The sequence below is a fragment of the Symphodus melops genome (assembly GCF_947650265.1).
Source record: "Symphodus melops genome assembly, chromosome: 12".
NCBI classification, from domain to species: Eukaryota; Metazoa; Chordata; class Actinopteri; order Labriformes; family Labridae; genus Symphodus; species Symphodus melops.
In genome coordinates this window covers 19,819,804-19,960,301 of record NC_136702.1, presented here as the reverse complement: position 1 = coordinate 19,960,301, position 140,498 = coordinate 19,819,804, and the positions used below count along the sequence as shown (strand labels likewise).

The 140,498-nt window shown below is 39.6% G+C and overlaps 3 protein-coding genes across 7 annotated transcripts; 2 read left to right on the top strand and 1 right to left on the bottom strand.

The window, feature by feature from the left end:
• Positions 1 to 6,020: 6,020 nt before the first annotated feature.
• ube2f (ubiquitin-conjugating enzyme E2F (putative)) lies at positions 6,021 to 45,096 on the top strand. Of its 4 annotated transcripts, XM_079358193.1 has the most exons (10): positions 6,025 to 6,259; positions 8,888 to 9,069; positions 9,980 to 10,009; positions 12,582 to 12,647; positions 21,913 to 21,980; positions 24,606 to 24,676; positions 24,886 to 24,943; positions 31,051 to 31,083; positions 32,534 to 32,596; positions 44,803 to 45,096. In XM_079358193.1, exons 2-10 carry the CDS (start codon positions 8,955 to 8,957, stop codon positions 44,851 to 44,853), a joined length of 555 nt encoding a protein of 184 aa, XP_079214319.1. In that variant the 5' UTR covers positions 6,025 to 6,259; positions 8,888 to 8,954; the 3' UTR covers positions 44,854 to 45,096. The 4 variants fall into 4 exon arrangements, with proteins under 4 accessions (XP_079214322.1, XP_079214320.1, XP_079214321.1 ...); XM_079358196.1 differs by lacking the exon at positions 21,913 to 21,980 and having other exon boundaries at positions 6,021 to 6,259; XM_079358194.1 differs by lacking the exon at positions 31,051 to 31,083 and having other exon boundaries at positions 6,024 to 6,259.
• A 21,153-nt stretch (positions 45,097 to 66,249) lies between these two features.
• On the bottom strand, positions 66,250 to 123,896 carry ramp1 (receptor activity modifying protein 1). Of its 2 annotated transcripts, none has more exons than XM_079358203.1 (3): positions 123,043 to 123,896; positions 88,998 to 89,133; positions 66,250 to 68,780 (listed from the first exon to the last, which is right to left on the bottom strand). In XM_079358203.1, exons 1-3 carry the CDS (start codon positions 123,098 to 123,100, stop codon positions 68,525 to 68,527), a joined length of 450 nt encoding a protein of 149 aa, XP_079214329.1. In that variant the 5' UTR covers positions 123,101 to 123,896; the 3' UTR covers positions 66,250 to 68,524. The 2 variants fall into 2 exon arrangements, with proteins under 2 accessions (XP_079214329.1, XP_079214328.1); XM_079358202.1 differs by having other exon boundaries at positions 88,998 to 89,136; positions 123,043 to 123,893.
• Positions 123,897 to 127,645: 3,749 nt separating this feature from the next.
• On the top strand, positions 127,646 to 140,233 carry map3k19 (mitogen-activated protein kinase kinase kinase 19). The gene is made up of 14 exons (XM_079357980.1): positions 127,646 to 127,875; positions 128,349 to 128,543; positions 129,625 to 129,779; positions 130,040 to 130,204; positions 134,040 to 134,191; positions 134,380 to 134,611; positions 135,061 to 135,197; positions 135,821 to 135,849; positions 135,947 to 138,106; positions 138,416 to 138,508; positions 138,636 to 138,874; positions 139,060 to 139,312; positions 139,427 to 139,635; positions 139,876 to 140,233. The coding sequence occupies exons 1-14, from the start codon at positions 127,693 to 127,695 to the stop codon at positions 140,009 to 140,011; spliced, it is 4,338 nt and encodes a 1,445-aa protein (XP_079214106.1). The 5' UTR covers positions 127,646 to 127,692; the 3' UTR covers positions 140,012 to 140,233.
• The last annotated feature ends 265 nt before the right edge of the window (positions 140,234 to 140,498 follow it).

The following is a 140,498-nucleotide window of genomic DNA, read 5'->3' as shown; positions in this document are numbered from 1 at the left end:
GTAAAACTGTCAAAATGAAAGACTGATGCTCATCCTTTTGATATAAAATGTGTAACTTTTAATAGCTACCATTCCTCTGCGTCTCTTCTTTATGTGTTGACACTGTGCAGATCTATGGCTGCATCATGTTAGTGTTAGATTAATCCAAAAGCTGTTGTACATTAGCCGTGTAGTTAATCAGTGTGCTTTTTTTTAAGCACATTGAGTTTACGTTTGTATGAAATGTGCTATACTAATAAAACTGAATTGAAATTGTAGTGGTTAAAGAGTGACTTAAACTGTGGATTGTGAAATGTATAACCACTAGAGGGAGACATTTAATGGGAAGTGAATATTGTTTCACTACTGTAAGATCCTTGACAACATCCGACACTTTTCACCTACCTTTCCACAGCAGAAACATCTGCTGGCCTCTTTTCTGACATGTGAGTCCCACATTTGCTTTTAAAACACTTAATGTTGGCAAAGCTGAATGGTAGAGCCTTCAGCATTGGTTATCACTGAAACTGACTTGAGGCCTCAGAGCAACACGAGGGGGCTTAATGTTGGTAATATGTTATACACCTGTAGAACAGAGCCAAAGAGTATTCAGTCTATATCTTTTTTAGCCCTGAGCTATCTCAGTTTAACCCCCTGTTGTTAGGTCATCACAGTCATATTACAAATCCTGTGTGAAGTATTTTTGTCTGGGATATAGAGAGTATCACTGATGATCATGTACCAGTCCACTTATAGTGATACATTTTCCACTACAATCCCTCGTTTGTTGCATTTATACAATTCCAATTCTTACAGGTTGGTTGTGAAAAAAAGAAAAATGTCATGCCATTACAAATGATCTACCCTCTCCTATGCATCATCCTTCACTTTATTTCATGCCAGAAAGTACAGTATGAGGTATAGCTGGTGCGTTCGGCAAATACAAAGCTGCATTAAAAAGTATTGGCAAGAAAATGATCAAATGCATTCATTGTTGACTGGAGCTGTTCCAATGTTAACAGATACAATTAGATACAATATACTTTATTGTATTCTCAGGGACATTTTCCTTGGTCTGTGTCCAGCTTCAATTTACAAGCAATAGAGAATATTGGAACAATTCTACAGAGTAAAAAAATGATCAGCAGCAGTCAGTTTGCAGCAGACAAAGTAAAAATGAACATTTTCATACACAATTGTCCACAAATACATATTTAAACGTGAACATGTTCGGGCAGTATTTAAAGGTGAGTATTTCAGGAATGCTGAGCAGGCAAACCACAAGTTCCATATTAAATTGTCCTTGTCAACATGTTGCTCTTTCCTTCTGTAATCTTGGTTGCTAATCCTTCCTTTGTACGAAAAATAGCTATTTCCACTTTTATATTTCCAACAGATTACTAATACATTACCAGACTACATTTTATGATAATTTGGGTAAAATGGGTTATATTAATGTTTCCTTATTATAAAAGTGTGTTTTTAAAGGCTCTCTTGAATCCAAGAGAAACTGTGTTATTGTTGTAATTTATCACACAGTGATGGACTATGATGTGACTATCGTATAAATATAATCATAAAATCCTCTGTTCTGAGTTTGGTTTTATGCATGTTTTTCGAAAAGAGGATAAACGCTCTATGGTACATAAGTTAGCTGTGTGGTTATTGTTCCAACATTTCATGTGAAAACACAGCACCATCTCACGAATCTTTCCATCCATCTGTTGTTGCAGCTGTATGAGCTCAAAGCTCCATCCAGAGCTCTTAAGGATGTTGTGCTATTGCTTGAAGGCTATTGATTAAAAAGCTACAATTTTTTACATAAATCTTAAATATTCAGGTTTGTTATTGGTATTCCTCTTTTTAATTAAATGTTATTTTTTTAATGAAAAGATGCTCAGAACTGTAATTAGGGGATTATTCTCTATACGCTGGAATATATAAAGTTAAAAGGGAATAATTCAAGAGTTAAACCAAACCCATTTCTGCACTAAAGTTATATCAAACTAGTAACAGCAGTTCCTTCTGAATAAACAGAATGTTTTGCATATTCATTTGTTTGAGTCAGGAGAAGCTTCTTCCTCCTCCTCCCATATTCAAATCATGGAGAGATTTAATGACCAAAAAAGGTTGTAGTGCTAAAGACAATTTTCATATGCTAAGTGTGTGTCGGAAAAACAAAATACAGATAGTAACTCTGTCGCTCTTCATGGCGTTGAAACACTGCAGAGTGTGTTGGAATGACTTCAGACCAAGTTGGCTTTTCTGGGAAGCAGTGAGCATGCCTGGTGTGTCTGCTGTACAGATGTTCACCTCTCCTCTTTGAAAGTGCTATAGGACTTACTGGACATTACCCAAAAGCCTTCCTGACTGCTGTGAACATTATCACATAGGAGGTATTAAATAAAGCAGTATACTACATTTCAGCGCAACGTTTAATCTCTACCTGTTTACTATGCAACTGTCTTCTACACACACACACACACACACACACACACACACACACACACACACACACACACACACACACACACACACACACACACACACACACACACACACACACACACACACACACACACACACACACACACACACACACACACACACACACACACACACACTGTAAGTATTGTGTTTCCCCATATTTATTTGAGAAGCAGTAGGGACAGCTCTTGTCATTTTCTAAACAGCCCACAGCCACAGAATGCAAATACGAAGTACAAGACAGGATTTGTATCAGCATGACATGTGCATTAGTCATGTTGTTGCAGGGGAGCATTTTCTCTTAACCTGAGTAGACTCTACACTCATATCTGGGTTATGTTGTCAGGCTGGTATGGCAAAGCCCCCTGGTGTAACATTTTGTCTTTTACGTGACTAAGATCAGAGCCAATGGGGCAACAGTCACTGCTGCTGCAGTTCCAGTGCTAATCTGATGTGAATTGACAGCCAGATGTCAGTCTGATGTACAAAGAAACTGGTGGTATGATAATAATAACTTTAACTCTGTTGAGCTAACATATCAAATCTTTTTAATAAGACTTTGATATCTCAACAGAAAGACAGGCTGTAAGATGTATGTTGGCTAACATGAATTAGGCTATACTCCTTTTTTTTTTTTTTATATTTTTGAGCCTTTTTGCCTTTATTAACTAGGACAGCTGAAGACAGACAGACAGGGAGATATTGGGTGGATGACATGCAGCAAGGGGCCAAGATCGGCTCCAAACCCACGTCTGCTGTGGTGGGCTTTGGGGCCTCTTGTGCGAAAGGTGCACAACATAGCTGCTGGGCTATCTGGCGCGTCGTGCTATCTTCCTGGGCTATACTGGGCTTTTGTGATGCCCCTGAAACTCCATACTTGTTCAACCCTTTTCCGACCAAATACTTTTTTTATGTGTTTTGCCATGACATGCCTTGACATGAAAATTTCTACCTGTTAAAAGGCAGTTTTTATCTTGTCCTTGTAACTTTTGATGCTTTGCTGAAGTGCTGATGATGGATTAAGCTGGGTCTTTGTAATATAGCAACAAATAATGTTTTTTACTGTTCTCAAGATAACATGATTACAGCATGTTGGCATGAAAATGTTGGCAAAGCACTGATTGAATAGAACAGTTACTTTAGCTTGAATTAAACATGTTCATAGCCTGGTATGAAAACATTCTGTCTAGGCAAATGATTATGAATACGTTTCCATTAATAGGGATGCATTTTATCTCTTTGGTCTCAGAGTCTTAACTGTAAATATTAATAGTCGTCTTTTGGACCACAGGAACTATGAAATATTTTCATTTTAGGAACCCTTTTTTGCTACTACTTCAGAGAACCTACCATGGTGGTGCAAAAGCAGATAAAAGCACTGCCCATGGTGTGTAGTTCTCAGAGAATTCCCTTGTGGATAGTTTCTCTTCAAAAAGTCCCAGAACAGTTTGGTCCAAAAGAACCTAATGCTGTTTAATATTTTCAATCCGATCTACATGATACATGACCTGTTCAGTCAGTGTGATGAACTGAGAGACTGAGTCATGAGGTGAAGATGAAAGTGAGGGGATCAGTTGATTGCCATCAGAGACTTATAAACTGGATTGTGCACAACAAGCACAGCAGCAGGAGACTCATGCTAATTTATTTTTATCAGGCATGCAGACAGCAGATGTATTTGACTCAAGGTTAATATTATCCAAATCACTAATGGGTTTCAGACATGCTGAACAAAAGCCAAAGCCTTCTTTTTAAAAATATTTAATTTGTCAAGAGCTATCCAAAAAGATAAACACATGTCTGACATCCCGAAGGTGCATCCTCTGTCATTTAATTGCCCCCCTTTGGAAAGAAAAGCATGTCAAACTTTTATAACCTCCTCCAAGCTGCGAGACCCAGAAGTGACAGAAGTATTTAATATCAAAGTGAAAGCCTTCATCTTCAGCTTTGGATTTTCTCCTTCATGTGTCATTTGAGGAGAAGGTGGAAACATTTATAAGCTTATATCTGCAGAATACTATTTTCAGAGAATTCTCCTTTCTCTGGAATTACTGATCCCATCTGGATTTTTGTTCCTCACTTTATTGTACTTTCTTCCCCTGAAAATACTTTTTTTTTTAAGTAACTCTGCTAAAGGTTTTTTTTAACACACTTGAGCAACAATATTCATTTTCTATCAATACATTCAGAGGTATGTTTTGTACTCATGGTTCACAGCTTAAAAAAAAGAAAAAAAAAGCCCTGTTCAGAGCTCTATGTGAAGAGAAGTGAGTAAGCATCACAATGTCATGATGGGGCAAATCAACAGCAGAAAGTCTGATGGCCAGCACCTGTCTAAACAGATGTAGATAAAATAAAATACAATCATCTACTCCAAGATTAATAGACTGATTTATTTTTTAAACCTTCATCTGACCAAGCAGGTCAGACAAGAACATGCGTCTGTTTACAGAGACAGACCCCATGCCTCGTGGGTCCTCATCAACTGGCCAAGTGAATCACAGTTGTTGTCCTTAAACATTAGGGTGAATTTGGTTTGCTCCAGGAAAATAATGAGTCGTCCTGTCAAACAGTCAGCATAAGTTTCCCTGAGTTTGTAAGAGAGGCAGATTTCATCATGTGAATGCGTCTACCTGAGGATTGTATAGAAGATAAGAGATTTAATATTTGACATTCATTATTAAGATGTTACCAGCCCCTGTCAGCTGGTCAGAGGTTTATATAATATATATATAAATGTGTATATATATATATATATATATATGTTTTTAAAAATTCTAAATAATGTTTTGTTTTACTGTGTGGGTTGTGAAATAGCTTCATGGTGTCCCTGTATGCTTTTTATTATTTCCTTACCATTGTTATGTTGTCTCTCATGGTGTGTTTTTGCAGATCTTATGGGTAATGTGCAATATATGTATGTTGTGTTGTTCTGTCTCGACATGTGTGTTTTTGTTTATGTGTAGTTGTGGTTTTTCTATGGTTATTATTCTATTTATTGATTTGAGTGTAGGCAGCTGAATGTCTGTCAAATTTCCCCAAAATGACAACAGAGTATCGTATGGTATCATATTGTTCATACTTATAATTAATTCTAGAATATTGTTTCTTTTCAAATCTGCATGGACTGTCAGCATAGGTCTGAAATTAGTGCATTACATTTATTTATTGTAATGATTTATTTATTTATTTCTCTGTTGAGTTAATGTTGTAATCTTCAATCTACCAGAAAGTCTATACTTTAAAAAAAGAAAAAAGAAAAGCAGGACTGGATAAAAACTACAAGCACTGCAGACTACAGAGCTGGCAGACTACTCTGTTTAAAAAGGAACAAGAATTCAAAATAAAAGCCTTGTTATAGGTATAATAATGGAATTTCAAGCATGCGATTAAAAATACAATTAATTTTAATTAATATAGATTACAAATGTAATAGTTTAATAGATATAGTTCTTGATATAGTTATAACATGTATATAATGTATCTATTATAATTTCTCCATCAGCTTTAGGATTTTTAAATGTAATCTCGGAACTGTTTATCTGTCGCAGTGTCGACACGGACAACAATAACGACCGGCACTCACTGCGCTTCCGTTGCCCATGACACCGGAACGAAGTTGTGACAGCTGATTCTTCAATCAGTTTATTTCCACTCTGAGAGCAGAAATAATCATTTTGGAGGTGATTGACAGTCGGACTCGGGCCAGATAAGCTCCGGTTCAAGGTGCAGACATCGCAGAGGAGGACGGATGATTATGGTGTAGCACGGAGCGCGAGCTCTGACACAGCAGGTAAAAACAACTCAACACACAGGCTAACACAGGCTAGCACGGACACTTTCCTAACAACTTTATAATGCCTCTTTAAATTAAAGAAACATGTTGTATCTCTTCATATACTCGTGCAGAATACAGAGTCCTGAGCTAAGAGGAAAGCTCGGAGATAGTCTGTAGCTAGCTGTGTTAACCGGTTTGTTATTACGGTGAGTTAACGAGTTAAAGGTAAATACATCGACGAGGCAGTTTATAAACTTTTTCATTATTGTGCATGGGCTTTAATTCCTCCTCGTCTTGTTCCCCCCCTTGCTTTCTGTCCCACATAAAGCTCTGGCTTCTAGTAAACTGTATTGATGAGTACATCGTGTTAGCTGGATTTTTCTTTGAGTTTTATTACAGGGTTTTGAAAAAAACGTTTTTTCAAAACAAAACACCCACTCACTCGTTTTCTGAACATGTCCTCCTCACCTGTATGCTAACATTGAGTGTCCTCAGTGTATGTTTGCTTTGTGGTACACCAACAACAGAGGAACATGAAACGTGTCCTCACTGTTCTGCTCAATAACACTTTTTTGACTAACATCCAGGTGATCTGAGTCAGGCTGCAGTGACTGACAGGTCAGGCAGCTGGCTAAGCAGCAACTTCAGTAACACACATTTTAAGGGATCACTGATACCTGATACCTGATACCTCTCACTCGTTGCTACTGCTGCCCCCAAATGGGCACCCCCGGGTGCTCAGACAGGACACACAGTGCAGACATGCCAGTGAACTAATCCCTGATTGATGTTTACAGACCTGTCTGCACGTCACTGAACATATACAGCAGTAAAGGTGTAATGTCGGGCTTTTACACAGAACCCAGCGGAATGGAGACCAGCAGGACTGACATGTATTACACAAAGTAAATGACGTAAGCAATGTATCAAGATGGTTGTTAAGTTTTATGAAAGTCGCTGCCAGACAAGGTTATTTTTGGTGAATGTCAAAGTTGTTTTAGTTGTAATTTATTGAATTGGATGGGTTTTACATGCTCTTTGCTATAACTGCAAACCTCAATCCAAATAGCACCTTGAAAATCTCCTAGCTTTGTGAACTGCTCCTTTCTACATAAATATAGCATATTAATACACATTCAATGATGCACTTATACTTAATGTGTGATTAAATATTAGAAATGCCAAATTGTCAACAGTTGAACAAGACAAATGGATGAAGTAAGTGAGCAACAAATGTCCTCGAGTGGATTTCTCTTCTTGCGTGACACAAATAAGCACCTGATGACGTGTTGAGGAAGAGTGAATGCTTTTATCTCGGAGTTTAATGAAGTCACGCTGGAGCGCTTCCTGCAGCAACATCATTAGTTAGAAAGCTGGCAGGAGCATTGATGTTGAGTACTCTTTTGTCTTCCTGTTACTTTGCTCCGTCTGTTGAACATGAGTTACCATTTTGAGGACTGTTGCTCGTCTCCGTAGGCTGTCTTCTGTCTGCTACGCTCCTGATATCGTAATTCAGTGACAGTAATGCGTTTTTAAACTATTCGTTATGAACTTGTGTGTGTCCTGTTGCATTTAATATTACCATTACAAAACGATAATCGTAAAACATTTTTTATAGTTTTGGCAGCTTCCACTAGTAATGAATGAACTCATTGTAGGAAATCAAACCTTGAGTGATGATGAATTTTGATGGCATATAGCTGAGAGTTTTCTCCTTTTGGTTTTACATGGCTTTAAAGGAGGAATATGTCACTCTGAAAGCTGGCATTTAAAATAGGTAAGGCAGCCCCCCCCCCCCCCCCCCCCCCCCCCCCACACACACACACACAGATTGTCTAGTTGTAGAAAAGGAATTTTCAGTGTTGAGCCAGCTATGCATCCATTTGGAAAGCTTTCTGCCTTCTAACCTGTCTCCATTTTTCAAAAACATCTCCAATGCTAAGGCTTTTTATGTCTGACAGAATAAGTTGTATCTGAACCGGTTCACTTTCCAGCTCCCATCACTGCAACACCTGTTGGTTCTCTGTGATAACTGGTAATATATCTGGAAAACCGCCTACTGTACCTTCTCTGGTCAAAACAAAAACAGACCAACTTAGAAGGAGGAGCCGTCTTACATATTGGACCTTTTAAAGCAACAACATGGAGGGATTTAGTTTGGTGCACTTTGGCAGCAACTGAAGGCCTCTGCACTGTGAACACCTCTAACTCACGGACAGTGTACATTTGTTGAAGCTAGCAAAAACTTTTGAGAAGCCAAACAACAATGTTGCCTGACAAGATACAAACTTATCACTGGATTCAGTCGACAAATATGACTCTGCATCTACAGCCTGCTGTTTGTGTTCAACTGTTCATAATGTCAGTAGGTGGCTAAATGGCTACATTGAAGAGAGCTGAGCCTTAGCTGTTAGAGTCGGTGATCTCGAAACCAGAATGTAGGGTCGTCCTTGGGCAAGACACTTCACCCAGAATTGCTCTCGCTGATTCGTCAGTGGCGTATGAGTGTGTATGAATGTGAGTGTGGGTTCATATTGACAGATGTGTTCAGTTTCATCATGTGCAGTTTCCCTTTATGCTCTGTCTAATTGAGGATGACTTTGGTTTAACATTCTTTATGACCTGTGTGGTTGACATTGACAGGCATTTAAGCAGCAGTGCAGCGCAGCGCAGCGTGGGGCAGACCGAGCTAGACCACAGCAGCGGAGCCATGCTTACGTTGGCCAGTAAGCTGAAGAGGGACGATGGAGGAAAGACGGGCCGTGCCTCAGGAGCCTCAGACTCCACCCACAGGGTCTCAATCAGGGACCGCCTCCTTACCAAAGGTGACGGCGTCCTGGTCCACTTCATCCTCATGCGTCTTTTCTATAAAGCAAAAAAACTAAAGCAGCTGAATTTTTGAAGAATAACAGAGTCAGTTCTGTTTTGATGTTTTTCCTCTTATCTATTCATCTCCTATTCCCCCCATGGATGTTTTCCCTTGGCCATCAGTGTGTGAACGTGAATCAGTGAATGTGACATTTAGGTGAAAAAAACAAAAACACTTTCATTAGAAAAAAGCGCTATACAAGCTCAAGTCCCTGTACCAATCACCACATGTGATTACATACCTGACATTTGTGTCATGTTGGATTTGGAGAAGAGTACTTGTCGTCTAAACAGTCACACTGTGCTATAGCTAGTAGCTGACCTTATTCTCTGACCTCCACGTGGAGAAGTTATACCTGATAATTACACTCTGCACATCCCAAAGGATATTATGCATGAAAGGCAAAAAAACCCAACAAAAAAAACCCAGATCTTAACATGACTCATCACAACAAACATGTAAACTGCCCAGAGAGACAAGCCCCCTCCTCCGTTCGGACTTATTTTTCTAACGTGTTGTAAAGCTGGCACAAACAAGTTCTGAAAAGTGTGTCAGGATGAGTAACCAAAACAGACAGCTTAAAAAAAAAAAAACGGACCACACTTAACCCAGCAGCAATGCAAGCTAAACAACTTTCCACCTTTTACTGTCATCTTATAGGTTCTCTTCTTTCTCTTTTTAACTCCATGATAGAACAGTAAAGCTTCATTGAACGGGACAATTTATTTAACAGCTAGTGTTTTAGAAATGTTTCTATGCAGAGGGCTTTCCCTTATTGATCAGGTGACCTCCTGTAACGAGTGTGACAGTGTCCGCTGGTCCTCTCTCTGTTTCTTAATCTGTTTTTCTCTCTCTCGTCTCAACAGAAGTTGCAGAACTTGAAGCCAATCTCCCCTGTAAGTATTCCAAGAACGCTCCGTCACACCCTGTTCTCAGTCAGCCGGTGAAGCCCGGCTCTCTGAGGTCAAGACTCTTTTGCATTGCTCGCCGTATTTGCATCCGTTCGGCACCACAACATGTTCCAAGTTTGACAGCTGAATAGTTAACTTGACATGCCACACGTTCTTGCACTGTCCTTCTGGATGATACATTCAATCAATTTTAGGACGCAGAGAAGGTTTTATTGGAAGAATGGCTGCTTGTATTTTCTGGCTTTACAGGAAAAATTGAGAAAAAAATCATAGTGTGAGCTGAGGCAGGAGGCGTAAAGGCTGTACTGCATTCATCAGTACTTTAAACTACAAATACTTGCGTAGTGTACATTGCAAGTCCTCAGCCAGAGATGAATCTAATCTTCTTCTCTCATAGTAGGTTAGTACATCAGATATGTTTGGAAGCCTATTTACAGTGAAACAGGCTTTAGATTGTTTACCGTCTCCCCCAGCTCCACCATAGAAATGTTGCTTTGTTAAGCTGGGAATGAACCATAATCCTGATCCTGACTCCAAACAAATGCTCTGTGAGCCTGGGATTAGTGCCATGCTTGTTTTACTTCTCACAGTTGGATTTATTTTGTACTTCCACCTTTCTTCCCGTGTGTGGTCTGACGTGATTGTCCTCACAGCTGAGAACGACGGAACACAGAAAAGGAGCCGAACGTGCAGGGCCCTGTGTCCAGCGAGGCAGAGGAACGCTGGCTGTGCGCTGAGGAGCGTTTGCATGAAGCTTCCAGCCTGTCTCTATGACAACACTCTGTTGATAACTGTATTACTGACACTGCTCCGTTGCTTTTTACTCTTTAAGTGTTAAAGTTTGACAGTTTTTTTTTTCCTGATCAGAAGAAGAATGATGATAAAAGAGACAATCTGGAGGAGAAGTAGAAAGATTTTTTTTTAACTTGAGAGCTCGAAGTAGCCGCACTAAAACAACAGAATGCTTTTTGTGTTACTGCCAACGCTCTCTGATTGAAAAATAGTGCTCAGGGAAATAAAAAAGGTGACAGGTGGACATGGGTCCGAGCTCACAGTGTTGACTGGAATGTCAGCTTAACGTATTTGAATCATAAATACACAACAACACGTGCCAAAAATGATGCGACCATAGCAAGAAACCACTGGTGAATTTAACTCAAGCTCATCGACACATTCTGCCTTGTTGAAGCTGTCGGTGATAAGGGCAGAATAAGGACGCTGCACCTTTAAAGAAACCGTTGAGTTCACTCGCTCTGTGCCTCATTACCAGCAGCAAAGATGGAATATGGTCTCGTATAAAGTGTTGATCTTCACGAGGCGTCGGCCCTATTCTTTACGGAAACCTGGCTCTTTGCCGTGCGTCTGGACTCACTGAATGACACTGATGGATTTTCCCATTAAGAGCCGGCAGGAAGTCAGGAGAAGAGGAGGAAGGGATCTGTTCGTATATAATCAGACTGTGCAGCGGTGCTCTCAGGAGAAACAAAGGAACCCAATGGACGGGACACTTCAACACAAGGGCCATTCACAAGCAGACATCTGGCTCCCGTCAATTGTCTCAGAGCGTTTTCCTTCCTAATGACACGACTTCACCTTACTGAGTTTAACTGCCAATTTTTCACTTTCACGATCAAAGTATGAAGTTCTTCTTACTCTGAGGTGTATGTGATGAAAGGTTCTTCCAAGGCAGAGCTGAACCACGAGCCTCACACAGGCCTTGTGATCGTCATACAAATGACAAAATCTCACTTCTCATGAACAGATGGTGATGTAGAACAAGATCGAATGAAGAAGTGAAGCTAAAGGCATGTCGTTCAGGAACCAATGATTAATCTGGTTGATGCTTCAGGCTTCACCAAACTGAGATTGTCAACTAATATTTAAATATTTGAACATGGAGGTTTTTGATGCGTAATGCTCTACAGATCTTGTTTACGCTCCAACATTGTTGCATTTGAGTCAAATCTTTCCCTGAATATTTCTACGGTGATGTCGGCATAAATGATCGGTGAACTTGGTAAAGAAGGTTCGAAGGGGATGAATACTTTTTTTGAAATTATTTGGGGACAGCCGCTTTCTTTGCCGGCTTATTTTTCTTGATCGACCAGATTTTAACAAGGCTTAACAGAGTCGTTTCACAAAATAATTCCATACATTAAGTCTGATATCATTGACACAATCAAAACAACATTAAAGAGTCAGAGCTCAGTGAAACGTTTTGAGGTTCTGATAAATGCGATTTCAAAGTTCAAAAGGCTGTGTCAGGTGAAGTTGATTGTTTGAAGTGCAGTACATGACCTTGAACACCAGGGGGAAATGTGGGGCCACAGAGATTCCAGAGGTTCCAATCCTTCAGTCAACAGGGACAGTGTGCACACACTGAGGCCTCAGAAATGGTTGTTAGGAATAAAACAGTCATTTGTTTTGAATGCTATTGTTTAACTTAGAGGCAAAAAAACTAATTAAATAAATAACAGTAGACTTTCAAACTCTCGTCTGTGGTGACATCGTTTCACTACAATTACTAATCATTGTCCTTCAATTTGTTCCTGTTCAGGTACATGCAAAGCCAATTTCCCAGATGAGGACAAGCTGCATCATTTTCATCTGGCAGTGTCTCCTGGTAAGAGAGGAATGTCTTTGTTATTTTCTGTAATAACTGCTCTGATGATGAAACTTTCAGTAACATTTGTAATGAATTGGGGCTGTACAGATATCAAGTGATTGATTGACAAAAAAAAAAAAGTTAAGGAAAACGTCCGACCAAAAAAGCCTTTGTTTGAGTCATCGAGGTGCCTGATCATCCATAAGAATGTTTTTTGGACTGAAGTTTTCCCTCCCATAAGCACCGGAGGTCTGAGGGGAAACGAGAAGCGCTCCCGTTGTCTCACTTTATCACATGATTGATTGTTTGATTGAACTTATTTGAAAGTCATACGAGGCAAATATCCCAGGATCAATCAGCTGGTTGGGCGAGGGCTGGGATTTACGTGTGTCAGAGAACCTTTCAACTTATTAAATGAAGGCTTTTCTAATGAAACAAACAAAACCGAGCTCAAAGCCAACTTTCATTTGTCTACTTTTGGAAATTTCTTTTCACTTTACGGCAGATGATGGAATCTGATGCATGAATTTAAAATCTGAACATTTCTGATTCAGTGAAAGCTCGGGTGCCAAATTAATAGAAACCCTGAAAAAGTTAGCAAAATGTCACCATTTGATGTGCAGTGTAAAGAAAGGGCAGATCAATTTTTCATTTTGAGGGACAGTGCATACTAATCAGTTTGAAACCTCCAGTTTGGATATCTCACATCCTGTCGTGTCACACGTACAGAGAGATGGGGTGTTTGTTTGAGCGGATGCTTCTGTGGAGGAGGAGGTTGTGTGTAATGGGTTGGGGGGGGGGGGTGGGGGATTACAGATTCAAGTGATTCCAGTTTGTCTTTTTTCTTACTGTGCTCCTCTAAAACGACACTCCGGTCTTCGCTGCATTTGACATTCATTATTCCAAACATCCGACCTGTCTGCTCAGCAGTGTTGCTAGCTAAGTAGGCTACCTGTCGAATATAGTGCAATCTGAATACGCTGGTGTGTGCAATTAGCAGAGTCTCTGGGCACTCTTTTACTTCACATTTTCTTTTCTATCAATCACACAGAAACACATACACACACTTTCTCTGTGTGGGAACACGTCCAGGGTTTACGTCTCGTCTCAGTATCAGTTAGATTATCTGAAGCACTGAATCATTTTAGATGCCAAAGAAAGAAAGAAAGAAAGAGATACAACTGTCGGTCCAACTCTTCTGATTGCATAAAAAGGGAAGACGTTTGGAAGTAGCGGCCGGCCGATAATATCATGTTCCTATCGGCGTCGGCTACATGTCTTCACCCGTCAGACAGTGAGTGAAAGCAGCAGTTCTCTTTTACCATGAGAGTGTGCTCAATGGATTACAACCAGCATCATCACAAGTTCACTTTCCTGTTGATTCCCCTTCTTTACTGCATTTTATATTTCCTTAAAGTGTTAGATGACTGTATTTGAGGGATCGTCACGATGCATGTGTACATGTACATTTATCTCTCTTTACAGATCAAAGATACCGTAGAGCTCATAAAGACATCGGCCAACACCTCGGTATCAGACATTCTCTCCCTAATATCCACATCAGATCTAAATATCACCTAAATGAGTCAGGCCCTGCTTTCTTAATCTTATTTCATATATTTCAAACTGACAGCTTTCTTCAAACTAGAATAAGAACATTCACATTTCTTACAGTGTCACTATACGGTATGTTGTGTTTTTTTTGTTGTATCACAACCTGTGTGTAATAATGATGCACATCATGGTGTGAGATTGTTGCAGATACACTTTGTGAAAAGATAACTCGTATTTTTTCTTCAAGTGTGTGAGAAATGTGACTCTTCTGACCTGGATCATATGGAAGCTGTTTGGAAGTGATGAACTAAGAATGCAGTCAATCTATTTATCTCAGTTGGGTTTATATTTGTTTTTGCTGTGCCTTGTGTAAGGGGGCAGTGTTAGCAGTGTTTTATATGTCACCAGACAGTTTGATCGATTCTTAGTGGAGAGGAACAACTCATGGCCGATGTTTGAAATAAGAACTTGTCTGATTGCCGACTCGAATACGGACGTTTGTTTCATGACTTCTTGTAGCGTCAGACTCCCACAGTGGAAACGGTTAACTCTCGTGTTTGACTCGAGAAACAATTCAAAAGTTTGTTCAACGGGTGATTTCATCTGCCTCATAACAAAAAGCCTCTTCTCTGAATCAGTAATGTGTGAAATTAATTTTGTAGGACAAATAAACATCGGTTAATGCCACGTTATGTGCCGATGTCTGTCAACAGGGCCAAACCATGCATCTCTGTATCCCTACCTTTGAGTTCATTCCATGTGGGATGGATCATGTAAATGATCGGGCACGACAACAGCATTGGAATGATTCATCCATTCATTTTTTTGCACTTCTTTTTTTTCCATTTGTTACCACCAGGATTTTCTTTCCTTGTATTTCTGATGTGAAACACAGAACGTTTGCTGTACTTTTTTGGATTCTAACTTTTCTTTGTTGGAGTGGCAGGTTAGGTTTGAATTGTTTTCTTCTTCTTTTCTTTCTCCTCTCTTGTGAATTCATCACCACAGAGTCGCTCGATGTCGCCGCGTGTCAACTTTCATTAAGATTTTATTCACAAGTGATGCGTTTTTTATTTTCCAGCTGTTCTGGGCATTGTGTGCGTAAGTGGGATCTGCTACAATTAAATGCAAGTGTCTGTGATTCATCTCCCTGCCACCTGAGAAGGCAGTGTAACTCCAGCGAAGTTTCCACAAAGCCCTTTGTAAGCACAATCTGCAGTGAAACAGCAAAGATCAGCAATTAGAGACACGCTTTGGTGTCCTGTTCTCTGAGAGGTGTTGAAAAGGAGATTGAATTTAAGGTAAAGACTCGCTCAATTATTGAAAATCCTCCGTCTCTCCTGTGAAACACACACACACACGCACACTTTTCTTTTCACTTCTTGTTCATTTCTCTTTCTGCTTCATTCTTTGTTTAATCACTCTCCCTCTGATCTGTTGCCTTTCCCGCTGCTGCTTGGCTTGGAGGATTTATTTGCACCCTTCTCCCAACTCGTCAAGTCAAGTTCATTTCTTTAGCGCATTTCAATAAGGTGGCGTCGCAAAGGGGGCTGCACACAAGACTTCATCAAAAAGCATCACGACAGCGGGGAAGTGCGTCCAGTTGGTGGAGGCGCGTGCGTGCGTGGGTGTGAAAGATCGAATGTTGACGCGTAGTGTAAATCTCTTTGAGCGGTCGGAGGACGACACCTGCGGAACATGCTCAAGCACGGCATGTATCCATTAGCAAGCGTGTTTAAAGTGGCTCTTTACATCCATTCACAGGGAAAACAGGCTCACTGCACACAAAACAAAAATCGGTTCTTCTCAGCTTTATTAAGCTTACAGAATGAATAGTTAGCTAACTCGAGGTTTAACTATGCATCCTGCTGCAGGCGTCCTAACACACCGGAGCACTTCTAACACTTTGAGTTAGCAGATGAAAATACTGATGGGCCTGTCAGTAAGCATGTTAGCATCAAATGCTGTCATACAATCTTATCTTTTACAAAGCTAGCAGTCACTGTGACTATCTGTGAACTTATTTTAATGTTGTGTGCCTTCTCTTCATTCTCCGGCTTTCTGCAGGCTGAGGAAGTTAACAAAACTAAAACCAAAAAGCCTCTGCATCATCTCAGGGAATAAATATTAAATTATTGTATGTGAGACAAAAGTAGCACAATGGTTTGGTTGTGATGGAGGATGCTCATTAGTAGGTTTACTACTGTACGTTCCCTCTGTCCTCAAATCTGCGCCTTGAAGTTATGCTTTGTATTTTCCACCGAGAATTGGTGTAAATCTCTCACATAAAGCACACACAATAGCTTTAGTTTGCACACCAGGGAAGGGGTTAGTGTAAAAGTAAAAACTTGCAAACACAGCATGCCTCAAGAGGAAGCTCGTCTCAGTTCTCTCATATCCCGATCATTTTCAGACCAAATCATCTGGACTTGTTTTTAGGAGAATTTAGAGCTCAATGCTTCCTTTTTCTTCTTTTGAGCTTTTTTGTTTTTGTTTTTTTCTGCTGTTTTCGTTATGTTTTTAGTTTCTCGAGTGAGTGGTCTGCACTTACCGGTTTGTTTTGAAAGAAGACTTTGACTTGATGCAGTTGACGTCTTTCTGGGTGCAGCTTCAAAACCCACTGCTTCACATTTTAAGAAGACAAGAACTAAATAAAAGCTGTCAAACAGCGTTGAGACTTTTCTGATATCCTTTATTCATGCTCAGTGGTTTTATTTAGACCTGAACTAAAGAAACATTTTGTACCCCAAACATCTGACTAAACCTTTGTTGTATATAGATTTTTAAGCACTTAGAATACCTCAAATGTTTCCCACAATTCAGAGCAAGAGAAATCCCTCATGTTCTAGTTCTAACAGGACGCGTCTGATCGCAGTGACGACATGCTCATCGTCATGGAAACACCACAGGAGGCAGTATGTGCTGCTGTGATAAAAACGTTGCGTTCATTATACTTGGATACATCGTCTATAAAGATTCTCAACGTCACATGAACTCCCGTGATTCACCGCCAGTCTGCAGAGTGCGGACCCTCTCCTTTCTTATTGTTTTGATGGAGCGCTCCCTAATGGTGGAATTTGCTCCATGTGCCGACATTAATAAGGCCTGCTGGTGGTTCTCACTGCCATTTTGTCTGAAGTGCACTTTACCATATAGCTCTATTGGAGATCTTAAGTGGTGCGATATCCAGCTCAGAGAAGAAGGCAGCCTTTTTTTTTTTTAATGTTATCTGCTGAAGTGATTCTGGTACTCAGATCACAAGAGAAACAAAATGAATGAACACACACACACACACACACACTAGTTCTAATTGCAGAAAGGCATGTGGTAGAAAGTGGATGATGTTCTTGTGAAAGCAGGTTATTATAGCGTGCATCATTACACTGTGTTTGAAGCATTTGAAAGGAACAATGGTCTAACATTTCCTTTGCCGTGTAACAAAACAAACAGAACACTTAGTCGATGTCCGTCTTTTGCCACTTCAGATCTGATGGTTTTTTTAGTCTCTGTTTGTTCCCATGTCGCAGCTCCGGGCCGGCTGTGACCCCGGTAGCCCCAGGACCCCTGTGTCTCTGAGGAATTCCCATGGGGAATGGGGACAACAGCAACACCCTGGGGTGAACACATTCTCGCCTGTGATTGTTGGATTATAATACAATTAACTACAAGGAAAAATGAGACACAAATAACATCGTCCCTGTCCTTCAGATGTGTCCTTATTCTGCTTGATTTGCATAAGAATAACACAGTGGTTTGACTATACTGCTGCAGACAACAAACTTCAAGCTTGTCAAAAACACTCTAGTTCAGGGTCAGTGAGGGGTCGTTATACGGCTAGGGCCCAACCGATATAGGATTGGGGCAGATACTGATATCGATATAAGAGGAAAAAAATCTATTACTGATAAAATGGCTGATATGTTTTTTTGATCTATTTTTCATCTGTAGAGATAGATAAATGCAGTTATCAGCCCCCTGCATGGTTAAGAGAGAGGTGTTAGTGTAATACAGTGAAACTCAAATAAAAAAAAAGGCTAATTGACTGGTGAATCAATTGCGTAGTCTCGGCACATGTGTAATAAAATTAGCCGATATGGTTAGTCCCGTGATGTGCTAATATCTTCTGATATTATCGGCTCTAATGGTTGCATTCATTCAGCACAAATTAGTTTGCCATGGACAAGTCTGGTCAGAATCTAAATCATACAGTGGCTCTGCTCTCATGGTATATGAAACACGTCACCCAAGCTTTTCCCTTCTACCCTCATCTATGTTACAACAATGTATGGAAGAGCACACGTCTGGGTTAAAGAAAGAAAAGCCAACACACAGCTTCTTTATACGACTCTTTCTGGCGTGCATTTTTTCCTCCATATTCTTCTTGAACGTCTGCCTGTCAGAGCTCATTCCGGCCTCATGAATACCCGTCTCGCTCTGCCTACTCTCACTTTTCCACCCTATAGGAGAAATCACACACTGACATTCACAGCAGACACTTGAGATGTAGATTATGTGTGATTAGAGCACACACGGACATGTGATTAATTTCTTCGATTCATTTGCTGAAAATAAGAGCAGTCATGAAAGCAATTGAAATAAATACAGTATGTGACGGTCACTGTGATCATTAACTGAGTAGGAATAGGATTTCCAGTGATTTCCTGTTTACAGGTGGGCTCCTCCACAATACATAAAAAAAAAACAAAAACAAACAAAAAAAACAGTTAGCAATACATTCAGACAAAACTACAATATAACATTGTCACTTATAAACCTTCAATTGTTGAACTAATGAAAGCATTTGAAATTATTTACGTGGAAGGTTAGGAGATTAAATGTTTGTGTGTGTGTGTGTGTGTGTGCGTGCGTGCGTGCGTGCGTGCGTGTGTGCCCAGTATCTTGTAACATTACAGACGGATGGTTCCAGTGCACTGTCGACTCATGAATGATTTATGACCTCTTTATGCAGCTGTTAGTCAATAGATTTCTTTCCATTTGTATTTTCATATGTTATAGGACATGTTTTTTTCTTCTCTCTACTCACACTCAGTCAAGCTGTTGCTCTCTCTCTGTGTCTCTTCTCATATATTTTACAGGGAGACTGTGTGTGGTCTCATTAAATTGCACCTCCGTCTGAGTCTTTGTCAAAGGGATCGGGATCAGTGCAGTTTAGAAGAGAATCTTATCTCAGATCGCTCAGTTACTGTGTGAGCATACACAGATGGAGGGAGATTGTCTCATGTCGTTTTTTAGCGTGTGCATAAAAAATACATCATTATCTGTGAAACACGTGTTGGTATTTTCTTTTTTTTAAATTTTTTTATGTAATCACGACAGAGACTTGTTGAGATTAAAAATGTCTTTGTCAAGAGGGTCCTGGCCGAGACAAGCAGCAGCCCCATAAGAGTCTCAAACAAACACAGAGCAGCCAGACATTCAAATACAAAGAAAGTTACATGATTAGACATGAAGAAACAAAAACAATAATAACAAAGGTTATCCACAAACTCATCAGGAAGAACATCTACAACCAGATGTGTCTGTCTCCAGTCATCCTCTTCAAAGCATTCACCAATAATATAGCATGATGCCTTCATGAATATAACTCTGCTCACTTTCATGAATGTTATTGCATTATTAAGAAGTTGTCACTTACACACTTGACCCTCCATATGTGTAAATGAGATCCTACAAAATGTTCTGCAGAGTTGATTTTGGTATCGGTCCATGCAAGACTGCTGAGCAATGACATGTCAGACAAAATATGCAAATCTGGATTCTGGCTGCTCAGGCAATGCAGCACAGAGAGTTAAATGATGACTTTGCTTTTTACAAAGTTTTCTCTTTTCCTCTTTATCTCGCGTTCTCACTTATCTTGATGTCAGTAAAAAGTATCAGTCCACCTGAGTGAGCTGTAACACAAGCTCCATGGGGATGGCAATGTGGAGGCCAGAACCATCCATCCATTATGTATATAGCTTGTCCCGTTCCTGGGGCGCTGGTGCTGGAGTTGATCCCAGCTGTCATTAGGTGAGAGGCGGGTTACATCCTGGACTGGTCTCCAGTCGATCACTGGGCTGATATGCAAAAAAACCAACACTTACATCCACACCTAATAATCACATTTGAATCTTACAGGAACACACCAACTACTAACAGCCGTAATCATCAAGATCATAAGAATATCCTGAAAGATGTTGGCCCAATTAATTTATAATAAGTGGGGTTTTTTTATTTGTATTGATTGCCTTCATTTCATATTCTGAGGTAATTCAAACAGAAAAAAAAGTGAAGGGTACACAATTTCCCTTGAACCAAATCAAATAAGGACCTGTGGGTCCCGGTAATCAATGCATCGAAAACCTGTCACATCGCTGAATGTTAAACTGGTGAGTTCATGACAGATTCCCTCCTTCTAAACGAGCCTTTTAATTGGCCTTTAAAGGCTACAGAGATGAAGAGAGAAGGACCTGTGTACATTGGGCAGCTTATGTTATCACCTAACAAATGCGACTGCAATTGACTTGCAGTATTTCAATGCTGACATGTGTGGAGCCTTTTCTTTCCTCCTTTCTCCGAGTTTACAGTTTGTGTTATGTCTGACCTTATGTCTGAATCTGCTCTAAAAAGGTTACACTTCGAACAAGCTCCAAGATTTAGCTTCACTTCTTTCAAAGAGTGCCTCCATTCACTCTCTGTTCTAGGCTGAGGTGGTTTACCTGTGCCTGATCAGGGATGTAACATTACAGCCAGCTAATGATAAATTAAGTATGTTCATATTTCACACAGCTTTCTTCTTGATTTCACCAATAAAATCAAAGCTCCCTCAGTCCGCCAAAAAAAACAAAAAACATTTTTCGACTCCCAGTGAGCTTTAGCATCTCAACATTGACCTTCATCTATTTTTGAACAGTAAACGTTTTTTTGTGACTGGCTCCTCGAAGTCTTATAGCAACACCTCTGGCTTAGTTTGGTTTTAATCTTTCATGGAAAAAGAAATGACCGTTGCCTCATTGCAGGCAGCACTTGAGGACTCTTTCCTTGGCGTTTATGGATGTGTGTTGGAACATGACATTCATGAGAAAATCTCCTGATCTACTGCTTTCAGTAATTTTCTGTTGAAATCGGGTAAAACATGATGCACGCTACATGATAACCAGGTGGATTTTGGGCCCAGTTCTCTACTTCCAAAGATTATCATTATTATTTTTTAAAACTTTATTTACCCCTTTGGGGCACACACCCCTGATGCAGCAATGGGATCAATGCAGGGTTAAGTGTCTTGCCCAAGGACACATGTCCAATGTGTCCAATGTGTCCATCTCCGGTTGAGAGATGACGACTCCACCAACTGAGCTCCAAAATAAAGTCAATTTTTTGATGGTTCTAAAAATGTAAACACATTTGGAAACTAATACATTGAACTGCATTGCTGAATTGATATTTTCACACATCCTTTGTCATCGGTGGGGTTTCGCACCTTTTCCCAATCTGTACAAAAGTAAAAAAAAAAACTAGGGAAAGGCATTAGAGTTGTGTTTTAGGTGAAAATCGTTGTTTTTAAGTTGATGGCTCTAATGTCTGCACTGTACATGATCGTAAACCATCACCAGCAGTGCACTGTATGGTGACTTTGAGGGCCTTGTCTACAGGAATTTCAAATTGGTGATTGTCATAAAACATTCATTCTTGTAAACTGATTTTTAAAAGCATTGTTCTTTTCTTCCAGATGAGGGTTACTACCAAAGTGGGAGGTTTCAGTTTGAAATCGATGTCCCCGAAGCCTATAACATGGTGGTAAGTGGTCCACTTTGTTTTTGTCAATGGAGACCGTTTGTGTGTTTGACCCTCTTGAAATAAAGACGACGATGCGAGAAGTGTAGAATCAGCTTTAGATGGGAACTTCCTACTCTGGCCTGTGAAACTAGCCGCCTTTTCTGGTTTGCTATCAGAATTTGGTTTAATCTATTCTTTGTGTATGAATCAGGCTCGTGTTGACATGTTGCCTTCAGATTATTAACTGCTGCTACCAACGTAAATGTGACAGCTTCATCAATTCAGAAATTCAGAAAGTTAAGTCAAGGTGCTCCGTTTGAATTTCCAAATGTTTTTTTTTTCCTTTTTGTCTCCTCTGGGTTAAAAATGCACTGCATCATTCTTTCAGCTCTTTGTCTGTTCTTCTATCCACTCTCGCTGCACAGGCTTTATCTCACTGTGCCAGCATGTGTTTACCTGAGTGAATGTGCCTCTTTTGTTTGTGCCTGTATTTATCTTTGCACATGTATGTATACTTTGCATTGTCTGAGTCTTTTATGACATGTTTAAGCAAGCAAACACTGTTTCCTCTCCATGCAGCAGTCTGGCCTGCTCGACAATGATAAATGATGGAATGGAAAAGCAGTGTGACGTTTCGGAAGGGTTTCTCTTATCTCTGTTTCACCTCAGACAAAGTCAAGTTAAACCAAATTGGGGTTGAATTGCACGAGTGAACCAGATACTCCTGACTCCACTTGCATTGATAGAAAATAATTATTATAGAAGGTGCTTCTTATTTCCATGCCTTTTAGCCTGCACATGCAATTAATTAGCATAACGCTGTCTACAACCTGGTAGCATCTCATACTGTAGCTGTTCACAGTGGAACAGTCTATTCTGAACAGCCTTTCATGGATTTCTCCTCGTACCCACACTAAGGGTGGGACTCAGGTGGAAATGGGATTCTGTCTGTGAGGCTCACCACAAAAAAAAAAAAAACATCTCGCCTGTGCACTTACATATTTCAAGAGCTGACAGCCTCCCTCAAAAGCAATTTAATAGACCCCCTATTGATTGAAAGACTAACTGTCGAAAAGTAACACCTCGGGAGAGATTGGAAATGTGTGGCTCCAGGACAAAAAGGGCTGTAAACAGAATGCTAACTTCCGTTGATAAATCCCTCCTGTCCCTGAACTATAAGCAATATTATACAATACTAACGAGAGTGGAATATCAAACTGCAGAGCGCAGACGCACACTCGAGAGATGTGCAGCTGTTCAATCCCCATAATGAAGATAAACAATCCACTGCTCAGCTGCCTTCTGCACCTTCCTCGTTGTAAAACTAAATAAATCCACGTCATCTTTTTCTGCCTCCAGACAGCCTGATGGACGCTCCATCACTAAATGTCAGCTAATGTGCCTCTATGTTTCATCACGTCTCTTTCAGGTTAACTGAAGCTGACCTCCTTCGCTTCAAAGACCGGCTTTATCTGCTGATCAGGAACTTCCAATTGGCCCTAATTTGCATTTTAATGTATTGCAATCGACTGGCATTTAGTTCATTTGATAGTGATTATTATTCCTCAACTGACTGCCTGTGTAAGCCAAGCTTCATGGTTCCAGTTTATTAACAGAGAGAATAGCAGGGACAACATTGCTTGTGAGATCTCGTTGCCGTCTACAAAAACTAAAATGTGATGTTTAGGATTCTACAGTTATCATCCACCTGCTGCTTGACAATCTGACTTACTTCGTCAAGAAGACATTTCTCTGCAAAGTCGGAGCATCCTTAAAAATGTTTGCATCGTATACAAAACATGAACAACCAGGTTTCTCTACTCACCATGCAAAAATTAATATTTGGAATATGATCCAAATACGACTGAAACCTGCCTTTGACAAAAATGCAGATGCACAAAATCACATGATGAGCAGGCTTTAACATATGACAGGTTCTAGTAGACAACAGGTAGACCACCTGGTGAGTCGCTCATCTCTCAACAGGAAGGTTGGGGGTTCGATCCCCAGTTCCTGCATCTTAACCTCAAGTAGTTCCCACTGTTTGGTGGTGTGTGTGAATGGATTAGTAGATAATAATGCTCACCTTACATTACAGCCACTGCCATGAGTGTGAATGAGTAAGTGTGATGAACTTACACATGTTTATGTATGTCCTCACAGGTTCTAAAAATAACTTATTTTGTAATTATATCGTATGGAACATGTGAGCAGACTGAACAGGTGCATCTGAAACTGAGTAAATGAAGAAACCGTGCGTGTTGACTCAGACTAAAACAGTGGGACAGGGATTATAACAGACACAGACGGCACAGTCCATGTTGACCAAACACGGCAAATAAACCATCTGCCAACGTTTGAGTTTGAAAGGCCGTTTCATCCTTGGCTGAAGAGTCCCATCATAAAAACAAGAGATGGCAAATCCCACGACACAAGAGTTTAATGATGTACTGATTACATTTATATGTATATTTCTATGGAGGTCCAGCAGTGACCCTGCTGAAATGGTTGCAAATTCCACTCGCTACTCAGACCTCTCTCTCTGCTTCTACAATGAATTTTAAGTTTGTCGAACGCTCTGAAGAATCAGAGAAGAAGTGCTTCTCCGTCCACGCTCTGACTTCTCCCTCTCCTGTGTATTTGCAGCCTCCTAAAGTGAGATGTCTGACCAGAATATGGCATCCTAACATCACGGAGAATGGAGAGATCTGTCTGAGGTAATGTGGTCTTTAATGTCTCACTCATGACAAACCTCCCATTGTTAGCTCTTCACATTCATACCGCAGTAGAGTTCTTCCTGCTTACAGAGGAAATAGAATAAATGAGTCTGACCCCTTTACACAGCAAATCTGTTCATGTTTTTTTTCTCTTCAGTTAATTGGAAAATAACACATATTTACAATGTGTGGCCTTTTTTTTCATACAGCTTATTGCGGGAACACTCTATTGACGGCACAGGCTGGGCCCCCACCAGAACATTAAAGGTATATTATTTACTTTTTCATTTAAAAAAAAAAAAAATGCTTGTACCTTTTTTTTTTTTTTTTTTATAAAATCTGTTCTTCTGATTCTGTTTTTGTATGGGTCAGTTTTAAACCACTCTATATTGCAGCAGTCTTTTGTTTCTCTTTGAGGGTCCGACTTGTTTTAGTTGACAGTTTTACCACATCTAATATTTTTCATATTCCATATAAAACAACGTCATACAAAAACTCTTCAGGGAATAACAAAAAAAAAGCATCAAATTCCTCCAGTCACGTTGCACTTCTGCTCAGATGTTTGTTTTTTTTATGATCATCAGAATTCATCCAGGGAGCAATATGGATTGTTCTGTATCAATACCTGCTATGTTTACTGGCTTTGTAGCAGCTCACAAAACATATTGGAAACACTTGATTTCTAATGAACCCATGTCTCCATTGAACAAATAAGTCAATCGTCAATCTGTATTTGCTTTACAAAGAGGAGGTCGAAGAGTGTACGCTTGGTTATGTTACAAAATGAGAGAGGATAATATGCAGGGGGGATTTTTCCTCTTTGTTCCCTGTGGTCCTGTTGTCCACACTTCCTTGCTGCTGAGGTGAAGGTTGAAGCAGGTGGTGAATGAAAGAGGACGGTGGTGGTTGTGGGAAGGACACAGTTTGATACTGGTGGCTGGGAGTCAGGGACGTCGGGTAGGTAGTAGTGCTCGATCACTTCGCTTGTTTAAAGCGACTGCCGCAGTGACAGAAACCTGTGAGCCTAAATTAGGATATCTGTAATCTCTCAGCAGTTCTCATTACTCTCAAATCGTCGAGAAGATGAATGCAACTTGTTTTATTTAAATGGATTCTGCAAAGCCTCGGTCTTCACAGACTGAGTCATTTAGAGGAGATAAGACCTGAGGAAGACACTCCTTGACCTAACACCCTCTTAATATTCCACCTGTTTCTTTACCCTCTTAAACTGACAAAACGAGGGTTCAAGCAGGACTGTGGAGTGCTGTGAAATCCTCTCAGGACACAATGAATAATCCTTCACAGAGCTGTGTTAGATAAACTTTACAACAAAGGTCTTTTCAGCAGCTCATAAAAGAGCGCCTTGACTACTGAAGCTTTCCTCCTCACTGAGAAAAGCACCATTTGATGGTGGTTGAGAATAAGTGTGAAAGGAACAAAAACAAGGACGCCCTCTACTATCCATTTTGAAGATTTGACTAAAAATCATGGTGAAAAGAAATTCCGTGGAACTAAATCTATTTGAATGGTGAATCTCCGCTTCTGGAAAGCTTGTCTTTGTCTCTAAGGTCAGGGTGTGACTGATTCGTCAACAAAAAGGAAGGAGCTATTAAAATTGTCAGAAGATTAGAATCTCGATTTTTTTCTTTTTTTGACATGAATTGATTTTCTTTGCCTCACCTTTACCGTGTGTTCCAGTCGGCCTCCGCATTTCAGAGAACAGACTTTGGGGCTTATTTAGAGTCATTGTAGTCAGATACATGACCCGGGATTTCTCAATAATGGATGCCGAAGCACACGTCTTCCAACCGTGCCAGGGCTAATTAACGTGGCCACAATAAATCCAGATGAGAAGCGCTCTGCATGTCGTGAGCGCTGTTACCACAAAAACTGCTTTCTGTGGACACAGGCCTTTAAACAGTTCCACCAGATGCACTTGTAATTTAAAAAATAAATAAATAAAAAGTAAACGCATACATATTTTGTTGTTGCCTTAGATTTGGAGGAGGTACTGCATGGCTTTTCTTCTAAAGCTTGAATTTCCCTCGGGATCAATAAAGTATCTATCTATCTATCTATCTAAAGTTACATTCACAGGGCCATCCACTGAATTCTCTGAATGAACTCTGAGGTTTTTGTCAGGAAGTGTCTCATTCTTCAGAGTTCTATTTTATAAGTTTGTTTAAAGCAGGACCACCCCCTCCTCGTTTGTCTCATCCTGCTGTTGTTTCGCACACATTCAGTTCATCTTCCTCCTCGGTTTTTCGACAAACCATGCCTTGCTGTTCTTACTCAGAGAAAGGAAAGAACATATTCTGCATAGTGGAAAACTGTCAAACGAGATAATGTTTTCATATTGGAATGTCATCGTAACCCACAACACTGAACACATTCGCTTTCACTCTGCATGATTTCATTTTTTGTTTTTTTCATGCATGAAGAAGAAATGTGATTGCGGAGCACCGATGTGATTGCTTCCATTCTGTTTTGATCCAAAATGCTTCCATTCAGCAGCTCTTCTGAAATAGCATTTCAACCAACCTGGCCTTTTGAACCCACTCAGCCACCGTATTCAGCCGACAAAAATATCATGATTCCCTCCTCTCTTTTAGCGAGACGCAAACCAAAATAAAGCAAAGATACAGATTTTAAAGGTTTAGTATGCAACTTTTAGAGCACATGTCCAGGAGATGTCGCTCTTCAGCATCAGTTTCTTAAACCAAAACAAAGGTGTCCCTTCAGAGCGGTGCTCCCTCCTCCCCCCCACCTAGTTTCTCAGACTGATCTCCATTTAGCTATGCAGCTCGAAGTTGATTCAGTACTTATTTCTTCAGAGTATTTTCAAAGGTTTTTATTTTGTTGGTTCTCATTGAATTGTACTCTTGTTGCAGTCAAACTCCACTATAATGCACCTAAGTGGGCGTCCATCTGCCACGTGGTGATTTGGACAGGGAGGACTTCACACAAATGAAATGTGTTTGAGCCTCTGAGTGAAACATGACCAGGTTGAAGGAAGTGACTTCCTGTCCCGAATGAACACAAAGCCAAAAATAATAAACCCACAGAAAGTTTACATTCCTTTTAGAAAGTCATTACTCACTGATTTATTCAGGTAGGATGTCCAGTACATGTGATACCTACTACATGTTGCATATTATACTTTTAGAATCTTATTTAATTTCCATCAGTCAAAGTCAGCAAAAGTAAGACAGAATTCCGTTCCCTGTTTTATCTTTGCTACATACAATGTTAGAGTTAACAGTTGCAAAGTAACATGTTTAAATCACATTACATCATCAACAAACAAATACTCCCAAAGCAAGTACCCCATGTTTTCTGTTGTTTGATTTGATTGTTACAGTTATGTTACTGTCGGAATGAACATAAAAATAATCTGGATAAAAAATCTGAACTGGCCGTGTAAAAAAAATAAAATAAAAAAATTCATTGTCACTCTCCACAGTGTTATGCGGTGATGCACGTAAATGTTGCTTTACAGATGAGTGACCATCTTGTCTTTATTAAATGTTGAGGGAAAAGGAGTTGGCGTACATCAAGAGACTCACGTAGCCTTTTACTTTATTGACAGTCTCCTCATTACTTAATATAGAGACTCTTTATGCATAGTACACATTCTAAGAAAATCTTTTCCCCTCACTACATCTTGCTTTTCCTCCTGCTCGATTGATTGGTATTACTCTTACCCACCAGACTATCAAGTACAGTTGTCAAGGTGAAACATTGAGCTAAACAAAACATCCCAAAATATTCTCATGTACTTAAACTGTTTTCTAAATATGTTTTTGAATCCATTTTTCAATCAATACATTGCTCCTAAAAATCAAGCCCGCCTCATGTTTTAAAATGCAGTAAGTCTCAGTTGTTGTTTTAAATCCTTTGAATACTTTCCCCTGAGCCTTGATTCTAAGAAGGCGCAGCACAGAAAGCAGCTTTGCATACTGATTGGGTGCTTATCTTCATGGATTTTTTTTGAGTTTTTGAATCTATAATAACCAATAAGCACATAAATCAGGATTAAGGACGACACTGGTTGGTATGGTAGATTTCATGTAATTGGTATGAATTTATTTATTCTATGTTTTAGTGCACAGATACATGTATTAAGGCTTCTGTATCTGTTGACTGCAAAGTTGAGATGAAAGCACCGCTAGCATAGGGAGGCTTACAGCTTAGGGATTGGAGGAGCCTGCTGCCTTGTGATACTCCACCGGAAACTGTGTTTTATGTGTGTCAGTGAGTGTCACGGTGAGTGCACAAAATATATGTGAGAAAAGGTAAGTGCAAAAGCTGTGAGTCAGAAAGGATTGTGTTAGTGTTGGAGTGGGTGACAGTGTCCCTCTTTGCTGGTCACCACTTGTCTCCTCTTCAGCCCGCCCACACACACACGCCCACACACACTGTGTCATGTAAAATACCGTCGCAACAGTGACTTCTATTCAAACACACAATTTATTTGCAAAGCTTTGTTAAAAAGTAACGTTTTGACTGGTTATGACTTCCTCTTTTTTATGCAAACTGCATTCAGACTTTATGATGGTTAAACTATTTTAACTTCTGTTGCTGGATGTTGGACCATAAGGAAAGGGAAATCAGAATCAAGCAGAGGGAAATGTGGTTGTTACAGTTGCTCTTAAACAAAACATAGCAGTAGGAAATATAGATATATAGAGAGAGATATATACTGTATATAGACAGAATAACAAATATAAATGGAAAAAAGCTTCAACCTCCAGTCTTGAAAAAATAAAGCCAATGCAGCTTGTCGAGTGTCCACTTGAGGCTGGCTCCAGGAAGTCACATAACAGGCAAATAAAAAAAGCCTGAATGGGGACATCACTCAGGCTTCGTCAATTAATACTTACAGGGTGAAAATTAGTGTTTTCGATTAGTCTGTAGAGAAAGACGTTGAAGGAGATTAGCTTGGGATTCTTTCCAAGATTATTTCTATTTAATTTCTTAATCGCACAGTTGACAAAACAGACATTTTGCCAGCTGCAGCTTATCTTAAATACTCAAGGTTCAAAGCTTCCTTCCATTATGTAAATGATTTCAGAACAAGTGTTTGGAATGAGTGAAATATAATTGAATAGAAACCAAGAAAGCGCTACCTTGAAATGGTCAATTAGTGGACCAGGAGCGGCTGTACTCCCAGTGAATTACAGCTCCTGTTCTGAGTTATCTCTACTAGAACTTATTCATGTTGCTGCTTGAATTTTCCTGTGAGTATAACGTAAGGGATAATGAAGGTCATCCGCAGCAGTTGTAAAAGGCAATTAGTTTCCTGGAAGCTGCAGTCTGTGAATGTAAAAACTAAGCTATATCCTGTTTAGTAGTGTTGTAGTACTCAACACCGGTCTTGGTCTCGAACCCACTTTTTGAAGGTCTCTTTCTTGTCTTGGAATCTAAAACATTTTTACTCGGCCTTGTCTCGGTCTCAGACTGGGTCGACTGAGGATTTTAAATCAAGAGCTCCATTGATCAGAAGAAAAACACCTTCATTCATGTTCGTAGTCTCGCCCTGACTTGGTCTTGACTCGGTCTCGGAGCAGTATGGTCTTGGGTATGTCTTGATCTCATTTAGTGTAGTTCTGAATACAGCACTATTATATTGTCTAGTTTATCCACTCTGACTTAATTCTTTCAGAGAAATAGGGCCCGTTCGATATGGGGTGTTTGGGGCCGATTCTGAAATACACCTTTATTGTGTTAATACCTCAAATGCAGCTATCAGTGACTGTGGAAAAGATGTATAATGAAGACAAGATGTTTACTCAACTGGAAAGTATCTACGCATGTATGTGAATCACAGCTCGACTGTGCTGGTCGAAAGAGAACTGCTCTTTTAATACAATAAACAATTAAAACAATGGAAATAAAACATTGTGCTATATCAGTGCATACCTGCAATCAAATTAGCCAATACCCATAGTCTCTGTATATCGGCCAATATTATCGGCTGGGGAGGAAATTTAGTGTCTTAACCATTTTTGCCTCAATCCTTCTAAATTAGCTTCAGCTGAATGATGTCCGTAGCATGTAGCACCCTCTTTATACCATATGTGTTGGTGCTTCAATTATGAAAGGCTATGTCACACCTGAGGAGTTTCTTTGGAAAAGGTCATCTTGAGATACATTGGAGGAGTGAAAGATGGGGATTAGAGTAGGAAATATTTATCGAAGCCTCACTCTGGTGTAAAATAATCTGCATCACAACAGCGTGTTTCTTTTCTTGCTTTTATAACTCAGCTCTTCTCTCGCATGATCTCTGTATGCTTTGATTCTGTCTTTAAACTGTTTTTACAATTTCACATGCTGATGTCCATATAATTTTTTCCTCCATTTGTTTTCTCTAGGATGTTGTCTGGGGATTGAACTCCTTGTTTACCGTAAGTTTGGTTTGTTTTAACAATACTTTCTGATGTTATCATCAACACCACGCACATGAACATTTCATAGTTTGGGACTAAGATGTTGTTGTTGTTGAACTTGGATCTGTGCTCACATTTTCCTCTAATCTGTCGGTAAATAAGTATGAGCAGACATTTAACTTCTAAGTCATCTGAATGACATTTAACTGTAATGGAATTCAACAACTGAGCAAAAAAACCCAAAACAGACCTATTGTGTGTTTTAAAGATCATTACTGTTTCAAAAATGTTATTCGCTGAACTTTAAACAGAAGCAAACAAGATGCACACAGCCAGGAGCTCCTGTTTAAAGGCTACTGTGAAAAACAATGACATCAAAAGAGACATGCACATCACTGGAGCCTGGCACACATGATTTTAAAACATGACAACAAATCGTGACAGAATTAATGTCAGGTTAAAGTCACTCGTACAAAACACCTCGCACCATAGGAACATCTGGCAAGGTAATCTTTAGATCCATCAGATAGTTGGGCTTTACTGACTTTGGCAGACAGGGGGAGTCGGGTCTTAAACTGGCCTGATTATCATACAGCAGGTTTCCACTTTAGAGGGTGCTGGTTCCCCCCCCACAAAAAAAAAAGAAAAAAAAGGGTAAGAGAGGTGAAATAAAGCAAATAAGATTGGCATACCATGCTTGATTCATGATTAGTTCAACATTAACAAACACTGTTTTTATCTGCAATTACTGACCGGACTAAGGAGAAATAATAATCTCAGTTTGAAGAACAAGAAATATTGAACGAAACAAAGCTCAACGTAAGCAGAGTCTAATTACATTCAGAAGAATATGGAAATCTATGGATGGATAGATAGATTAATCATTTGAATCATTTTGATGCTAATGTTAGCAGCCTATCAAGTTTTATGTAGTTTCTTAGGTAATTATTTAGTTAAGCCCAAAATATGCACAATTAGCCAATCCAAGCTTACATAAATGCATCATCGATTTCATTTTTAGAAACTTCCTCGGGTCTAACTGTGTTTATGATGATATGGAGATGGTAATCTGCACTGATGTGTGGTCCTGCCCTGAATCTTACCTCTTAATCAGGAAACAGCCTCTCAGGCCAACCTTTTTTTTTTTTTATCTCTCTAATAACACTTTTCTTCTTGTTGTGCACAAAATCTCTAAGGCAGCAGTATAATTAGGCCTTTGTGTTTGCTTTAGTTGCAGAATCTGGGGTGACATTGCAGACAGCAAATAGTGCTGAACAGGGCAATATCTCCTTCAGCTGCAAACAAAATTTGAGCCCCAGAAAACAGAATTATTGAACTCTGACGTTCTGTAATGCAATAAACAAGCATCTGAGACCTGGCCAAAATCAATCACATTGTCTCACTTTCCTTTTCTCTCAGCACCTTCAACTTGTTTAGTCTTCATATTCTCTCTTTGCCTCTTCTCCAGGACCTTTTGAACTTTGACGACCCATTGAATATCGATGCTGCAGAACATCATCTGAGAGACAAGGTGAGACTTAACTGAGTGAAAGACAACGAGTGACGCCTTCACTTGGATTATAACTAACTCCTTGAACTTCACACACAGTTTAAAGCCACAGCATGTCACTTTTAAAAAGCTGGTTTTAGCAGTATGATAAGTTATAACAGGGAAAATGGCGTCTCTCTCATGTCCACCGCAGGGCCTGATTGCCTGTTGTTATCTAGCTTTGGCAGCAGGCTGAGGTCATCTCACGAAACGAGTGTCCGGCTTTACTGCACTTTGGTTCACACAGTGGCCTGCAGCTTAAAAACAGCCAAGCTTGTCTGGGTACTGTATACTTCTGTCCCTATAAAAAAAAAAAAAAAAAAAGTTCTTAATTTAAAACAAAATGTTTAATATGACACGAAACATTTAAACACATTGGAAACGTCTTCTAAATTCATGTTACACAGAGCGCCCTCTGCTGGATGGCCTGATGCAACGAAAGGAAGGTTTATTACATTTTAAATGTGAATTTTCTCCCCCAGGTTCGAATGAAAGTTTAAAATTTGAATACAAAATGACAACCCCAGTCCCGTTTGATGGAATAGGTAATAAATGGCTGAGAGGAAGAGGGCCTTGACAGATGAAGCTAAGAGGAGAAAAGAAAGAGTGACCGAGCAAGAAGCAGAGTGCAGATATTTTTCCAACAGGTTCCAGTCGAGTAATGTTGGGCGGTCGTCACGTCGGGTGTCGGCGTTGTCTCACGTTTAGCAGCTTTACTGGGTACAGAAAGTTCAGAACCACAAGAACAGAAGAGTAACATTCTACATTGACATGCTGATGATTCACTTGTGAAGTCCCCCACAGTTTCTGAGATTTGCTTTGAGACACCATAATGAAATTCATACCCTGGCTCCTGTTGATAGTCTGCATAGAAAATGTATTTGGAAAAAGATTTCCTGCAGCTGCAGAAACTACATGGGTTTTTTTTTTCTTCTACTGCAGCTTCCAGTGGCTACTTGCTTCTGTGGGTGGGATTACGTGACAATCAGTTAAGAGTGCTTTAATCTGGTATGGTGGGCTGAAGACAAAGAGCACACAGCTGCTTTTCTGAGCACAGAACAGCTATTACGTTATGTTCAAGGGCTGCATATGGAACAGGTGCATATCGTGTTTCTGAAATGAAATAAAGAGCACTCCAACTATTTTAATTCTCTGCCTCTGCACACAGCAGGATACACAATTTGTAAGTCAAATCAGCAGCCGAAACTAGAAGTATGAATTCCCTCAAACCTCCACACTCCCACCTTGGTCGTGTTTACAAGGCGTGCGTGTGCGTGCGTGTGTGCGTCTACAAATCTACATTCAGGGCTGACTTTGTAAATGTGTTTTTGCAAACTTTAACTGCATTTTCTTCTTTACCAAGGCCTTTCCGTTCAGCCTTTTTGTTTTTGCATACACAATGACACAGGGTTGAGCTTGGAGACACGTGGGAGCTGTTGAATGCCAGCCTTCCTCTGAGCTGAACAAATATTCAAGCTGTTTTTGAAAGATTTGCCCCCCCTTGCTAATTGATTACTGATCCGTTATTCCTTCTATCCCTTCACAGTTTTGTACTTTTTCTATCTAATATCTCATCCCTCTTCTTTTTTTTCTTTTTTTGTTGTTGTTGGTGGTGTCAAAGAATGTGAAACACAGTGACATTCTCTGTGTGTTGCTTTGTGTAATTGTTTCCCGGGTTGTCAACTGAGCTAATGCAACAGTGCAGGGAGGCTGCTGACCAGCGGACATAGCTGTTAGTTTGGCATGAGTTCAGATGAGCTGAAAGCATTTTAAAGTACAATATTTGACCTTTGGCATTTTTGCAAATGCCCATTCCCATGATGCATTGGGTGTGCCCAGCGGTGTGTGATAATGGCTGCCATGTGACCCCATTAGATGTGAACGATTTTTTTTTTCAGAGAGGGGAGAGAATGAAAGAGAGCGTGTGTGAGACGAGATTGCTGGTTTGTGGCCGAGGTTCTGATTGTTTCGATGAGTTGACATTCCCCGGTGTAGGATGAGGTCGTCGGTAAGGGATCGTGTGGTGAAGTAAACGCGCGTTAATTTGTTAGCGAGCAAAAGAGTCTGGAGAGTTTCTCTGAAGCCAGAAAGTAACAGCTCCTACACATCCTCTCGCTGTAATATGTGCTGCTTGTTCACAGAAAGTCCCTCACTTTAGACTTACACTTTCCCCGCTGGATGGGAGAGGGGTCGGCGTCTCAGGAGGCAAGCCCTGATGTTTAAAGGATGTGTCAAGATGGCGGACGAACAGACGCTATGATGACAGTTTTTGGCCTTTATATTAATGATAGGTGTAAAAATGGTAAATGGACTTGAGCTTGTTTAGCGCTTTTCTAGACTTCTGACTACTCGAAGCGCTTTTTCATTGCCTGTCACACCTAAACATTCACACACTGATGGCAGAGGTTGCTCTGTAGTGAGATCATCAGAAGTAACTAATTTGTTGGAAGTTGCTGCAGGAGTAGGGATCCAAACCCTCAAACTTCCTACCTTTCCAGAGTATGGACCGAGGAGTCAGAAGAACACAACGGCAAGCAGAAAAAGAAGCAGGATCGTTACATGTACGTGCAGTCGCCTCCTGAGAGTCACAAACATCTGATTCTAAATCCCCTTCATTCATATCAGTTTGACCGTGAAACCTGACCTTTTTTCGCCGTTCTCCGTTCTTCTCTCCGCATAGCTTCCAAGCAAGATGGCAGACGCTGCTTTTACATGTAGATTCTGGGGGTGAGGTCCCGACCACTGATCTGCGATAGGTCTGTAGCTTCAGTGGGTTGAAAACATGAGGAACTGGCGATGTAGTTTCACCCCCTCGAAACCAAAGCGGCTCCTTTTCAGAAAATAAATACAGAGCTTTCCCGTCTCAGGTGAGAGGGCGGATTTGCACGACCATTCAACACTACTACCAGGTTTCTAATAATGCAAACGGGTGAAGTATCCCTTTAAGTGATTGAGCTTTGAGTACACTGACACGTCGACACAAACTCACACAAAAGGACAAAAGCACACATGTGCAGAAAAATGCACACGTTAACTTTGCAGCTGATACTTCCGACATGCACTTATTCTGTCTCATCTCGGCGTACTGCTCTCACTACAGAGTGAATTATTCAGTGTCACCTCATGTTGGGAGCAGTGAACGATCAAATGACTGAAGGCACAGCGCAGGTCTTCTGGGGTCCCGTTCTCTTTGTTGGCCCAGAGCCTTGTAATAATTGGTTTGCAGGGCCCGGCCATAATTGGATGTGTAGAAAATTAGGGTTGTTGAAAAAGTTCTGTGCAACTCAATTGGGGGTTTTTTTAGTTGTGCAGATTATTTATTTTTTTAACATGATGTCACTACTAAAGTTGATTTCCTGCAAGTAATATAAAACATAGTTAACCACTTACTAAAGTTAAAAATGTTCAGAAGGAGGCAGTGCAAAGGTAGAACACACAGATTATACGATTGGCATGTGCTGTGAAAGCACGTCTTCTTTATTCTTTTTTTCGTGTTATCTCACTGATCTGCTGTGGTTCTCTCGGGCCAAAACAATTGAAAACACAAAGCCATCCATCCATGACCCACTCCCACTGAGTCCCGGCCTGCTGCAATCAACTTCCGCGGCGAGTGGGAGGATACGTGGGAGTGTGTGTGTCTCCGCACACGTGTGTGCGTGCTGAGGTTGGTGGAGTGGAACTCCTCTTGTGGCTGCTCTCTAAATACATTTGCTTTTTTGAAGTGGTTGAAAGGAAGCATCCTCATGGGCTAATTCCTGTATGTGTGTCTGACTGTTTAGCACGTGTGTGTGTGTAGGTAAGTAACTTTTCAATTGTGTGTGTGTGTGTGTGTGTGTGTGTGTGTGTGTGTGTGTGTGTGTGTGTGTGTGTGTGTGTGTGTGTGTGTGTGTGTGTGTGTGTGTGTGTGTGTGTGTGTATGCACGGAGACGTGTGTAACAAAAGCTTAACATAAATAAACCCATCAAGTTAACTAAGGCTGGCTTTACAAGACAATGATCTGAATACAAAACGCAAAAGTGGCGTTTTTATTCCGCATTTAGACAAGTGTCTTTGGGTGGAAATCTGCGTGCACACGACGCAAAAGTGTATGAAATTTGATGTAGTATGCATGCGAGGTGGTACTGTGAGCACCGCCATACAACGCCACCAAGAGTGCACACGCATGCGTTGAAACTTCCGCTTAACTGCTGAAATGACTCCTGGATCGATATCAGAGCAGCTCGTGCAACTTGAATGTCCGACTGATGGAACCAATCCGACGACGTGTTTGTAGTTGTTTGCCTGTATTACACAATGCACATGGATGTGAACCAGCGTGAGCAGCTAGAGCACACTTTTGCGTTTTCAACCCTTCAGATGGGAACATGACGGTGTAGCGTTTTTAAGATTTCCACTTCACTTTTTTTTTTTTTTTTTTTCTTTGTTTTTCAGTCCCGAGAGCGCTGTCTCCATCGAAACGAATGGTACATCTGAGCTATATTTTGTCGGATTCACTCGGGGGCGTTGTTGTGTAAAGCCAGCCTAATATGCAGCAGATTCAGTATTATCTGTGCTAACGTGTGCATGAACAGTCATGTAGTACAGAGTTTGCACACCTCCTATTCATCTTACAGTACATCGCAGCAGTCATTGCAGACAGGTGTAAGTGGGAGTGCATCCTCTGGCTTCTATCCAGACACTGTTTCAAAGCACCCACTGTTTTCTGTGGGACTCCTTCAGTTGTTCTTAGTCTGAAGTTTTATGAAGACTACAAACAAATACCGAGCTTTGACATTCACACTCCCTGTGCATGTCTGAATTCTTTGAGGATACTTTTTAAAAAAAAGTTTATGTGTAACATACCAAGGTACGGATCCATGGGTGTGTTAAAGTTATATCAGAAGGAAAACCACAAAAGTCCCATTATCCCAATTATTAAAGGAGGGGTAAAATAATAGAAAAAGATGTAAAGAGCAAATCCAAGCTTTCTGAGCTGATTAATGCACCAACATGATGAACTAAACCACCGTCTCCAAATGTAATTGTCCAGGAGACCCAGAAAACACAAAAGGCAAAGGCTGCCAGGGAGGCTTTAACAGTTAACACAAAAAAGCCTGGAAGAGCATCAAAACTACACCAACTGTGAAAGCACACCAACTTACACCCAGAGACACTGGCAGAAGTTTGTGTTTATAGACACACTGACAAAGAGAGAGCACACAGGGAGAACCCCTCACTACCTCTGAAGGTGAGATAATGAGTGAGTTCAGAGTGCTGCGAACCCAGAGTTTATCTAAACTCCCCACACCTGAGCGTAATCAAAGCCAATCAGTCGCACACACACCTGACTGCAGTGAAGTCGAATGAGGTGCCCTCACACTTAACTACAAGTAGTAGGATTATTTTTCCAAACAGAAAAGGAAGTATTGTTTGAGATTAACATGACGATATGTAGTGAAATAAAATGCGACCTTATTAAAAAAATAATAATTGTGGAATCAGTTTCAATACAGTTCTCTTCGCATTACAGTTAAAAATAGCAATAGTTTTCTAAACTTGATCGGTCAAATTTAATACAGGGTCTTGGTGTAGCCTGGAAATATTTTGCATTGAAGCGTCCTAGTACAAACTACACATGTTTGTGAAGAGCAAAAAGGGAAGATATATCTCTGGAATGTTTTACAAACTTTTCAATAAATCCTTATTTACAGTCCCTGAGACATATCTTCCATTTTATTTCAAAGTGTGATATATTAAGTCCTACAACAAGTAAAGGGAAATGGAGTGTTCCAAAGTGCAAAGGCTCTTCTCCTTGCACACACCAACCAGCAGCTAGAATCATTATTTAAATGTCACACATTTTTTTTGAAACAGTAAGAGGATGAACTAGCAGGAAGTAAAAGAGCTCAAAAATCTGCAGTGCGAATAAATGGCCTCAGCGTTTTCAGATTAAAAAAAAATGGTTTCAGTTTATCTCCCACACACTGGTTTCTTTTCTGCAGTGTACTGTCGTCTGATATTGACTTTACTACTTAAGCACACAGGGTGACAAGTTGTGACCTTGGGGGGTTTGGGAGTGGTTAAGCTCCAAAGTTTATGCATCAAGTGTCCCCACTTTGCATTCTCAATCCTCTTCTTCTACATCAATCTGAGAGACAGCTTCTCTTTCATTCTGGGTCCTACATGCTGAGGTACCTCAAGTGGCTTAGCGCCTTTGATCAATACCCTATCAAGTCCAGAGGAGACACACACACACCCTATTTTTACTGCAACCTGACCTGGCCTCTGTCCTTGTTATTAGCTGTCTGCCCTGACGATTGATCGCAGTGGCCCTGTAGATGTCATTACAGCACTGAAGGAGGAAAAGAAGAGACCTAATGCTTTGTGAGTGGTTAAGCTCCAACATGATGGATTGTGTGGACTATAGTGCTTGATTATGTTTATTTCGTTTTTTTATGTACATTTTATATTCATGTTAATTTTTTTTTTGTGGACGGAAGAATAGTTGAGTTCTCAGGTACAGCTAATAGGGATCTTAAAAAATAAACAAATCTTGACTAAGGAAATGTTTTCTTTAAAAAATGAAATTAGAAGTGTTTACTGCCCCAGTATTGTCTGATCTGTCTTACACTTTTGATTTTCATTTGTCGCAGTTTGAACCCTGATGAAATGCTCCATATAATCAACTATCTTTGAAGCAGATTTTAAATAGGGATTAAATGGTACTTTCCGATTACAAATAAAAATGGGTACGAATAAAGGACAATTCAAATTGATGCTACAAAAAAAGGAATACATTGCAATACCATTTTAAACCAGCAGAGGCCAGCATTTGCTTTTGACTTCTCTTTCCGATGTCAGTGGCGAAAATAAGAGAGGCATACAGACATGGCAGTTGGAAATGAAAACTTAGAGGCTGAGAAAGCATCTTTTTTTCAGAATGGATTTGTCAAAGCAAGATGAGGAAAACAGAGATCAAATAATGCACAAGACTGATAAGTACAGGAATAGCACAACAACCCGATGCAGCATGTGGAAAATGAATGTCGATGTTTTTTGTTTTGTTTTGTTTGTTTGTACTGAGAACAGTCTGTCACTTTTGGTTTATGACAACAGCAGCGCAATCATTAGACATGGCGTTGATGGCGTTAACGTAGCCTCCAGGTGAATTTGAGAGCTGTTGCGAGACATTCTCTCCCGTCTTTGTCGAGTTATTGCACTTTATGAGTCGTGTCTTGCTGTTGATGAGCCAATACTCTGAATATACAAAGATTTGAATAATATCTTGAGGAGGTGGAAGGCAATTTATACAAATTCATTTCCTCGAAGAAGCCGGCCTCATGGTAATGTTTATGCAAATTGTAAATGAGAGCAGTGCAAACTAAGGAGGAAGACGAGGCACATCTGAACTTGTTGTCATCACAGCCTTCCCTCATTCTGTCTCTTGCCTGGTGTGAGATGTTTCAATCTAAGACATTTATGTTAACACCCCCAACGAGAGATACTTGTGCCTCATGTTGCAGACCAGCTCTCATATTATTTGGATGTGATCATACTACATTTAATAATTGTCCTAATAAGGACACATTTAAAACTGCCGCTCGCTTACAAAACGGGGGAAAAAAACATCTCTTCTTACCTAAACTATCCACTATCTACGCAAATGGCTCTTCACAACAGGGCCCGACCTCTCTAACTACACTCTTCTCCTCTGTCGCCCCCCTGTGGTGGAATTAACCTTGTTTGCACCTTTAAGAAAAAGCTAAAGACCCAGCTCCTTCATTAACACTACACACTCATTGATCATGATGATGTTTGTTTTTGATAATGACGATTTAAGGATGGTTTTGATCCTAATTAGAACAGCTCCCGATGTTGTGCTTTGCCTGTCAGCACCTTCAAAGTGCGATCTGACCTAAAGCTGTTTGCTTTCACTTATCGATGTTATCTCTCTTCTCGATCCTTGCTTCTGTTCTACTTACTCTTAGACGTATGTCGCTTTGGATAAAAGCATCTGCTAAATGAATTGTAGACTTTAAGCTGGTTGGTTATAGCTACACGGTTTGTCCTTGAGTGCTGTGTTGTTTGTGGATGCTTTATTTCAGGTGTAGACCATAACATAACTTTTGCATCTTAAACGCCACATCCACTTCACAAACATCAGTTTGTTGTCCAACTGTGGATTTATTTTTAGATTGTAGATTTTGTAACGCATACTGTTACTGCAGGTTTGATGAGACAAAGAAAACTGTGCTCCTCGTGTGAGCTGCTTAAAGAACGCTGCATTCAAACTAAATATTTCTTTACACAGTTTTTTTAGTTTGATGGAATTTCTCTTTTTCTCTTATTTGCTCGCAGCAGTTTTAGGATCAAGGAGCCGACCATCGGTAACTACAGACACACAGGGATTTAAGGGAAATAAGCAGTTTTTTTGGTTTAAAATCAATATTATGTATCAGTATCGGGCTCATGAAAATCAATATACCGTAAATTCCGTACTATTGAGCGCACCTGGATATAAGCCGCACCGGCTAAAAATAAGTAAATAAATGTATTTGTACATATATAAGCCGCACTTGATTATAAGCCGCAGGTGTCCACGCTATAACAAGAGCTATTTACACAGACGTAGGCTACCGGTAACATCCGCAAATACTGTAGCGTCCGTACGGACGTTAAAGGACGACGAGAGCGTTCAAATAATAACTTTTAATAACCCGATCACTGTCGGCCGTGACCACGCCGTTTACAGCAGAGAGCAACACATAACTTGCCGTAACAATCCAACTCTCTCCCCCAGCGTTCTCTCATACAGCCACTCAACACGTTCTCGCTGGTGCATTCACTGACTCTCCACATAATCGGAATTATGAACACATTATCAACTACTGACTTTACAACATGAACCGTTACAATACGAAGCCTAGCCGACGGTGTCTGTAACACGGCTGATGAAAAAGATGACCGTAATATATTTCACAAGAAAAAGTCCATCCATTCACTGCCTCAGAATGACTTCATTACTCACTTCCTCAGTCTCTGTTGTCGCTGTCAGTGTCATCTTAACATGCAGCAGCTCTGTTAGCTTCTTTGACAGCCAGGTCGATCGCCTTTAACTTGAAAGCTGCATCATATGTATTTCTCCGTGTGTTTTCCATCATGAGGGTGCGAGCATGAAGCGCAAAATGACTGATATTAAGATCCGACGTGACGAAGTCAAATGTTTTTGCGGCAGAAGCTCATTGTCCCCCATAAAAAATCCATGCATTAGCCGCACCGGAGTAGAAGCCGCAGTGCTCGAAGTGTGAGAAAAAAGTAGCGGCTTATAGTCCGGAATTTACGGTAGTATGAATGAAAACAAGAATTGATTCTTTGTTAGTGCTGGAACGTGAAGAAACCCCCTTGGAGGTCACTAAGATGAGCAGTTTGAATGACATTTTACTGGACCACGTCCAGTCATGAAAGGGCTTTGACATTTTCTTTTAACTCAGGAAATTCTCAAAGAGATTCTGCCAGCCCATGTGTGAAAGCACCTGAGACTCTTCTCCCAGCCGCCCCACCTCTGAATCCCCCATCTTCTCTATTCCCTTTTGTCCTCTTCTTTTCACACATTCTCCTCCTCTCCTTCATCTTTTCCCTCCCATTCTCCTGCCTCTATCCTTGGGCTTTCCAGTGCTTTGTTGTTTAACTTTTAGAAGATTTTAAAGTAACCGTTTGTACCCACAGGGTTTCATTTGCTGGTACCTCTTTTGTATACCTGTACAGATCGCTGGAGGAGAGGAGATATAATTGCTTCCCACCGTTGAAAAAGAGCAGAGACCTGTAAGCAGCAGCAGCCTAACAGTGTTTTAATCAGACTTGCAGAGTTATGTTAGTAAATAATGAATTGCAGAGTAATTTGCAGTCTAAGCCCGTTTTCTGCTTTAAGAGAGGAAGGGAGAAGTTAGAAATGAAAAAAGCACAACGTCGTTTCAAAAATGGTATTAATGAGGAATGTTGCATCCATTGTTCCAAGCTTTGAGTGATGCCTTAAATAGATTTTGTATTCAAAGAGGTTTCCCGTTCACCCAGGGAGAGCTGTGTTTGACCTCCCATGTGTTTGACAACCTAATTGGGCTCATTTTAAATATAAATGTTCAAATCAATATATATGTGCTCTCTGACGGGCCTGTTTGCACTTTATCCTTCAAGTCAGTGTCATGTGGGGAGGGGGGGGTCTCTGCACCATTATTCCGTCTTTTCTCTCAACTAATAATATGTAATAGTGATGACATATCGTATAAGGACGCTCAGCCTCTTCACGTTGTGTAAGTCGATATTTTATTAGAGCTTATTGCCTGTGTTCCACTGGAACATGGATCGTATTTCAAAAAGTCAACCAGTTCATTAATAATATAGGCTTGTGGTGTGATTATCCGCTGCAAGCCTTTTCAAGTTCAACGTTTGTTGCCTTTTGAGGGTTTCAGTATCAAAAGTGTTGACAATATTTAAATTTACTCCGCTCTCTAGCTTATTGCATATTGCTCAGATTTCACAGCTGGCCTCTGAGCTCCAGGTTTAAACAGATTATTGAATTATTTGAACCACTGACCTTTCAAACTGCATCAAATCAGATTTATTAGGAGCTCGAACATGAAGAGAGCGTCTGTTAGCCCCCGGTGGTTGAATGTTATTTAAAGCGCTTTCGTGGGGTTTTGCTTCTTCACTCGAAACGCCACAGCGCTGACATGAGCCGGAATAACCTGAGGGCTCGGAGATGCCCACACAGTTAGCAAAACCCACCCTCAGCGCAGTGTTGACCCCTTGTGCCATTAAAATTGGGTCCAGGAGTGAGACATCCCTCGGCAGCAATTGGCCAATCCATCATCTCTCTGTGGACAGATACTCACACTGCTGTCATCACTGCTCAACTTTTTGTCGCTGGCAGCTTTTCAGCATTCCTGTCTGTCATCTGTGTTTCCACACACACACACACACACGCTCACACACAAACACCATGCCCCTGTTTCCCCAGCTCTGTCCATCCCCTCTGACTCGTGCTGTTTCTCACGTCCTCCCTCTCTGGCTCATGCACACAAGACCTCCGAAATGTGTGCATGACTTACACGGTGGGGCTGTTGCGTAAATCAGTTTGCTGATGTCAGTGTGGGACACTTGATGTCACACTGTGGAGCACGGGAACAGGATGGCATTTAATGCCCTGGTGGTGATGGATGGAGGGTGTAGGATTAACAAGCCAAGTACAGAAGGGAGCTGAAAGGGGATGGTGGGCTTTGGGAGACCTGGTTAAAACTGGGTTTATTCTAGTCCAGTGACGCGGGCTACGATGTTGGTTGCAACAATGAAATATTTATGAGTGAGGCCAACCAGCTGAGGGACATTTTGTCTGGAATGACTTGAAAATGACTTTTTTTCAGATCAAGTATGAACAAATTCCCACATTTTGGAGCTAATTTAACAGCTTTTGCAGTTTTTGCTTAACTGCTACAGCTCAGATAAACAGTCTGTAGCCTTTAACCACATGTCTGTTATCCTGTTTGCTGGAGGCAAGCCGCCTGATGTATCCAAACGTAGTCAAGAAAAGTCATGATTTAGACACAAACAAAGTAGGTTATTTAAAATCCTGATTTTTAAGAGGGAGGTCAGACACACACACATTTATTTGTATTTTAATAAGATATAATTAGTAATCTGCAAAAATCAAAATGTGTTATTTAACCAAATCTTTACTGAAATAATGTTGCCTACTTAAACTTTTAGTGTTGCAATGAAGGGAAAATGTGTTTGAGCTCTTTAAAAGATGGTGAGGTTGCCTTATTTAAAAGAAGGATGTTTGTTTCTGCAGTGCAACTTCATTGACCTTTATAAACTAGCTGATTAGTATTGATGCTCTTCTGGTGGCACGTGATAGTCCAACAGCTCATTCTGTGTGCCATTTATTTGTCATCCATTTCTATTAAAACCTTAATTTTAAGCTTGTCAAGCTCATAGTTTTACATATTAGCAGTACAGTTTTCTAGTTTTTGAGGACTGGGATAGATTTAGGGAGATATTACTAACAGCTGAATTGGCTGGAAGGTCAATGATTAAATATGTTATATATTTGGGTTTGCCTGTAATGGTGTTTTTAATTTGCCGTCTGTAGATACAGTGTGTCTCCCCCCACCCTAATTTTACACTCTCTCTTTATCTTTCTGTTTCCAATCCAGGAGGATTTTCGGAATAAGGTTCAAGATTACATCAAGCACTACGCCAGATGATAGAAGCATTGGCTTCCTACTTCAGCCTGCACCAACCAACCAAACTGCTCTACCTTGCCTCTGCTTACCTTGGCCAACTCACTTGTGTGAATCAACAGCTGACTCTGACTCTTACCACTTTGCTCCTCTTGACACAGCTCTGTCCATGACCTGCTGTTCACCCGATTGCAATAAACTCAACATTGCAGGAACAAAAGTTAAAAAAAAAAAAAAGAAAAGAAAAAAAAAATATATGATGCATTCAAGGAAGGGCTTGCGTTCAAAAGAAAAAAATGTGCTTTAATTATACTAATCAATGAGTGTCACAATGACCACAATGTCTGTCCATTGTGAAGAGAATACTGAATGATGCCGCCTCGCTGGGATGTCCCTGACATGAACAGAAACGAGCCATGACAACCGAACGGCGAGGAAAGAGATGTGATTATTCAGAGGAGGCGGGGGAAAAAAAGATGAAGGAAATGACATTCAACTGTGTGAAAATGAGATGAACCAAGAGAAGGAATATCTATTGCTATCAGTTCTCTGTTCCAGTGCCTGCTATGTTTGTGTCGCAAAAGAGAAAATGCATGCGAGTTCACAAAGAAAAAAACACACAGAGACACCTACACACACGATGTCGCACATCTGCAGTAAAAAGGTGAATACACCTACACAGGCTGCTGAGCACTTGCCTATCAGTCAACACACACTGACGACAGAGAGCCGACAGCCCCACAAGACAGCATGTGAATGACCACGTTGTCCCGTTCCGTGTTCATTCTCCTTGCATGTGCAAACGCATCACACACAACTCTCATACAAACCTTCTGTGTGTTTTCATCTCCAGTGGGATAACGTTAGACTACTAAAACCACAGCCAAACATATTGTAGTGTGTTCAGTTTGTCCCTCCTCTGCTGCCATCTGTCTCTCTGTTACACTCACACTAACCCACAGACAAAAAAAAAAGATGGCACTGTTGTGAGAATCAAGGTTTATTTTACTTATGTTAGTGTTCATAAAGAACTACAAAAATGGCACATTCTTACTCTGCATGAAGCAATGACTATGACTTTAAATGACCCATGAAGATTTGATTTTACAACCAAAATAAAACTGAGTTTTTCTTTTTTCTGAATTCTCCCCCAGATTTACAGTATTATGCAGTATTTACAGTATTAATAACGGCCATCAGCATAAAAAGGGCAGACAGTGTGAGCCCATAGAGAACTATCACCTGCATCTGGATCCCCCTTTTAGCTTAACGGTGCCTATCATGCATTTTATCTCTTTGTTAAAATGTCCCACCTGCTACTTTTATGTTCTGGTTGAGTGCCGCTTCACAGGCTGGGGAAAAAAAAGCTCCAAACCCCAAAGTTTGATATCTGCCTAGCACTCAACAGCTGGCAGACGTTTTGAGAACAACTGGAAAACATGGTGCTTATTTTTTGCTGCTTTAGAGCCAGACTTTTTCTTTGTGAGTAGGAGGTAGACCAAAAACAGTGCACGTAGATAATGAACATGGGTGATGCATTCAAAAGGTAGACAGAATGTCACATCTTGGTAATTAGTTATAATTGTCCTGCCTGTAATAAACAGTGTGCAAAGAAGTTCAACACATAAACGCTGCCCCATTTTTGCCGAATTAGAAAAAAAAAGCTATAATAGACAATACAGTGAAAAAATTAAAATAATACTCAAAGATGCGCTACGTATTTGTGAAGAAGTGCTGTGTAATATGACCTTATGCTATGATACTATTAGGTTAACAGCTGCATTTAATCATCAGCGTAATGTTATTGGGACATACATTTTTAAAGGTGGGAAGTAAAGATAAGTAAGTAGTAAGTAAAAGATTAAAAGCAGCTCTGACCGGATTATGTTGGCTAATAGAGGGGCTTTTACATCAGATCATTTTACTTACTGCCTGGTTATAAACTCCTAAACACCATCTTCTATCGGAGCACTTTGAGGGTAAATTACTAATAAATATAATATTCTAGTGTAGTCTAGTGTAAGTTGTTCTGACTTTTAAAGCAGCAGAGAACTCCACCGTTTTTTCCTGGTGTCTTTTCTAAAAAGTAATCTGTAATCTGTAAAATTCTGTCACATTGAAACCTGCAGATGTTTGAGGGAGATGCCACTGTAATTGTCAACGTTTTTTGTTTTTATTCCCAGGATTTGTCTATCATTTATAGTATCATCCTATGAGGCCAATTATCAGCAAAGGTCTGTTAAAAATGATTCTCAATTTATAATGAAGTATAGAAAGACCTACAAGTCCTAAACTCGTCACACAACATGGATATGTTTAAGCTAATAGTCATTGTTTCATTGCAATTCATTATTTAATAATAAAAACAATTTTACTGTCTTCAGACTTTATGAGTGCATTATACACCCTTCTCGTTCAAGTTGTTTAGGCAACTAAGCTAACAAATAGCATTTCTTTCTGATCCACAGCACGCCATTCTCTCTTTCTCTCTGTGTGTCAGGACGGTTTTCTCTGGATGGATGTGTTCTGAAATGTCAAAAGCAGAGGTTTCTAAAGACACTTAGATGGCAAGGTAACTTACTAGCAAGCCAGCTAGTTGGTAGCACGCTAGTAAGTTACAGTAGTTAGCTAGTTAACACATGCATTGTTTTCTGTTGTTTAAAAGGAACTCTTTATTTCCATCAGGTTGTAAAGTTTATGGCGTCAGGTAGCATTTTGGCTAACCAGAGAACAGAAGTGCTGCTATTAAAATGACTTGAGTAAAGGTTGAGGAGCACTTAACCTTGTCTAATCAACTTAGCCAAGCAGATAACGTCAAACTGTCTTCGTGAACCTCTGCTGTCTCTGTGAACATTGGCCATAAAATGTATGTTCATTGTGTTTGTTTTAGAGAGAGAAAGAGAGCGTGTCCATCTGTTAGCCTCTGAGGGTGTGGGGAGTGTGGATGTTTTGCTCTGGCCTGGGTAGCATTGTGCCTCCAGTTTGAGTTGTGTCTCTGAACATCATGACTGGTCTCACTCCATTCAGCTTTATGTTCACAAGTTTGCATGAGGCAAAGTCTTTGTGATCTGCCAGTGGTGCATTTTACTAAGGATGTCAGAAATGTAGTTTTACGTTGGAGGTGTGTGTGGTGTGTAAAAGTTGACATTTTGTGCTTGTTGAGTGTGTGTATGTGTGAGCGCAGTTACATTATGACTTGTTGAAATGATGTGACTTGTTAGCATGCTCTGATTCCCTTTTACCCCTCTTTTTTTTGTTATTCTGGCCCCGGGGTAAACAGCTAAAATGATTATGGTTTTCAAAGAGAAAGTAAGCAGAACAATAGAAGATACTAATTTCTGCCAGAATAAAGGACCTGACGATATTTCAGATACCATGACGAATGAAAGAATTTGTGAATATTGGTGGCAATGCAAACATGTTGTATTCCAATAAGGCTTGAAGGCTAAAGTAACTGCCTGTTGCTATGAAAGCCATCCTGTGTGTTTGCTCTGACAGCTGACTGCTGTGGTAGCAGTTGTGTCCTGGATATGGTAGCCCAATACTTTGTGCTGAATCTTAGCCTTACTTATACTCAGACATAGCTTCCCGTTGGATACGTTGCCATATGTCCTTTGTTTTGGCGGTTAGCAGTGTTTTTTTCCCCCTGGATAAGATTGGGAAATGTCTCTGCTTGGGCTAACTCCATCTTTGGGCCACAGGAGAAGATTAACAGCCTGTTCTTCAAATCCTCAACCTTTTCTTTCTCAGATTGTATATTCATTTTTTTAAGATATATTAAAGAGAATATAAATAAAACTTGTTTCATTTATTGTATACATGTTTCACTAATGTTTAGTTGTAATAACCTGTTCTTACAACTATTATTATTATAACCCTGACTTAGGTTAGACAAACATTGTATGAAAACATACGACAGAATCCTACATTTAGTAAATATCAACATGGACATAAGTACGAGATATAATAATATAATAATAATAATAAAAATCTATATTTAACACTTTTTGATAACATGGCTCTGCTTAGGGCATTCTTATAATGTGAAGCAGCTTTTCTTAGAAGTTCCAGTCACAGTGTAACCATGGTCTTGTTTAAATGCAACAATAATGGCAATACATGAAATCTACATCAGCCTCAGCTCAATGTTGGATTTAGTGCTAATATGTTTAAGCATGCTTAAATACTTAAATCACATTGACAGAACTGCCGCCTGCACAGTGACAGACCAGTACGCTGACAGACCAGCACACTGACAGACCAGTACACTGACAGACCAGCACACTGACAGAGCAGCACACTGACAGACCAGTACACTGACAGAGCAGCACACTGACAGACCAGTACACTGACAGACCAGTACACTGACAGAGCAGCACACTGACTGACAGACCAGTACACTGACAGACCAGCACACTGACTGACAGAGCAGCACACTGACAGACCAGTACACTGACAGACCAGCACACTGACAGACCAGTACGCTGACAGACCAGCACACTGACAGACCAGTACACTGACAGAGCAGCACACTGACAGAGCAGCACACTGACTGACAGAGCAGCACACTGACAGACCAGCACACTGACAGACCAGTACACTGACAGACCAGTACACTGACAGACCAGCACACTGACATACCAGTACACTGACAGACCAGTACACTGACAGACCAGTACACTGACAGACCAGCACACTGACATACCAGTACACTGACAGACCAGCACACTGACAGACCAGTACACTGACATACCAGCACACTGACAGACCAGCACACTGACAGACCAGCACAGTGACAGACCAGCACAGTGACAGACCAGCACACTGACAGACCAGTACGCTGACAGACCAGCACACTGACAGACCAGTACACTGACAGAGCAGCACACTGACAGAGCAGCACACTGACTGACAGAGCAGCACACTGACAGACCAGCACACTGACAGACCAGTACACTGACAGACCAGTACACTGACAGACCAGCACACTGACATACCAGTACACTGACAGACCAGTACACTGACAGACCAGTACACTGACAGACCAGCACACTGACATACCAGTACACTGACAGACCAGCACACTGACAGACCAGTACACTGACATACCAGCACACTGACAGACCAGCACACTGACAGACCAGCACAGTGACAGACCAGCACACTGACAGACCAGTACACTGACAGACCTGCAACTTGTGACAGACCTGCAGCCTGCACACTGACTGAATATAGAGGTTTTTTAAGCCAGCAGTATGGTCCATGTGCTTTTCTGCCTGAATGCACACAATATTGCACTCCATCTGACAACTGACAGCAATACAAAAATTGATGGCTGAGGAACAAACGCACACACACCTACACACAGACACACACACACGAACATCTGCCACTTATCCACACACACACACACACACACACACACACACACACACACACTATTATTACGGTAAGTTTTGGAGGAAGCAGTATGGTACTTATACTGGCCCTGTGGCTATACTACGTTATGATTGTTGTGCAGTGACAGCTGACAGCCACAGCCAGGTAATGAAACAGTTCAGTGTTATAAATCATATTTCTAAAGCTTTTGAATACTCTAGTTACAATGACACACCTGCAGAACAAAAATACATTCTTAATCAAGCCCTCTTTAACTCTCCTCTATTAACTTAAAGTACATATTTCCACTTTTATTAAAAGCCCCGGGGAGGAGGAGTTGTGAAAATAATGAGCAGCAACAGAAATCGTATCCCTGCAGACATCGAGTTGACAGCACACCTGCCAGGGATATTAAGCAGGAGATTAATGGGTGTAAGTGACGGGTCATTTGTCACACAAATTGGCTGCCTAGGAGCTGACGTAGATCGGTAGAAAAGGATAAAGTTGAACTCTGAATTTCAATATGTCTGTTTCTTTTTCTGTTGGCGTGCACATTTAAAGTACAGCAGCTAAAAAAAAAACTAAAGAAGTGCACTTTAAAGAAGAAGGAACCAGAAGAAAGACCCCCTTTATTAATACATGTAACTAGAAGGATGAAGAGAAAAAGTTAAGGATTTTTTTTTTTTTTAATGAAACCATCAATTGACCAACATATCTTCAGCTGTAGATTTGTGCAATATGGAAAGTGTTGCTCTTACTGACTGTTCTTAAACCATTTTACCTGGATGACAAGCCGTCTCCTTTTGTATCTTATGACTCATCTCCCTGTCTAATCTCACGGGGCATTTAAGGGTAGCAAACCATGATGGGAATTCTTATTTTTGGTATCTCTCTTGTGTGACAGTATGGTTATGTTTTTTTTTTCATGCATCATCATTAGAAACAGCCCCAACACTGTTTAATGTTTTTATTTTCTACTGGTATTTGGTATCCACTCTGTGGTGCTGAACCTGCACTGGATTTCAAATTGATTGTGACCAATATGACATCATTAGATTTTTCTGTTTTTATGACACTGTGAAGGTCTGCCCTTAGAAACTTTTGGACCCCAGAAAGGTGAAACAATGACAAATTAAAGGACTCTAACCTTATCTGATTCCTTCATTTCAACACATGCCCTTACATTCTTAACTCCCTACTTCATTAAACACATATCTGTACATGTCAGACTCTGTGATTGACAATGATGTGATACTGGTTGCATAGCCACAGGTTCACAAACACAGAACTACCTCTTCCAGCGTTTCATTATCCCATAAGTAATTTTTCAGCATTTTGCGGCTACCCATTATTGCACACGCAAGACAAGGCAAAGTACAGTAGGCTATAGCACAAGAGTTGAGGCCAACTTTGGCCCTCCGTGGATGCAATGTAGAGACTACTCACACTAGTCATCCATGCCGTGCCCAAGGACAATTGACCCCCAAAGTTTGTTTGACTACTTTGAGTGCCCGCACGGTACACTTTCTTGTCCCAACACAATTGGAAAAGGTTGTCTGTGAAGTTGTTCATGCATGAGCACAGGTACGCAAAGCTCTACAATCATTTTAAACAACAGCAGCAATGGGTTCAAGTTGGTCTGATGCAAAGATTGGGCGATAAATCAAGTTTGGGTAGACATGATTATTCAAAGTCAGCTGGATAAATCCAAGAACATGGAGGTCTTTGAGAAAATCCAACCTAGTCTACCAATGTGATGATGATGTACGAGAGTTTACCATGCTCAGGCAATTTCAGAACATGTAAAGAGAAAAACAAAAACAAAGTTTTTTTTTTTTTTTCTATTCTTGTATGCCTTGCTGCTTGACCAATCATCCTTCCTGATAAATGGAGCTGGAAGTTTGATTCCAGCCAGTAGAAGGCAAATGGCCGTTGTGTGAGTGCACTGTGAGACATTTTATTACTATGTTCATCAACTAATTATTTATTGTAGGAGAGGGGTTAATACAGACTACATAGAAGTATTTTTACAAGAAAAGTTTGTGTTGCAAGTTTATTTATGTGTTAAATAATTTCGGTGGCATTTCCCAGCGATGTATTTAAATTAAAAAACAAACAAAAAAAAACAACAATAAATTGGATGACATATTTTCAATGTGATATGAAATGAGTTAATAACCAATGCAGCTATACTGCACTTTTTGTGGGGGTTATTTAACTGACTCCTTTTCAGATAAGTTATGAACACAACAATAATGAAACATCACTTGTTCAAGTTGATAAGGGTTATTTATGCATCCATCTGTTGTCATCCATCTTGGTTTGTCTTTCTGTTGACTTTTAAATGCTTCAACTCTTTACGCTCCGTTTAATGACCATTCCAACTCCTGAGGGAGATATACTGTATGTCTCTTTAGCAGCTTCCCAGGGAAGACCATTTTTAAACCGATACCATGTCTTCCTTCCTCATGGGTGAGAAGGAGAGTTTTTCTGCAGAGGGAGAGGTTAGAGTGCAGTGCAGGAATGCTACTTGCAGCTAATTGGCTGGACATGTCTCGTATAGCCCAATCTGAACCACTTTAGTTATTGCTCAAGGCTGTGCACACACACTTAATGATTGTCTGCGCACACACACATAATGGTTAACTGGTCTGTCAGGAGATATACACTCACATTGGCAACTTTGAATCAAGCCAACTCCAGTGACATGAAACCCACTGCAGCCTAGTGTGTAAAAATCTACATCTTTACAGAAAGCACTAAAACCTTTGAGTGTTTCTCAACTGAAATTAAAGCGTGACTTATCATATATCTTATTAATGTCTTCTATTCCTGTCATGACATGTCTGGCGGCACAAACAACACAAACCGGTGTTGCACAGAAGCTAATCAAAGAAGTAATCAGTGTTTGTCATCATCATCATCATCCAGTCTGGTTTAATCCTCTCATTTGCGTTTCAGTGAGGTGCAGAGTGACAGTTCACATTCAAAGAAATTCCCTTCTTTATTTGAAGTGCACCACAAATTGGAGTACAGTCTCAGGAGGATAATTATCTCCCTGTACTTACCCTCCAACTTCAGCTGACAGATCACAGATCAGGTAATTAGAACAGCCCGGCTCTTCATTATTCCTCCTCATTTCTTCCTTTCTCTCTATGGTCTTCCATTCATGCATTTATACAAGATCTTCCACTTTATTCTTCAGTGTCTTTTCTAACATGCCACCATTAATGATAACTAGCTTTAGTGAAAGATTTAAAAAGAACACTTGAGCCTGGCTCACACTGCAGGATAATCGAGTGATTTGAGGTCCAATTCCTCCTTTCCAACAATCGCAGGGTCGCTCTTGACTCAAGACTGCTCGGAACCGATCATCTGCCCAGATTTTCTTGTAGTGTGAGTGGTTCAAAGTTCCAATCTTAACGTTGTCCCCAATCTGCTCTGCGATCGATTTCTTTAAAACGTGTAAGATATTTAGGATCTACAATCTTGATGATAATGAATTAAATATAATATAACCTCTAAAAACGCACAAACATACAGTCCTTGTCTGCTCAGCCAGCTGCTACTCCATATACTTTTGTTTTCTTTATATGTGCAATTGGATGAACTTTTATCCTACAACAACTTTTTCACTCACACTTAATGGAGAGGTCTCAGAGTGAGGGGGCTGCCCACAGTGAGCGCTCCAGAGCAGTTTTTGGGGTTCGGTGCCTTGCTCAGGGGCACCTCGGCAGTGCTCAGGAAATGGACTGGCACCTCTCCAGCTACCAGACCAGGTCTGGTCACATGCCGCCGTCCCCTGGAGTCCGTTGGACTTTTCAAATTAAACTTTATTAACCATCATCAACGCTCCATCCTGATTTCACTCATACAGTGGGAGCGCTCCGTTTGTGCCCGGGTCGTACAATGTGAGCACATAAATCTCAAGGTCTGGTCATAATAATGTGTAAAATATACTAATAAAAAATACAATGTTTTAAATGAGATGCAAAATAACAAATTGTATAATAACAATTTTTTTATTAGAAAATCTGTTGTTCCAAATCATACAAAGAAAAGCAGGTTTTCTGTGAAATGAAAAACCAGAGAAGGGAAGAGGAATCGTTGATTATTAGCTTTACCAGCCAGAAGCAAACAGTAAGAGATGGATTACACATCACAGGATCCTTTATTCACGTGTGTGTGTGTGTGTGTGTGTGTGTGTGTGTGTGTGTGTGTGTGTGTGTGTGAGTTTGTTTGTTCATATTTTTATTGTGGCGACCTGAAGGGCATTTTGCATCAGCTGTTTATTTCCCCCTTCCTATTGCTCAGCTAAATACAGACTTTAGTTCATCCTCCAAGCTGCTGGATCTCTTGCTAAATCTCATGCCTGTAAATTTACTGTGGAGTTTTGACCTATGCAGCTTGAATTGAAGGTGGAACATTTTAGAGTGCAGTTTCAGAATGGGTTTGGGATTGAGATCTTGCAGGCTGAGTGAACTGGGAAACGTGGCTTTACAAATGTTTCCTACCATTGTGATGATGATACCAGTTACAGTTTAAGCTGATTGTTTTTCAGACAAAAGAGCTCTTAAACTTTTCCCCAAATCTGACTCATATCTATTTTTCTATATGTCACAAGCCTTTAAATGATTGTTATCTTTAACTGTCTGTAAAAGTGTTGGATTTTTCTCATTCAGACAAAAACAGACTTACATAAATGTGGAATCACTTTATGGGGGGATATTTCTGTAGGAGAAGCATAGATGGTAAAAGATAATGTATTACTATACATTTATTTACACCCACACTAGCATTTCACACATCCAGCTGCTTTATGTACATGACATAATCATTTCACAACAGGGCAGAAAATGCTTTAATCCATAGCTGTCACATCATAAAGATTTTTTACGGATAATGCAGAATCCAACAAGCTATTATTATGTGCCATTAGTGGGAACACATTTCTTTCCTCGCAGATGACACATCAAGCATGAAGTGAACTCTGCAGCACATTATTGACTGAGCAGTGTATGGTTCAGGAAATAAATGGTATACAGCCAGGTGTGAAAGAAGAAAAGGGTGAGATGCACTCAAAATGTTTCCTGGTGCATGTCAGGAAAGGAAGCTTTGACTTTGAGGCATCTGCAAGCATCTGACGTACAACACAAACTGTCTGTGATTTAACTGCAAAGAACTCCTTTATACAGTTGTTCATAATACATACTGCTATTTTGCTTAAGGTCATGTAGTTCAGTAAAGCTCTTGAAGAATATATAAATGTGTGAAGAGATTATTTTTTCCTACTTCCTGCTATCAACAGCTGTATACTTGCACTGCACTAGAAGCTAAGCTAACGTTGTAACAGCAGACGGGCTGGCTGCCCCTCCTGAGAAGCTGTCCACAAAGGCCAGACAAACAATGAATGTAGTTGTGAAAGTTGTTTACTTATTTAGATTTTTCTGGGCCTTGTTATGCCTTTATTAGATACACATCATTTTATGAGATACACATGTATCTCTTTATTGGGTAAAGATAGAAAGAAGGGAATGATATGCAGGAAAGGAGTTGCAGGTTGGACTCTTTTCCAGGTGGCCCTCTCTGAGGACTTCAGCCTCCGTAAACTGGGTGCAGGGACTAACAACCAGGAAACTCACTATGTGCCCATTATTCCTGTTTATTGGTTTAATCTACCCGAACTGTTAATTGCAATAAATGCAGCCTTAAAATCAGAATCAATTTACCTGGCTTCAAAGGTATGATATATGGCTTTGGATCAGGTAGAAGTATCACACTGCCTCCCTTCCTCCCCCACCCTTCCCTTAATTTTCCGACTGAGTGCAGTTGTAGGACTGATCTGAAATCTGATGAGCAAGCATAGACATCGTTTAACTAATTTTAGACTAAAAAAAACATGTTCTTTGGTTCGTAAAATCATTGTACTTTTGCGATGACATTTGGCACTTGGTGGCAGGGCTTGTGATTGGACAGGAAGATGTTCATATGAAAACGTTTTTTTGAAACAAGTTGGAGCCTCTGAGTGACAGACAAACAAGCTAAAAGAAGCAACATCCTCTCAGTGTGAACACAGAGCAAAAGAACAACAAGCCTTCAGTTTCTTTACATTTTCGAGGATATCACTCAATGCTGCTCAATTACTGCGACTGAAGAAGACCTCTGGCCAAAACTTTGTGATTTCAACTTTTTGTGGCATTTGAGGAATTGTGCAGGCCTAACAGGTCAGCGGATTTTTTGCGGATTTTTTGCGGATTTTTTGCACTACCCTACATCAATGATGTGCATATATCTCCTTCTTCACATATTATTTCTGTAGTTATCAACGTTCAAGCATTTCAAGCAACAATTGCTTTGTAGGCTACCATGTTCACAGAAAAAGAAATAATTAGAGTCATGGTCAGTGTACTGTACTAGTGTAAGGCTTTTCCCATACTTGTATTGGCATACTAGTTTACTCTGAAAAAGTAACATCAGACTCAACGCTCTGTGTTTTCAAGCACGTGTAAAAAAATAAAAAAAAACCATCAGAACAGTAACATGATAAAGGAAAGAGGTCTGACACATGCAGCACTTTCTGTATCAGTTGGTCAGACATAGTCTAGTTTCTAAACTCAAGCCTTTTATCCCACATACTCTTTGCCAGTAGTTTTAGTAAAACAGTACTAAATGGTAAATGAATTAAACTCATCAAACTTTGATGACGTGTGTCAAGAAGATCATCAGTATAAAAAACAGGAAGTAAATGTTTATTTCAAACTTTCATTTTCTATTTTTGCTTTTTTTTATAGTTTCATTATTAATTCATTTTAACACATGCTTCTTTAACGAACAGAACAATAATCACCCATGGAAATGTGCACACTGTGACGGCCCTGAGTTTGCCATGTGTGTGTTTGTTCACAGATTTTGTGTGATCATGTGGTCAATACAAAAAGGAGCCAACCCTGGACGAGCCCTCATTTGTTATAAATTGGCTCTTATTGACAACAAGGACGCTCAAACAAACACCACAGTTAATGGTTTTTTTTATTTTGGTGACAACTTAATCAGACTATAAAGAAAATTCTGTGCAGTATATCTGCATTGTCAGCAGTGTGAGGAGTGTCTGGATGAGTGCAGTGTGTAGTGAGATGTTTGTCAAAAGTAAGAAGAATCCAAATCAAAAGAGTAAGCTGGGGAAGTTGGGCCTAAGGATTTTCAGGATTTCTTCTATGAAGGTAATTCATTTCTACCAGAGTAGATCGCCATGGTAACTTGTGCTGAACACCTCGCCCGCTCAGGAGCAGGTTATGTTCAGGGATAGAGATCACTTTGTTGGTAGAAAAACCTATTAAAAGATCACAAGTCTTGATCGTGGAGCTCTGAGAGCTGATCCTGAGCGGAGATTAGGGTCAGAGATCGATAAACACTATGTATCCTGTGTGAAATATATGAAATATATGAAGCTTTACTGATATCATCCAACATCAGAGACTGAAAAATCCCCAGAACCTTGTTGTTGCTGTAGCCTACCTGTGAGTCAAGATAATCAACTAGTGTACTACTTTTAATTAGGCTTTCCTTCAAATATATATTTTTATTAAAACAGGCTATTATGTCTTTTTTTTAAAGATTTATTTTTGGCATTTTGCCTTTATTATGGAGGGAGGAAGGTGGATAGAGGTGGAAATTAGGGAGGGAGAGACATGCGGGAAAGGAGCCACGGGCCGGACGCAAACCCGGGCCGCCCGCGTGAGGACTATAGCCTCGATACATGGGACGTGCGCACTGCCGCACTGCCGCTGTGCCACCAGCGCCCCAGGCTATTATGTCTTTAACTGTCAGACACATCGTTGTAATATAGGAGCCATCCACCATCCAAACAGAAACATTTTGGAAAAGACCAAGGATTTGCATCATGTATGGAGGTATATTCCTCCAGTTTATGTTGGAAGGTTTTTGCTTAAAGGCAGGGTAGGTAATTTTCTGCAGATACACTTATTAAGTTTTTGGTCTAAATTGTCTTTATGTCCTGACAGTAATTAAGATGGAAAAAGGAAAAAAAATCTGTCATCTGTAGCAGCTGTAAGCCTATAAAAACTTTCACCAATGTCACGATGACGGTTCGTTTTTTATAAACCAATCAAGCCTCTCTACCCCATGCATGCACAAGCCCACACTCAAAGCATGAGCTGAAATCTGCTAAGTGAGGGGTGCAGCTTTTGAAGGAGCACAGAGGGGAGGGGGTGAGTGCATACAGAAAACAGAGAGGATGCTACTTTCAAAATCATGCTAGTTTTTGATAATTACCGACCCTGCCTTTAACTTAAGTACAATTGAGTGAGCCTGCCAGGTGTACTGAATCTTCCTAATGACCCTTAGCTGAACTCAACCTACAGGCCACATAGAAACTCGAGACATCACACCTCGCAGGCGTGACAACTTCGGGGTCATCACAACACACCAGTTCATAAAAAATAAGAGAAAAGAGGTTGCACGTTTCACTTCTTTTCACTGACGGCTAAGAGCTTTCTGAAGATTTAGTTAGAGTTAATGTGTTATGTCCAATATATTTATTTTTATGTGTATGTGTGTATCCAGGTGTTTCTATGTGAACACAATCAACGGGAAGGCATAGACCGTCTTACACGTGAACATGTATGTTTTCCACGGTATGGGTCTGACAGTAAACGCCTCTCAGTTTCCTTTGTTCTGCATAAAAAAAAAGTCGCCCACATGATCGTTCCAGCCGTGGGAGGCAGCTCATTGTGCGGGGAGATTAGCTTGGCAGGGTGCACACATAATGCAGTTAGTCATGCCAACTTTACAGATGCAGAAACAATGACTTCATCACAGTAATTAAATAAAGCTTCATCGCCTTTCTTATTGGTTTGTTGAATGAGAACAATGTTAACATGAGCGTGCATTTCTGACATGATCAGTTAACAACAGTGCCAGACACAGAGCATTCATGTGGTGGGTGTGAAGCTGTGATAATTGACTGATAACAAGTTAAAAAAAATATTACACAACATTGTCATCCGAGTGCAAACACAGCGACAGAAATGAAACCATGAAAATGTTAATGCTAAACTCACATATTCAACCTGTATTTCTGTTGGAAGAGTGCCACATTATGCATATCAAACACATAATGAACTCACACTACATTTCAGTATGTGCACATAAACAGCAGAATGAGAGCAGAGCAGCAATGCACACATCCTGACACATTATGTACTTATGTATGTTCTTTTTTATTTAAGATAAACTGAACTAAATTCTTTTAGAGTTTAACCAAATTTAAGAATCTGGTATCTTTTTTTTTTTTATTTAAAGTTGTTTTTTTCAACCTTTATGTCATTTCGTTTTAGAAATAATAGAGTCAGACAACAGGGAAAGAAAGGTGGTGACTGAGATACATGAACGGGGTCTCAGGTTGGACTCTGAACTCCGGCTTAGCCTCTATAGATGGACACTTAAAGATGGACACTAACAGCCCCCCAGCACACACATCAAACTTGAGATCATTATTCTATTTGAGATGGTTTTTCATCTGTGTCATTTATATGGGCTTACAAACAGAAAGAGATGTGTCATTACTCTGCACATATTCGAAGAACCCTGAGTTTATTTCGCCCTCAGCAGTATCAGACACCAACGACGGCATGGGTACATTTCTGAGGTTTCATAAGCTGCTTGCTCTCTAATTAGTAGCAAAATGCAAAGTAGTCTCATTTGGCTCCTTCCAGTAGTCTCCTACTGTACTCATTAACCTTTGTTGAGTATTCTGCCATCAGGGAGATAATGTTTTGAGTGTGTGAGAGAACAAATGAAACAATGAAGTCATTAAAGGTGTTGTTCATAATTTATGTTTACTAAATGAGCACCTGACGTCTGATGGCGATGTTCACTTTCTAAGTGAAGAATCGGATGTAAATGAATACAGCTGCCACACAGTATGGTGGTCACTTCATCTTTCTAGTTTTTAACATTTTTACTTATTGATCTTTGTAGATTGCAAAACACAAACAGGATTTTTGATTTGATTTTTGATTTACATAGATACAGCTGTTATAAAGCTGTAAGATTAGTGAAGAGATATCACTGTTGGCTTCAACTACCAAAAACATCTTTGTTTTTTAGGGTTCATTTACAACATGTCCAATAAGTTCAATAAGTCCTTAAACTCTTATTTCAACTTCTCCCCCCAGCCTCCTTTGAGCCAGGCTGCACCCTGCTGCTTAATGCAAAGCATGCGACCGCTCTGATGAAACTGCTTAATGTGACTGAGAAGATAAGGAAGCGCTGCATGGGGCGCAGCTGCATCAAATCCCACCATTCACATGATGTGATTGTCAATTTATTTTTTGAAAGATTTCCATATCGTGCAGTGTTCTGAGACGGAAATGAGAAAATAATAGAATCCCCACTGATCTGAAACCACAACTTATCGAGTGAAAGGAGGATTTTCCTTTTCCTCACATTAATGCACCTCCAGAAAAGTCAGACAAGTTCATTTACTCTTCAGGCAGTTCTAGTTAAGATCCAATCTCCTGTCCTGCCTGTTGGCAGATTGAAATGTAGCTCGAGGTTCCCCTGGGAAACTCAACTAGACAGAAATACTCCCGAACCACGAGGGAACAGAAAGGATGGAAGTCTGACTCAGATACGGAGGACTGAAAATAACATGTATTAGCATTAACAGTAGACATCTGTTGGAAACATTATGGTGCCTCTTATTAACCTGTGGGGACTACAGGAGGAGGAGAGTGGGAGGACGCTCTGACGTCGGGTACTCAGACATGAATTCTTTTAAATCTCCACCATCGCAGCTGGTAACTGGATGAACTGTGGCAGCAGGAAACGAGTACGTGAAAGGATATCTTAAACTCAGTATCTTGTTTTATTGTCACCATGAGGAACTTTTTTTGAATAGTTGGTTCGTAAAATAGTACAATGACATGGTAAAAAGCCAAATGCAAACACAATTACAAGAACTTAGTAGCCAGTTGTGATTGGTTTACACTTTGATTATGGGCTATCTGAGAAGAACAGAAATACATTTCAGACTTGGGGTAACAACCACCTGTTCATACTGTTTATCGCACTGGGGGTCTGTTGCAAAAATCTGTGCTGAAAATTTCGGACCAAATTCCAAACAACATGTATTTCGGATGTAAATCAACACTGTTTCCGAGACAATACCACCTTTTCAAGACTACATTTCCTATGAAAACTATTTCATTTAATCATATGGTGATACAAACACATGCTCCTTTCATGTAATGATCCTAAATAAAGAAAACAAATTAAAAAAAAAAGAAGAAAGAAAAATGCTCCTTTCACAAGCTTCATCAGCAGTATGTTTCACAAGTCACCCCAAAAACACAACACCTGTTTCAAAAAGCTTCACTTCTAGAGTCGTTGCACCATATTCCATTTAAGGAAAGACTTAACAGCTGACATCTCTCCCTCTCTCTCTCTGATTATCTCCACCTACAGAGCATTAGTCTGCAGGGTAGAGTGTGGGTCCAGATTGTTTGAGAGGCACGAAGGCGCAGCTATGTTCTCTAAACTTTATGGTGTATCGGTCAGGATACAGAATACAGGATGAGGACTCACATTCTCTTAAACTGCCTTGTAATCCAGCAGATTTTTTTTGGCCGACACATCCAGTTTAGTTGTGTAGTATATAAAGTGTTCAATCATTGAATCATCACTGAAAAAGCTGTTGGATATCCATACAAGGACTGGAAGGATTACAAGAGCGTGAACTTGTAATGTGCTGCTCTCATCTCCCAACACACGCACGCTAGCAAACTGTTGATGAGATGCATACGTCATCAACATGCAATTAACAGGGAGTCCTTAGAATGTGTCTAAGCCTTTTTTACACACATTGTCCACAAGTTTATCGATTTTAAGTTGAAATTGTATACCACCAAAATGATGCATTGACAATCATTATCTTCACCATAATGCCGCTTCAGCCGTCTGTTAACCTAAGTGACTTTTGGGCCACTTTGCTCAGGACAATAACAGTATGAACCGTGTCTACAGTTATCTGCATGCAGTTAAATTGCATCTGCTTGGAAAGGAAAGAGGCCATGCATGCATGTGGGTGTCCTCCTATCAGGTAGTGTTATTTAATCTCCTAAACCACAGTAAACACTTTCACTGGGTCAATCTCACGCTCTGAGGCAGCTGCTTTTTTCTCCGCAGGGACACAGATCCCCTTGACTGCGGATCATTACACATAAGGCAGCAGTAAACATAAACCAAAGTGCCATTCATGTCCTCCTAAGGAATAGCATCAGATAAACATCAGAGTAGATACTGTCACATGTTGCTGTGTATTTCAATTTATCTTCTTTAACAGTGGCAAGATAGGAACTAAACACTGAACTGAATTTCTACTGGGAATTTGAAACGGTAACAATGAACTGTAATGTATTAAGTATTGAAGGCCTAATGTGTAGGAATCATTTTGAGTCTCAGAGAAGATGTACACCTTATAGAAAATTGTGATATTAAAGAGCAGCTTCTTTGAACATTTCTGGCTCTAATCTAGAAAAAAACATCTATACTACTGGACCTTCACACAGGTCAGCCTTTCAGCCTTTGTCTGAAACAGGCAAATCAAGCTCCTGTCTCTTTAAGGCCACTCTCTTTTCAACCTGTCTCTCTAATATTGGCCTTTGCATGGGAAGAAACTTAATAAGTAACAAGCTATTCTTCACTTATTACTAGTGTTGTAGTACTCAAGATTGGACTTATTACGCTGCTTATTATGAATTATTACTTATTATTAAGTTTGCACTTCATAGACGACACGTTGGAAAGGGCACACTTTTGGAGCCTTTACATATATCTATTTAATTTTACATGTGTTTAATTTGCAGTCGTGGTCAGGTTTATTATGAACATCTGGTGGTTAAGCTTGATTCATTTAACAGATAATTGCTGAAATAGTTTTTAGAAACACCAGTAACACTGACAGCAGCATGCTGAGTAATTTAAAGTTTCAGTGTGACACACCTTTCCATTACTATACTGTACATGGTGTATTGTGTTAGTACTTGATTTTTTATCAACGACTTATCCAACATGTAATGAAAGTCTTGTTGAAACTGTGTGGGTATTAGCAGAGTTCCCCTGATGAGGAGGACCATACATTATCGTCTCTGTTCACCTTGTCAGAGCAGCTTAGAGATGAAGATGAAGTTGAGGTATGAAACTTGAATGAATCAGAACTTTATTGAGCTGAAAAAGATCATCAAGTTCTGACTAAAAAAATGCATTCATATAATAACTTATTCAAAGGTAGGGTAGACAATTTAATTTAGAAGTATTGTTGTTGAATTTATTGACTTTATTTTTAGTATCTTTGGAGGAGGACTGAAGGAAACGGATACTTTTTTTGGCTTTCAGCATCCAGCTCACTCACACACCAGCTTTAAGACTTATTTTCTTACCACACTCTATAATCATATTTAATATTACGATCTGTTGTATCTGAACAACATAACAAGATTTGGGATTTGCTGCATCTTTGACCCTGATCTTTCACACCAAATCCCTTTAACACCTTCCCTAGTTATTATATTTAACAGTTGGTGCTTCATTATATGGTCACAGTATCTGCTTCATGTGGCTGCAGCATCCTTATCTCCTCAGGTTACCTTTCTCCACCATAAATAATTCACCAGGGAGACTCAAATCTTTAATAAGATGAGAAAGCGTAGGTGGGAAAGGTTAGGGCCGAAAACTAACCCTCTTACAAACAATTTCTTTTATTGCTTTTTATTATTGCTCGTTATTCAGACTTTTTATGAACCTACATTTTTTTGCTAATGAGCAGTTTTGACAAAAAAGCAATAACATCAAATAAACTGTACAGGTTTAGTTATTACAGCACACAGACCTGTGAATGCAGCCCAAAACGTGTGCACCCAAAGTTTCCGAACAGTAGCCTAAGACATTCTTACATTTGTTGTGGAGACTTTAACTCAAAACTTTTAGAATTTTTGTTCATTTCAGAAACTATCACTATGCTGGTTGTCAAGCAATCATTTAGAAGCTGTAGCTATCTGAAGCCCAAGTCACTCAAAAGTGTGTTAAAATAAAAAGAGAAGGCATATTCTAAATGATTTAAGTCAGGTTGTTAGACGTAAAGTTTGGGTTTGTTAGAGGGACATGAAGATTCAAACATTGGTCATCTTACTGCTGTCAAAATCAAAAGCATTGTGGGTAAGGGTTTAAGGGTTTAACTTTCCTGACTAAACAAATGATAGAAATTGGTTTACATCCCGCTTTTACGCTTCTAGATATGTTCTTGGTATGCTGAAATCTCGGAGTTTTTCATATTTTTCACAGACAAAACATATTTTGTCAATAACATCCTTTTATTCTTAACATGGGTAACTTTCCCTGCTTTTACCAGCGTTAGATTGAGTGGACCAATCAAAGATTATTTAATAAATTAGCCATGATATTTTTCCATTGAAGAAACTGAAGACTATATCTGTAATAATAATTAGATGAGATGTAACTTGATCCACAATGAGCAAGCCATTGGCAAAAGAATGAAGGAAAAACATCCTTTTAACAGGCATAAACCTCAAGAAGAAACTGACTCACAGCTTGACAGCCATTAGTTGCAAACCGAATGATAGGATATGACATTGTATTATCTGTACCTTGGTACGGTAACCATGGTGAGCGTGGAGGGAAAAGGGTGTACACATCTGTTTCTTCTATTTATAAATGTATGTCCACGGACTAACATGTTTACATCTTTTGTTGGGTGTTAACCGCCCTTGAATGCACATGACTGCTTCTGTAGAGGGGAAGGAGTGCGCTCATTAAATTTCCATGCCCCATGCTGTTTAAGGTTACATGGTACTTTTTGTTAAACTAACATTTACAACCCTGCTGGTAAAATGGAGTTCCTCTACCCTTTATAAGGCCAACCGTGTGGCAGAGCAGCAGTCATGAGCTCTGGACCGAAGTGAGACTGAAGTTATGAGCCGAGTTCGACAGCTGAGACTGCGCCTCAAACTGTAAAAGAACAAACATTCAAGTCCTAAACATTAAGATCCTGGAACAATAAAACATTTATAGGGACAGCGTAAGGCAGGTGTTGCATAACCACACATCTTGAATATTTAATCTTTGGGGCTGTGCACATGTGGGCAGTGAGCAGTGAACAAATAACTGGATATTGGAACAGCTCTGCCCCGTCTGTCCACATGCTCTCCTGTTTCCCATTCCAGTGGTTTCTTTGTGTCCTTACTTTTTTCTAATCCCTTCTATTCTGCATATGTCCTTCTGACCCATCACTTACCTGGGTTCTACTCAGCTGAATGCTATCTGTTCATTTCATCTTCAGTCAAAACAAATGCCATCCATGAGCTCATCCTCTCACCAGTATATCAACCCAATACTTTGTACCACTCATAGCCTGATTGTTGCTGTCACCATTTTGGTTGGTATTCTCCAGCTCTTTGATAGTCTCTTTTTAATTTGCATGGGTTTTTCTAATTTACTTACATCTGTATGTTTCTGGTCCTTTAGAAACCCAGACAGCATGCCATCCGGCCTCTTAAGCCTTGCTTTAAAAAAACCTAAGCAGCTGTCAATTTGTCTTGTTAAGTTATATACCTCATTGAAAGTGATGAAGCCTTACTCTGATATGCACTGAGAGCAAAATAATTTTTTAAAACATTTACCCCTTTGCTTTTTTACATCTCTGCCCATAACACTCTGAATAGGTCTACATGTGAAAAGACTTAATAAACTAATTCGTTACTAAGACACAAACTAATGTAACATCGGTAGTCTATAGGAGGTGTTTGTTTTCTTCACTCTTGACTTAGCATAGTAATTCACACTTGACAAAGTGGTTTCAATCCAGTGCATTCACAAAGACTTGGTGTGTAATAAGCCATGCATTCATTAAAGCAGGATTCATCATTTACATTAGACTCATAAGGTCCATAAAGTGAGCCCTCTCTTTCTCCTGAGAAACATAAGCTCCATCGTCAGTGCAGCAGACACGTTAATCAGACATTTTATTTATCTTTACTTCATGATCACAGATGAATCATAAAATGCAACCATTTAAAGTCACTCCAACAGAAAGTTAGACATTTAAAAGCAAACATTACCCTCTGTTTTTTTTTCTCAGAGAGCTTTTGGCACAAAACAAGTGTGTCGGGCAAGTGTGGGTGTGTTTAAAAGGGTGTTTTGCTGACAGGCAGGTTACAGGTCAATGAATCTATAAAGGAAAGAGAGCATTCAAAAATATCAATGAGGAAACAGGTCACACAGTACACTCTACCACACTTGAAGATCCTGAATCGATAAAATCCTAAGTTCTAGGATACACAGAGTGTGCTTCGGGCTATTGTTATGTTCAATAGAGAAGCGTGTTTGCTCACCCATTGCTTGATGTTTCACTCTGTAGTTAGACTCCACAGTTGTCTCTCATTCATTCTTGAAACCTTTCTTTAATAACCCCCTCAATTGGATGTACTAAAATGTGGTAATGCTGGGATATCTTTAAATATGGTAAAAACCAAACAAACAAACATGAATAACACAGATCTTTGAGAAAAATCATAAAGAAGGTAAGAAATTTTGGTTAAAAAATTCTGTCATCATCAAACCGGCTTATGTAAATAAAACTCTGCAACGTTCTCACTTTCAACCACGTCCACCTGTATGTCCATTGGCATTTCTTCATCAGTCTCCTTGGTGACGGTGGACAGATGCCACAAAACACATACAATACACAGTCCATCCAAATTGGCACCCAAAACCCCTGCTAAGACACGCTCCCCTACCTGAACCTACTGTATATCTTTCATCTGTGGCATCATTATCTCCTACATTTTTCCTGCTGGTTCAGTGTGCTTTGTGTTACAGAATCCTTTTTCTGTACCCCATTCAAAAGAAGACTTGCAGATACATGATGACATAAGATCAGGTTGGTTCAAACAAGCTGAGGAAAGAAAATGTAACAAATTCACATTCTACTTGCTCTAGAAGAAGAAGCCGTATGCATGACTCAGAGAATATATTTAAATATAATACATAACAATACGTATAATAACATTGTTAGAAATAGTAATTTTTGCATCCATGGAGCAATTACTTCAGTGGACAATGGTATGTTGCCTTGACAGGGTTATAAAGACAATGTTACAGATTCATTTGACATTGTACATATTGTGTATGTATGTACCATAGACTGTATAAAGAATGGACAGAAAAGAGCTCCAGCGAAGTGAAGCTAAAAGCTAGAGCTCCCCCTGCTGACTGGCTGAAATTTAAGTCATAAAACCAGCCTCCTCCATATTATCAAATCAAACATAATGCAAATTTTTAAATAAAAAAACATGTAAAATAAATGTTCCTGTCATTGTGATAAGTTCTCATCATGCTAATTTATGTTTAAGTGTTCACTTTTCTCAACGGTTTAGTTTTAATTTGTAATTTGATTAGAAAAGGAGCATCAAGCAGCTGATGATTGACAGCTCTGTTGACAAATCAGGCTCCTGTACGGTTATTTACTTGTAGAGGAGAAAGGGCAAGAGGAAATATAATGAAGACAAAAACGAAAGTCATCAAAACTTCCATAGTTTGTTATAGTGATTGTTTTCTTCAACTGGACACTCTGATGTTGTAGAAACAGCAGGATGTCAATTCTGTGGCTTCACCAGCCAGATTCCTTTAGTGCATGTCTTGGCCCTGAATGACATCAACACTATGTGTCAGCGTGCTTTGCTAGAGAATTGTAGCTTCACTTTATGAAGTAAACAGATATGTGTTGTCCACACTTATATGCAGTCTATGGTCTGTATAAACACATTAAATCTTATATACCTGGCTTCCCTAACAGAGGTTGCAGTCTTATTGAATCTGAGCCATGGTGTAAAATAGTTTCTTTTTTTTTGGACAGTCCAGTACATAATTTAATTCCTGTTGACTGTTGTCGGTAGCAGTGATTTCCCTGGTTTCCAAAAAAAGTTGTGCAGTTCTTGTAAGTGGTGGCATGGTCACCACAATGGAAATTCTTTGAAGCAGTCTTTTTTCTCAAAGTTATTGTTTTATATTTACAATCTCTTCCACCAGCCAGTATCCTGGTCCACAACTGATTTGGTTACACAGTTCAGCCCATTTAAATTCGGTAAACCAAAGAATTAATTGAACCTATGACAGGAGAGCTGCATATCAAGTGCACTCAAGAATCATTGGAGTAGAGTCTGGTATTAAGTTGATCTCGTTCCAGGTGTGAATCTCTCGTCTTTAATCCTTCCCCCTTCTCCTAAACGATCCCCTCGCTGCGTTTGCTCCTCCATACCACCAGCGCTGTCATTAGGAGTGTGACGAGGATGGGCACAACAATGAACGGTCCCAGAATTCGGTTGGGCGGGTCTCTAAGAAGCCGTCCAGACATCGAGCAGTCATGAAAGTACTGCTTGTGGACTCCAATAAAGAACTCGTCCACAAGCCTGTTGGGCCAGTAGCACCCCATCTTCTCCGCTACCAGGAACGTGCAGTTTGTCAGCTCACCGTAGAGTCTGCATGTTAGGGACACAAAAGAAAACAGTGGGAAGTTAAACTGTGAAGAAAATAGTTTACTGTTTGCCAACTCCCATTTCCCTTAGTTACAGTCATGCCTTTCAATCCATTTATCCAATGACGTGCTGCAAAGTAAGCGTGGAAAAAAGACTCTGAAAACAGTCAGATTTGAGTACAGGTTATCTGAAAGTGTCTGCTGTGAGACAATGTATGATTGCAGTGTTTCTAACGTTAGCAATACTAGCACTGCTAGCCTTGGATGTTATGTCCAAATTCCTGTTTCAAGTGTAGTTAGGCATTGCTGCGGTTGACATGCCAGTTTTAATCCGACACAGCATTTGTATCTCCATTTTCTAGACCAAACAAAGCCTCACCGTGTTGCTCCTGTGCGATACAGACCAAGTGTGTGTGTGTGTGTGTGTATGTGTGTGTGTGTGTGTGTGTGCGTAGCCTATATGTGCTGCTTCTCTATGGTGAGTCAGGCATGGCCATAATAGAGGTAATGACCCATGATTATGACTAGGCACACAGAGGACACTGCAACTGCAACTGCAAATTAAGGTCGGATACATCACAACACCTACAGTGTATAGGGTCCAAGCAGCAATTAACACATAGCGAGACCACACACACTTTCCAGTCGTGACATTTAACTAACCCAGTCCATTGTTGTCAGGCTGGACGCCTACTGTTCTCCAGTTCATACAACTTTTTTTATGATATGGTTTATTTTTGTTATTTGGTTTAATACCTCTATTCTATTTTATTTTATTTTGCCGTCTAAATGTGTTTAAGAGCGATGGTAACAACCAAATTTCCCCCTGGGATTAAGTATTTCTGATTCTGATGCAGAAGTTGCTTTTGAGTTGACAGTATAACAACAAAATAAACTATTTATGGCCCAGTGTTCAGTCTTCTTTAAACTGCATGTATTTTAGTCATAGCAATTCCTGAAGGCAAGTTTTTCGAAGTTAAATGCTCAGCTCTGTTTACCAGTTTGTCGCAGACTTTGATTACCTGCCGTTCAGTGCTGGGCCGGTGGCGTACAATGGATTTATCAGAGCTTGCCCGCTGTTGATAGAAATTAGGTTAATGAGTAGAAAGAATGGGTAAAAAAAAAGTTGAGAACCATAAAACCAAAAACTACACTGTAATGCTCTGTTGACCTGGGGGGAACTGTAGTCTGATAATTCTCGATGGGTGTCTCACTCGAAATGACTGGTTTCCCATCACATGCAATCAACAGGCCTTGTGTTATTACAAAAGCATAAATGAGTGCAGCTTTAGTATTCAAACATTATTGCCAGTGAAATTTCTGCTCTACTTCTCGTCCCTTATCTGACATGTTTGGTTAATATTTAAACAGCTTTCGATGCTGCATCACGGCAGTGGCTCTTTCTTTGGGAAAGTTTTGTAGGTGCAAACAGCTCAGAGCTGCTTGGCATGGGACCAGCACTGCAGAGCGCTTTGGTTTCTGCGGGTGGCAAGTTCACTTCGTATGGGTGTGTGCCTCCCTTCTCTGCTTTTTGTTTACGTTCTACAAATTAGTCATGGTGAGAGAAAAAAGAATTCAGGTCCCACTGTTGGTCTAATGAGCACTGAGGACACTGGTGATGCGTATGATTCATGCGGTCCAGGAAAAGAATGTGTAGAAGATTAAGATACTAGCTGACCTCATGTACCTGCAGTTAATGTCAAAGGGAACCTGACAGTGTGAAGCTTCCAGAAGACAGAGTTTTACTTTATGTTTTGAAAGTATAGTAAGCCAAGCCACCAGTTACTATATTTTACCAGTTATTATATTTGTACCAAAAAATGTTGAAAGCAAGGCTAACACTGTACTAATGGTGATAGCTTAATCAATATAAATGTCCTGTAAATTATTTTGATTTACATCCATTTCGGCTTTAAAGGCTTGCCTCTGAGCTAAGTTAAAGCTGTGAAAGAAAAGACAATTTCAAGCTTTTTCTTTTCTCCTGTTTCCTAATGGTTCCTTACTTTCTCACTTACATATACACTGCATTGTTTATTTGTTGACAGTTGTTAAAGTATTTTCACTTATTGCCAATAGCTAGCAAGCGGTTTAGAAAGGTCCAGCTTTGAGGTAAATGCATGTTGGGAGTAATCCAAGAATAATTCTGCAGTGTGCGGTCAATGGCTTGTCCTGCAAATACTGCGATAGTTCCCCAATATGAAACCTAGAATTTCATGATACAATGTCAAGCCTCTATTATGGCCAGGGAAGTTGTTTGCATTGGCTCTTTTCTCCCAGCACTAAATCCCCTGACAGCCTCGCAACTGGCCAATAAAAAGAAAGTGGCCACTTGGGGAGCGGGGCCTTAAAGAGACAGCAGCTGAAATCAATCTTTTGACAGGGCCTTAGTAAGATAAAGAGGGAGTTATTTTGAGCTGCAATTTTACTCTACAGGTGTCATAGACTCACAGCATGAAGAGTGACTATTGGATCTTTCAAAAGGTATTAGATTCAGAAAGCAGCAACACTTTACCCACTCTACACAGGAATGTTGTCAAAGTAGCAACTTGTACTGCTGCAATACCTCAAACGTTTGTTTCAGTTTTAATTTCCCTTGGCCTTTGTGATGTGCTAAAGACATCCACTGTCTCGATGTGAAAAAAACGATATGTGCGTGTTTTTTTCAGACAGCAGGAGCTTGCATGCATTATGCATAAATGGCCCTTATGAAGAAAGAAATACAGACTTGGCAAGCAGGGGCAAGACAGGGACACCTAAATGAGGCAGTCAGGAGGAGTGTGTAAAATGTGATTTCCATTTCTGTCACTCATGTTGGCTTCTGGAGCTGAGCTCCCTTCCACCACTAAGTGCCATGACCAGCAGAATTACCATAGATAGTCTGCTTTAATTGCATATTAAAAGGAGTACAACTTGAGGATTAGAAGTGTCAGAAGTTGAGACATAGAGCCGACACAGAGCCTCTTTTTTAAGTCACTCTTTCAAAGGCTTAAAATGTAACACATGGTTTAACGAGCTCAGGAAGAGAGACCCCATTTTTAAAGGTTTATTTTGGGCTTTTTGGGCCATTTTTGAGAGATCAGAAAGAGGATGGAGTCAGAGATTGGGGAGAGAGGGAGAGTAAGAAGTGGCATGCGGAAAATGAGCTACAGGTGGAATACAAAGCCGGGCCACCCGTTTTGAGGACTAGAGCCACCCACGAACCACAGGGCTACCAGCCCAAGAGAATCATTTGGAAAACTTTATTTAGGAGGCGTGCAAAAAAAGATTGACTCAAGTGGGAGAAAATATCTAACACTATTTCACCAGTGTGCTGAACAGAGGTAACCAGACACGCTCAAGAATTTTCACACTGGATGCTTATGTTTGCACAAATGAATCTTGAAATACATAATTCTTGGTCTAATCTGTTGTCAAGCACCACTGCCGAAATTGTCAATTCTGGATATTTCCATTTCAGTGTAAATCTCAAATCTGAGAAGATGAGCTCTACATAAATAACTCATCACCTTTCAGCAGACATGAGATAGCTTCATGCATGATTCACTTGTCTACACAGTGATGTAGTAGTTATCCTTGCTTCACTTTTAATATATATATACAGTATATATATATATATATATATATATATATAATAGATTCACTTATATACACATAGTAGGCATTTCTGTGTATGTGCCCAAAATAGGGAAGAAGGATCAGAAAGAAAACAGGTCGTATTTTGTTTTCCAGAGAGAGAGAGAGAGAGAGAGAGAGAGAGAGAGAGAGAGAGGGAGTATTTACTCCTTTTCTCCATGTTTAAACTGTCAGTCCGAAAAGTTACTTTAAAAGGGCTGTTTGGAAACCTAACTTTCCCATGATCACTCCATGGTTGAAAAAAAAAGAAAAGCACGTTTACATGATGGAATATATGACTGCCTAGTTACAGCGAAAAGTACCTCTTTAAAAAAAAAACAGATGGACCATAGATATTGACCTAAATATCTTACTGAAGACATGTATGCCTCAAAAATTGCATTCTGTTGAAATAACTGTAATGACCACTATGTGACTTATCTTTACTAGAAAATTGAGTATGTGCGCTCCCTGTACACAAGGATATCTCTGCGTGGCAGATGAGACCCAATTTCAAGATGATTCCCTTTTTTCTTTGCGATGTTAATTGCCTGTTAATGTGCAGAAAAGGAAATAAAGTTCAAAAAGAAAGTGCTCAGTTTCATCACTTCACCAAGCGAGTTGACAGATTAAACAACAGCAAAAACACTGGTCAAGTGTGTGCGTGACTGTGTGCCCACTCTCATCATGTGTTTTGGGATTTTAGTTTAATTTTTTTTAAGAGTGTGGGAGATGAAGTATATACGCTAGTTGTGTGAAATGGTGTGTTAAAAGAGGGTCTTTTAGCATAAAGTCAAACTTCAGAGAGGATTTCTGGCTGGTGTCTCATGGATGTAAAAATTATATTTAAGATTGAAACTAGGGATGCTCGATATTGGCTTTTCTACCGATATCCGATATTCCGATATTGTCCAACTCTTAATTTCCGATACCGATATCACCGATACCGATATCACCGATACATGCAGGCTTTATACATCAAAACTGATAGGTAACAACAACATAAAATATCTCCTGTGGAATTAACACATTATGCCTAATTTTATTGTGATGCCCCACTGGATGCATATGTGAATGAAACATGGCTTTCCAAATGTACACACTGAGAAAAATAAGAGAACAACTTAAATTATGGAAAAAAGTGCTATATTTATTTAGTGTTAGAGAGAAACCTCAACAACAAACAGCCTCAAACAACACCACAGACAATATAAAAAAAAGGAAGAGGCATATCTTCAGTCCATTAGTTGTAAACAAACATAGTCAATGAATGACTGGCCATAACTTGTCAAATAATATACTCAAACTGGGCTCAATCTCTTTTGAGAGTAACAAAATCCTCTCTCCTGATGCCTTCAGTACTCCAAAGGGCATCCTTTCGAGGGGATGGCTTCTCCTAGGTATGCATGCACCTAAAGAAAGAATAAAAAAAGACAGGGAATAAATGTATAATAGAATTCCTCCATTTCTTTAATAGAATTTCTATTATTTATTTTTCTTTGAAGCACTGACTGCCAAATGGTTATTGTATTCATTGTATGTAATGTATATTTTTAATGTGACGCACTCAGCACAGCAGATTAAATTTAGTTTGATGATTAGAGTTAATCAATTACTCACCTGCGCTGTCTCGCTTGTAGGTGCTTGAGCTGCAACTTCATTCTCTGCAAGGATTTCTTGGTACATGTCCCGCAGGTTCGAGCCTTCTTAGGTGGGCAGTCCTGGTCCTCCCGGCCTGGGTCATCTGCACTTCCACCAGCAGCCTCTCCATTGCTGCCACATTGTTTTTTCTCAGTTGACTCTTTAAGCGACAACTGTGTGGTTTTCTTCGGTTTCGGCTGTTGCTTCTTTTCATCACTTTGCTGCGCAAATGTAGCACGCAACTCCACGTGATTCTTCTTGACATGGGTTATTAAAATTGATGAGTATTAAAAGAAGACACCTTGTTTCCTCCTCGCATAAACGACGCTTTGCAGTCATTGCAAATTGCAAATTTATTATCCGTAGTTGACACTTGGAAATAGTTCCAAACCACGGACACCTCATACACCGGGTGAGCTAACTTGTTAGCCACGAGTCCAGCGTGCTGTATTTGTTGTTTAACGTCATCAAGCGCGCGCCCACAAACGTCTCGTGCTGCGTTCATGCAGACTCGGAAATTCCAATATCGGTTCCAATATCGGTTGTAAAAATCCGATACCGATATTTCCAAATATTACATTTTTAAGTCAATATCGGACATCCCTAATTGAAACTTTGTGTTTTTTTGTGTGATACCAGAAATGTTACTTGAAATCCCCCCCATCGTGTGTGATCAGATGGTAAAAGCAGGGACTATGACACAGAAGAGGCCTCAGAGATTTTTGTAACAGATGGCAGAGTCAGAGAGTTTCAGCTTCATTTACTGTTTATTTTTTCTTTTAAGAAAAAGTATAAATGACAGAATCCGGCAGAGCATGCTGTTTTTAAATAGTTTAATCTGTTGACTGAGGAGCACAGGAGCTGACTGTGTGAATAAATAAATAAAATCTGTATCATGAATTAATTAAACCAACACAGAGCAAGCTTAAGTGACAGAAATGACTCAGACTGTTCCTTTTTTTCCACTGAAGGACACCCACAGAGCCAGGTGGTGTGAGAGGTGGACAGATGGAGTTACTTGTTACTTTAGACACAGATACGAATCTTTCACTGGACATGCTTCTTTTTGTACAAATCCAGATGCAGTTTAAGACATTGGATATACAGTTTCATTTTATAACTTTAGCAAATTATGAAAACAATAGTTGTAGATGTTCTTGTCCTGCTGCTTCTCTTTAATACTGTCTCTTGCTCCTCGGTCAAATTAGACCTAGACCGCCCATGTTACAGGAGTTTCTCACAGAGACTATACTGTTAGTCTACTTTACAGTGCACAAACAGCTGTTAAAACACAGCTGAGAGGGGATCAGCTGATGTCATCACTACAAACGGACGTTGCGCTACATGACAGGATGTCTCATGTCCCTTAAAACATTTGTCCTTGCTCCCTTCTTCTTCTGCTTCGTTTCATGCATCTCAACGTGCATCTCTGGTGGGAGGGACTAAGTCGCAAGTGGATATGGCAAGTCAGGGATGCCTGGATGCAATTAAGGGAACTAAGACATAGCCTCACTGTAGGGCTCCACTGCTTCAGGCGAGGACACGAGGGATCGCGCTGGAGCACTCAACTTGCTGCTTGAAGTGAGTATACAACTGAAAAGTGGGCCCGTTTCGATTTTCTCCAGGACCACTCCAGACACATTTAGTTTCCCCTCTTCTAGGTAGGTTACGCAATAGGTGACGTATGAATGCACCTAATTGGATAAAGGCGCTGCTAGTTCGGGCAGTCCCTCGACTCATTTGCTTGTCCAGCGAGTGCACTGGAGACCTCTCAAAATTGCTGCAACAATCTCAAAATGCACTGCGTGACTGCCTCTCCTGCTCTCCATAAGAAATGAATAGAAAGCGTTGAGACGCTATCGGCCGTCAGGGAGCTGTACGGTCAGTCTCATTAAAGCATAAGCAAAAAGGAGAGCAGCAATGTAGCTGACTGAAACCCTTCACATTGTTGAAAAATTGTTCTTAAAATGGACTAATATCATGTGCCGTCACCTTCCTTCCTCTGCTGCCTTCAATAAGTCAAATTATTCTGTTAGTCCAAAACAACCAGTTGTCATTTAGGAACCCGCTTCATTGATATTCTGTTAAATATTGACCTTCTGACAACCTCTGAGTCACACTATATGAGCAGTTTATATCTAGCAGTGTTAAACCTCTCTGTGAGATCAGCATCTGAGTGGCAAACATCTGTGGGGTCGTGCTGTGCTGTTAGGCCGTTAACCCAGCGTGAAAAAAATGCAGCCCTCTCATTGAATAATACCTAAAATAAGCCCTACCAATGTAGCACCCTGGGTTTTTTTTTTTTTTACAACTGCTGTTTTCGGTTTAAAACAGCCACTTAGTCACTGTAAGAGTAATATCATGCATCTGAAAGAGACGTGTGTCATCTTAATCTCGTAAAGTCTTTTTATTATAAATATAGAAGGGGGGACAGTTACGAGTACTATGTAAACAAAAATACAAAGATTTAAGAAAATGGCATCCGCTTTTTGAAAAATGATAGGCTACTGACTGTTGCCAGGCCAGCTAGTGTTTATAAAACAATAAATGGCTAAACATCAAGGGGGAACCTCCGATGTTCAAATAATCCTGCAGTTTGTTGTGTCCACTTGAGGCTGCCTGCGGAAGAACCTGGAGTCACGTGAATTTTAAAAGAGACCCTTTCATTTACAACCTGGTTCAAAGAACGACATTGTTCTGATTAGCTTATATTTCTATGGACACACATTGTAAAGAAGTGAGTTCTTTTATATCTTTTATATCATCCGTTTTAATTTTATGATTCACACATACTCACTACGCCACCACTCATCTCGATCATTGTGTTCACAAAGCGAGTGCTGCAGTCCATCTGTGGAGCGTGCCACCGGCGCCATGTCGCCCTGCTCTGTTTTAAACACGCTTCAGGTCTATTTTCAACGGAGTTTGCTGCAGACACCCATCAAGCTAGACAGACAAAATGTCTGACAAGAAGTCAGACAAGGAAAAGCACAGCATCTGGTCAATTTCAAAATAAAACACAAAATACAGACACAATGGCCACCAGGCCAGTGTTTAAGGAGACTTTTCTCACTTAACAATGTAACATGAAAACTGGTACCAAAGGAACGACAAATCATCCTCAGAAAGAGAACGAGTCATATTGTCTGCATGCTTTCTCTTTATTCCGATGTGATCTTGTCGTTCTCCTGTGAGGTGTGTACAGCTGATAATGGGTGCGCTTTGCTGCACTGACGTTCCAGAAACAGATCCAGTGTGAATGGGCATGGAGGAAAACTGTCTCGCTGTGCACCTTCAAGCTGAATCTCTAGAATCACCACTGCCTCTGAGCTCCTGTGAAAAAGACATTCTCTGAAGATGTATACCTTTAATGGGAATGGATGGACTATAATAGTTGACTTGAAACCTGCAGAGATATTTCTATCAAAAATGAAATTGTATTGTCATGCATGTAAACCTGTCCTTGTGTCACTGTGGATTTTTACTCTATGCTGATTAGGTTGGATCACATTAATGCTGCATCTTATTGACCTATTTTAGGCTTCGTTATTTAAAGGCCTACACTGTTGGGAAAGCGTTTGTCACAGCAGCTTGGGGAGATGACGTCAGAGCTGAGCGAGAGAGATTCCTGTCTTTATAAAGCAAAGAAATCCCCCAAAACAAAAAAACAAACAGACAAAAAAGAATAAAACAGGCTGATAGTCACTACAGAGCACATCAGACAATATGCTCTTTTTTATTTATTTCCCAAACCTCCCACATCGTTTTCCCTCAGGGGGAGATTGCACATCTGAAAATGTTCACACGTTTTTGGCTTTTTCCTTTCTAAGAGAAAAAATGTGGAAGATGTTTTTTTTTTTCCCAACTGAGCCACATTTTTTTGTTGTTGCCCCCCAAAGTACACACAAAAACACTTTTTCATCCTCTGTTCATATTGGTTTTCCCTTTTCTTCTCTCTTGGCGTTTCTGTTTTAAATCAGAAACCCAGCATTGTGAACAGATGGAGCTTAGACAGTGTGCAAATGTTTTTTTTTTTTGTTTTGACATGCACATGCTTGTGTGAATAATGGCATGGTATGGGTTTGTGTTAGAGCCTTATGTAAACCAGAGAACAAATTTGCATCTGTGATAGTGTGTATACAGCTCTATACTGTATGTGTGTAATGTAAATGTTTGTTCTGTCTGTACTGAAACCTCCCAGCTGGAACGAGACACAAACCAACTCAGAAGCTGCAGTCTGATGTTTCAAATCATTAAGCAACACATTCATGAAGGCTGAGCTTTCCTGAAAGCACCGGGACTGAAGACACAGAAATGGTCTTTAAATTAATAAGGAGACTTTCCCAGTGAAAAGGCTCAAACTATTTATAATTAAACTTTGCATCTTTAAAGTGGAAATAAGTTGTCAAAAAAGGATCATACGATATATCTTTTTGACATTTGGCTAAATGAAAGAACACTGTCCTTCTAATGTTGCCATGCTTTTAAATGGATCCACAGGTGGTAGTTAAATGTATAATATGCAAAAATGCTTTTTTTTCACAATAAAAACACTTTTATTAGTACAGCAATAAGAGGCTGAAATAACGTAAGTTTTAAATGTCATATTTTCACTATCGGAGTGTTTACTGTTGTCATTCATTATCTGTATTTCTGAAAGGTTCTTTTCCTTATGTCATTTAAAGGGATACTTCATCCATTTACATGAAGCTGTATATCATTAGAAACATGGTAGTAGTGTTGAATGGTCGTGAATCCAGCCCTCATTTTGCCCTGAGACGAGAACAAAATGTGTTTTTCTTTGCTTGAAAGTTTTCTTCATGTGATGCAAAAAGCGTCATATTGCATCACATGAAGAAAACTTGAAGATATAACATTTTGTTTTGTTTATGCTTAAATCGAGGTAGCAGAGTTTGGTCTGTAGCGACTTGGGTTGGGAGGGTCGCTGGTTAAGTTCACGCTGACTAAACCTGGAGGTTGGTCCACCAGGAGAAGCACCAATCCACTTTCTGAGCACTGCCAAGGTGCCCTTGAGAAAAGACACCAAACCCATACCTGCTCAGCAGCACTCGCTGTGGGCAGTCTCTGCATTAGGGCATGTTTATAGGATCCTGTTTGTGCAAGTTTTCAGGATGTAGGATGACAAAAGAGGGTAACTTTTTAAGTTACTTTATATGTTTTATGTTCTGAATTTTTGAAAACATTTTGCTCTGATTTGTTCTTTAAGCACAGAGAAGAGTTTTCTTTTCTTTTTGTGAAAAAAAAAAAAAAAAAAAACTGAAAATATTTTAAAGAACACTTTATCAGGACAGCCACCTGATCTAGATAAAATATTTTTATGTTGATATAACATTTATGAAGTCTTTTTTAATTTTGTTTCTGGTTTGGAAAACATAGAACTCAAGTCAAGTAAAAAGGTCCACTTCTTAGTGTATATTTCTGTAGTGTTCATTTCTGAGTAAAACCAGTGTATAGAGAAGAACATGTTGTTGCTGCTTGTTGGTGCTTTTAAGCATCTTTTTTTCTGCATTTTGAACAGTTATAGTTGGAATAATTCATCAATATTTCTTCTTTTCTCCATTAATCATATTTGACACCATAGCTCTCATAAGGTTAAGTAGGACACAATTGTGAACCTTGGGTGTCTTAAAGTTATGTCAGAGGGATTGCTAATACAACTGCCAGAGATTAAAGGGGAAGGGGAAAAAGGAACCAAAAAGCTACAAGCCCCTTCTCCTAAATACTGTTCAGATAAAAAAAAAACTAAACTACTGCTGCTGAGCAGCTAACTAGAAATTAGACTTTTAAGGCGACTCAGAAAACGTGTTGCAGCTAAGACACAATGGCCACCAGGCCCGTGTTTAAGGAGAAACAAAGAAGGAAAGAATACCCAGCACTAACTAACATCACTGCAGCAGCTGGAAATGGTGAACAAATTATAGTAAAAATGTTCAAGTGGTGCTTAAACAGATTCTCACTCTCCCTAAAGACACAAGACAACACAGAGAGAACCTCTCACTATCTCTGATGGTGAGATAATGAGTCAGCACAGAATGCTACAACCCAAAGATATATATACACCACACCTGGTCCCAATTAGAGCCAATTAGTCACGCTGATTCTAATACTGCAGTGAAACGATTCCCTCCCCACACTCAGTGAGTGACCACTGTGATCTCCTTCATTGTATTGTACGCTAAAAATAACCTATGTTCAATAAATGAAAGGTAGTATAGTGCACTATGGAGGGGAAAAAAAAATCCTTGGGGAAAAAAACTCAAACCAATTTCCTGCTTGAGCTGAAACTTGGCAGAATCAATGAGTCGTCAAAGTGAATGTTTGCAGTCGTGATGTAAAGGTTGAGAAGAAGGAGATGGATCAATTAGATAAGGGAAACACTTCCCGTTTTGCAAGGGCTGCAGCATATTTACTCAGTTTTAAACCAAACCCTGGTAAATCAACAAAAGCTGAGCCTAAAGGTGAAGGAAGAGTACAAATAATTGTCCATGCTGTCTCCACTACTGCAACATAGGAAGAAAGGAAAGGAGATGGTTTGTTCCCCTCAAGCAGAAGAAGCATGGCGATTTGATAATTGAACTAAATAATAAAAATATTAATATAATAAATATTCTCCCTTCCACCAATCATTTCCAATTAGGCAATTACAAAAACTGAATGGGGAAATAGTCTGCATTGTATATTGTATTTCCGTACAGGGTAACAGCGCGTCTTTGAGTATACTACACGCACTACAAAGTTTTTTATGATTGGACTGAAACTTGCTTGATTAGCTGTTTCTCATTCTTCCATGAGTCAGTGTTGGTTTCCAGCTGTGCCAAATATGACTTTTTCAGAAAAACAAACATCTTCACCAATGCTCAATATGACTTTAATTCATAACAACTGCAGCTGCATGCTATCCTGCAATGCTAAAATATATCCAATCATTAGTATTGTAAACACAACAGCAATCCCTTTGGAATCACCAACTAATCAACCATTTAATGACCGCGGGCCACAGAAAGTGAACTTCAATCAGCTTTCCAAACAACCGAGCTCACTCGACTATTTTTGTCTGGGTTTGAATGTGACCCGATGTGAGGTCACTAACAAAAGTGGTTTTAAATGATTACAGACTACTTGCAGACACGCACGAATGAGCAACCAAAAATATCCTCTCCAACAATCACATCGAGGATAAACCCCTTATAAAACCAAGAAGCAGCGTTATTTTTCAATTGTGGGCCTATGAAAAAATAGCTTGTTGGATTCATTGGGTAAAGTATTCTGCTGTGTTGTGATCCTGCATTATGTAAGCCCTGCTAAACTTCTTTTTCAAAGATTACCAGCTCCATTTTTTTCTCTGACTAGAAGTGTGAAATCCTTGTTAGCCTTATCCTGCTTAACTTGACATGGTCTGGGAGCTAGAGTCACCTTGGTAGACATAAGCATGAAAACTTGACAGCTCTAAGAACTGACTGAGCCGGGCTTGATTGTTGGAGCCATGATCGATTAAAAGAACACGGCCAGGATCAAAGGGGCTTTGAAACGTGTCAAAAGTGAAGTCGAAGTAAAAATGCATCTTGGTTTCTGATTCCTCTACCGATTGACTTTATAAAGGACATGTTCTGTGTTCTACAGCTACAATAATACCCAAGGGATTCACCCTTCATGACACCCCCTCCTGCCAGTCCACATCAGAACAAAGCTGTTTTTCCTTAACAGAAAGAAATTCTCCAGAACACAAAGACAAATGCAGACTTTGAACTGCCACCCATGTTAGCTTTAATGTCCTTCGGTCTCAAAGAAAGGCAGTAGTTGTACCTCGTCTCGGGCTTACTGAACGAGCTGGTTAACAAGCAAATACTTTAGGCTCTGTCCTAATGCTGCAGGCTTCAGTTATCAGCCAAGTTTGGTGTTATCGTGCCTTGATGCTTTTTCTTGCACAGCCGTCAACCAAACACACCACACCAATCCACACATAAACGGAGAAGACAAATGATCTTGAACGGCCACATGCTTAATAATTTTACCCATCAATTTAAAGCGATGCAGTTGTTCTTTCTGGTTTTGAAATGCAGTTGGCACTGAGTAGCTTAATTACATGACCAAAAGCGTTATCTTCTCTTTTTTATTCTCTCACAGTTTAGTTTGTTTGGGTATATTTCTGTACATGCTAGTCAACTCTTTCTCTTTGATGGTCTAAAAACCGCATACTAACATAGTATACATGCTAAAAATGTCACACTGTGTATGCACCATGTCCTGTATTCATAGTCGTACGCAAGTAATGGCAGGATGTAAACTTGATTATCCGAAAGTTTTAAGTTCATTAAAAAGCAAAATGGTCATTCTAACTTGCCAAACAGTGCATTATGCTGTCAGACTAACCATTGTTAAAGTACGTCAATTAGCAACAATACAGTTGAAATTGACTGCACTGTAAAATGTTTAGAATCTTGTCAGATAATGTTAAAATTCCCCAATTAGCTGTATTTGATATTAACCAAAGTATGCTTAATGCTAGCTCATCCTCAGCTCAGACTGGATACATGACCCGTATTTAAGTTTGTTGTTAATGACATACTAACAGTCACATTAGTAGACGGTATAGTTTGAGTATGTTGTAGAAACTATAGTATGTGCTTTCAGACTCAGTCTCTGTTTCTTCACTATCACAACCAGTCAGTCCTCATATAGAGTCTGCTTCTGCTCAAGAGTTGTGCTTGTTAAAAAGAAGTGACTCCTTGGTGCTGTCCCCCAGCTTTAACCCCCCCCCCCCCCCCCCCCCCTGTGGTTTTGATGATTTTATCATGATTTTATCATCAAAACCTGCTTATTGTGTAAAGGTGGCTGAGTTTACTTTAGCTCAGATTTGGTTGGATTTCAGAACAAACTTTTATTGAAAAAAAAAAAAAATAGTATACAGATTCCATTTTGCAGTGGTCTGCTGGGGAGGAGGGAGCACAGAGAGAGACAGGAAGAGATTGAACAGACTGGTCAGGAGGGCCGGCTCGGTCCTGGACTTTTCCCTCTCGACTCTGTTGAGGAGGTGCAGGATGTTAGTGAAGCCGACATCCATCGTGGACGACTCCTCTCACCCCCTGAATGTTGGGTCTCTGAGCAGCTCCTTCAGCAGCAGACTGAGACACCCACCCTGCAAGACTGAGCGCTGTCTGCAGGTCCTTTATTCCATCTGCAGTCAGACTGTTTAACAGCATTATCGCCACGTGACTCTGTTGTTTAAAAATCGTCAAAATCCTAAATGCTACACACTCTGTGTTTTTAATATCTGATCTGTCTTTCCACGAGTAAAAGTGTTTATGCTTTGTACTGTATTATATAAGTCTATTGTATTTTTTCTCCCGTTATTTAATGTAAACTTATTCATAGCTGTTTCTTTTTATTTATTTAACTTTGTTGTTATTGATGCTGTTTATATGTCCTTTTTTCCTGTTTTTGGAGCTGCTGTAAATTTCCGCCATTGGGGGATCAATAAGGTTTATCTTTTATCCTTCCATTATTTTGCAAGGCAGCAGCTACAGGCAATAGGAGGGAGATAAATGTCAGCACATCCTTCTGAGATAATCACGTGTAAAGAAAAACAAAACATACACAAAAGCAGTGCTTCTGTGTTTTCATTATTCTTTACAAGTACTGGTACGTGATCATTTAAAAAGGCCTTTTAATTCTCAAGTTAACAGCAAATGACTCTGTTAAACTTGCAGGAACATTTTGACTTGATGTTTAATCCGACCTGACTATCATCATGAGGTGTAAATGCACCTTTCATTCAAGTAATCTGCCTGCAGACTTAAAGATAGATGGGTGTACAGTAGAGAACTTGCGCTCTGGACGACACAACACCCATGTTCAAGAGCACCAAGGGGACGCTCTACCAGCACAAGTTACTATTTAAATGAGGGATCAGATGTCCGATGCTTATTCGGCATCTTCCAGGGCTGCATTTTCTACATTGGCTTCAATTTTCAACACTTGAGTAGCTGCTTGGGTCAGCCTTACCATTTTAGTTAAACAACACATTAGACCAGGGGTGTCAAACTCCAGTCCTGGAGGGCCGGCTTCCTCAGACCATTAGATGTCTCCCTGCTTGGACGCAGCTGAATCCAATGAGTGACTCGTTATCAGGCTTCTGCGGGGCTTGATGACAACACATTGGTTTAAAGCAGGTGTGTTAGAGCAGGGAGACGTCTAAAAGTCTGAGGAAGCCGGCCCTCGAGGACTGGAGTTTGACGCCTGTGCATTAGACTGTCGACTAGCACAATGTCATTGAGTGATTGCGACATCTCTCCTTCCTCATCATAAGTGTGTTGCTTTGTTTCTGTTGAAAAGTGTCAGATGAGTGATAAAAACTTCAGACCCAGAGTGCTTTCATTTCCAAAGCAACATGGGGTAAATTATTCAAAATTGAACCAAGATAATGACATGTTACTATTCTTGTCAAGAGCTCCACTTCTGCATTTCCATCTGCATTAGCAGACTTTTCTATCTTCTAGCTATCTTACCTCACTGCTTGCTGAACAATATAATGAAATGGAACAGCAGTGTCTTCAAATTATCAAGCAACCAAAGCCACCATCAAATTCATGCATGTGCACGTTTATTAGCCATTAGTCATTTAGGCCCCATTCACCTCCTCTTTTCAATGACAGTTGAAAGAATATTGAAATCGATGTGTATTGCCCACTCTCGTTCCTTCTACAGTTCTGCATTGTGAATGTGACTGTTTTTATGTGTTACAGACGTCACTGAAATTTTCTTTTTTTTACCTTTTTCCAATGATTGCTGATCATGTTTTTTTTCCCTGATATCTGTGAAGGTAAAAACGCTGCAGAGGTTTTCTGAAAGCTTTTCAGAGGCAGACAGGTCGCTGCCCTTTATGTTGCTGTCACCTCCAGAGCAGCAGAGTTGCTGGAAGTAATTATCCTGACAGCACGTCTTCTTTACACATTAAATGGTAAACATTGTCTGCATGAATTGGCATTGGTTGTATGTTTATATTGAAGCTTAAAACTTTGAGTCACGCATATTGCATGCACATTGTTTGTTCTGGTAAGCAGCAGAGTACTTTCACTGTAGCTGGCCTGAGATCACTAAATGCATTTGTTGTGGTGTTGCTGTGAGATACAGACGAATTGTGCAGCATTTTATGAACATTTAAATAATTAAATAATGCACTTTAGTGACTTAAAGTATAAAATTCAAACTCATTAGCAATGGAATGTAATATTTCTTTCACAAGACCCAAGGACACTTTAGAAAAGTGAATCCCATGCCATGACTTATTTGCATTGGTCACAGACCTTTTGTGTAATTTTCTGTTAATTGTGGTGAAATACAATGGATACTGAAGATGCAACAAAGGAAATACAAACAGTTTTTTGTTTTCCGCTGTGGCATCTTATTATAGCTTTCCATTGAAGGGAAGGAGACTACGCCCAACCTTTGAAAAATCTCTTATATTGATCTTGTTTTGTTATTTTCCTGCTTTAATCTCTTCTCTGTTAGGTTTGAGACAAAATACTGCATTGTTTACAGATAAAATTGCTGCCCAAAAACAAAATGTAGCAACGCAACTGCAGAATTCTTTCATGATTCAGAAAACAACGTCTCTATAATTGAATTTGTCAGGGTCCTAGAATAAAAACACTTCAATCTCAAGCAATAAGAGGAAATGCTTTAAACTCACAACAATGAGTCTTTTTGTGGATGGAAACAAACAATACATATCACAGAAGATGAAGCGTTCTGAAAAAATCACTACAGATGATAAAATATGCGATGAGAGTCTAAGAATATCGAAGAAATGTCTTTTCAAATGATGTCACTTGGTGTTATTTCTATTCATGGCAATGTGGAAAACTATATGAAACCTGATTGTAGAGTATAATGTTCTTTACAGTTTTAAGTGAAGAAATACAAGGCTTCTTGCAGCTGACCCTGCAGTGGGGTGCACTGTCTCAAAGTACATTCAAACAACACTTTTAAAAGCTGAGGAGCAGTTTACTTACTAATTCATACAGCAGATGCACATCTTATTAAAAATGGAGCTATAAAACCTCATGGTACTTTTTCTAAATATAGAGCAATGATATCCTCAACCAGCTTTTCAGAGCCTAATTGGTTTAAAGGCTGTTTAGCTTGCTGTGTGAGACCATCATGATATACAGTTATTGTAATACAAAAACCTAATTGCTGTTCTGAATGTCCTCGCTGAGTGTTTCTAATATCCCTGAAGCTAAAGAGGCTATTATGCTTCAGTGTATGTATGGCTCCACCTCTCTAAATTATTTTTTCTGGCAATCATCTTAAGAGGTAATACCATTTTACTCATCGAGATATTTGCCAAGATCTTCAGGCTAAGCATGAAAATAATGCTTTTATCACAGACTATCTGTATTGTACTGCAGAGTAGATACACATCGACAATGTCTTATTATCATTACAGGTGGGCAATGAGGCTGTTCAACCACCAGCAAACACGTTGTGCTTTACTCTGAAATGGTCAGCTCCTTCCAACATGTAAACCTCTTACAGATGAATTATTTTGGTATTGGTAATGTTTCTGTTTGTTGGCGAGGGATCTATTATCCCGGAAAATTTTTTATTTTCTTTGACTCTAAATGTTATTGGATACAAATCTAACACTCTTGACAAAAGTGACTCTTGCTGAACTATACCTGTGTGCATGTAAGAAACAATAACAACATTTCCACCTTCTCTTATATCACTTCCAAATCGGGTAATTTGATAAGTTATGAATCTGTTTGTTGCATTTATTTTTGAATATGTGATAGTAAAATCATGACTTTTTTATAGTATAAAGATGTTTTGACAAATAAATATGGTCAAAACAATATATTAAATAATTACAGATGAAAGAGACTTTAACGAATCAGAGTGGGATTTTCTGGCACAAGTTCATCAACGAACAAGGTGCATTAAGAATGAAAAGCTTGAAGAGGTCAAAAAGATCCAGCCACACTTGTGAAGAATTTACGTTTGTCGAAGTTATTAATAAAGCTGAGCTTCATACTTGGAGCGATTTGACCTCTCCAAGGCTTTAACATATCCAAATATTTAAACATTCATGTCACATGTTTACCAAGACAAGCTAAATTAATTTAAGAATCATTAAGAGTATAGTCAAGTTGGATAAAATTAAAGATGTAACCTGGGTGTATAGGACAGTGTCATCTGTATACATAACAATTTCTATGTTGTACACATAGATCACACATAGAGCCTTGTGGAACCCATTATAGTTCAGGCTCCTGCAAGATAATGGCCTCAGCCAAACACAAAGATTGTTGTCTGCCAAGTAAGATTTTATTCACTTCAGAGTATTATTAGATAATTCACATTTATGTTACTAAGTGCAAAGTTCTGAGTGAATGACCATTAAAGGCATTAAGTAGTTCAGGAAACTGGGCACCATTACCCAAATGAACCTCGTGGCTCGTTTTGTTCAAAACCAACTGTTGACATATTTGGCTAAAGCCCCAAGCTCTCTGAAAGGGTTTCAAGAGCATCGGCTGGTTACTCTCATTAGAGCAGAGGCAGTACCTCTCATGAGAACACCCCGCTCTGAAGAAAAACTTGCTTAATTGGAGCAACGGAAACATTGGCCAAGACTGCTCTAAATGCAGCATTAAATGAAACCCAAATACTAATTGGGATTTTATTGCTTTAATACACAACAGTTTAATGGATAATTGTTGATTCACTATCAAACAGGGACCAGTATTGATATATTTAGTTAATTAAACATAATGACAGCAATAACTGGCAGTCGAACAGAGTAATTGTGGAAATCGGCGGCATCAGACAACTTTAACGGTAAATGCTAGGATAATATTTAAACATGAACAAAAGATAGCATTCAGTTTTGTTCTCTGTGTCTGTGTATCCCTTTCCACTCACCGTCTTTCTATGTTCACTCTCACCCAGTATCTAATCAGCTATTGGAGGTTGACCAAAATATCGGATTGATTGTACAGACAGGTCAGAAAATATATTGCTGTTTTTCTGACTGAATACATCTCTTTTATGGTCTCAACTTTTAGGTTGTATACTCACACGGATCAAAACAGCAAAATCTCTACAATACAGCTTTGGAAAAAAAAGATACCTCTGCAAAAAAAAAAAAAAAATAATTCTGGTTCTACAAGTTAAACGTTTGTTTTAGAGCAAGCTTCCAGACAACATATTCTCATTTAGGCATATATTTGCAGAAAACGACAAACTGCCATGAAATCACAGAGTTGTAGTATTTGAATGCTAATGTTTCACTTCTACCATGATTTGATAGAACAGCTTTCACGTTGCTTTGCTGCCACTTTTTACTCAAAATGTCGAGCAACTCAGTTTTGCGCGATAGTTTGCCAAGAGATAACTTCATCAGCACCTCTCATTAAGCAGATTGAGGTGTGCCTGTGTTTAAATTGGCCAAACAAATTGTGATATTTTTTTTACCCAATTTCTGAGTCACAAGATTTTTTAGACTGGGCCGTTATTCAGTTCAATCACGCAAAGTTAGCTGTGTGGTGTATAAGGATCAATGACAGATGATTTCTGGCACATTTGATATTCATTTCAATAAATGCATTCACTCTGCACAGTGAGAGCACAACCAAGTTCTGATTCCTCCTCTTCAGGGCTTTCTTTCCTGATTGCAAATTTGCACACTGTCAGGCAACATTTGAAAGCACTATGACAACAGGAGCCTGTTTATGTGTCTTCCTCCTCCTATCACTATGAACAACGGCAACATTGGTAGGAAATAGCTGCGGACCTCCAGCTGCTAGGAAATACTTTTTGCAATCAAGGTTGCTGGTTGAGCTCTTTTTCAGGTGTGAAAGAGAGAGAGAGGGTTATTAACTGTTTGGAGACAAGACATGTACGAGACAACTAAATTACACAGAGATCTAACTTTCACCCAACTCACTCGACTGTGTCCTCCCAGCTGCACCAGTGTATCTGGTCCAGCTCCTGCATGTCCAGTTTGAATTTTGCCAGACAGAACTCCTCGATGGCATATTCATAGTGGGGTCCGCAGCTCAGTACTGACACACACTGAGACACTGCTGAAAGAAGGGAGAGGAAAGAGAAGTGTAGATTAGCAACACATTTATTTCTGTTTGTATAACATGTATGAATGAGCTTGGTGTGTGTGTTGCTATCTATGGTCTAGTCAAAGGCTATGATGGGGTGAAAGAACAGGAAAGCACCTGCATTTTAAAGCCACTTTGACCTTAAATGTTGCTGCCTCTTATTGTAAAAAGACGTTTCACCACTTGGTAGAGGTGGTCATCTCTCAACCGGAGGTTTGAGGTTTTGATCCCCAGCTCCTGCAGCCACATGTGTATGAACGAATAAGCAATTAATGAACACTTTTTATTGCAGCCCCATAGGAGTTTTTGAATGTGCAAGTGTGACCTTCAGTAGGAAGGTAAAAGCGCTTTAGACAGAAAAGAAAAATTGAGCTATACAAGCTCAAGTCCATTTACAATTTATCAAATCAATCTCTTCATTTTTTACCGTGGTGGAAAAAATGTAGATATTGAAGGTTAAAAAAGATCTAAATAAATGGTTGACATCCCTACAAGAGATCTGAGTCATGCCGTGAGCAGAGTGGATGAAAAGGATTATCTGCAGAGCTCTGATATCAAGGCTGCGTGTTTTTAAGACCAGACGCCGAGGGAGAGGTTGTTTATTTTAGAGCAGATTCAATTTCTTGTCAAGAATTTCTGTCTGACTTTGTGCTGTTCAAATTAAATGTTATAACAGGTTGTTTTTGTTTGACTTCAAACACTTAATATGGAGCTGGGTGGAAGTTCAAGCAAGAAGGCTGGTATTCCTTCACATATTCATTCAACCTTAAAACATTGCCCCTACTCCCCTCTATCGCCTGCTCCGGTAATCAGCTGACTATGGGCGTATGTCATTTCAGTAATTATCCAGTCTTGAACTCTCTCAATCAATCACCCTGCTGCTGCTGAATGCTAAATGCTCTCATCCACAGTCTTTCTACTGTTTCAGTGCAACCGCTGCAACCTTCCTCCGACCCAGTCCCCATCCTGCTCAGGAGAGTCCAGGTTCAGGCTCTGCAACCCACTCCTCATCACAGCACCTATTCCTCTCCACCACCACCAGTACCCTACCCTCTGAGTACATTACGATGGAGTCTACTCCACCCAAAGACTTTGCACGTCATTCTAAATGGTTGCACATTTCATTGTTAATAAATAATTGTTCATTCTCAATTAAGTCTCTCCTGGTTGAAATGGCATTATCTGATCTTTGGCGTCTTTCACCAGGATGACATCCTCAGTTTTCTGATCTTCAACCGGACAGCTCTGCATATTGTACCAATGAAACCATTCCACATGAGTTGGTAAACTGAACTTGGCTAATTTTAGATCCGTTGCTTGCATGTTGGCTGTCAGAAAGCCGGAGGAGCACAAGGCAATAGTTACACAACAGCAACAGTCCCTGCACTGTATAATCAAGGCATCAATGTGTAGAAAAACACTGGAGAGTGACTAAAGGTTGTATTCACTGATGTGGCTATGAGCTCACCAGGTTAATGCTTATTTTACTTGAAATCCATTATGACAAAATTAACCATTTGTTAGTATTTGCCTTGTCACAAACAGGTTATTTATAGAGATTTTACCATAATTAGAGATGGTACGGTCATTAGAGTCTGATATCAGGGAGAGAGAGAGAGAGAGTGGGGAATGACATGTTGGAAAGAAGCCACAGGGTGGGATTCACACCTGGGCTGACGAGGACTAGCCACATGGGGCACAAGCATCAACCAATAGGCTACCGGCGTCAACCTTTCTTTGGAAGATGAATTTCTTGTTTCATCATTCATTTAATGCTCTGTGAGCTGTTGAATTGCCCCCCGAAGACAATTAAGTTTTTTTAATTGAATTGAATTGATTAAATCCGAGATTCAAATCATTTTGGAAAATTAAGGTATTGTGCATTTTTTACGTTGAACAAGGGTAGATAAAGTCTTTCAACTGGAAGTTTCCTTATTGAGTGCAGTGTTATTAGACAGTGTTTTACAGTCTTAATATTTACTCTATACCTCTCCAGTAGTCTTATCGGATTGTTTTTAATAAATATGGGCTGCCAGAGCAAGACACGGGAGGACAGAAGCGTCAGAGCCAGAGGCTTTCCATGAGGTTTTCTCCAAACCCAAACATAACAGTTCCGTTCGTTTATAGCAGTAGATATTTGTGGACTCTGATAGTGTAAAGACTGCACAGTTATGTTACTGAAGTTAGATGGAATAAAATAGTATCTTATCTTTCCTCCTGTGACTTTATAAAAAGTTATAATGACGTATTCCAAACCATCAGTGATGGATTGTTCTTTTACCCCTTCGCATGACTCATTTTGTCTTACGGCTTAAACATTTTTCTTCTCGTCAAATCAATACCAGACCGGAGGAAAGGTCATAATTTTCCCTTTTTTTCCCTTTTTATCGACCAGCAGCTAAAACTAAAAAGAATGCAGCGCAGACACCTTTTAATCTGACATTAACTCTGGGACCATGTGCTGTCTGAGATGTGTCCCTAAACCTTATCCTCAATGAACCCCATCTTTAAGAAATGTTGTGATTCACGATGGTAAATTATGAAGGCAAACACGACTAAGATAAGGAAAACTCTGAACACTCAAAGCTCTTTTAGACTAAGTTACACATTCACACACTGAAGGCAGAGGATGCTACATTCAGTGTTTTGACTCTTTAACTTCACATAACAGAAAAACAAGTTCTAAGAGATTTATTATTGAAGTTGGATTTAATCAAATGCTCATGAACATCTAAGTAAGACCCCTCCTCTCACACTGACTTCAGAGATTACTTACAATTGAACATATTTCTGAATCATTTTACATAATGCATATCTTACAGATTTGTTTTGTTTTAATTCTTACATCATACTCGTTGAAGAATATGATGTCATTGGCATATATGTTTTAAATTTTAAACATTACACCTTATGTCCAATTGGTGCATCTCTAACAGCCTCACACAGGGTCTGATTTTTTTCAACTGGTTTTATTTTGTGTTCGGGAGCTACACCCAAGGGTCAACTTTAGAGTTTATCACAATGGGTTATATGAACTTGACTTAACTTGACTTGGCCCGTGAGCTAAACGTACTTCAGAAAACACAAACAGGCTGTTAGTCAATTTAGTCAATTACATTATTACATTATTACTTGCCATCAAAAGTGTTTGTAAGCTGACTACAATAGCCCTAGAGCAAGGCAGGGAGATGCAAAGAAGCATTTCATTTCTCAGAGCATTTCTGTGTGTGGACTCTTTTCATTTATTTATTATGGCAGGAAAAAAAAACAATATGTCAGAGGAAAGATGAAGGAAAGAAGCAGCTTCTATGTGTTTGTATTTTCTGTGTGCAGGGAGATCTGTGTTTGTGTGCAGATACTGGCTTAGATCTAAACAGATGTGACTCCAGACACCTTCCAGTCGACAGTGAAATCTCACAAAAACTCCCACATTAACTAGCCATAGTCAACAACTGGGGACTTTCACATTTATTTCAGCATATTTTATAACTGACAAGTAACTCTGATAAACCATAAATTCATGCATAATGAGTAGTTAATGGATAGCAGTTAAATGTTGTTTCAGAAATTTCCTCTGAAACAATCAAGCAGAAGAAACTGCTCTTATCAGGTTGCCATTGCTGTTTCTGGAGGGACACAATTCTATGGAGATTTGTAGTAAACGTTCTCCCCAAATCCATATTACAATGTGAACTATAAGGATTTAATTAGATTATAATAAAGAGTAGGGAGACAACTGGTGGTGATGAGTAAGGGGGTGACATGCAGTAAAGGGCCGAGGTCATTTACATTGTTGAATTGAAGAAATAATTGTCTATAAATATACATTGAGTTTAGTGTTGGCTCAGTTTTTTTTTTTAACAAAACATTTTACACCTTTGTACTGAGATTTTCATTCTTCTCTCATGACAGCTGAGGAACTCCCTGAACTTGCACAATTTGTTTCGCAGTTTTGTTTATAATGAATTAAATGACAAAATGAAATATAAAATTGAAACTTAACATAAAGCACGGAATTTCAGATCAAAATCATGACAATTTACAGAGCTGATCTGCCTTAGATTACAGTTAAATTAAAAAAGTTTTGAATAATTTCAAAGTTAATTTCTTCCTCTGTTATGGAAATGAGTAGATTTAATCCAGACATCCAGACATGACCAACAGCAATTAAAATGAATAGAATGAATAGAAATGCATCTGTTAACTGTCGTGGGCAATGCATTTTAATTAAGAGTTGGTTTTCTCTTGCAGTGTTTTTTTGGCAGCATTGCTTAAGAACATGCACAGCAGCAGAAGTTGGTGGCATAAACAAGAGAAATGCTACTTTCATACCACCGCTTTATGATGACTTGATGAAGCAGATTGGGGGCATTTCAAAACATGTTTTAGTCCCGGCTTTAGCGGGAGGAAACAAGGACTAAAGGTTTACAAAAGAGGATGGTGAAATATTTTACATATATCTATATCAAAAATCGCTTATAATTCCTTTAGTTCTAATTTACTTGCTGAATATATCACACAGCTTCTGTGCAAGGAACTCCAACACCTCTAACAAGATTAAAAATGTGATATAATAACCTACATGAAACGTCAATTAGCTAAATACTTTATGTATAACAGCAGCATGCGCACAAGAAAGTGTTGATCAGATAATAAGCACTTCTTACTTCAAATTCCCAACAACTGTAACACACTCCTTACGCTTAGGATTACAGTTCCACTGTGATTCCTTAAAAACACAATCGCTCAAATCCTCCTTCAGATTTCTCTGGTCTCTGTCAGAGCCTGAGCTCCTGTGCCAGGAGCTGTTGAGTCCGAGGGGACAGATCACAATCAGCACTATAGGTCTGAGGGATTCATTTGAAGCATTGAGGTGTAAAAGGGAGACTTGATTTAAAGTTAAAACTTGCAAGGCTAGGTGGTGACAGCAGAATGTGTCTGTCAATTAATAGCTCGAAGCGTTTCATTAGTTCATGCAGGAGAAGGAAGTCACGCCGCATTCAGTTAAGCAGGCCGATTGATTTGTTGTATCTCACGATCACAGCCCAACAGACTCAACAAAACAGTTTAAATCCAACTTCCTGTTCACTCATCCCTGCTACTGTACACTGTTAAGCATTACATTGCATTTGAACTGGGTTCGCATCCTGCACCCTCTAACACCACAGAATGCTGCTCTGCTAACCAAGGGAGCATGTGTAGATCGAAGCTATCAGGACCAAGCATAAGATTGGAAATAAATGGTTTAATCTATAGTGAGTGCTTTTAACCAAAATCTGACTTCAAATATGTTACAAATATTTGTTATACTTTACTTCAATGTTTTATTTGGCCCAGCAAAGGACTTCTGTCATCAACGTCCTCTATGAGCCCTGGCTAGAAATATTTTTGACAGGAGGACTCGGACACTTAAACTACATCAGAGTAAAAAGGAGAAAAAATATATATAAGTAAACTTTGACAGAATGGTAAATGGACTTGAGCTTTTATCGCACTTTTGTAGTCTTCTGTCTACTAATAGCACTTTTACACTGCATGTCACATCTACACATTCACACACTTAAGCTTATGAAGCTTAAACAGTAGTAAATTAGCTTAAGCATACTGCAAGAAATGTGCTACCCTTAAAACTTCTCCCCTAATACATTATTTACCATCAAAATGAAATAAATTGTAAAACTTTTGGCTTGTTTTGAATCTATTTTGGGCCTGACGTATTTCTTGCTCTGTTTTCATTGTCCAGATATCTGACATACTTATACAGGGTCATCATAATAGCTTAAACTTATGGCCACAGCTGAGATATATGACGTATGTATGTAGCTAAGAAATAAACAAAAATAAAAAAATCTACCATTAGTTGTAAATGCTCTAAATATTGACAACCCATTAAAAATAAAAGCGATGTGTGTTTGGTTTGTAGCACCTGCATCAGACACGCAGGGGACAGACAGTTGAAGTCTCAGAGCAGTGACAATCTGTTCAGTCATCAACGATCCAACCCCCTGACACTGTTCACACATTGCAGGCTATTACTCCCTCCAGTTTGCAAGTGCCAAACCTGCATGAGGAAGGCAGATGTTTTCTGTCAAAGGCTACAACTAATTAGGCAGCCAGATCTGATGTTCCAATGAACCATCATCCTACTCCGCTGCTGTTCTCTCTCTCTCACACACGGTCATCATTTTCTCACTGATGTCTCACAGAGGAGGAAATCTTCATCTCTGGCCCCAGAACAGATTTATTTTGGACCATCACCATGCTGTCACACACTCTAACATCAACACACCTACTTCTTTAACTTTTAAACTCCTTTATTTATTAATGAATCATCTAAATTCAGGATGTATATGAAAAAGAGAGTTGTGTTTTTCTCTTCCCACCTCTTTGACTGCTCAATTCAGCTTCTGTCAAGTTACACAAGTCTTGTGCATTTTTTAAAAAACCCACACATTACACTTCCTCAAATACAAACTTCTATTTGATGTTCATACTCAGAAAGTTTGAGAAAATCTTTTATGCACTTTTGGGTAATTTCACTTTCCACTTGGTGCGGCAGGAAAGCAGACAGTGTTCTCATTTCATGCACTGAAAGATGTCACAGTTGCATTCTTTGTGAACAGCTCCTGCCTATATAAGCAATTTGCAATCATTTTATACGAGCATTACAGTTGAGCAACTGGTTCTTCCCTGTCTTCCTTTTTGTGCCCTGCTGCATATCTTGAAGCCTCTTGCTCACATGGAGTTGCCTCTGCTTTGCAGATGAGACGGCATGCAGGCAAACTCAAGGAAAAAAACATCTTTATCTGTCCTCCTCTCTTGGTTCTGTCTCTGCTTCAGATAAGATTTCTTCATGATTTTAAAAATGACATATTGGTGTCTGGTCTAGGGCAGTATATCACAGGCTGTGCTTACCAAATGTTTAGTGTGATTTAAAGATTATTTTGTGCTGCATGTTTCATGTTTGTTTTTTGCATGTTTCATCATAAGGTGTTGCTTGCACCATAATTAATGCATTTACTCTACTACTCTTCTCTTGTTTTATTAAGTATGCTTCTTAGGGAGCAACTTCTCAAACCTGGCCAGGGGCTACAGATGGAAACAAGCTTTTTGGCTAAGTGGCATATTTATTAATATGCACTGTCCCTGTGAAATAAAAAACAACATGTTTTTCTTATTTTAAAGCCTTACAACCTTGGTAGTATATGTTTCTAGAATAAAAAAATATGGGGGAAATACAATTTAAAGAAAAGGTTAGTCGACTGTAACAGTACAACTTTTAAAGTGGAAGGCTCTTGAAATTGTTGCCCCAATCTGTCTTTAAATTATTTGTTTGGAGACCTCTGGCATAACAGCGGTTAGTAAACTCAAACAACAGTATACACTCTGTCATCAATGGTGCGCTTTGAGTGTGGGCTCGTGCACACGAAAGGGTACGAGCAGGCAGACAGGGAGGCCTGATTGGTTTATCAGATTGGTACCTTGTGGCAGACTCTTTGTTCCTTTTTCAGACCACATGAGTTACTAACATCTGTCAGGACCTAACGAAAATTTCAACTAAAATCTTAAAAAATAAATCTGAAGAACATGACTAACCCTGCCTTTAATGAAGTATGGTAACAAAGATGTTTTTATACTTGTATTTGTCATTACACTCATAATAAAATGACTGAAACTCAAATCCATTGTAAAAATGTTATATCCTAAAAAAAACTCTTAAAAGTTAATTTGGGTTTCCATCCTTATTAAAAGACACCAATGTATCAAATTGACATGGACATAACACTTATTCCCTCAGCACTTTATCATTGACCTTGTTTGATCTCTCTTGCTTCTTTCTCTGATAGGGACAAGATATTCTCTCTAGTAATATATTTTCTTTTGCTTTTGTTCTTTCACAGAGTTCTTTCTGGTCTCTCAGTTCAGCAAATGTGATGCACCTTTGTATCTCCATGGAAAAATGGGGATTCTTCACTTGTGGCCTGTTCACTCAGAATGATTGTCCTTTTAAGAAGCCTCTCTTTTTCTCCCTCCACTACTCCTTGCAAAAATGCCTTGCAATCTGCCTGCAGTTCAAGCTATCTAAAGAAAAGCACTTTGGAGAATTGCACATCCAAAAGTCTGAACGTGTGCTTAAAGAAAATGTCTGAAAGTTTTGGTCTTGGTGACTAAAGTTTGGAAAACAAAGAATCCACGTCTCTGTATCCCTTAAAAGAGTTTATTTCTTTGCCTCCAAATTAGATAGATTCTAACAGCATTGATACTACATATTTCATTAAGTGGGCATATTTTAAATGGATTCCAAATAAAGGCCTTTGTAGAATTCTGGATAACGTTGACTCAATATAAATATACTTTTACTTTGGATAATAGTAGCCGAACCACAATACCAATTTACAAAGTCTCAGTTTATGTGTACTCGACATCATTTTTCATTTTGCGCTGTTTGCAATGTCAATTTTAAAGCACTTCTCATCACATCTTATCTTGTTAGGTTACGGAAGTTGTCACACTGCACTTACGCTTCTCTTTCTTTTAAATGTTAACTCTTTTTTACATTGATCTGTATGATTAATAATTGTTTCATTGAAGTACATTTTATAAAGACAAAAATATGGGACCAAATTTGACCTGCCATTAGCACAAGCTGTCCCCCTTGAAATTAATAGCTCAAAAGAGTAAAACTAACTAAGGAATCTGGGTGCTGAGGCCTTCAGTCTTACATGTAACTATGTTTTTGGAAAAATGGACATGTGGAGTCTCGCCCCTTATTGATTTGATTGGTCAGTAAGTGGCAGTTGGAGTTGATAAGCCGGGCAGTGTACTAAAAGTTGAACTATTTTTAACTGGGAGTGCTGAACATGCAGCGACAAAAACCAGCTGTTGTCGAGGGCTCTCTTTCACTTAAAACTAAAGAGCTGAAAATGCTGAAGTGCATTGGCACTATAGAGAATAACAACACAGCCAGCAGGACTCCAGTTTCTTACTCACTGTAGCCAGTCATGACTCAGAGAGAAAATGTTAGATTTCTGCTGTATTTGTAAGGTGTCGCACATCCTTCCTTTAAAAAGGGACAAATTCATGTTAGTATTATTTTTAGTCTGTTTAGATCTGATTAGAAAACAGGAATACCAGTAGCTACTGTCATTGCATCATCGTACAGTTTTACCTCTGGCATTGTCACTCAAACTCTTTACCCCGCAAGCATTCACGCATCAGACAGACCCAGGGGGTGGGAGTATTCACATAATTAAAAAGAGAAAGAGATGGAGGAGAGATTTACCTCACAGAAAGCTGAAATGAACACTTTATCCCCTTGATGGCTCAGTGCTTGTCTAACTTTATTGCAACCAAAACACACAAACACACACGAGCCTCTATCTCGTACACAGCAACTTGAGACAGCTATGAAGCTTAGCAAGCCACTCTGCCCTCCAGGTACTCTGAGTGTTGTTAGTAAAGCCCAAGACACACTTCACTGCAATGTGTCACTGCCTCTTGAAGGTGGCAGCACAACTACTGAATCTGAATAAAGCCTGGAGTGACCTGGTTGGGCTCAGGATGTGAGGAGGAGACCCACAAACACAGACAGAAAAAGTGAGTGGAGTATCTTTCTAATGACATTAGCAGACATTTCCAGTTTTTCAAGCTTTGCCTTTTATTTTGGCGGAATACAAATGGTTGATGTTTAGCCTAAAGAGGCTTAATGACCTCAAACCTTTTTTTAATCATACTTTGTTCTGAATAAGCAGCAAGAATTTAACCATGGCGAACAGCCTGCTTCCTGTAATGTGCTACCTAGTTGTGTAACTCTTCTGTCAATTAGCCCACAGATATCGAGGTTTAAATTACATTTGAGAATTAATGGAACCTCTTTACCACAACTCTTTGATGGTGTCTTAATATATATTTGAAGAAATGGTGAGATAAACGTTTCGGAATTTATTTTATAAAAATATTTAAAACCAAAATTCTGTATTAAGGATCTATGTTTACAGATGGCCGTTGAGATTAACATGGCTCAATAAAAGGGAAGTTATAAAACCAGATAAAATACGGTATAGTTATTTGCAACCTTATATTTATAGAAGAAGAAGGTATACTTTATTAATCTTACAGTTATTGAGACATGCCACACACACATACAGCAGACTGAAACACACACATGCACAAACAGGATCCTATGGACATGCAGTAATGGAGAGATGTCAGAGAGACAGGGTGGCCCACAGCGAGCTGGATCCTTAAAAACGAAAATGTCAATCAGCAACTTTCAGCGCAACTTTGTTTGTATGACTTTACCATTGTTACTGACATTGTAGCTGTAAATTATTCATGGTTGTCCCTATTCTTCTTTTTGCATCTCTTTCTATTCATTTTTCTAAATAGTTTCTGCTGATGGCTGTTAATCATTTGTATGTTTCTGATCCAGGTTTTTGCCTCTTAAAAGAACTTTTTCCTTGTCGCTGTAACTTTGCTAAATGTCGGATTATTGTTGGGTCTTTGAATATAATATAACAATGACTAAAGTATTTGAGCCCTTTTTTTGTAAAGTATATAGCGTATCCAATGTTATGAATTGGAGTGATGCAAATAAAGATTGACTGATTATAACAGAGTTAGACATGATGTTTTTTTCCCTGGTTTCAGTCTAGCAGTCTGACGTGAAATTAATTATTTCTAGGAAACGTTGCTGAGAAAGTCTTACTGTAATGTTGCATTATAAAGTTGAGCAACTTCACACATTCAGTTCCAGTATGAACTCGTTTGTCTTTATTCATCTCTATGTTGTGTATCTTATACTGAGAGCTGGAATTTCCTTCTACAATAAAAACATATAAAGCAAATATTCTGACGCATTTCTGAATTGTTGGGTCATTCTTGCCGTTTTCAAGTACATTGATATGAAACAAAGGAACAATCAGGAGAAACAAAGGAGAAATAAACAGACCTAGAATCCCTTGAATAATAACACAATGTGTTGATTATCATCCCACCTAATGAGATTAAACCTCTCCCTGCAGCCAGATTTATATGGAGCAATAGATCACTGTGGTGGGGACATGATTAGAAAAAAATGAATGAAGACGCTTCAGTCTGTAGGCTTAGAGCTCTGCATCAATAGTTTGAAAAGTGCTAAAACTAAATTTTGTTTATTTCCAATAATGAATTGACCTATCCTACTGAATCTTTTTTAATCTTAGTTGAATTATTCCACACTGCTGGACTTATCAAGCAATATGTTATTCCCTGTTAAAGATCAGGCAATAAGGCACGATGATCAATGATTGCATAGTTCCCCTTATTTCAGTATGATCTGAAATAAATGAGATTTTTATCATAGAGATTAGGCTCTTGGGACTTTAAGCTATCCAGATGCAAATCTACGTTGATTGCATTTATAATGGATTTTGTATTTAATAAAGACTGCAGAAAGAATGTGCACGCGCGAGAGAGAGACTGCTGCAGGGTAATTGCTTTGACAAATCTCTCTGTACAGCAGGATGTCCCTGTAGACGTGTAAAGATCTGAATCTATAAAAATACGGATTCAGTCATTAGGGTTTCCTGCAGTTATGAAAGATGAGTAAGAGCAGGAGAAGCAGTGGGAGGATTTAGCAGGAAAGTGCCTTATTGGAACATTTCCCGCCCTGGGTGTTGCCTTTAAGGCTGCATGTCTTGGTATAAAGCAGCCTGAAACTAAATACCTGAAGAGCATTCTCAGGGCTCAGAAAGATAGACCTGTAGAGGCCAAGCTAAAACAGAGAAGCTGACTAGGTCTAACTCTTAAGAGACAGATGCACTTACACCTTTACAACATAAGACTTAAAGTCAGTAACTGAAGCCTCATCTGATACACCCAAGACATGTAATCAAGCCACTGTTAATGTGCTCTCTGAAATCGAGTCTACAACTGCATACTTGGCACTCTGTGAATCTAAAGTTCTCTTTTCTGGATTCATCATACGTCCAGACTGTTGGCTTTCTTTTACCCCTGCAACCCAAAAATAGTTTTAATGATTTTAAACTGTGAACAGCACTTAGCAATAGAGTCACTGAAGCTGTGAAATCTCGCCCCAAATCCATAACTTGCTCTTTACACTTGGGATCAGTTCATTTATTTACAGCAAACCTAAATCGTTTGAAACTACAAAACTCCAAACTGTGTAAATAGACACTCCATGCCATCTCATTAATAAATGAAACTCATTGAAGCATGCGGACAGACACACGTTTGTAACTGTAACTTGTTAATTGGTCAAACAAGAACTGAAACCGACCTGTTTATTGACCTTTAACAAACAGCTCACTTTTATTGCTCAATGCAAGAGAAGCAAACCAAGACTGCCCTGACACACAACACAACACAACACACACACACACACACACTACACATCCCTGTCCACGCACATGCACAAAAACACACTGTACACTGTGACATTTACTCAAGAGATGACATTTGTGTGTGTGCCTTTAACATCTGTCATTGTCAAGTTGAGTCCCATCCATCAGCACCTTATCATTATGGTGAGCGAGGCTTTCAGCACAGATAGGTCTGCCCTGACCCGGTCTCTCTGGTAACAGCATACAATTAACGTAAAAAAAGACAATAGGATGAGCTGTAACACCACGGCTGTTTTATACACAAACACATGGTATATTTCTCCTTACCATTTATACATGAAACGGTACACAGTTTTCTACACGCCTTGAAATATTTTAGACATTTTAGTCATTTTCCATTCAGCTGTGACCATCACAACAAACCCTCATTAGAACACCAAAGATGGAAATGTGCTTTTCAATAATGGGCTGGAACAATCTTTCAAAGACCAGGTTTTGGTTTGTGAGGGTCCAACATTTTGCCTGTGAAGGTTTGAGACTGATCCATCAAACTTCTGAAAGTACGACACGCCACTCTCTGAACAATAACAGGATCAAAATGAATCAGATGGACATGCCAAACTTGTTATTTTATCTTAAAAAAGTCATTTTTGTTCAGATTTGATATGACTCCAAGCAAGAGCAAACATTTGGATGCAAGTGGATTTCAAGGGTTATAAAAAACCCCCTCACATATACAGTACAGTGAATGCACCAGCCACTGCTGCGGCATTAAATGTGTTGATAAGAAGAAAAACAGCCAAGACGTCTAAAAGGCTCCCTGTGGTTTTTAGCACATGTGCCCCTTTTTTATTGACCTGAAATGGCTTCATATTTAAGGATGAAACCTGTGCAGTTTTCAGTGGGGAAAAAGAAAAACAGATGCAACCTGAGAAAGTTTAAAACATGTACAAACTGAGCAAACACAGCTGGTCATACTGAATGCGTGAACTATGACACACACGGAATAATAGAAGATCTTCTATGAGGTTATATTCGAACAGGCATAAAAGTGATTTTCTAAACAGCTAAAGTCTGACAGGAACTCATGAGTGTTTCTGCCTGTTGACTGTGACAGCTTCAATGGATAATAAATGTTTTATCTAGACACCTGCCCCTAGTTACTGTTGGAGGTAACTTAATCAGTTCATCCTAATTTAATCAAATTTTAGATTAGACTGCGGTCCCAACAAGAGCCTGATTATATAACCGAGAAAGAACTCAACCTTCTGCCACATATCTGTGATGTGAAATTCAACATTATCCGACTCCCTTGTTAGCTTTATAAATTAACTGCATGTAATCTGCTGTCGATGAGTAACAACATGTCACTGACAGGTCACTCATAGCCCAAATCAATGTAACAACTGATCAGTAAAATGATCATTTTAATATCCTTGATCCACCTTTAGAGGCAAGCCAAGTCCTCTGTGTGGCCTGTAAATCGATAGAAGAGAGCCCAGATTCACACAGGGGACTCTTCATGAAGTTAAGGATTGAATATTGTGCATTTTCCAGTTTAAAGTTTCTCATAACTGTTTGAGCTGCTGAGAACTCAACAGGTTCTTCCAGATACAGCAAACATCTTTACATCTTACCAAATGTAAAGTTACGTAGACTGTTAAAACAAGAAATCTTCCACTTTGCATTGAAACAAGTACTTTGGTAATTCCCCAGGTTTGTGCATGACATGGTTCGTACATTAGGTTTGTGTGCACGCGTGTGCATGTCAATGGTAGTGACTGTGAGACATTGACAACAAACAGGACAAGACAAAGATAAAATAATACTGGGCTCAAAATACAGGTATTCAACTAGTTTGACTGGCTGTTACGAGCAGTCACACATCAGCAGAGTGTGTGTCGGAGCATGTCTGATTAGAGTGAGTAGAGGGCTGGTCGGGCAAGGTGAGGAGAAGGCTACAGTGCTGTCAGGTAAATTTAGAGGGAGAGAGACCAAAAAAAGAAATGAGCTTCCTGGCCAACCACTGTCAGGGTGCTGTCAGAGGATTTTGGTTTCTACTTAAAATAACTAAAAGCTGCCAAGGATATTTTGGTTTCTGTTCTTGTTTTTTTATAATAACAATAATTCATTAATCGCACATGGGAAATGTTGTTTTTTAAACATGAACACACTGAACAGGCCGAAATACACACAAGCACAAACAGGTTCCTAGTGACATGCATTATTGGAGAGGTCTCCAATAATGCATGTCGTGGAAGATCGGTGGTGGAAGATTCTTCATAAATGGTCGTGGTTTGTGAATTACAGAAACACTAATACAACAAAGATGTATGAAAGAGTAAAATATGCTGGAGACTGAGGCAAGTCTAAAGAGTCCAAAGCACATCAGCTAACCCACATTTTGTGTCGGCTGTGGTTCAGAACTTCACAACTGTATCAATGTTACTGTAGGCTGACAAGACGAACTACTGTGCTCTACATGACAAAACCAGATGGTACTATGAGGAGCTCCAAAGTTTTTTTCTTGGGAGAACTCAAAGGTCAAACTGTAAGTCCTGCGAGAATACAGTGAACACAGTGTGTCACGGATGGAAACAGGGAACTGCAACCAATGGCAGTACAAACAAAAACTATTTAATTTAATACAGAAAAAGGATTAAAGAAGAACTTGATAGTCAAAAACAAATTCCAAATGTGAAACATGAAGTCACTACTGTGATGCCCCAGTATAGGGTCAGCACGGGATGTTTTCTTGTGTAGCGATTGTCTTGAAGGTGGGTGGAACACTAATTGGAGTAACTTAGCACACCTGAGCCCGGTGTGCTGAAGTTACTTAACCTCCCGTCATTCCACACTCTCCCTATCTGCCGTTTTGTTTGAGACTTTGGTCTTCATTTGAAAACAAGGATTTACACAAATTTAGTATAATCTGTTTTATTTTTGCTTTATACATTATTTACACCATAATCTTGTACGTCTCCCATCCTTTATTGTGGCCTCCTGAGCCAGGTCATGACACACACACACTGACAAGAGACAATGAACTGACACAGAGGGAAAGAAACAAAGACTTAAAAAGACACAGGGTTGATAAACACAGGTGAGACTAGTTACACAGGTGCATACAATCAGAGCAATCAGACAGAGGCAGTGAGATGAACACGAGCCCAGAAACACTATGGACAAGTACAAAGTCAATCATGAACAAACGCAGAGTGCCGAAATAAAACTGGAAACACACAAGGTAAACACCAAGATCAGAAATTACAAACTAAGACAACAACAAAAAAAAAATCAATCTAGGAAACATTAACACTGGGAAACAAGCGACACTAGGGAAATTGAGAGCTAAATCAATATAAGAGACCTAAACTCTGATATACAACATGAACAAGACAAAACCATGACAAATGAAGCAAATCCTTAGTGAACCGATTCATACCATAAATAATAATAAAAAAAATCACATCGACCAGTTCAGTTCTTTTTTTGCCGATAAATGCCTCAGCAGATTGATTCCCTCAGGTCGGTTTCTAACATGGATCAGTTCAGATTTTACAGTACCTAAAGTAATGCACAACCATAACAACTGGTGCACACTATGCAGCAGTGTCGATTAAAAATTAAAAATAAGAAAAACCAGGGATCAAAACAATCATAAACTTCCCGGAGATCAATAAGCATACCTCAGTTACTTTTCTTTGTTTGTGGGCTGCTGGCTGTAATCTGTATCAGTGTTGGTTTAGAGATTACAGAGTTTAGACTGGCTGATGGAAAGCAGCCATGTTCAGTTCATGGGCTGATTAGAAATGTTTTGGGTGAGAGTTAGTTTTTGGGGGGGCTGATGTTTGTCTGAGTCATATCACAGCACTGCCAAAACCAAAGCACTGTACCCAAACACTGCAGTGGAGGACTTGTTAAGTGGCCCACAGTACGAGACAAAGTAAAGAGCTGCTGCTGTTTGTACTTTAATTTTACCTCGATTTGCCTGCCATTCTAAATTGAATTTCTCACAGTCCATCTGATTGTTAATGCTCGTAAAACAGTGTGTGATCCCAACAGCCACGTTACTAAATTGTTTTTAATCTTTTTTTTTTTTTTTGCCAGAGGGGTATTATCTATGAAATTTAGTCAACACTCAATTTTAAATCTGGGTGTCATCTCCCGGCCATCATCTAACATCCCATTCTCCATTCAACTTGTTTCTACAGGCTGCAGCACAAATGGTCGATATAAATCATGATGTGGTTCTAAAGTCTTCAGGTATTAGTCAAATCCTCCAGTATCTTAAGCAAAACAAAGATACAGCACATCAAAGAAAGTATTATTTACATGAATGAATTACATGGAAAAGCTTATTTGATTAAATTTCTCCATTAATTGCGCTACATTACAAATTGGAACAAACTTGTAGAATATCGTGTTTTGACCTTTTGATTGATGGTAGTATAACCTCCCTGCTGTGAGCTTTAGTTGCCTTCAGAGGCAGTAAACCATACGAGTCGACGCGAGAGAAACACAAAGCTCTCAGCTGAGTTCTCTCTTCTCCTGTTTCTGCCCTTAAACCAAATAGAGGCATAAATCCTCTGCCTCTTGTTGTTTTGTCCATGCAACTGTGAACACATCAGCGACCCAGACAAGAGGAAAGAGGTTGTGTGGGGTCAAATTCCAACATGATTTAGGTCTAAGCATCATAAGATATTAGCTTTTAGATGTTGTATACATTTAACAAATTTATGATCTAAATCTTCACATTTTAGTCTCTTATTTAGTAACTATAAATCTTTACTCAAATTCCAATATGTAAAATGAAAAACACTATAATGCTGTTCTCCCTCTTTTTTAGTAATCCCAACAGAAGAAATCCTAAGCCAGTTTTGCGACCATGCCAGCAGCATTTGTGAGCCAGCAAAAGGTCACAGTGGTTGCCAAAAGCAGCTGAGATCTGTCGTTTCTTCTGCACATTTTGCTGAGCCAAATTTTCAGCCAAGAAAAGACAAATCGGATGAGAGAGACAAAGAAATGACTTGTGGGTCTGCAAGGTATTAACGATAATTTGGATGAAGAAATAACATTTGTTATTTTTCCAAATGCACTACTTAAGCAAAATGGAGGAAGAACAAAGGGAGATGGTGAAACTGATGGGGGAAGAGGAAAAAAATTGGGAAGTGTTACAGGCATTAGCATGGGTCACTTCATTGAACATTGTGAGATAAAGATTAGAAAAAGAGGTTTACTTGAACATGATGCTATGGCTTCTGTGTGCTTGCAAAGTGCAGGACTTGTCTGCATAATGCATAATAGCTCAAGTAAGTGGCTGTCATACACATGGCAAGAACTGAACCCTGCTCTCTTCCCAGTGCAACTAAATTTCATATTCAACATATGACGTTGCTCCTGCTTTCCTATTCTGAGCGTGTATGTGGCTTTTCAACCCTTGCTCTGGACATCACTAACTTCAAAATGTCATCAGATGTTTAAATGAAGCCTGAAATCTGTTCATACAAAGCTTCCAGTTGAAGACTAATGCAATGATTAAATTATTTGAAGTTCTGTTTGCTTTAGTCATTCTACACATTCAATGTGTCCGTCAACATATGCTTTTATCTGTTCATTGTAAGAGATTGGTACCAACAACAACAAAAAAACAAGAAGCTGCACTGAAGCGTCAAAAATCCAACCCATGGCACATGTGTACGCAGCGACAGGCAGTGAGTGAAAGCTCTGTGTCCTCGTACTGGTGTCTCTATTATGTTTTTTTTTAATTCATTTCCTTTTCTCTGACATGTTGTCTCTTGCTACATTTGTTTTCTAATTGTGTGTCATAATTAGAGTCAGCCTCTTGTTGGCTAAAAAACACAAATCTACACATAGGGACAAACAAAGAGACCTGAACCTTCAACTGAAAAATAATTTCTTCTCTGTAAGAAGTTTGTAAGAACTGACACAGAAGGGTAGGAAAACTAAAAGACCAGATAGACACAGGGGTAATGAGGCACAGGTGAGACTAATGACAAAGGTGAAGACAATCAGGGCAATCTAAACTTGAGGGAGACACACAGGCAGAAAGAAGCACTTCACCTGATACGCTACGAAAAAACTATGAAATAAAACAAGAATCACTGAAAAGTAAACTTTTTCAAGAAACACAAAAGAGAAAATAAAAAAAGAAATCACTAAGAAACAACAATAAGAATGAAACAAATGAAACATGAATTAATCATGTCAATTCTTTGAGAATAAATTTCACTTTGTCAAATTAGAGTGTAGAAACACTGTTGAAGAGAAGGTCTTGAGAGTAAATTTATATTAAAATGTCTGGAAAAAAAGCCAGATCACAAAAGTAAAGATTGAACCTGAACATTAAAACGGGCAGCAGCCTCCCTTCAATGTGTGATTTATAGCAGGAGAAGTGAAGTGACTTGATTCACAGCATTATTTGCTTGAATATGATTGCTGGACTGTTTGAACAGTATGTGTTTATTTACCACAAACAGCAGATGATTGACTGTACAGACTGTAGCTGCAAGCGAGGAAGCACCATATGCACTGACTGTGTGTGTGTGTGTGTGTGTGTGTGTGTGTGTGTGTGTGTGTGTGTGTGTGTGTGTGTGTGTGTGTGTGTGTGTGTGTGTGTGTGTGTGTGTGTGTGTGTGTGTGTGTGTGTGTGTGTGTGTGTGTGTGTGTGTGTGTGTGTGTGTGTGTGTGTGTGTGTGTGTGTGTGTGTGTGTGTGTGGGGGAGAGAGTTTGGCAGCTCACACACAAACCAGAAGACCTTTATAGAATATTCATTCAGTTTCCTTTCCAGAACGTTTATAAGGCAGCGCTATAAAAGCTACGAGTAATTCTTCATGGGTCTTCGAGCAATCCACTCCGACTTGTCTTAACTGGAGACATCAGAGAAGATCCCTCGGAGGCAGACAAATCTTCAAACTCCACTCCGTGTTAAATGTGTTGCGTTTATCTGATCTTGTGTATGATGCATATATAAAGGGCATTGATTTTGCTTCAGGAGGTAATTTAAGTATTTTTTTGTCAGCCCACATTTTCCAGCTTATTTAGGCCTATTACAACAGTTTGAAAACAAATAATCAATTTAATCTCTTGAATAAGAATGCAGAATGCTTTTGCAAGGTTTAAACACATGGAGCTCAGCGTAGGTTCAAGCAAGAAGATTCAAACACTAATTACATTTTCTTCATTCAACTAAGCTATTCCCTCTCTCCACTGTTTCTGGGAGTCTTTTAGCAGATTTTGCCACAACCTCTCTCCACCAATCGTCCTGCTCTAAAATTCATAAATCTGTTCTCTCCCTTCTGAAGTCAGTTTGTCATTTCAGTGTTATCCCTATGACCCTCCTCCGCCCCGTCACCTCCATTCCAGCTCAGCAGAGTTCCTCGGAAGCCTCGGAAACCCCTCCTCTCAACTTTCGCTCTTTCTGCTGTGCATTAAAAACGTTCTCGTTTTTAAGAGACCTTTGTCTCTTAAAAAAAAAAAAAAAAACACAAGTCAGCATGACTTTACAGGAGCGTGTTTGTTAAGAAGTCAAGCCTCACCACATTAATACCTACATGAACATGTATTAAACCAACAATTTAACACCAAATGAATAAAGAGTACAAAGTGTTCAAACCACATTCAAGAAGACAGGTGTGCATAGGAGCTGCCTTTTTTTTTTTACCATGGAACATTTATCATGTGTGTAGCCACTCAATCGTACTCCAGTGATTTTCTTTGTGCATACGGTTAGATGGTTTTTGTGAGTGTCTGCTTCCACTTGAGTGTTGGCAATGACATTTTATGATCCGTTTAAATTTTCATTGGAAAAATGTACGCAAGTTTCCGATGGGTCTTCTTGTTTACGGGCTATGGGAAGAGCAAGGCAAAAAACACAGCCCACACTGGGAGCGTGAGTCGAAAAGGGATCCCACATTTTTAATAATGTATAAAGTTAAATGGCACTATAACGCACTTGAGACAAAGCTTCCACCACTTAGCATATGGTTATAGTTTCAGTCAACATGCTTCTCTCTCTCTCTCTCTCTCTCTCTATTGACCTGCATTTACTTTTGGTTTCGCACTAACCAAAAAGCTTTTTAATGTGTCGGGGGAGGGGGGGGGACGCAAATGTGGACCCATGGGGTGTATATCGCCCTACTAAATTGTAGGCCATAGATTGGACAGGCTTACTTAACTAAATCATGCAGCGAAAATAATGAACTAAACCACCGCCACTGCCAAGCAGCTGACAAAAAAATACATAAAAATTGTCCAGGAGACCCAGAAAACACGAAACAAAAAGAGAAAGGCTGCCAGAAAGACATGTGATAACACAAAAGGCTGGAGTCAAAATGAAACTGTCCAGCACACCAAGTTATACACTGGGCGACAGACAATAGAAAATAATACACAAAAATAACTTTGGCTGGTTTGTGTTTACATATACCACCCTCTCCCCCAACAACTTCAGAAAACACGCAGCCAACCTCTCACTACCTCTAAAGGTGAGATAATGAGTCAACACAGAGCACTGGAGACTCAGGGTATGTAAAAGCTTCCCACACCTGGGCTGAATCAAAACCAATCAGTGTGACACACACCTGATGGAGGCGCAATTCTTCATTTCTTGCACGCTACAGGCCTGTATCAAAAGATATGAAATAAGTATTGACTCCTAGACTGTGGAGGGCAGCATTATACTTCACAGTGTACAGCCTGCCGGAACTCTAAAAGAAGAAGAAGAAGAACACACCTGATTGCAGTTAGTTGATTCTCTATCACGGAGCCGAAAGAGTGAGTGCCCTCACACCTTTGTGTCATGTTCTCCAAACACACAGTGGTACCTACAGTTTATATTTAAATGCTTTAGACCAGGACACAAGTTGCAATATTTGCCAATTTGGGTGTGAAAATGGGCTGCATATGAAACATGATTGGCACCAGACCAAATAAGTGTTCTCATTTTCCCCTTCAGGTAAGAACATTCAATTGTGAACCACTAGGTTTACTTCCTTGGACAGAGCTGTATGAACACATACTTGGATGTTGATGCTTGACATCAGCTTAGCATTGGGTGTCTTGCTCAGGGGCAAAGCTATGATATGGGAGAGCATGCATGGAATGACATAACACTTCCCGTGACTGGATTCACACATCAGGAATGGGAGAGTGTGTGCTCTACTTTCTTAGTGTGTTCCATTTGTGACACTGCCTCCTATTGTCTGAGATTGGGTGCCAAGTTTGACAGCATATGAAAATGTGTGCTTGTGGCGTGATATGGCGCTTCCGACACCAAGGTGCTGAAATGTGTGTTGGCTCTGCGGCGCCTGCATAATTGCTAATGGCTACTCTGTGATACACATGTCTCACACACACATAATTATACATGCACACGCACACACACGCACACACACACACACACACACACACACACACACACACACACACACACACACACACACACACACACACACACACACACACACACACACACACACACACACACACACACACACACACACACAGAACAATACACATAAACCTGCACACATGCTTAGCAGTGCCTCGACGCAGCTCATTAGCTGCTGAGGCGTGACAGTGAAAACTGGGTTACTGCTCTGCAAGTGCACACACATTTAACGCACAAGCATAAACAAACTCACACACAACTCAAACAGTACACACCAGTCATGACCAGCTGTGAAACATGTGAAAGGAGGGCCTTGAAAACGATGAAGAGCTCGGGGCAGATTCCATCTTTTTTAATGGCTAATTAGAAAAATGAGAGTATAGGTGAGACAAAAGGAGAGAGAGATAGAGATGAAAGAAAGACAGACAAACTATGACTTTCATGACATTAAGTGATTTAAATTTAGCCACAGCTCATATTTCCACATGATCAGTTTGACAGAGAGAGGTGGAAGGAGAGGATAAGTGCTTTTATTTGTCTCATAATTTCCATATGAGCTCAATATTACACAGGCAGTGTAGCCAGAGTAGTAAAAGGCTTGTGATGGGAATGTTGTTACCTGAGGTCAAAGTGATATATGATGCAGGGCCGTCACAGACATATGAGCCGTTAAATCCGGTGATCAGCGTGGAGCGGCGAGCTATTTGTCCAGATTTACTAACGGCCACAGCGGGGAGATGAAGCTGCTCTCATGGTATAAGGAAGGATGCAGTGAGTTGACGAAAATAGGGTTCAGATCTATCATGGTTTAAACATTCACACAATAAAAATGTACTCGAGTTGACTTGTTCTGCCCTTTCTAATTGGTGTGACAGAGCCCAATGAGACTCATTAACAGCTACAGTACTCAAGTACAGTGTAAAATCAACATTTTCCAAACACTAGATGATCTGAAAAGAGCTTTTTCTGCATCTTACGAGGATCTGAGTCCATGACGGGGATATTAACATCAGTTACTCTTTCTAATTTAAAAGTCAACGTATAAAAACCACTTACTTTCATTTGCTCCAATTTAGGATTTTCTGCACTGCCTCACTCAATTTCACACTAAATCCCCTTCCAGTAAATCGTTAAGTTGTGCATCACAAGCAGCGTGGAGAGGAAAAATTAAATAAAACGCTGACGACACTAAATACAGCGGGCTCTCAGTGTGTAACTCAAGCTGTATACAGATTTTTTTTAATGAGATATTCATAGAAAACCGACATTAAGATTGGTAGCTATTATATATTGACTAAAGAGAGAGGCTTTCCACTTAAGATAAGGCTATAATGGTATTATCATTATTATTCAAAACAGAAAAACCAGAGCAAGATCGACTGAACAGGCTCTTTCCAGCTTCCTCCTCGACATGCATTTTAAACCTTTCTCATCCACTGCAATACAGCATAGAGAAATTGTAATCTATATCACTGTATAGGTATGTTAAAGTATAAGATACATTTTAGGCTGCGTAAGCACCTAAAGCTCTCAGAAAATTCCTCAACACACCAATTTAAATGTCCTCGATATTGTAGAATATCCAATAAATGCAGCATGCTCGTGCATTCACAGAACATTATTAAGCCACTTAGCTTCTCCGTCTATAAAGTATATCCAAATATTTTTATAACTGTAGTTTGAGGATTGATAGTGGATCAATTTACTGCCCTTGCGACTGCATGCCGCTGCACGCCACTGAAGATGCAGTTAACGCAACATTATGTTGTCACTGTAGCCAGGATGAGGAATGTATTCAGATAAAGCCAATATATTGGAGACAATATTACCCTAGGAACAAAACAGTATCATATCCAAGCCTAAAACAGGACAGGAAGAACCACAACTACTTAAAGCATGAATATACTGTAAGTCCAGAAGGTGTCATAGAAGGAGTCTTTGACTGTCTCAGTCTAATCAATCAGATCAGCACAAACCGAAACAGCTTCAGGGTGTGGAGATGTATTTGGATTCACCCTGATGCACTGCTGTGATAATTCATGCACCACAATGTCAATAACCTGAGGTGACAATAAACTTCTATATTTACCAAAGGATTGGTGTTTTCCCCCCCAAAAAGGACTTTTTCCAAAACTCTGGATGTTACAGGGAAGTTTACTTTGGATCTTTTTGTTTAAAAGATGAAAAACGTATTAATTACAATCAGTGTGTCATCATCCAAGTGGACATTTGTGCCAAGACATGGACAACCTACAACATTATGCATGTTATATTTCCGTTTAATTGTCCACAGCAGATAATCCTATTATTACTGATAATTGCTTTTAGTAACACAATACACCTCAGTTAATCTGAGGGATGTCTTTTAATCATTAGGGACATATTGATTTTAAACATGCTCTAATATGCTCTCTCAGCTACTTTACTGCAGGGGTATCTATCCATCTCTGTACATTTTTTCCCCCAGCAGGTTGTGGAACTCAAACTGCTGATCCTGCAGCTGATCCAGAATGTGTCCTTCTGTCCTTTACTGTAGCCTAGAAGACATGAACCGCTCGGGCTAAGGAACTGAGCGGTCAGCAGCTCAAGACTGTTGTTAGAAGAGACAGCTCCCTACGACAGGATGTCCCTATGCCTCAGTCTCTCCTCCCTCGGGCCATTGCTATAAATATCAATGTGTTACTATTTGAACAGTCTGGTTAGATAAATGTTTGTAGAAATCCATTTCAGGCTTTGTGGTGTGACAGTGTGTCACGAGCTCTTGGTGTTGCGGGCTTGAAGCCTGCACACAACCACTCTGACGTGTAATCCTGAGCTTTTTATAAAGCAGATCTGCCACTTAGAAGTAAAATCTTTGAATAGAGGAATCCAGTCTGATGCACTGGTTAAGTGACCTATTGTGACAGGCTCACTATGCCACTGTTATGTAAGGTTAAATGTAATGCGAGAGAACAGAGGCCAAGATGAATGGACTGTAAAATCTGCTCTGCAGTTCACAATGAGAGGGCTGATAACTTGGATTTAGAGGATGAGGGGATGTAGTGTTGATAGATTTTGCTTCTGGTCTCGTACATTTTTTTGTAATCTTGATCTTATAAAAGAAAAGGTAACGAGACACACATACTTCGTATGGGGAGATAATGGACTAACTCTCTAAAGAGCAGACACAAGGCCTGTCCATCAGCTATGAAGACGAGAAGACTCATGTCTTTTTCTAACACATGGCATTAAAGCTACAAAAAGAAAAAATACCTTTTTATAATTCAAGTTAAAATAAATTGTGAACATTGCTTTTCACTAGCAATACTATTAAAGTGTTCCTTTAGATAAACTTGTCTGTGAGTGCCTTTATATCTTCTTTTTTTTTTTTAAAAAGCCGCTCTGAATCAAACAACCAATCAGGTTGGTAGGTTAGTTTACACATAGCCGATCACAATTATTCTGTACAAACTATCATCATCCAGCTTCTACATGACTTGTGTTAGCAGCTCTCTCTCTCTCTGTGGCTTCCCCCATGGGTCAGTGTTGGGTCCTTTATCTTGTGTAAAGTGACAAAATGTAGAGTATGCAGATGATACAAACGTGTTTTTTTTTTTGTTTTTGTTTTTTTGCTGAAGTAAAAAGGAGACAATATGGACTTGTTGAATTTACTTTTTACGTTAATTTTATAATCTTCTGACTACTCAAGGTGGTTTTTATATCGCAGGTCACACTTACACATTCACACACTGATGGCAGATATATGTAAAGTGTCAATAACTAATCCACTGATTCATATGCTACTGACAAAGAATCGGGACCAATTTAGGATTCAGTGTCATGCCCATGGACACTTCCACATGTGGCTGCAGGAGCTGGGGATTGATCCTATACTAACCAACTCTACCACTGAGCTATAGCCACCTAATAATTTCCAAAGTATTAAAAAAATAACCTGAACCATTCCGTAGTTAAAGTGCTGTCATAAATTATAAATGAAAATGGGGCCCATGAACATCAACTGTTTCCATAAATTGATTCATGTTAACACTCTCTGGGGAGGTGGATACAATAATAATAATAATAATAATTGAGTTAAGTGCATTGTGGACATACACAAACACAGGTTATTGGTTAATTTCTGTAGCCTGTTTGACAAGGTTAATTCTCTGTATCCATACACTTAATCTATTATGAAGAGTAGCTTACAATCTGTCTGCCAGTGAAAATGTCAGAGAAAAAAAAAATCTCTCTCCTAAAAAGTGTAGAGCAGCTCAAAAGAGTTCAACAATGGGTGTTTAGACCAACTTATCCTCTCAACACAGAATGAAATAAGATCTTTAAAGCAAATTCTGAAATAATTTTGAAGTCAGTGAGCTGGTATTGATTTTTTTTTCTGCAGTAAACTGCTTTTGCAGCAGCAAACAAAAGCTGAATACAAAGCAGATTCAAAAAGCTGCAATACTGAAAATCCTCACATCAGAGCGTCTGCACAACCTTGGGTCATTATTTGTGTTTTCTGTGTTCTATTGGCTCTTCCAGCAGAAAACATCTTACTGAACTATGCAACAGAAATGTTATTTGTCACTCTTGATATGTGTATTTATCCTTCTTGTAAGAAGACTCTCTGTGGAGAGGTGGGAGAGAAAACTGATGAAAAAGAAACTCTACAGGGAGAGGAAGTGTGTAACAGGGTAATTTAATATTACACATGAAAAACAGCTCCATCAAAAGGAAAACATGGCTACTTTTGTTTGCTTCCTTGTCATCCTTTCATCCCCAGCTTACCATTTATCTAATTAGCCAAAGTCAAGTGTGGGCGGGGCTGTCAGTCAGCACGCACACAAACACATTCTAGGAAAAACACACGTGAAAACACACTATACAAAACAGAGGCAGACATATATCAACACGATTAAAACTTTGACTTTCCAGCCCCTCCTACTCCATTTATCTCCCTCTGTCTTATTAGACTGCTTCTTACTTTCATTGTCCCCTCTCTCTCTACATCTGCGGATTTATGAACGTTCTAAAAATTGTTCCTCAGAGTCCTTCACACCAGATACACATGAAATACTGCTTGAGACCTGTGCTTGTTAGCACTCTCCGTTCTCTGGAGAGAGGAGAGCCTTATAGAGGGGAAAAAAGAACCCGACAAAAATTAACACTTGCGTCTCTGGGGGTAACATCTCACAATCCTGCAATGTCTCTGCAGCAGTAGGGGGTTAACTCATTTCTCAGAGTTCACATTGTTGCCTTAAAATCAAGATTTATGCCTGCTGTTGATGCAGGATGTTAAGCCAACAAACTGCAACATCTGACATGGCAAAGCAGTTGTCTTGATAAACACTCAGGCTTCTCAACTCTGGCGTAAAAAACACATATTTGTTCAAGGCGTCATAAAGAGGCCTGTATCTTGTCTTCTGTCCTACAGTCTATTTCCATTTATGGAAAAAAAAATTGACAATACAAAAAAACAAGTCAAATATGTCATAATGTACTCTTTTATTTTTTATCTCCATACACTTCTGGCTCGGAAGAGGTCTGATGAAAATGTCATTACTCGTCTTTGTTCGGGTAAAACTGCATTCTTAAAGCAGCTCTATTGAAAAAGTCCTGAACAAATACTGAATAAGTATTTAAGGTGTTGCTTTGGAAGATCCATTGGCATAGTTTTAGCTATGGTTGACAGCTGATTTCAGAGAAAAAGCAAAGTCAGCAGCGACTTTATTACAATAGAAGCATTAAATAGCCAGATATTTCTCTTCTGCATTGGAGATTATATACGTAGCCAAAAGGAAATTGAATTTTGACTGATATCAATCAATTGGACACAAGCAGGACTCTTTATACTCAATATCCCATTAAGATACTGTTAGCTTTCATCCATGTATTTACAGCTTCTTACATAGCTTCTACGTGGCTTCAGAAAACAGAGTTCAAATCAGGTTAGCATCTTCCCGATCTTTTAATCCATCAACTATCATCGATGGCGATACGGCCTCTGGAAGCAACAACCACTTTTGGAGGATTCCGGTGTAGCCCACAGTTCACATTACAGCACTTCAAGCCACGACTTTCCTCTCCTTTACCATTGTTCACAATCTGACTAGCAATTTGATAAGAATGGAGTTGGTAGCAGGAAACAAATTGGATTATTAGCTGCACTTGTATCCAATTATTGATTTAAAACATCCTTAGATGACTGCAAATAGTTTCCAAGATTGTATAATGGCAGCAGATGTTTTTATGAGAGATTTATTTCACATCCCTAGTTTAACAAAAAACATCTAAATGTTCTTGAGATTTAGTAAGTACTCTGAGAGATGTCTTCATTTCTGAAGGTTTACTGCACAGCCATGACACTACTAATGGGGATTAGTCAGTAAGTACTGAATGAAGGATGTCTGTTGTTTAAGGACAGATGGGCTTTTAAAGATCTAAAACTCTTTATTTAATCAGCTGGATTTCTTAAAGCCAGATTGATTCTGAATCAAGCCACCTTATTACATTTAATTAACTTGAGCTTTTCTTTTCAGACTTTTATTCATCCCACAAGAGAAATTGATTTAAACTTGACAAACACTAAAACTTATTAAAAACAAAGTAACAAGCCACCGACTCCACCAGACATCATTCATCACCACCTCTGAGCCTCAAATTTGAGCTACATCCTACTCTACCAACCTCTGATTGTTTACGTATAGGACATTCAGTCATTCCAGTCACACTGGAATGACTGAATGTCATATTTGCCATATGTTTCCCCCTGAGACAAAGCTCAAAGTTTTTCCCTTTTGTCATGTTACTACAGTCTGGTTGCTCGCTTGTGTGTGTGAAATATTTCAAAGGAATTCAAATTGAATCCTGAGATGTCAGATGAAAGAACGATCACGTCAGGGAAAGAGGATTAAAATGTCTCTGTGTGTCAATTCAGTCATATCTGTACAGGACAGAGTGAAACCCCTTATTTATCTATCATTCTATCATGATCTATCATTTATCAATTCTTTACTTTGTAGCGAAAAAATAACCAGAGAAAATTAAAAATCTACTTCTGTCATGGCCTTAAAGGAAGAGGTTATTGATCAAATCTAGGCTCTATCAAATTATGCTGCCAGGCATTATAAATGTGTGTATGACTGACTAGAATGAAGTGTCCTCGAATGATAAACGAACAGCTGAAGTGGAGATTATTATTTAGGGATCTTGGGAAATAAATCACTTTTGAAAAAGTGATTTCACAGAACAAAACTTTGCAACACCGCTTTCCGTGAATGAGGTGAAAAAAGTAAAACCGCAACCTGGGGCAGCTGCGATGAGTAATAACTTTCTCTTTTCTGTAAATATAGAACACCTACATGAAGCCTTTCAAAATGGAAACAAAGGGCAAAGAGCAGAGGAAGCTTTACTTAACACCTTTGTCGGAGAGCGTCACAGTGTGTGTGTGTGTACAGCACTTTATTTCCAGTCCTACTCCACCATGACAAATGTGCGGTTCATGGGTTAGGGGATGAGATTCATGTTTCAGTTCAGCAAAGGGTAAAACATTTAGTGGTTAGCGTCAGTGTTACAGGTTAAAAAATGAACCCAAGTCAACTGAATGTCTTCATGAGTCTAAAATTACAAGTGCTGTAAATGTGCATGCAGCAATCCTAAAAAATAACACACGATGGTTATGGATAAAGGATGGCTTCCTCAGCTCAATGGCCTTCACATGCATTTAGTAGATCGTTGAATGCATAATAATAAAACATCAAATGTGTAAAATTTTAGAAAAAAGCATGTCCAGTCTTTAAAGGAATGTGTGACTTTTTTAACCAGTAGATGTTGCCCTTGAGCACCAGCATGATACCAAAACAAACTCCACTGTTCTGAAGCCTCTGCTCGCCTCCAGCGATACACCTGCAACCCCTCTCCACTCTCCTTAGAATGAAGGAGTTATCAATTAAAAAGCACCATAATAAAGCACTTTTAAGCACAAGCGGTGAAGAAAACTGTTTTTTGGATTGAGCTGCAATCACCTGTAGCCTGCATTGTTTTGCTAGCAGGCTAATGTTAGCACACTTGGGTTAACTAATAGCTTCATATTGCACAATAGACACAGAATGATCGAGACAGATTTAGCCTGTGACATCCAAATAAGCAGAAAGTATGTTATTCTTCTTTTTCTAGTCCTCGACCTAAACTGCTTTTCACGCAATAAGACCGTCACAACATAAACTCGGTCCAAAAATAACACAGCCAGCAGGACCCGCACGCCTCACTCATTGTAGACAGTCGTGATATTTAAGACACATGTCAGAGACATATTTACAGAAGATTTATTTAATTTCTGCTGTATTCATGTGTAAAATGTTGTTCTGCCTCCAAGCAAACTCACATTTTGCTTGTCAGTGTTGTCTGACCTGTATCACATGCTCCACTCCGAGTATGAGTTCTTAACATCTGCCAGACAATACAGAGTCCCCAAACACAATCAACATTTAAAACACTGACTGTACCACGGTGTTCTTATCTCTTTCCTTCCTCTCTTTTTTCTCTTATGTTGTGTTTTTGATCACACTAACTGTCTTTACACTGGCTCGATTAATGTAACCAAGCTATGGGATTTTGAAGTAATATTCCTGATATTTGAACACGACAGCTTCACAAATACCCCTCCCTTCATTACTCCCACAGAGACTCGTGTATGCACATTGCCATGGATGTAATTCTAATAACTGGGCAATATGGCAGAATCTAGAGCGTGTGGACCACCTAAGGGTAAATTATCCACAGTAAAGGGAAGCATAGCATGTCATAGCAAAGGAAGGCAGCACAGCAACACTAATGTTACTATCTTGTCAAGCAGAAACACAACCTCTGCTTCAGTCTGCACGCTGTCAGCTCTTGGAGTTTTCTCCCCATTTCCTGACTACAATCCCTGTTTTATTATTTTTTTTCTCCTCTGATCTCCTACCATCTGGTTATCTTAGGCAATCTCTCCTTCTCGATAACTGAAACATGTTAGCGTGTTCCCAATACTCTGTCCCTCTCACCGCCATGATCCTTTTTTTTTTCTTTCTTTCTTTTTGGCTGTACACAAACATTTCATTTTGTTTCAGCAAAGACAGAACGGACCGTTCATAAACCAGGAGGAGACACATACTGAATTTGATAAGAATTGCAAGTAGCACGTTTGAGTATGAAGCATAGTTGTAATTACTTGGTTTAACACATTAAATGAAACAAAATACTGATACACATTATCGTCTAGTTAACCAAAAAATACATTTTCCTTGAGTTGTAATATTAAACTGTCATTATAAAACATATTTTCTCCTTCTAGCTGGAATATTAATAATATAAACCACAACCTTTCATATTAAACAAATGCAACAAATAATCATTTGAATGCCGTCAGCGTTAATGTTAACTAAATTCACTATTGTGTGCTATTTTGTCCCTTTAGGTGCACCATAGGTAAGCCATGACGGAGTCTCGCTGTACCACGCAGGGACAGAAAAGAACACCACTGTCTCATTTCACTGATAATTGACAGGTCAAAAAAGATATTCACCTTCTGACATCAACCGTTTCCCTTTTCCAGCCGAGACAACAACAGCAAAAAGTTTGTGTATAACCTTCGAGCTACCAGAAGTTCCTTACCTGTTTTTATATTTTAAATAACTGATTTTTAAACACATTGGAATTTAGTGATTAATAATTATTTAAACAAACATAAAAGAACAATGGCTTTCATATGTTTTTTTGACAATACTGTATATCTTTGTCTTCTGTCAACGCATTTATTGTGGGAAGGAGCCACGCAATGCTCTTCACTGATCTGACCCTCTGCAGCTTCTCGTTCTAGCCATGATCTTGACTCAAGAATTAAAATGTGCTACCACATAAACATGCAGTTTTCACAGCTTTGGCTGTTATTATAGAGGAAGTAACATACTACATATCTCAGTTATGAGTACAATGATCTCAGTCATCAGTCAACCACAATGTTCAAAGTCTGACTCACCAATGAAAGAGCAAAGTGTCTGGTTAATGTGCTCTGTGCACATGTGTGTCCTGCTTATACTCAGGGAAAGATTGTTTCATTGAAGGACAGAAGCAGCGCTCTGCATGATTTTCCTGTTTAGATAAATGACACAATATTGACTTTAATTCTATGCAAAACTAAAATGTTTGCTCGGCATGAATGAAATTTGACATAATGACCTAAATCTGTAACTGCAACTCCTCGATTTCCCCCATGGATTACAAAAGATGACAGTCAATCGAGGTGGGAAAAAAATGTCTTTCATGTAAAAATCGAGACGTGGCTCTTGCAAAAGTTCAGTCAGTAAAACTGCACATTGGTTTTATCATTCATTTCTCATGCCGTGTTGTGTTCACTGTGTTGTGTTCTTGTTCAAGCACTCGTTTCCTATAGTCATCAACCGTTCTCGTCGCCTGGTCACATCTTTCAATGGCACTGCTCCTGTCCATCATAACGCAGCTGTCTTTGTCCTCCTGCAGTTCATTCATGCAGTGACACGTCCAACCCTTCACTTCCCCATATTTTCTTTTTCTTCAATTCATTTGCACGCCTCTCCTGATTAAAGTAGCACACACAGTAATTCAATTGTTTAGTCCCCACATTGTTTGAAATGCATTAACTGCACTTCTTTAGCTCACTGTCTGATAAATTCATTTACACTGTCTCTCACCGTGTAAGAGTTCGGAAGCTGTGTAAATAAAGCTATTACAATCTGTTATTAAGTTTTGATTATTCATGAGAATAATGGCAAATAATTAAAGCACTGATATCAAATCTTAATTATCTTCACATAATAGGTAGTTTGTTCAATAGATGAGTTGACTTTACCTCAAATTTGACTTTCCATTAACAATCATTAAATTAACTAAACAACAGCAAAGGGACATAAGTACGTTTCTTAAAATGTATTTCATGTTGATTTCATTTGTTTCATGCATAAACAAGGAATTAGGCCTGATTTTTAAAAAAAGAAAAATCTGATTAATGATTTTTTTCCCATTAAACATCTTATAACTACCAGACTAACAGGACTCTAAAATCAGAAAAAAAATGAAGAACTTTAGCCTCAACTTATTTCATCTCATTTAATGTCCACCTCAGTACAGCTGCGCTAAAGTTACAGCAGAACAGAGATGCAGTTACGTCATTTTATCAAATGTGTGTATTTTTCTTCCTTGTTTTTATTTGTGTACATCATTACAATATGAAATGACTTAAAAGGTTTGTCATCCGGTGACTTGGCGTGTTATTTAATAACTTCAGTCTTTCTAAATTAGATTGTCCTGAAACATGATTTTCTTCAGTAGGCTACAGAGGAAAACAAATCAACTCAAACAGAAGGCAAAAGAATAACTTGAGATTCAATCCAAACAGAAGGCTGCAGAATGATACAAAACCTCTCACAGCTCTCTGCAGCGCAAATCTTTCTTGATAAAGAAATGAAGAAGACTTCATCTTAAATCAAAAACATGTCCCAACAGGTCTCCTTCACACTTTGTAATGACTCAAGCCACTTCCATCTTGAACCTCTGAACTCTCTTTCTAGATTCACTAAGCACCAGTGAATACAAAGATGAGCGTATTTACTTTAGACCAGGTTTAAAAAACAACCAACAAGTATCCTCCAATTTATTAGATAATACCATATCAAAAAGCAACAGGTTAGGGAACTGGTGGAATGATAAAGAGAGATATATTGTATTTTATGATCAAACAATGAAAAAATATGTATTAAAGTATTTTTATACCGAATACAAACAAAGAACCCAAGTAACAAATATGGATATTTTAAGTATGAAGTATAAAATATTCCAACTAAATTCACATCAGGTTGAAAAGTAAAATGTTACTAATTAAGAGGTTCCTCTCTCTTCTGATAAAGAGGAGAGAGAAAATAAATCATGCACATCAGCTTAAAAAAACGAACACAATCCTTAACCACTTTTTAAACATGAGAACATGAATCTCAGTCCCACATGTCGCTTTAGTTTTACAAGAACAAAAAACATAGGACACACTTTAAATGTATTACTTGTATATGTATATGTATCTGTAAACTGTATCTTCATTACACGCACATCAGTAACGCCACAGGGTGAGACACTCACCTACAATGAACCACAGGAGCGTCTGTTTCTGCAGAGCTGCGCCGGTCTGTGATCCCATCCTGCTGCTCTAAAAAAGACCCACTGACTGAAGTTTGGAAAGGAAAGCGAAGAGGGGAGACTAGCAATATCTCCAAGAGTAAAAAACAGGTAACATCACAAGTTACTGATAGGGAGGAAATCCATTTAAAGTTTCTCTTCGGTCATTAAGCCAACAAAGAACAGAAGCCTCTGCATGTACAACCTTACGCAAACTGCTCGGGGGAGGAGAGGGGCCAAGCCTCGTCCTTGTTCCTGCTGAATCTGAACTCCCCCGAGTCCTCCTGTCACCGATCCTCTGTCATCCAAACATGAATCATATCCATTCGTAAAGTTGTAGCTCTGTTTCTCTCTCTCCCCCCCCCTCTCTCTCTCTTTCACCAGCTGTCCCGAGATACCCCGAAAGAATCCGGAGCGCGCGCGAAGTGTGCAGCGTTGGAAACTGTATTGTTCTGTGCGCAACGGGACGCAGCAGCCAGCCCGGGACCGGTGGATCTGAGAGACCGTGTCAGGGTTCACTGGCTCTCTCGGTGAGGACACGGCTGTGGGTGACCGGAGGGGACACAGAGATGACCCAAACACAACGATTACATAGCAGGGAGGGGAAGTGATTGTGAATTGGATGAAAGGGGAGGAACTGGGCTGCAAATGGTAGTTTTCCATTGGTTAATCGAATACATACCAGCGGCCAAACGGCGCATGACAAACAAGTTTTAATAAAGTGGCTGAATAAAAGAATAACAACAGTAATCCAACGCAGCCTCGACTAATTCCATTAAAATGTTGTGACGCCATCTGAACTAGATGAAGAACAATTATTTAATTAACCCCCTACTGGCATGATGAATGTAAGTCTATTTTTCTTCTCTCTGTTATAAGCTTTAGGGACATTCTTGACGGCCTTTTTTGTTTTGCACTTTTTTGCTTTGTGTAGACTGCAGGAGTCATTAACATATCTATAAAAAAAATAATAAAAAAAAACAGTTTAATGCTCACCAAAAATATGTGAAATGACGTAATTTCCTGAATCCATTAAATGAATGGTATTTAATGGCGAATATGCATCATAACAACTCTAGAATTAGTTTCCACCTGTGACTCGACAGACAGGTGGATCAGCGGATCGTAGCGTTGCTTCAGCGTTTGACGAACGCAGAGTTGCCCAACATCTCCCCCTAGCGGCCAACAGAAACCTTACACCCTATTTAGAATGATGGATGCTGCGCGTCTCTGAGGGGTCTACCAGGACCAATTTTTATTTCTCCTTCAGCTGTTAATTTGCTTCATGCTGACTGTTCAATTTCTTTGCCTGCGTTTCTTTTTTTGTGAGAAACAAAAGAAATATAACTCAAAATGTTAAAGCAAACCAGAAACTATTAACAAATGTTTCATTTATTTTACAAATTTTCCTGAAATGTGCCCAAAAGATTGGAAAACTTTTTCACCTCATCGATCCATTAATTTAAAATATGTTGATTTTAATGGGGTACACTAAATGACCTTTATTACTTACTGCCGTTACAAAATATCATACTAATGTATATGTATAATTTGAGAATATGTCTCCATTGTTTCTTGCTGTAACTGGTTTTAAATATACAGTAGGTGTTTGTGGGACTGTTTTGAAGAGTATAAAAAGTGTCTACTGCTGCAGTACAAACCCGGTGTAAAGAGGTCTATTTATAAAAAAGCCTAAAGATGACTCATCTATGTGGGTTTGTACAGATCATTGTTATAGCTCAAGCTTGTTGTTTGATGTTGTTCTCTGCCAAATACCTTTATGTTGCTTAATGATGTTACATCAGATCAACAGAAAAGACTGAAAAACGAAGTCTTTACCTCAGCCTTTCACCTCATCTACCAGCAACAGATAGTTGGGACTTCAGCATTTTCTGTTGAAGAACGCAAAGCAAGATTACACAGAGCAAATAACCACCAGTTCTTATCCAGACAATTGTCAAAGTGTTTTTAATTCTTTTAGAGCTTAGCGCAGCTTCCGTCACTGTTGATTACACAATTTTAATTGATCATCACGGAGAATGGGTTGGTTTTAAGGACACTGCACTTGGATGGTTTTACTCCTTTTCTTTTAGAAAGAACCTTTGCGGTCACCACTCCTCCTCCATCTCTGGAGGTCATTACAACATTACTCGCCGTGTACCGCAAGGTTCGGTTTTAGGTCCCATTTCATTCTGCATTTATATGATGCCTCTTGGCCAAATATCGAACGCCACAAAGTCTCCTTTCACTGCTACGTAGACAACACACAGATATACCTTCCTTTGAGACCTGAGGACACTAAGAGCCTAGCTACAGTCAGAAACTGTCTAAACAATGTTAACTGCTGGATGGCACAAAACCTTCTCCAACTGAACAATGCTAAATCTGAAATCATTGTATTCAACCCGCCAAACCTCACTCATATTTCAAAGAGCAGCCTCGGACCCGTACTCGCCAACCCACCACCACCAGAAATCTCGGAATAACAGTTGATTGAAATCTCACTTTTAAATCCCATTTTAAAACAGTTGTCTGATCATGCTTCTGCCATCTATGCACCATCTCCAAGATTAAAACAATACTATCCCAACCAGACCTTGAAAAGATCATCCACGCCCTCATTTTCTCCCGACTTGACTGCTGTAACTCCCTCTTTTCCTGAAGTCACTGTCTTGCCTCTTGCTAATCCAAAATGCAGCAGCTAGGCTTCTTACTGGTTGTAACAGATGACATCACTCCAATTTTAGCTTTATTACATTGGCTTCCTGTAGGTTTTAGAATAAATTTTAAGATTTTACTTTTAAAGCATGAGCGGGGCTGGCCCCAAACTACACACACAACAGAGCTAATGACACCAGATGAGCCAGTCCGCAGTCTTAGATCCTCAGGTTGGGGACTCCCGGTCGTTCCTGGTCTGGGCCACAAAAAAAGTTTTTGACTGCTGTCAGGTTTCCCTTGAGACTAAAAAGGCAATAACGTAGTACGACTAAATCCAAATTGTCAAAAAAACAAGGGGAGCCACAAGGAATCACAATTAACAGGCGCATACGACAAACTACATTGAACTGACACAGAGCGTGAGAAACACTGGGACTAAATAGACATGGGGTAATCAGACACAGGTGAGACTAATTAGACAGGTGAGGACAATCAGGACTGAGGAAAACACAGAGGGTAAGGACACAAGACAACACTGAAGACCAGAACTAAAATATGAATCAGGAAACACTGAAGAAACCCAGAACACAAGAATGTTAACAATACACACTCAAATAGAGAAACAAGGATAACAATAATACAGACAACATAGAAGGACACAGGGATACAAAGTAATACAGGAAACAATGAAGAAACATCGATGACATTAGGAAACATTAACAGACAAGTAACACAAGCAACACTAGGGTGAACTAAAACAACAGAACTCAAAAGTCTGAAATAAAACACAGACCAAACCATGACAGCCAGTGCCTGTGTAGCCCCCTCACTCTCACATCTCTTTATTAGTGCATGTCTAAAGGCCATGCTGCATGTCACACAAAAAGAGAGCGAAACATTTCCCTCGGGATAAATAAGCGACCATCCCAGTTATAATGTTCCTATTCATCATTTGTGACTTAAATGATGTTTGATCCATTATACAATTCATATGGTTCCAATAAAGCATAGCTGTAATTAGTTCAGAAAATAGTATCTTCTTATGCACTTGCAAGAGGAAGTAAATCTGCATGGAGTTTGTTAAATATTAATAAGAGCTTAGTATTAGGACGGTCTGTTAGATTAGTTTCATCACCTTCACTTAATATGACAATGCAGTCCTCTACCCTAACCCATCAATACTATGTCTAACACTGCCCTAACGTGTTAGGCAACAAAACAGCCTGCTGGCATTTCAACCCCATAGCTACCCTGCCTGCCTGTCTGACCGTCTCCAAGGCAACCGAGTGTAAACCAACAGCAGGAGGCGTGCAGGGAAAACCAGAATAAAGGGAAGGGAAACTCTAGAGTGGAGAGTCTGTTTGGAAGGATCAAAGACACGACTGTCAAATGTCCACAAAACTAATGAAAAGACCTGCAGTCAGACAAATCCATCCAGGACTGTGAAAAGCAGGAGCTACGTGATGAAATGACGCCACTAAAGTGAGTACAGAATAGTTTTAAATTCAACTTTTAATTGCAAGTTTTTCTTCGGATCTGCTCATAGTCGCCTTTCGATGCAGAATCATTGTTTTCACATCTATCTTAAGGTAGTTTATCGATATTGCTTTAAAATGTAAATCAGTTTATCAAATCTATCTATCTAATCTGTTTATCAAACATTAACCCCTTACAGAGTTTACATAAATACACACACCGTCAGTGCTGGAGACAATCTCATTGAAGTAACTCGCAGCACTCCTCCTTGGCCTCCCTTTGGGGAGCAAAAGATCATCGGAGACTTACATCACAAGGCTGACATCAGAGTAATGATCACACAAAGATACAAACACTGAGCTGAAACATCCTCATTGGATAAATCTCTGCAAGATTTCTGGGTTTGTTTGTTTTTTAATTTGCATTTTTTTTTTGTCTGATTCTCAACTAACCCTACTACTGACAGGCAAAGTGGCAACGATGGAGATTATTGAAAGAAGAGAGAAAACGACTTTGGATGGGATGCTGAATATGGAGCAGGGGGAGGAAAATAAAGAATTCCAGGTTGGGAGACTTGGACATGAGGAAGGTTCTCACTCTGAAGATGAAGAAGAGGATGGATCCATTTCACTTATTGATGCCTGCCGTAAAGGAATGGTTCAGGTTAGATATGTGTGTTTGTGAACAAGAGTTTGGCATGGGAGTGGTGATTGTTGTGTATAATAGGTCTAAAGGCCTTAACTCTCAGAAGTAATGGTCCTGAGAAGATCTAATGTCAGTCCATTGTTTACAGGAAAACGTCAGAGATTTTGTGTCCAGAGGGGGATACATATTCTCCTGTGTGACAGGTTATATGTTTCCTGTCGTTAACAATAACATTTGGTTTTCTGCATGTGGGATTTACATGACCTAAATCTCCCTCACTATGTAATTCTTCCTCAGGGAGCTGTGTTCAAAACAAACATATGACTTACCGCTAACACAGGCAGGACACTCCCCCTGTGCTAGTGTCTCTCCCAAACACTGAAATAGTAAAAAGAAGATTTTATACATTTTGCACAAAGTCAAATGTCTGCATGTTAAAGAAGCCTACTAACGGTATCACTTTATTAATGTACCTGATGATGTATTAACAGGTTGTACAGCGCCTGCTGAAAGCCGGGGCTGATTTGACCCTGTGTGACTCCACACAGCTGACAGCGCTTCACGTGAGCCCTCCTGAGCTCCAGCGGAACGTTTTGGGCTGGATGTCAAGGCTTCATCTGCCTCCGCAGGAACAGCTGCTGCAGACTGCCTGGCAGGGAGACCTCCATTCCCTGCATTACCTGCTGGTGAGATTCTAACGCTAGCCCACACACGTACACATTTAGCCATTATGGATATCTCTGCAGAGCAAAGCAAGTTTTCCTGTTGCAAAGACACAAGTTTGCATTTTCTTGATATGTCATGTTCTGAATTGGGATTTAGTATGTAGTATTAGTTTGTGTATCTGTCAGTCGAGGAGTGAATATTGTTTCTCTGAGGCGTCCCACTGAAAACAGCAGGTTTTTCTCATAATGATCTCACAAAATGTTACACCTCTCATTAATCCCTGACTGAAGAAAAGATAATTATTTTGTGATATATTTAAGTTGTTTAGGGCAAATAATATAGTGTAATTTTATGTTGGAGTTTCCAAAGTGATTCTTTGGCAAATTCAAACAATTAAAACACATGCCTGAGTCTTTTTCTCAAGGTCAGTGCAACAAAAGGCTCGAGATAAGTGTAACATATGACGGGATATGAGGTGACTTTATTTTCATTATCCAGCATTTATCAGCATTATCCAATGCTGTAGCCAAATGTGTTTATCTTTTGGCTTTCATGTTATATTAGAGATAGGACAGTAAATAGTCAGAAGTCAGAGAGTGGGGAATGACATGCAGGACAGGAGCCAACAGTAACTTACCACGAGGCTATTGGCACACCCAAAGCTAATGTTTATTTACTGTAAGACATCTATTAACTTAATACTATTTCCAAATGAAAGAAAGATCAAGAGGCTATTGTAAAATGTCCTTGATCACTGGGATATTGAATGTAACAGGTTTTGTTTGTTTGTACTTGTTTTCTGCTTCTACTTTGTTGATGCCTGGCTTACTGTTTTAAGGGGAGCATGACTGAAATAGAAGTGAAGTGTCATGAACACTAATCATGACTAAGACACATTTCATTCTATTTCAACTACAAAACAATCCAATCCCTAATTATACATGAACTTAAAGCCTTGATTACTTTTTTTTTGTGTACAAAAAGGTCATGAACAAGTTACATTTTTAAACGCCTCTGTTTCAACAAATCACCAAGAGCTAGCAACCCATGTTTCATACAAGTTTCATACAAGTGTTCTGTGTGTGCGTGACTCACTTTCAGAGAGACAGGTTGGATGTGAATGCTCCTAACAGCAACGGCGTGACACCTGTGATGCTCGCTGTTCGGGACATTGACCTCTTTGAGGGCATAGCGATGATGTTGCCATGGGAACACAGACCAGTTGAAGTGGTCAAAGAACTGCTGGGACACTCTGTGTAAGAAAAACGCACATTCATGCATGCAAGTTTCCGTCGTAGTTTTACCTCCAGCAGCTGTTACTGTCCTTTTATTATGTTTCTGCAAGAGTAGTTTGTGTCTTGAGTTGAATCCGTAGATCCTTCATAAAGACTTAAAGTTGCATGAGCATCATTTAACTTCTGACAGGTGTACAAACATTTTTAAACATCTGAATTCCCAGATATGGATGTCTTTTTTTTTTTGGCATGATCCGTTTGTATCTTATCTTCGCATTCAGAGATCTGCGAGTACGAGACCAAAGTGGCCGTTGCGCTCTGGACTATGCAGCTGAGATCCACAGCCCTTTGAAGGATGAGATCATCCATGCGATGGTTGAGGTCTTAAGACACACAGGTACACATTTAAACTCCACAATAAAGAGCTTCTTCAGTCATTTTCCAGTGTACATGGATTAAATGACTATCTAATGTCAATGGGGTCACTTTAAATAAACTGGGGAAAAAACAAAGTTTTCTCTTCTGTCTTTACTGACTGCATTGGGCAGTGTTTCAGTCAGAGAGCTGCACTGTGGTACTTTTAGCAGCTATTGAAGCACATACGTCCACCATGAGTTGGTTGAGATAAAACAGGGCTTAAGGAAGAGTTAGTACATCTATCAGGAAGTATAAATGAAGGTTGAAGGTTTGGAAGGTGGTTGCTATTGTTTGCTTGCATGTTTCGCATTTATACTCAGCAAGGACTGAGGACAACCTGTGGACAATGAAGCATACACTGCAAACAAATCAATTGATGCCACTTTAATGTAATTTTTGATTCCAACATTACAAGTTACCTGCTCTGGTTAGGTAAGGACTGTCCAGACATAGGCCCACTCTTTCAGAAGTATTTGGATAATTAATTATTATATATCCATCCGTATTGAAAGATGAGATAAATTGTGAATTAGAATCATCCCTTCACATTTGCCTATATGGGCAGGTTACAGATGACTCACTAAACAGCATCCCCCATCTGACTTAAGCACCTTATAGACCCAATGGCCCCTGTTTCCCATTCATTTTGTTATTGCATACTGCAGACAGCAAATGGGCTTTTTTTTATCTCTGTCTTCCTATTACATGAAAACAACAAATACTGAAGCTAAGTGAGCCCTCATGCGTGATCACTTACTCATGTAGGCTTCACTCTGATTACTAGTTCAGATAAGTCAAATGTTAAACTAGGTGTTTAATGTCGGGCTATAGATGTAGAATATATGCTCACATGTAACACATCCTCCTTTTCATGGCCATGTGTGAGAACACACACGCGCACGCACGCACACACACACACACACACACACACACACACACACACACACACACACACACACACACACACACACACACACACACACACACACACACACACACACACACACACACACACACACACACAGTACGTGCATACACACGAGCAGCATACCAAGTTCATTCATAATCCTGTTTTTCAGAGTAAAACCTCCGCAGTGGCACTCAAAGCTGCACTTATGTGGGAGGTGATAAGAAAGGCTCATTTGTGTATTTGCAAACATGCTGCCAAGAGCCTTCAAGAGACTGTGAGTCAGAGTTTGTATCAAGGTTGCCAATTTAGAAACAATGTCACACATGGATGGGGAAAAGATGAAACACAAACAAAGAACAAACAGAAAATGGTAACCAATGGTGTTTTTTTTTTTTTTTTTTTGGCCTGTTACAAAACTTCTTCTTCCTCACCTTGTGTAAACACAGGGGGTATGCACATGGACCGCACCCATTAGCCCTGTGTGGTTGTAACTGGGAGGAAATAAAGTTGCAGTGTTCCTTATTTATTTTGCAGTATAGATCATTAAGGGTTAGAACTGTTAACCGATTGTCTCCAGATGGTTCCCCAATGTCATCGCTGGCCATTGATACATACCAATGCCAGGATTTGGAATCAGAGTTTGGAGACATGGACATAGAGTTGGACCTTGAGAGCCTTCCTCCTGATCAGTCGACAGCTGTCTCCACCATACAGACACCAAGCCAGCATAACAGCCTTCTACTAAACAATCAAACAGGGGTAAGTGATAAAAAGACAACACGCTAATGAAGATAATGCTGTAAAATGTCACTTGTATATCAAGATGTCACAGCTGTTATTGTGTTTATAGCACTTGGAGAGAGGTGTCTTGTATTTGGTGATTGATTGGATGGTGGGAACAACAATTATGAAAAGAAAAAAAACAAGAAGAGAGAAAAACAGTTTCAGGAGTCGTGATCAACAGACGTACGATGGCAGTGGAAGCAGCAATTGGCTGTTAAGGTGTGTGTGTGTGTGTGTGTGTGTGTGTGTGTGTGTGTGTGTGTGTGTGGAGAAGGGGTGTTCTAGGAAATGGGACACTTAGCTGCCAAACGGCTGTGTTATTGGTGTCTTCATAGATGGAGGAGACAAGCAGGCAGCTGGTTGGCCTGCAGATAGGAGCAGGTGGTTTACCTGGAAAAGCCACCGTGTGCGTAACTAAGAGGCACAATGACACGGTCTTCTACATCAAGACATAGACAGTGTTTCAAGATTATGTTGATTGAAATTATAAGGTCGACTTCCAGAAACCACATTGAGATATCTATCTCAATTTAATGCATTTTTTTTAACATGATATTTTTATTTGTCTTGAATTGGTTTAGAGGCAGTGCTGTGTTTGTATCATTTATCCACACTCTGAAGTCCATACAAGCTTTTATCGAGTATTTACCAATACAATAAGGACACAGGAAAGTGACATTTTTAATACAAGCATAAATAAGACAAGATTTACTCCTTCTGGAAATTAGTCTTGTCATTTCTAGTTTCTTAGTACTGAAGTTGCTTGATGGTTCTGAGGTCTCTGTTTGCTAACAGACTGGAAAAGATCATGAAGGAAATGTGGACTTTTGTGTGTTTCAGAAAGTGCTGGACTCTCCAGGTTACCCGCCTCTATCTGACCAGCATAAAAGCCTCAGTCAAGGTAAGGACTGTTAAAAGGACTCCGTTTGAATGTGTAAAGATGTGAACTGTGGATGATTGAAAGAGTTTTTCCTCTATACAATTGTTGGACAAAATTGCATCTTCAATCAATGTGGATGGCATGGCAGAGAAAACTCATCAAGGGGGAAAGGTTCTTTAACTTAGAGCTCCAAACAGACCACTTTCCCCCTTTTTGACCTTTTTCACAGAAAAGGAAATAACCTTGTGAGCTCCCAAATAGGCCATCACATAGGCCAGATCACCTCCTAAAGGGAGGGGAGTGAGGGAGGTGTGTTTAGGTGGGAGGGGTCCCAAACACACACAATACCACCTCTCAGCTGAGAAACCTGCCTGCATAGAACCTTAGTTCACAACGGCATAGTTGAGAGGCAGAGTGAATGGAGATGTGTAAAATAAAGAGAGCAGAAAGAGCACAGAGGGAAAGATGAAACAAGCAGGGCGAGGAGATACCTGATTCAATCTTTATACGAGGTCTAACTATGGAAGAAGAGAGGATTAACAGACATAGCAACAGGTAAAGCATGCTCTTTTTATCTTTCTTTGATTAGGAATATTGATGATTATCATTGTATAGAATGTGTTGTGTATTATCATATTCTAATTGATCAAAGTTTAACCTAAACATACTTTGTCATGGCAACTTTAAGTGTTATGATATGGATTTGAAATCTACAACTTTACCAAAAGTAGAGCCTAAAAAAAACAGCATTGTATATAAACTTAGATATCCCCAGAATAATATTTGACTTTATCATGTCTCACGTGAAAACTGCTTCAAAAAGACCGAACAGCTAAAAAAAAAAGTTACATTAAATTAAAATTTCATTTTCAAAAACGCACTGGTTAAATCTTACTATATTAGGACAAGAAATAATGTACACGTTGTTCATAATTTGAGTGTGACCCGAACTGTATGTGTGTGTGTGTGTTTGTGTCTTAAGCAGATAAGGGAATCCCCCTCTATTTCGAAAACACCATGGAAACGCTGAGTGACATCAGGCAAGTCTACCAGGACACAGGGAGGGGTAGCAGATGGACACACACACACACACACAAACACACACCAACATGTGTGCTGGCATTCGCTATAAAGAAACAATAAATGACAAGCTGATGACACTAAGCTGTTGATATTGACAGTGCAGACTTGCAAACACATCAACATCTGTTCATACGCAACTCCAAACAGTTGTGTACACACAAACAGTTAGTGTGCGTACAGTACACATTGCATCCCCCCACTCACTCAGAGCCTCACGTATAAACAGCATACCCTACCTAGTCAACAACAGCCCTTTACTTTTACATCAACAGTACATCAGTGTCGTATCTGGTTTCACTCCTGTCCTGTATGCAAGCACCTGTCACTGTGTCCAGAGGACAACCTGTTCTGCCCAAACAGGTTAGAAACACAGACACAGGGGGAGAGAGGGTGAATTGGTGAATCAGCTCATTGTCTGGTGCGTGGAGCTCTCACCACTGAATCGAGTCCAAGCTCTCCATGGAGAATAAAGGTCTTTGAGCAGGTCTCTTATTTCATTGCATCAGCTCCCAGAAAGAGAAATTGGACTTTGGCATTATTAATTTCAGCACAAGATAACAAATCCCTTCAACGTTTGAAACTCCATTCTGATTTTGTAAATGTGAACTGTATGAGGCAAAACTTCACATTACGTGTTCTCTCCTTTTTGTTCGACAGAGGACGTTTGTCTTTGCCAAGCCTCAGAGACAACAGGAGACGCTGCAGCCACCTGGATCCTGCTCCCTCATCTGGTTTGCTTAGTACCAGGACTGCCTGCCTGCCTGTACCACCTAGACACAAGTAACTACTATAACATGTCTGAAATGTATCCACTTCATATTTATCAAGAAAGGCACGGCAATAAATAGTCAGTGCCAGCCTGTCAAACATGAGGAGTAATGTAGTAAAAAGAATTCCAGCCTGTGTCTGTCAGGGTGATTTAAGCTGACCTTTATGGAACTAAATCATGATTTAAGGCAAAAAAAATCTGTGTTGGTTACAAATTAACTCCCTTTGCTCCCTTTTTCTCTGGCATGACTCCCAACCCCCACGTCCCTAGCAAGGGAAAAGTAATGATTGATCAAATACAATTACTGAACGTTGGATATTTGAACAACAATGTTAAAACAGCTGTTTCACATTTATTGGAGTAAAAATCAAACCATAAATCTTGACGTATTGATGTTTTTCAATACTTTAGATGGACTTAAACAAACTCCAAACTCCTAATTTTGATGTGTTCCTCACAGGCACAGACCATCACAATCCTCCCCTGTCCGATTGTCTGTGGCTGAGCCCAGCCAGTTCAGCCAATCAGCTCCAAGCATCATGGAACCCCTTCTGTGTTCAAACACCATGATTCAAGCCAGAGCACACATCCAGACACGTAAATAACTAAAGATGATACATTTCTGAATCAGTAAATCAGCACCAGATATCGATCACATAGCAATATTCACTAACAGCAACCATGGCAATATCTAATTGCAATAAAGGGAGGAAGTTATGGGGGTTGGGGTCAATGAAAATAGGACTATGGGAAGGTTAAGGTCAGTTTATGTGGGATAAGGAGGTTATGCTAAGGGTTTTGGTAGTTAGGCTAAGGGTCAACGTACATGCGACGAAGTATGAGGGTAGTGGTTGAGGGATGTAGGATAAAGGGATGAAGCGAGGAGTCGAGGAATGATGGGATGTTGTTAAGGGTCGAGGGATGAATGTAGGGGTAAGGCGTGAAGGAAGGGTGTAATGGCTGAGGGATAACGGTAGGAGTTGAGGAATCTGCGATAAGGGTAGGGGTTGATTCATATTAGATGAAATATTTAAGGTAATGGTAGAGGGATGTGGAATGAGGGGATGATGGTATGGGTGGAGTGGTTTGGGTAAGAGTCAAGGGATGAGGTGTGAACAAAGGAATCAGGGTTGTGTCAATGGATTTGGGGGAGAGATGTTTTAGCTTGAACGTGTTTTCTGCCTGCATTTTGTTTTAAAATCTTTTTTTCCTGTCTGCAGGACTTGGCTCTCAAAGATCTTTACAAAAGGTACATTCCAATCAAAAGTGTATCCGCTTCTTATTTTGTAGTTTGTCTCCTTCAGCAAACAAAAACACTTAATAACTGTACATATCTGTCTCTGTAGTTCTCACAAAGCATCTTGCCAACTTTGCGTCCAAGAACACCCAAACTGTTGGCACCGCTCGGGAGCAGGTGCAAGGATGTTACGACTCAGCCAGGATTTAAGACCCATGGTCCCCTGAAACCCATCAGCCAAAGTCCACTTTGCTCTAGCACCCATCTGAGGAGAGAGAGACTGTCCCGGGGATTTACCAAGGGCGGGAGTGAGGAGAGTGGTTCCAGCAGCAGTATTAGCAGCCAGTGCTCCATTGACCTGGATGATGAGGAAGCGGAAGACAAAAATGATCTGAATGAACGAGCTTCAGCAGAGAGCCATCTGAAGTTTTTGGGGGACAGATTGCTGCAGCATTCGAACAATGTGAGCTCCCGTGAAGGTGATTTGGTGGGGAAGACAAGGCAGCATTTTAAAGTTCAGCAAACATCAAGTCATACTCCAACAATTCACAGATCAGCGCCTGAACTGGATGGAGAGGCTGTCAATCAAACAAGTGATCTTCTTGGCACCAGGAAAGATATAAACTATTATGGGGACGTGAACCATATGAACTGTACAACCGAGTCGATCGAAGATCAGACCTTTAAAAAATGTAATTATACACAACAAGGAGACATTACAAATGCTACTAAAGATTCTGTAATGATCCATGGGACAACATATAACAAAGAGAGTACAATAGTTACAGACTCACAAGTGAATAACAGAAATTACCTGCACATTACGCAAACAGAAAGGACATTGCAAGATTTGCACTACAAAGACAACCCTGTATATAAACCAATCCCTTGTAGGGAGGATGTAAAGTTGGGCCTAAAGACAACTGAAGATAAACCCCCGCAATTCAATCCAGCTGGAAACGTAGATGCCAAGAGAAAAGAGTTGATGTTTAAAGCCTCAAAACCTGTCCAGAACAGAGAGAGAACAGTTGTGAACTGTGAGGTGAAGGCAAATATTCAAATGAACCCCCAGTCCTTCCAAATGCTATTACAAGAAAACAGGATCAAGCCCAATCAAATAAAGACCAAAGGGAAGAATTCATCACCATCTGCACATGCCATAGTGAAAACAGGACAAATCCATGAGCCGATAATCAGCAGGGAAAGAATTGCTAAAGTAAAATCCAAGCTTAAGTGCGTGAAAAGCCCTCACTGTAAAACTGTCACTCCATCGCCACGAAATAAGGTTACGTATCATGCACACAGCAAAAGAGAAACTCTTGATAATAATAATGAAATAACTGGAAATCTACCACAAAGGGACTCAAAGAGCGCCAGACAGCTGACGAGACCCAATGGAGAAGGATCATCAAGGTCCAAATCTGCTGTTGATTTTCTTACCTACAAAGACATGTTTCAGCAGATACAGAGTGGAGACAAAGGACCAGCCATTTATGAGATGTTTGCCAGTCCAATCTATGAGAACCTCAGAGTTTCCAGTTCCTGTGAGAAAGTTAAGAACAGATCAGTGCAGTCTGCACCGACTCGAAAGACGAATAACGTTCAACAAAGACCTTTCAAACAAGCCCACACTAAGTCGAGAAGAAGTCTGCCAGAAGGTACCATGGTTTCAGCTAAAAGCAAACCCAAAGTCGCTCCACCAAGGGTGAAACGTCATCTAACACCTGTGTCAAGAAAGGGCACAAACAAAATTGACATATTGAATGGGTACTCAGAGGCTGGGCTACTTTCCTTTAAGGAAGTTGACAGTTGTCATGATACTTCTCAAGAAAAGGTTAAGTTATCTACCATAGAGGAGAATCTTTCACAAAACGGGTCTGATGCATTGAAATCCAATGACAAGAAAACACCAGCAACTTTATCTCATGCTGGAGAACAATGCTTTATGGAGGAGAAAAATGGAAAATCTTGGAAAGCAAACGCAAATCAGTCGGTCTCTGAGTCATCTCACTGCCTCCAACAACCCAAGATAAACACTTGGACACCCTCTAGCAGCGATAGCAAAACCATCATGTCTCCAGTTTACCAGAAGTTTCTGGATGAGGTTGGGGATGGCCCACTTACAGATGACCTACTGCAATGTCTCGCTGAGGAGCTTATCTCATTGGATGAGAGGGATGTATCCATAGATTCATGTCCTGAAAGTGTGGAACCAAGGAAAGAGGAGTCTGATAGAGAAGAAGATCCTGTACCCTGTACCTTTTCTAAGGTAAAAGTTGAAACTGATACATCATTTTCTTTTAATAAAACACTGTTATGACAATTGGCATCGTAGAAAAGGTAGTTTTTCAAGCCACGAAAAAGGGTGTCAGGACTGCACTTCAAACAAGGATCAGGGCCTTGAAACTTGAAAACCAATTCCCTTACTTCCCATATATTAAAATGAAAATGATCGTTAAAGCAATTCAGCAAAAATAATTCACAAACATGGAGTTAAAAATTACAAACACCCTTAATTCTACAAAACGTATACCGGTTACACTCACACTTGTTGACTTTATACTTTGTATTTCATCAGTTTTATTCAGTTCTACCTGGCTCTGGGTTGGTTTTAGATGACACCATTACATGGACAAAAGGTGAAGTACTTGGGAGAGGAGCCTATGGTACAGTAAGTATAGTATGCACATATTAACAAGAACTAATGTGACCTATTAAGGCAAGACACAAAAGCAATGCCACAAATACAGAAAACATTACACAAACTACAGGAGACATCACTTTTGCTTTCTTACCAGGTATACTGTGGCCTGACCAGCCAGGGCAGGCTGGTCGCTGTGAAGCAGGTGAGCCTGGACGCCTCCGACCCTGATGCTGCTAAGAGAGAGTACAGTCGTCTTCAAGGGGAAGTGGATCTGCTTAAAAACCTTCAACACAGCAACATTGTGGGCTTCCTTGGGACCTCACTCTATAAGCATGTAGTTTCCATCTTCATGGAATACATCCCAGGAGGATCCATTGCTAGCATCCTGCACAGGTTAGGTGGATTCGAAAATACCTTAGACTTCCTTTATTGTTATTCAAATTTGAACTTTACAGTGCAGCTTGTTGTAGTGCAGGATAAAAACAGAACAACTTTAAACCATCTAGCTTTAGTAACAATTTCTTTATAACCAAATGGTTTTACTGACCTTTAATACAAACGTTTTCACTGTCTTCAAGGTTTGGTCCCCTGCCAGAACGTGTCCTGGCTCTATACACCCATCAGATTTTGGAAGGTGTGACCTATCTTCATCTAAACAGGGTGATTCATCGTGACTTGAAGGGAAACAACGTAATGCTGATGCCAACAGGTGTCATCAAGCTCATAGACTTTGGCTGTGCACGTCGTCTCAGCTGTGTGAACCACACTGCCAGCAACAGTGGAGATCTGCTCAAGTCTGTCCATGGGACACCATACTGGATGGCACCAGAGGTCTGTAGAGGTCATTCGGATGGTCTTAACTGTAATATTTACTTAATTTGACAACAGACAACAATCTTGAGTTTGCTGGTTTGAATGGTGTTTGACACGTTTTCTACTCCTTAGGTTATAAATGAGACAGGATATGGCAGAAAGTCGGATATATGGAGTGTCGGTTGTACTGTGTTTGAGATGGCCACAGGGAAACCACCACTAGCTCACATGGACAAAATGGCTGCCTTGTTCTACATAGGGGCTCAAAGAGGGTTGATGCCATCCTTACCAGATGGGTTTTCAGATAATGCAAAGGATTTAGTCAAAACTTGTTTGACAAGGTGAGACCTGTTGTCCTTTCTGGCCAGTGCACTTTTATCCTGTGAATCCCCGACCAATCAATCAATTGTACTTGCCAAATGCAACCATATACGATTAAATGACTGAAATAGATAAATGAAAATAATACAATTCAGTAGTTTGAAATTTGTCAAAGAAGATTCAATGCAGTGCATTCTGAATCTACAGACATGTTTTGTTATACTTTCGCTTATTTAACATTTGATTTCTCTCAATTCCAGTGACCCAGAATCACGGCCATCTGCAGAGCAGCTGCTTAAGCATCCGTTCATACAGCAAAATGGAACTGGAGTGAAATCTTGGGAAATACAGAAAAAGAACTGCTGCAGTCATGCAGAGGGACTCTGTGGAAAATAAGTCTGTCCAAGGGGGTGTTTTATGATTTCACCAAGATTGGTTTCTGAAAACATTACCGACAGTATACCTGACACCAGCGCTGTGTATAGAAATATCTGAGTCAAGTAATCTAAAAACAAAAAAAAGACCTGTAGAAATGGGAATTTTTTTAATAGGCCCCGACACCCCAAGCAGACGGCAAAGAACTAGTGGCGACGGCGCACAACGCCTTTTGTTTTGGACAAAAAGACTACAGCTGATGGCCGATAAATAACTGTTGTGATACGTGACGACTATTTTCTCAACGCTGTTGAGAAAATGTACTCGTAATGTAGGTACTTCTAATCAAGAATAATGGCTGATAAAAAGTTGAATTATCGTTTTCAACCCCTGGCCTTTTACTAGTGGAATAAGCACAAAAGAGGTGCTGTCGTTTTTCTTCTTTTTTTTTCTCGCCTGTTTCACTAAACTGAACAGCCAATCAGAGAGATTCCTCTCGCCTCAACTT

Bases quoted from the DNA above. Each gene is read 5' to 3' on its own strand.
- map3k19 (XM_079357980.1), top strand. From the start codon at position 127,693: ATGGAGATTATTGAAAGAAGAGAGAAAACGACTTTGGATGGGATGCTG. The intron at 134,192-134,379 runs GTTAGAAACACA...TATTAATTTCAG, and splicing joins AACCTGTTCTGCCCAAACAG to CACAAGATAACAAATCCCTT. The intron at 139,313-139,426 runs GTCTGTAGAGGT...TCTACTCCTTAG, and splicing joins CATACTGGATGGCACCAGAG to GTTATAAATGAGACAGGATA.
- ube2f (XM_079358193.1), top strand. From the start codon at position 8,955: ATGCTTACGTTGGCCAGTAAGCTGAAGAGGGACGATGGAGGAAAGACG. The intron at 24,944-31,050 runs GTATATTATTTA...TGTTTTCTCTAG, and splicing joins CCCCCACCAGAACATTAAAG to GATGTTGTCTGGGGATTGAA. The intron at 31,084-32,533 runs GTAAGTTTGGTT...CCTCTTCTCCAG, and splicing joins GATTGAACTCCTTGTTTACC to GACCTTTTGAACTTTGACGA.
- ramp1 (XM_079358202.1), bottom strand. From the start codon at position 123,100: ATGGGATCACAGACCGGCGCAGCTCTGCAGAAACAGACGCTCCTGTGG. The intron at 89,137-123,042 runs GTGAGTGTCTCA...CCCTTCTTTCAG, and splicing joins GCTCCTGTGGTTCATTGTAG to CAGTGTCTCAGTGTGTGTCA. The intron at 68,781-88,997 runs GTGAGTTGGGTG...CCTAACATGCAG, and splicing joins AGCTGGGAGGACACAGTCGA to ACTCTACGGTGAGCTGACAA.